A 123,491-nucleotide genomic window follows, 5' to 3' on the forward strand; every position below is an offset into this window, starting at 1 on the left:
CACCATGCCCGGCCAACCCTGTAGTAGCAAAAAATAATAACAATAAATGACCCACATTAATATTACTTGGGAAGACGATATTTTATCAAAAGTTTCCTTGTTCAGCTGTCATTTTTTTAAAGAGCATCAACCTTTGAATAAAATATCTGTTCCTTAAAACTTCTGAGGCAATTAATATGTTGGGTAACAAGTGAAAGAATGGAGACTACAGAATTTCATAACATAAATTTTCCACACAGAAAATCAAGCCCTTGCTACACTAGCTTTCTTGAGTCGTTTTAGTGTAACATTTCAATGGGGTAGAATAAAAAGATCTTTTATGATTATTTATGGTATAGCTAGGAGGCAGTTTTCAGAATTGTGATTAGGGACAAAAGAAAATCTCACTTAGAACAGACTCTCTAAACTTGTATTCCTTGTCATATAAATAATCACAATCAATAGTACTTATAATTAACTTGATATAACTACACTAGCATTTTTATGAATTATGAGAGCCTATAGACATGTAACATGGTGGTATTTACTACTGTCTCCTGTGAGATGTTTTTTGGGTTGGTAATTATTCTGGTTATATATTGCTACACAACAACCCCAAAACTTAGTGGCTTAAAATAAACATTTATATTTGTTCACAGTTACACAGCATGGGTAGAATCAGTGAGGACAGAGGATCTCTATTCCACTCAGCATCTGCTGGGGTGTCTGGAAGGCTTGACACTGGGATCATCTGAAGCCTCATTCACATTTGTGTCTGGTCATGAAGGCTGGTTGTCATCTGGAATCTCAGCAAAGGCACTGCTGGGCACCTACCCATGGCCTTTCCAAATGGCTGTTTGCCTTCCTCACAATATGGCAACTGGGTTCTGAGGGTGAGCATCCAAAGAGGACCAAGTGAAAGCCATATCACATTTTATGGCTTAGCTTTAGCAGGTACACAATGTTGCTTCCAATGTAGTCATAGGTCCATCCAGTTTGTGGAGAGGAAAGATCTCTCAATGGAAAAGTATGTCTCAAAGGAGGAGTCTCCCAATCTCTCAATGGAGAAGAGTCAGTGTATTAGCCTGTTCTCACACTACTATAAAGAACTGCCTGAGATTGGGTAATTTATGAAGAAAAGAGGTTTAATTGACTCACAGTTCCACAGGCTGTACAGGGAGCATGGCTGGGAGGCCTCAGGAAACTTACAATCATGGTAGAAGGATGAAGGGGAAGCAAACACATCTTCAGATGGCTGCAGAGAGAGAAAGCAAAGAGGGAAGTGCTACACAGTTTCAAACAACCAGATCTTATGAGAACTCACTATGATGAGAACAGCAAGGGGGAAATCCGCCCCTATGATCTAATCACCTCCCACCAGGCCCCTCCCCCAACACTGGGGATTACAATTCAACGTGAGATTTGGGTGGGGACACATAGGCAAACCATATCAGTCAGTATTACAAGGAAAGAAGATCATGTTGAATAGAATGTACTGGTGTGGACATCTTAGGAAAATATAATCTACCAAAATACCACAGTCATAATGGGAAACCGAAAGGACTAATTTTTGCCCAGTATTCTACTTGAAAAGGATTAATGTCTATTCTGTTAATCTAAATGCAAACATGGCTTTAAAAACTTCTAGTTATATCAATGTGATTTTGTGTATCTCAACCAGAGTCAAAAGCAACTCTTGCCTAATAAAACCATGCCCCAGAATCACAAGTCAGAAAATAAGGAAATATGAAGAAATACGAAGAAAATGACTAATCATATTGAACCATTTCCTGAGAGAGACAGAAATTAGGAACCAAAGTCTTCTAAATGACCCCTGGTAAAATTACATAGGCAATCAGTATCAAGTGGCCTCTTCTCAGTGTGAAAGTTTTTCGGAACTTTTAGTGAATTTTACGGGATAGTTTGCAAAATCTATGGCCCAATATACAGGCAACACTGTTGTGTGACTGTCCCATATCCAAGTTTTTCGAGATGAGCAATGGCTTAACCCTATACACATATTGAGGTGAGAAGGAAAACAAATGCTTCCCTTTGGCCTTTCCTATTTTCCAACCTGTCCTTCTGAAAAAAATCTACTAAGAATTGTATCTAGTGGCTTAAAGTGTTTTGATTTAAATTATTTTACTCCTGTCTTCTCAGAGTTTTTCTAGATATAGGTTTCTAAACAACACATTGACACTATATCCCATTTTCTGCCTTTTCAAAGAAAACAGAGCATGACAGGGCAAGGAAGGGAAATTCCTCAAGCAGTTCAGTGTTTTAAATGACTTTTAATGAGAGCCGCTTTTACCTTTTAAAACCCTACTTTTTATGTGCATGCTTTTTTTCTGGTTTAAATTTGATTTGCAAATTTTCTTTGCTTTGAATTTTCCCTTAGGATTTAAAGATGCTTCATCCTTTGATTTGTCATTAACATTCCGTTGGTGCCTTGGAGCATTTTGTACTGTGGACACACCTCTTTCCCATGGCTGAAAAGCTGTATGTGACCCTACATTATACATACATGGGGAGCCCTAGGATGATACCCAGAGGTAGACAGTCTATAAATCCTAGAAGAAGTTGTGCATACACTAAGATGGTATATTGGCAAGTCTGGATTCCGACTAGGATGGATCTAGAAAATAAGTATTTCATCTTTGAAATATTCCCACCCAACTTTCTTTCTTAAAGGATACTATACTCAAAATGGACAGCTCTCTTCAACCTGTGTGGAAGCTGTTGTATGAAAGATTTCCAAATGTATTGGATATATCCAGCAATATTGGGAGCTATGCTAATTTCTTTTTTTCTTGTCTTTTTTTTTTTTTTTTTGAGAGAGAGTCTTCTCTGTTGCCCAGGCTGGAGTGCAATGGCACAATCTTGGCTCACTGCAGCCTCTGACTCCTGGGTTCAAGCAATTCTCCTGCCTCAGACTCCTGAGTAGCTGGGATTACAGGCACCCACCACCACATCCAGCTAATTTTTGTATTTTTAGTAGAGACAGGGTTTCACCATGTTGGCCAGCTAGTCTCACACTCCTGACCTCAGGTGATCTGCCCGCCTCGGCCTCCCAAAATGCTGGGATTACAGGCATGAGCCACCGTGCCCCGCCAAGCTGTGCTAATGTCTTGATAACATAACCTGGAAAGGCTGAAAGTCCCTCAAAAAAGCCTGCTCCTTGGCATGGTGCAGTGGTGAGAGGTGGGCAGGAGGGTAGTGATATTACTTGGCTAGGGGCTGAAAGCAGTGACCGAGGGCAGACCCACTGAGCGTTGCACGCTGCAGCATAGAGCTGAGAAAACACTTGACAATCATGAGCCCTACCAAGGGGCAAGAAAATGCTAAATGTTTTGTTGGACCAACAGGCATGACATAAAGACAGGGAGGCCTCCTGAGGGCCTCATCACTGGATGCAGTGGTAAAGTTCAAGGGTAACAGTGGTGATGTCAGCACCCAGGCAACCAAACGAGACCAACCTCATCTCATAATTTTCAAGACCCCAATGGAATCTGTCCTGTGCAGCGGAAGTCAGTGGGGCCAAAGAAGAATACAAGCATTGTTGGAGTACTTTCTATGTGCCTAGAGCTGCTCTAGATGCTTTAATGAATTCAGCCATTCAAATCTTCACAACTGTTTAGAGTAGTTCAATTTTTATCCTCTGTCTCACAGTGTGACAACTAAGGCCCTGAGAGGAGAAGCATTTGGCCCTAGTTTATGCAGTGGCTCATGCCTGTAATCCCAGCACTTCAAGAGGCTAGGCAGGAGGATCCCTTGAGCCCAGGAGTATGAGACCAGCCTAGGCAAGATAGCAAGACCTCGTCTCCACTAAACATAAAAAAAATTACTAGGGTATGGTGAAGTGTGCCTGTAGTCCCAGTGTGAACCTAAAAGTATCTGAGACAGGTCTCAATCAATTTAGAAAGTTTATTTTGCCAAGGTTAAGAATGCACTCGTAACACAGTCTCAGGAGATACTGAAGACACGTGCCCAAGGTGTTCAGGGTACAGCTTGCTTTTATACATTTTAGGGAGACACAATACATCAATTAATACATGTAAGATTTACACTACTTCTATCTGGAAGGGTGGGACAATGTGAAGTTGCCGGGTCTCGCAGGTCATAGGTAGATTTAAAAATTTTCTAATTAGCAATTGGTTGAAAAAGTTATTATCAGTAGTAAGGAATGTCTGGGTCACAATAACGGATTGTGGAGACCAAGGTTTTATCATGCAGATGAAGCCTCCAAGTAGCAGGCTTCAAAGAGGGCAGACTGTAAATGTTTCTTGTCACACTTAAGGTCTGTGTTGATGTTAATGGAGGAGGGGTATAATGAGGCATATCCAACTCCCTCTTCCATCATGACCTGAATTAGATTTTCATGTTAACTCTGTAATGCCGTTGGCAGAGAGAAGGGGTCCATTCAGATGACTGAGGGGCCTTAGAAATGTATATTTGGTTTATACTAGCTACGCTGAGTGGTTAAGGAAGGAGGAGCACTTGAGCCTGGGAGATTGAGGCTGCAGTGCGCTGACATTGTGCTAACGCACTCCAGTCTGGGCATCAGAGCGAGAACTTGTCTCAAAACAAAAGATTGCACATTTGGTAAATTGCAGAACAGAGCTTTTTGCCCAAGTGGCTTATAATCATTACAGAAATTGCCATTGTGCCAGACCTTTCTCCTTCTCTGCCTCCAAGTTACAGAAGTCACAGAAGCTTTACATTGCACCCATGTTTCTCAGGTGGCTCTCGGCTTTCAAACGGACTGAATACCGCCCAGGCGCAGTGGCTCACACCTATAATCACAGCACTTTGGTAGGCAGAGGTGGGTGGATCACTTGAGGTCAGGAGTTCGAGACCACCCTGGCCAACATGGTGAAACCCCATCTCTACTAAAAGTGCAAAAATTAGATGGGGGTGGTGGCACATGCCTGTAGTCCCAGCTACTCTGGAGGTTGAGGCAGGAGAATTGCTTGAACCCGGGAGGCAGAAGTTTGCAGTGAGCCGAGATCACACCACTGCACTCCAGCCTGGGTGACAAAGTGAGTCTCTGTCTCAAAAAAAAAAAAAAAAAAAAAAAAAAGATTGAATATTTATCCAAAACAGATTGTTTCACTGAAAAAGACTCTTTAAAAAAAAAAATTAGAGCTATACAGATACATAATTAACACCACAGAATTGAAGCAGCTGTCTTGTCTGGGGTAAATACTTGGGGTTCATCATCACGTGTCATGAAAATTTAGGACACAGACATACCTAAGGAGTTTAGGAGTGGAGGTTTAATAGGCAAAAGAAAGAGAAAGGAAACAAAAAAAGCTCTCTCTTTCTAGTGAGAGACAGGGGACTTCTGAGAGGAAGGAGCCAGCTGGTGGATGCGCTAGATTTTATAGTCAGGCTGGAGGAAGCAGTGTCGGATTTACATAGGACTCGCAGATTGGTTGAATAAGGTATAAGGTTTAGGTAGCTCAGGAGAAGGTTGGCTGCTCCATCCTAATCTTATTATGCAAATGAACTCTCCCATTGTCCGGTGCCATCTTATTTGTTCCTTCCTGTACACCTGGCTGGCAGAGAAGGGAAGATGGAGCCGCCATTTTGAACACAATTGACACAACTGCTAGCATGTATGTCTGCAGCTCGATTTTACAGGCTGCTCTTTGTTAGTAAGCAAAATGACTTGGGGCTGCTTTTCATTAAAAGGAAAACCTTACCGAGGTTTTCTATACCCTCACTATCTAAATAATTTCTTTCTTTTTTTTTTTTTTTGAGACGGAGTCTGGCTCCATCGCCCAGTCTGGAGTGCAGTGGCGTGATCTTGGTTCACTGCAATCCCCACCTCCCAGGTTCAAGCAATTCTCCTGCCTCAGTCTCCCTAGTAGCTGGGATTACAGACGTGTGCCACTATTCCCAGCTAATTTTTGTATTTTTAGTAGAGACGGGGTTTCTCAAACTCCTCACCTCGGGCGATCTACTCTCGCCCTTCACAGTGCTTTTCTATACAATGTCTGTAATCTATAGATAACATAACCAATTAGGTCAGGGGTCGATCTTTAACTACCAGGCCCAGGGTGTGGCGCCGGGATGTCTGCTTGTGGATTTCATTTCTGCCTCTTAGTTTTTACTTTATCTTTCTTTGGAGGCAGAAATTGGGCATAAGACAATATGAGGGGTGGTCTCCTCCCTTACTTTAAGGCACACAGGAGGGATACTTTTTCTGCAGAGTCAAGGAAGGTGTCACAGAGTGTGTGATAGAAACTGGGCTGTCCTGAGCAATAAAGAAGGAATGAGGATAGATGGGCATTCTAAGCAGAAGAAATAGTATGTGTGAATGTCCCGAGTCAGGAAGAGCATGACTGGACCTGCAACCATAAAAGTAGGGGCTGAAACATAGAGTTCCCCACATCTGGTGGTGGAGAGGTGGCAGGTGAGGTGGGAAACCAGGCAGCATTGACATCATAGTGGAACTCGTATGTCCTTCTAAGGGTTTGGACTTATTTTGTAAATAATGTGTTTCCATTGAAAGATGTTTAACCTGGAGAACTGATTATTATTAGAGTTTAGAACAATATGAACTTTTGAAAAAGTATCATATGTACCCTACAACTTAAAGTATAATAATAATAAATAAAAAAAAAAAGAAAAAGTATCATAAAGAACTCCTGAAACATCTTTATTATTATATTTCATGATTAAGTGCTTGACAGCCGGAAAGCCTAGGGTTGTTGGTTGAAAGAACCTATCTGTGCAGGAAGAAAATTTCACCCAGGTGGTATTTTGCTGGTATTCCCCATTTAGTGGTTCATGTCTCAGTGTAGAACTCTTTGACTTTTATTTTGTTGTTGCAGGGCATTACTCTGCCTTATCAAATGCATGACCCTATCATTACCTCTCCAAGGTTTTGGTATGTTCTACATGAAGCTCTATAATACCACAAAGAAATTAAAAATCACCCACTGAGTCTTCTTTGAAGATCCGTTTCAGCGTCCCTGAATACCTTTTTGTTTGCTCAGTTATGCTGTCAGCGCTTCTGTCAAACATGGAATTCCCAGATGGCCTCAAGTCCTTTGGGGGCAAAGCTTTGTCTTGATCACGGGATCTTGTCACAAGATCTTGCCAATTTTTACTTAGCTGAATTTCTGTCAAGAAACAAAGGGGTGGGGAGGGGGAGAGGGAGAAAGAGAGAGAGAGAGAACAATATGTGAGGAAAGTAGTCAGGGGGAATTGCAAATAGGAAGGTAAGAATATCATTTGTTCAGACAGAGGGTTATAGAAGTAATTCGGGATATCAACAGGAAAATAAAGTCATCTGTTTATAAATTTTACAAATATTGGCCGGGCGCGGTGGCTCAAGCCTGTAATCCCAGCACTTTGGGAGGCCGAGACGGGCGGATCACGAGGTCAGGAGATCGAGACCATCCTGGCTAACACAGTGAAACCCCGTCTCTACTAAAAATACAAAAACTTAGCCGGGCGAGGTGGCGGGCGCCTGTAGTCCCAGCTACTCGGGAGGCTGAGGCAGGAGAATGGCGTAAACCCGGGAGGCGGAGCTTGCAGTGAGCTGAGATCCGGCCACTGCACTCCAGCCTGGGTGACAGAGCGAGACTCCGTCTCAAAAAAAAAAAAAAAAAAAAAAAAAAATTTTTACGAATATTTAGTAACAATAATCAAGATGAGTAGATTCACATTAACGTGTAATAATAAGTATAATTCACAAGTCCTCAAAACAATTGCAAAACTGCAAAGGACCCCAAAGGATCTTCCCACACACCCATGACATTTTCTAGTTTGTAGCATAGGCCCTACTTTCCTAGACACTTAACTGGAAAATTCTAGAACTTTTCTTATATAACGTATCTAATGTCACAAGTATAACTATCCTCTATCCCTCCTTTTTTTTTTTTTTTTTTTGGAGGCTGTGTCTTGCTCTGTCACCTAGGCTGGAGTATGGCAGCACGATCTTGGCTCACTGCAACCTCTGCCTCCTAGGTTTAAGCGATTCTCCTGCCTCAGCAACCTCCGTCTCCTAGGTTCAAATGATTCTCCTACCTCAGCCTCCCAAGTAGCTGGGATTACGGGCTTCCGGCACCACACCTGGCTAGTTTTTGTATTTTTAGTGGAGACGTGGTTTCGCCATGTTGGCCAGGCTGGTCTTGAACTCCTGACCTCTGGTGATCCGCCCACCTCAGCCTTCCAAAGTGCTGGGATGACAGGCGTGAGCCACCGTGCCTGGCCTCATTCTTTCTTTCTTAATGACTAAGATCAATTCCTTCATTTCTTTTTAATAGTTATGGAGTACAAGCATCACTATAATTTATTTACCAAACCTCATATGAGTATTTAAGTAGCTAACAAAGATAGTGCTATTTCAGGAACAACAGAACATTTTAAGTGTAAATGGATCAGTAATTGTTTAGTTCTGAATAGAGGATGGAAGACTATATTCTGAGAAATATTGATATATTGTTAAGTAAATTCTAACTCAGCTGTATCACAGTGCTTAGTTTTTATTTATATCTTTAAAACAGGACACTATATGCTGGGCATAGTGGCTCTTGCTTGTAATCCTAGCACTTTGGGAGGCGGAGGTGGGAGGATGGCTTGAGCTGAGGAGTTTGAGACCAGCCTGGGGAACATAGTGAGAACTCGTCAATACAAAGAAGAGAAAATAAATAAATAAAACAACACTGTGAGGCATAAAGGAAACATCTGAAACATATGTATATATTTCACATTAAATATAGTAATGAAAATTCCATTTAAGAAATTTTTGCATGTTTTGATTTGGTTTTTAAATTGAGGTATAACTTGTTACTGAAAGGTGCATAAATTTTAAATGTACAGTACAATAAAATTGTACACATGTATAAAACCTTATAATCCTAATCCAGATCAATATCTAGAACATCTTCAGCACCTCTGAAAGCTCCCTTTAATTCTCTCTTCCCTGACTCCATGAATATCTACTTCAAAAGTAACATTTTGACTTTTTCTAAGTTTATTTTTTTCAAACAGAGTTTTGCTCTGTCACCCAGGCTGGAGTGCAGTGGCAATCTTGGCTTACTGCAGCCTCCGCTGCCCAGGTTCAAGCAATTCTCCTGCCTCAGCCACCCGAATAGCTGGGATTACAGGTACATGCATGGCTAATTTTTGTGTTTTTAGTAGAGACAGAGTTTCACCATGTTGGCCAGGATGGTCTCGAACACCTGACCTCAGGTGATCTGCTCTCCTCGGCTTCCCAAAGTGCTGGGATTACAGGCAGGAGCTACAGCACTTGGCCTAAATTTTCTTTTGCTGCCCTGGCGATTATGTAGAGCAATCATTTTGACTTCTATCACTATAGCGTGGTTTTGCGTGTCCTAGAATTTCACATAAATAGAATCAAACAGCACATACTCTTTAGGTCTGGCTTCTTTTGGCTCGCTGCAGCCTGGACCTCTCGGGTTCAAGTGATCCTCCCATCTCAGCCTCCTGAGTAGCTGAAACTACAGGCACTGGAACTACAGGCACGTGCCACCATGCCTGGCTAATTTTTGTACATTTTGTAGAGATGAGGTTTCATCATATTGCCTAGGCTCATCTTGAAACCTGGGCTCAAGCATTCTTCCTGCCTCAGCTTCCCAAAGTGCTGGGATCGCAAGCATGAGCTACTGTGCCTGGGCTTGGTGCCTTTATGAGATTATTTTAACCATCCTAGGATCTTTGCATCTCCATTTAAATGACAGGATCTAACTGACAATTTCCACAAAAAAAAAACCTGGTAGGATTTTGATCGAGATAACACTGAATATAGATTAACTTTGGAGGAATTGACATCTTTCCCATTTAACATAACAATAGTGACTTTTCCAATCTATGAACATGGAATATCTCTCCATTTAATGTCATTTTCTGTATTTCTCTTAATAATATTTTCTAGTTTCCTAGGATTAAAAAAAAACTTTAAGTTTTTTTTTTTTTTAATAGGGTCTCACTCTGTTTCTCAGGCTGGAGTGCAATGGTGCAATCAGGGCTTACTGCAGCCTTGACTTCCCTGACTCAAGCAATTCTCCCACCTCAGCCTCCCAAGTAGCTGAAACTGCAGGCATACACCACCATACCTGGATAATTTCTGTATTTTGTGTAGAGACAGGCTCTCCCTACATTGCCCAGGCTGGTCTCGAACTCCTGGGCTCAAGCTATCCTCTAGCTTTGGCCTCCCAAAGTGTTGGGATTACAAGTGTGAGCCACCACACCTGGCTGGATGATATTTCTATGCCAATGTGGCTAATACATTTTTAATTTTTATTTTTCTATTGTTTGTTTCTATTATATATAAGTCATACAGTTTCATGATTATATATACAATTTTATAATTTTATCCAATTATATATGAATTATATACCTTATATATAAATTATACATATAGTTGTATATATAATTTATACAACTATATTCACAATTGCAAACAAATTATACAATGTATAAAATATACAATTTTGTGTACTGGTAGTGCCAATTAATTAATTAATTTTAATAGTTTAATTGTACAATTTTACCTTGAAATTTTTAAAAAAATTTACATAGCATCAAAAATATATGGAGTACTTGGCCAGATGTGGTGGCCCACACCTGTAATCCCAGCACTTTGGGAGGCCGAGGTGGGTGGATCACCTAAGGTCAGGAGTTCGAGACCAGCCTGGCCAACATGGCAAAACCCTGTCTCTACTAAAAATTAGCCAGGCCTGGTGGCGCGTGCCTGTAGTCCTAGCTCCTCAGGAAGCTGAGGGAGGAGAATTGCTTGAACCCAGTATATGTAGGTGGCAGTGAGCAGAGATTGCCACTGCACTTCAGCCTGGGTGACAGAGTGAGACTCAGTCTCAAACAAAAACAAAAACAAAAACAAAACACACACACACGGAGTATTTAGAATTAAATATTCCAAAATTGTGCAAGACCAGTCACTGAAAAGCAAAAAGCATTATTGAAAGAAATCAAAGGAGACCTATATAAATGGAGAGAGATATGTTGTTCCTGTGTTGAAAGACTCAATGCTAAAATGTCAGTTTTCCCCAAATTGATCTATAGAGTAAGAAAAATACAAGTTAAACTCAGAAGGAACATGTGTAGTAATTGAAAAACCTCATTTAAAAACACCTATGGAAATACCAAGGACCTAATATAACTAAGAAAACTTTGAAAAAATAGAACAAAGTTGGAGGATTAACATTACTCGATTTTCAGATTTATGAGGCTGCATTATCATGACAGCATGGTAGTAGTGTTAAGGTAGATCAATAGATCAGTAGTAGATCAGTAGTATATCAATGGTCCAGAGACACACTGACACCAACAACTGATTTTGGATAAAGATGTTGATGCAATTCAGGGAAGAAAGGACCTTCTTTTCAACAAATGGTTGCAGAACAACTGAATGTCCATAATAAGCAAGAAATAAACTTTTTTTTTTTTTTTGAGACAGGGTCTTGCTCTGTTGCCCTGCTCACTGCAACCTCTGTCTCTCTGTCTCTTGGGTTCAAGTGATTCTCCCACCTCAGCCTCCTGAGTAGCTGGGACTACAGGTGCGTGCCACTATGCCTGGCTAAGTTTTGTGTTTTTTATTAGAGACGGGGTTTCGCCATCTTGGCCAAGCTGGTCTCCGACTCCTGACCTCAAGTGATCCGCTCACTTCAGCCTCCCGAAGAGCTGGGATTACAGGTGTGAGCCACCACGGCCAGCCAAGAAATGAACTTTGATCCAAACCTTTCCTCATATACAAAAATCAACTGAAAATCAACCATAAACCTACATGGAAAATCCCAAATTGTAAAACTTATTTTAAAAAGGAGAAAATTTTTGTAACTTTAGATCAGGCAGAGATTTCTTAGTTATGAAATCAATAGCATACTCTATTAAAGAAAAATTTGATAAACTGGACTTTTTAAAAATGAAAAACTTCTATTCAAAAGACACTGTTAACAGTATAAAGAGATGAGTCATGTACTGGAAGAAATATTTCCAAATTTTATATCAGATAAAGAAATTGTATCCAGAATATAGAAAGAACTCTCTACTACAAACACCCTATTAAAAACTGACCAAAGATGCAAAGACTTCACCAAAGCTTATATATGGAACTGTCAAATAAGCTTAACATCTTTTTATTTTTTTTCCTCAAGACAGAGTCTCGTTCTGTCACCCAGGCTGGAGTGCAGTGGTGTGATCTCGGCTCACTGTGACCTCCACCTCCCGGGATCAAGCGATTCTCCCCCATCAGCCTCCCGAGTAGCTGGGATTACAGGTGTGTGCCACCACACCCAGCTAATTTTTTGAATTTTTAATAGAGATGGGGTCTCACCATGTTGGCTAGGCTGGTCTCAAACCCCTGACCTTGTGCTCCACCCATCTCAGCCTCCCAAAGTGCTGGGATTACATGCATGAGCCACCGCACCAGGCCATAAGCTTAACATCTTTAGACCGTATGAAGTGTTGGTAATGATGTGGAGAAGATAGAGAAAATGGAACTACATTGCTGGTGGAAACATAAAATGTTACAACTGCTTTGGAAAACAGTTTCACAGTTTCTTTAAAAAGCTAAAGATAACCAATCATATCATTCTGCTCCTAGGTATTTACCCAGGAAAAATTAAAGTTTATGTTTATATGAAGATTTGTACACAGATATTCACAGAAGCCTTATTTGTAGCCATCAAAATGGAAAACAACCCAAATAGCTCTCAATGGGTGACTGGAAAAACAAATTGTGGTATACCCACACAGTGGAATCCTCCTCTAATGAAAAGGAATGAACTGTTGATTCAAGCAACTACAAGGGTGAATCTCAAAATAATTATGCTGAGTGAATTAAGACAGGTAAAAAACAACACATACCATATGACTTCACCTGTATAAAATTTTAAAGAATGCAAACAACTCATAGTGACAGAAAGACGAGCAGTTATTGTGAGGGGCCATGGTGAGGAAGCCTTGATGGGCAGGAAGGATCCTTGGATATTCTGGAATTTTTATTCTGGATATAAAGGTACTTTAGGAAACTTTTGAAAGTCTGGATATGTTCATTATCTTGATGGGGTTGATAGCTTCACTGGTGTATACATATGTCAAAATGTATCAAAATTACACATTATATGCAGTTTATTGTCAATGATACCTCAATAAGGCTGTTAAATTTTTTTTCAGTAATGTAGTTATGCTTCTTTCATTCATAATTTTTTTCACAAATCAATACAAAATGATTTGTATTGTTATTTATGACATTTAACAATTCCATAGCAAGATAAATGTCATTTTATTTCTCTTCTTTTACTCATTAATTCATTCAGCAAACATTTAAAGTGCCAGACATTAGGGTGCTGGAGAAACAAAGATAAAGCTTTGTAATTAGTGGGGGTAGAGAACTGGCATCTATTGAGTACCCACTCTGCAACACCTACTGTTTTTTCATACATCATTTACTTTTCACAAAACAGAAGACGTACATTTTCATATATATCCATTTTACAGATGAAGAAATTAAATCCAAAGGGATTAACAGCAACAAAACTGGGACTGAAATCCAGGTTCGTGATATTCCAGAGTCATAGTACTTTCCATCAAAACACAATACCAGAGTCTTTTTTTTTTTTTCTTTCTTTTTTTGAGACAGAGTTTTGCTCTTGTTGCCCAGGCTGGAGAGCAATGGCGCGATCTCAGCTCACTGCAACTTCTGCCTCCTCGGTTCAAGCGATTCTCCTTCCTCAGCCTCCCAAGTAGCTGGGATTACAGTCGCCCACCACCATGCACGGCGAATGTTTTTTTATTTTTAGTAGAAGACTGGGGTTTCACCATGGTAGCCAGGCTGGTCTCGAACTCTTGACCTCAGGTGATCCACCTGCCTCGATGTCCCAAAGTGCTGGGATTACAGGTGTGAGCCACGGTGCTCGGACCACACCTGCAGAGTCCTGAGGGGAGTGTAACAGTCCTAACTTTTTCTGAAGAAATCAGTGAAGGCTTTGCTATTGAGGCTCTATTGTTTGAGATGCAGTAGAGGCTGTGCAATATTTAGAGTTTTAAAGGAGTGCATTATTGACGACCTAAGGGCAAATTATATATTATCTGGCAGAAGTAATGTTTTCTTATTCATTGCTTCTGTAGCACTTTGCTTATGTGGTCTATTTATAACTCATTCACTTCATACCTCAGTGAGTTGTAGTTAAGCTTGCAATTGACAATTACAGTGGAGTGCAAGCTGCCATTTGTATTTTAATAACACGATTTTTTTTGGGGGGGGCGGGGAGGACAGAGTCTCACTCTGTCGCCAGGCTTCAGTGCAGTGGTATGATCTCAGCTCACTGCAAACTCTGCCTCCTGGGTTCAATCAATTCTCCTGCCTCAGCCACCCGAGTAGCTGGGACTATAGGCATGCACCACCACGCCCAGCTAATGTTTGTATTTTTAGTGGAGAGGGGGTTTCACCATGTTGGCCAGGATGGTCTTGATCTCTTGACCTCATGATCTGCCTGCTTCAGCCTCCCAAAGTGCTGGGATCACAGGAGTGAGCCACCGCACTCGACCAATAACACAATATTTTTAAGCACCTACTATGATCTGTGATAAATCCTCTTATGTGGATAAATTATTCACAGCTCGCGAGTTAGTATTACTATCTCCATTTTACAAAGAAACAGGTGGCAAAATAAAAATTACCTAAGGGTATAAAATAATAACACTTAAGCCATATAACATTAGCAACTATCTCTATTTTTTTTTTATCTTGGAGCTACATTAAACAACAATTTTTGTAGTCGAATACATTCAAATGCATGAATAAATTACGTTCCAAGCCACTTACAAATATAAACTAAATTTGGATTACTCTTATTTCTTTCTATTGTGCATAGCAAAAAGCTGAGTAAGCTTTTAATTATCTCTAGAATTTGACATTTGCCTTTGATGTGAAGTATCATCATTTCAAAAACACAAGCTAAAACTGAAGTGGTTTGTTCAGTATAATGAGGTTGGTTTCTTATATAACATTATTAACTTTATGTTCTAAGAAATGAGGACATTTAATAGTGGGTTATAGATTCATGCATCAACAACATTCATCATTACTACCTAAGGCCAGTGCTATGTCTAAAAACCTATATTTAATACAATGTTACACACAATTATGTGTTCAATGAATGTTCAGTGAATCCCTCTTTATGATGCTAATAAATATCGTTTATATAGCTAAAATCGTTTACATAGCTAAGGGCAAATCGTTGTTTACTGGAGATACTAATGCCGAACGGAGTGAATACATGAAGTTGTAAATTATATGAAAGCAGGGTGACCTATTATAGGCAGAGTCTCAATTTAATAATATATACCCGTTTAAAAATAGCCTTATTTCCTCCTCTAAAGCTTGGACTCTTTTTTTTTTTTTTTTTTAAGATAAGTTCTCACTTTGTCGCCCAGGCTGGAAATGGAGAGGCCCGATCTCAGCTCACTGCAGCCTCGACTGCCCGGGCTCAGAGGATCCCCCCACCCCAGCCTCTTCAGTAGCTGGGACTATAGGTCTGCATCACGGGGCCGGCTAGTGTTTGTATTTTTTGTAGAGACGGAGTCTCGCTATGTTGCTCAGGCTGGTCTCAAACACCTGGGTTTAAGCGATCCGCCCTCCTGGGCGTCCCAAAGTGCTGAGATTACAAGCAGGAGCCACCGCACCGGCCTGGGCTAAATCTGCTACCAAGTTTACACAAGTTTGTTGAATGCCTACTGTGTGCCTAATTAAAGATCAAAGTTTGATAAGACAAGGTCCCTGCTCTTACTGAGCACATAGCTTTCTCAGGTTATCAGAAACCACATTTGTAAAATAATCCAGAACGCTGGCGTAAGTAGGTCAAGGTTCCCCGCTTGCAACATTTAGTCCAAACCAGTCAGTTCTAGGAGGCGCGATTTCCCCATCCCCCTCCGTCGCCCAACCTTTGGGTGGGGCCACGCCCAAAGGCTCCCTCCCCTCTTCCCGCCGTGCGCAGCAGTGCGCATGCGCCCTCCGGGAGGCGAACAGTGACCCCCGCCCCCAGGCTTTGCCGTCGCGCGGTGCACAGATAAGACGTCGCGCTTGCGCAGGCGCTCGGCGCAGAGGCTTGCGGGAAACCAAGATGGCGCATGGGGGTTCTCCAGGGCGCAGTTGGCACCTTATCAGTATCTAAGCGGAGTGTTTTGGAAGGAGTTAAGGGGCTGTGGCAAACGCCCTCTCCGCCGTCATGGCCCGGCATCGGAATGTTCGAGGCTATAACTACGATGAAGGTAGGAGGCAGGGTCATGCCGGGACGTTCTTTTGCGGTTACAGCTGGGATCCTAGCCCGTTGGCATCTACTTCAATCTGTGAGTTTCTCGTCAGTGGTGCCCTGTCGGAATTGGGAGAGCCCAGTTGGGGAATATTACAGGCCTTCTAGTGCCGCCAAATGCCGTCGTTTTAAAGTCATGATTTCTGCCCTCTGGTGTTGATTTTGTTTGGGGAGGGAGAGGTGCTGAATAGCGTCATATGGGTAGGACATTGGTGAGGTTGGGATCCGGTGATATTTAGTCACGTAAGCATTATCACCTCTTCCATTGTTTCCTCCCATGTCGGGCACTCACGTGCCTGCTTCTAGCTCCTCTCTTTCAGACCCCCTTTGAGAAATGTCCTTGAAACGTTGCTTATTTGTAAAACACAGATTGACTTAATGCTTACATTCAACAGACCTGTACCTGTGCTAGATTTACACGGTAAATCTTTTCTGTGTGTCCATACGTACTTAGTGCAGAACCAGTTTGCGCTAATTTATTTTTCAACAAATTTCAAAGTGGAAACTTAGGAGACAGTAGAAAAGACACATATTAAAAAGGCCCAAATAATGAGTCGATCAGATGATCGTGAAGTTTATACTCAGTTCTTGGCTGGTAATGCTTGATGTAAATGTATTTTGAAATGTAAATAAACGGCGGTACTAGAAGAAAGAGTGTATGGGAAAGGACTTTTTGATATTAAAAAATGAAATAAAAGAGAAATGTCTATATGAATGTTCTGTAGGAGTTAACAGGAGTTAGAATTATTTTTAGGAGGAGCACATCCCTCTTCATGCAGTAGATAACTATAGGCATCACCAAGCATCACATAAACTAAAAATATAAACAAGTATGAACTAATGCAGAAGAAGAATAAAGACCTATGCTTTGCAAAGTGCAGAACATGTAATGCTTAATATGTTGGTGATTGTCGTTGGCACCCCAGTAGATTATTATGGAACATCAGTGTGCTCTAACTAGAGTGAGGGCAGCTAACACCCTGTTCTCCATTTGGAACCTGTGACTTCAGTCCGTCTAGAACATGTGAATTTTCTGGTGGTTACTTTAGAATAGAGGCCCTTTTAAATAAGTATTGCAATGGATGGTGTTGCATGTGGACCATTGTCACCTAAGAAATGACTTTAGACTGAGAGATATTTTTGCAAATATAAAGTACATGAATAGGCCTAATTATTATTCGTTTCTTTAATAGTTGTTTATCATTTCCTCAACCACCATTAAGTTAGTGCTTAGAGTACTGTTCTAAGCTTTGAGGACTGACGGTAAGATATTTGAGGGTAGTCTAAAAGGAGAAGATTATACCAGTTACAGATTATTAGAGTATGAAAAATGCTACAAAAGGTACTGAGAAAACACTATGGGAGGGATACACAGATGAGAACACTTAATTCAGAATGGATTGGGGGGAGTAAGCAGGATTTCTATGTGAAGGAATGCTTCATGGAGGAGAGGTGGTTGGCCTCAGGGAGCACCTTGGCTACTTGAGGTCAGGTTGTCATGTTTCTTTGGAACAATTGGTGACATCATAACCAAGCTGTTCCTGTAACATTAAGGAGGTTCATCCCCTTTTCTTGTTTATAAAAGTTGTACTCATTATCAAGGTCCAGTTTATTTCTCTTCTTCCCAGTTAGGCTTTCTCTTGAATTCTCAGAATAATAATTTAAAAATTCTCTTAAGTAATACAACCTCATTAGAGAGAGTGTGTGTTCTAAAACCTATTGGTTTCTCTACTTAACTCCCACTTTGTTTTTCTCTGTAATTTATATAATACTTTACATGACTGCCTCAGTCACTGATTTAAAAGTCCCAGGAAGGCAAAATCCATACTTTAAGTGGCTGACGTAGTGTTCTTTACATGTAGTAAATATTCCATAATTTTGTTGATTGAGGAAACAAACTACGAAGATTGCAGGAAAGAATTCTCTTCATCTTTTTATGTGGTGGCACTTTAGGGTCAATTTCAGCATTGACAAGCTGACTTAGTAAAAAAAGAGTCTCATTATGTTTTTTTTTTTTAAGAGATGGGATCACACTTTGTTGGCCAAGCTGCAGTGTGAGTGCAGTGGCATGATCATAGCTCTCTGTAACCTCCAACTCCTGGGCTCAAGCAGTCCTCCTGCCTCAGCCTCCAGAGTAGCTAGGTCTATAGGCATGTGCCCCATGGCTGGTTGATTTTTTTTATTTTAGTAGAGACAGCATCTGGCTGTATTGCCCAGGCTGGACTCAAATTCCTGGGCCCAAGTGAGATCCTGCCTCCTTGGCTTCCCAAAGTACTGGAATTATAGGTGTGAGCCACCATGCCTGACCTATTGTTGTCTTCAGTATCTGAAAATATTTTGTTTGTGAATGGCCCCTTGTTTATTTTCAAATAAATTTTTATTAACTTGGGATTGTGATCTAATAATTTATTTAATCATGTATCTTTTTGCCCAATAGTAGCATTTATCTAATTTTTCTTTGCTGTAAGCATTTGGTCTCAGCCTTTGAGCATGCTGTTTCTGCTGCATGAATACCCTCAGAAATTAGCTAACTCTATCCTTTGGGATTGGTTTGGATTTTATATTCCTGGGGATCTTTCCCTGGCTACCCCACTCCCAGTTCTAGTTTTGTCGTTCATGTGTGTGTTCCCAAATTGCTCTGTGTTTCTCACGTCAGGCACTTACCACGTGGTTTTGTAATTGCCCATTTTCTTGGGTGTATACCTTGTCAGATTTTAGGTGCAGTGATAACTCGAAATGTGTTCACTGTTATACCACAGTTGTCTCAACTACTCCCTGGCATGGTGTTAGTGTTTGTGAAGTGAAATTTATGTAAATATATTTATGTTCTTTGTGGGTTTTTAGTTGTAATTAGTTTGATTTGTTAATTTATGATAAAACAAATATTAATCTAGTTCCACATGTGTGCTAGGTGGCTAAACCAAGTCTTGCCCTGAAGAAGCCGATAGTCTCATGTAGTGAACAGGTGTAGTACTCTGTAAATTGGGTAAGTGTGCTGGAGGGTAACAGTGGCAGAGGGGCTTACTGCTTTACCCAGAGTGGTCAGGGAAGACTTGTGCAAAGAGGAGACATTTGAGCTAGAACCTTAGCTAGCAGAAAGAAATGGCCTAGGAAAATCAAGGCAAAGAGCATATCCCAGGAAGCAGGAAAAAAAGGGCAATTAGCCATCAGTGGGTGAGCATAGGGGTTTAGGGTAAGCTGGTTTGTATGGATGCTACTTAGCTCTTCATGAAGAAATACTACTTTCGTGATCTATTGTATACCCCCATGTTAGTCAGTTCTGTGGAAGAGACGTGCTTTGGTTATAGAGGGAACTTGGTAAAAAAAAATGGTTTATTTCAGATTTTTGTCAACACTGGAGAAACTAAGTATTTTTTTTTCTTTTTTCTTTTCTTTTCTTTTTTTTTTTTTTTTTGAGATGGAGTCTTTTTGTCACCCAGGCTGAAGTGCAGTGGCGCGATCTCGGCTCACTGCAACCTCCACCTCCTGGGTTCAAGTGATTCTCCTGCCTCAGCCTCCTGAGTAGCTGGAATTTCAGGTGTGCGCCACCACGCCCAGCTAATTTTTGTATTTTTAGTAGAGACGGGGTTTCGCTATGTTGGTCAGGTGGGTCTCAAACTTCTGACCTCATGATCCGCCTACCTCGGCCTCACAAACTGTTGGGATTACAGGCGTGAGCCACCGTACCTGACCTCAGCTATGTTTTTTATAGGATTATTATATTTGATCCTATGAGGTGAAAACTTGGGACCTGGGTAACCCAATTAATTTAACAACTGAAGAACTGTATATGTCTTTATAAATATAGTTAGTAGATAACTATTTTGTGGGTGAAATTCTTAGAGTTTTTTTGAAAATAGACATTCTAGATTCCTTAAATTTTGGATAAACAGTTTATTTTGGAGAGGATTCAGATGCTTCCTCACTAGTAACTAAGAATATAAAAAGAACTTGTAAATGAATTTATCTCTTTTGTCTTTATTTTAGATTTTGAAGATGATGATCTCTATGGCCAGTCTGTAGAGGATGATTATTGTATTTCGCCATCAACAGGTGAATTTTAAAAAATAATTTGATTCCTTTGATTTGGTGTTTAAAAACATAAAGTAAATGTTAGTCGTTCAAGGACTAGAAGTGTTCTGTGAGACTGTAATGTATAACACTTAAAAAGTTAATTATATGTTAATTTTTAAAGGCATATAAAATAATTTCTTTACCTGTGAGTAGAATTTAAACTTGTGATTCTGTTATTTAGTTTTAAATAATATAAAAAAGACTTTGGCTTTTTTTTCCCAGCATACTTTGCATCCTGCAGTTAATCTAAATATACTAAAATGGTAATTTAGTCAATAATGAAATTCTGAAGCCTCTAGAGGCAGGCAGCCATTATATCCTCAAGGATCCTTTGAGTGTTAGAAACATGGAGGTCTTATGCATAGACTTTCCTTTATACAGTACTTTAGTTTATCTATTGTTAAACAGTCTGGTAAATAAACCAATATATGTAGTTCAGACTTCTTTTGGAGTCTGATTTGGAGAGGGATTTGGCATTCATATTTCTGTATGATTCCACATCGGAGCTGTATCTTCTAGATTATCAGCCCAAAGATTTCTTCTCTGCCACCATATAAGGAAAACATTCATATATTCTTCCCTGCAAAGACTGCGTCATTAGTCCTGATCCTCCTCTCACTTATTTCCCTAACACTACCCTTGTCTCCAAATTTCAGCCTACTATCTACACAGGTTAAAATGCCCTGCTAAATTTTAGTATGGTATAGGCTGGGTGCAGTGGCTCACGCCTGTAATCCCAGCACTCTGGGAGGCTGAGGCACGTGGATCACCTGAGGTCAGGAGTTCGAGACCAGCCTGGCCAACATGGTGAAACCCCGTCTCTACTAAAAATACAAAAATTAGCCAGGCATGGTGGCGAGTGCCTGTAATCCCAGCTACTCGGGAGACTGAGGCAGGAGAATCACTTGAACCCGGGAGGCGGAGGTTGCAGTGAGCTGAGATCACCCCATTCCAGCCTGGGCAATAAAAGCTAAACTCCATCTCAAAAAATGGAAAAAAAAAATTTACTATGGTATAAAAAGAGGGTATAATAGTATATTTACCTATAGTTGAATGTAGCATAAATGTAATTTATAAAACTCATTTTTCACAAGTTTAAAGATTTAATAAACATTTCTTTCAGAGCCTTCTGCCATGGTCTGAATGTTTGTGTTTCTCTCAGATTCACATGTTGAAATTCTAACCCCCAAGATGGTGGTATTAGGAGGTGGGGCCCTTGGTAGGTGATCAGGCCGTGACGGTGGAGCCCTCATAAATGGGATTAGTGCCCTAATAAAAGAGGTCCCAAGGAGAACTCTTGCCCTTCTATCATGTTAGGACACAGCAAGTGGGTGCTATCTGTGAGCCAGAAAGTGGGCCTTCACCGCACACAGGCTGCCTTGATCTTGGACTTCCTAGCCTCTGAACTGTCAGAAATTTCTGTTTGTAAGCTACCTAGTTTATGGCATTTTGTTATAGCAGCCTGAATGGACTAAGACATCCTTGTCTTAATTACCTTCTAGTCTGCTGGGCTGTCTTATAAACTGTACCTATTTTCATCCCATTTTTAGCCTCTTCTGACCAAATATGTCCCTTCTGACTTTTATAATTTCTTTTTCTTTATAAAGGCATAGATATGCTAGAAGTTATCTTTATCGTATCTACTCTTACCACCTTTTTCCTGTTAATTGGTTATTCTGAAATGCATCTAGCTCTTTATTTACAGGCCTGCCCTTCTGGTCAAGTACTTTTCTCATTTAGCTTAATCGTGGCCTTTCTTCTCATCTTTTAATGTTTCACTGTTATCAGTCCATATTCTGTTAGGAGATAAAGATTGTACCAGTTATTTTATCAGAAAGTATTTAACATAAAAAGTTGTTAACCAGGTATTATAGAACAAAGAATGCAAAAAGTGCAACCAGGGTATCAAGAAGGTAATAAGTTCAGGAAGCACTTTACTGTCCCTAGTTCTTGGGGGAACAAATGGCAAGGTTGACATCACCTTTTAGAAGCTGGTGGAGGCACCTTGGAACTGTGACTTAGACCTTGAGGAGACGGTTTTTTGCTGCGTTGCCTCTGAAGTTTTCAAGAGGGACTGTGGGGCCAGGACTCAGACCTCTGGGCAGGGAGGCACTGCATGACTGATGCTGGTGCCTCAGAAAGCCCCTGAATCTTAGAGCTGGGATTCAGTCTTTTAAAGAGGGGATTCCAACCTACTGGCTGGTTGTGTTGTCTGGGGAGTGAAGAGGCAGATTGAAGCTGGTTCTGGGAGTTTTCGAAAAACTGAAAATGGATATTAATTGCAGTTACTGGAAGAAACTGCTTCTGGAAGGTGAAGTGAGTATTGCTGGGGTGATACTGGAACAAGAAGCAAAGGGAGAGGAGCCTGTGCCTGCCTTCTCTGGCTTTCCAGTGTCCCTTTAGTATCTCCTTATTGGATGATCCTAAAAGGGAGCTGGGTATCAAAGAAGAAACGTGCTTTGCAGTGACTTCAATCCAGCATCACAAAGCTTAGTAAAGGATGGTAGGTTAGAAGCTGAGAGATGGCTTAATAAGCAGCATTCCTTTATAGCTCCTTATTCAGGGATTCAAAAGAGAAAAGACATTTTATAGTGATTTAGGAATAAAACAATTTCACATTTTTCTAGGAACCTCTTAGGCATTTGCCCTTTGGGGCTTCTATAATTCAGCATCACAGTTGACTAGGTAACTTAAATATTAGAGGTGACAAAGTGATGTCTGGTAGTGCTATCCTCATCACTTGCATTCTAAGCACATTAGAGAGCATGGCATATTCATAGAACTGAGAAGATGATATGGTTATATTAGATTTGAGTTAAAAAATCTCTAATACATTGATAATGGATTAAAGGTGGTATATGGGTAGATGTAAGTAGACTCGTTAGGAGAGTGTTATATGTATTTATCTAGAGGAGATGAGGCTATTTAGGACAATGTTCTCAAAGTGAACCATCAGCATCACTTGAGAGTTTGTTCGAAATGCAATGTTGGGGACTCCACCCAAGAGTCGGAAACTGGGAGTGAGGCATAGCAGATGTTTTAACAAGCCCACCGGGGGTATGCTCGTGATATGCATTGAGAACCATTTGTTGAGGGCAAGAGTGGTAGCACTGGATTTGGAAATACATTCAAGAGAAAATTTACAGGAGTTGAGGTCTACAGGACTTGGAAGTTGGTTGAATATGGCTTTGTGTAAGCGTGGAATCTTTCAGATGGGGGATTACTGAAAGACACCTTAATATTGCAGGTTAATATAGTCATTTAGGCTTCTCTGGATAAATGTTATGTTATCTTGAATAATAAGCTAACAGCACAGAAAGTCAGACCTTCAAAGGGTGTTTCTCTGAGATTTGCATTTATGGCCTAGCTTTCTTGAGGACAGGGTCAGAGTTTATCCATGTGTCTCTCATAGCTTTTGATGTGGCTCTTACCTGTGGTTTGTATTCAGGACAGTCTGACTCTTGAGAGTTACTTTTCGAACACACCAGAAGCCAACTGATCTTATCAAAGCAGGAGATAGTTAAATGTTTTTGAGTTTCTTCTGTGAAAAACTGGTATTTTTAACAAAAGCATACGACTTTGGATTTTTAAAATTTTCAAAACATTTTAAAAATAACAGTAATATCAGATAAGAAACTTAACTTTCCTCTTTAGTGGTATATTTTCCAAGTAATTTTCAATAAAAAATGAATAGTTTTAGAAGAATATTTTCCTTTCTTAAGCAGCTAATGTCATTGAATAGCTGATTATATTCATGGTATAATGAAGTCTGATAATTGAATGACTTTACCAATTAATTGGAATTTCTCTCTAAAATTCATCAGCATGTGTATATTTTTTTGAATTCTATTAAGCCCAGTTTTCCTGGTCTCACTACGCTGCCCAGGCTTGCCTCAAACTCCTGAGCTCCAGTGATCCTCCTGCGGTGGCCTCCCCAAGTGCCAGGGTTATAGGTGTACGCCACGATGCCCAACCTAGGATGGTGATTTTTAAATGTTAACTTTTCTTTCTTTTAGAAAGATTGACTTTGATACTGAGTATTGAACCTATGTCAAAGAGTGGGGGTAGCAAAAAGTTTGTATGTAAAACTTTATTTGAATGGTGATGTATTTTGTTTCAGCGAATATGATTAGAAGTAATCTTTATTTGCTCCATTCTAATTTCAAACCTTTATTGTGTATTTTTTTTTTTTGTAAGAAAAATGTTATTCTAATACATTTATAAATTAGTTTGGTATAAGGAAGCTTGTTTAAAGTCTTGTTCAAATAACTTGCTACAACAGTATGGTGGGTAAAGAAAATAACCCTGACTGAAAGAGTATGGGAAGGCTTCTGGAAGGAGTTGGGATTGAAGCTAGTAAATTTGGGAGTAAGAATGGCATCCCAGCTAGAGGAAACAGTGTTGCTTAAGCAGTGACCTGTAAGTGAGGCTTGTTTCATCAGACTACCAGGATTAATGCACGTGGCAGGAGGAAACAGGGCTAGGAAAGAAAATGGGAACGAAATTGTGAAAGACAGTTTTTAATTTTGTGTTTTTAGTGTCGACTGATTGGAGTTTTTTGAGTAAGGGAGCTAGTATTTTGTGCAGATAATTGATCATGGTCCACAAAGTGGTGTATTGGTGTGACAGAAGAAAGGGAAGACTTGTAGGTCACCAGTGTTTCTTAATCTTACCTTGTGATATGAATCTGCTGGGAATAGTTCTTTTTTTTTTTTTCCTTTGAGACAGAGTCTCATTCTGTATCCTAGGCTGGAGTGCAGTGGCATGATCTCGGCTCACCCCAACCTCCACGTGGCTCCCAGGTTCAAGCAGTTCTCGTGTCTCAGCCTCTCAAGTAGCTGGGATTGCAGGTGCCCGCCACCATGCCTGGCTAATTTTGTATTTTTAGTAGAGATGGGGTTTTGCCATGTTGGCCAGGCTGGTCTTGAACTCCTGACCTCAGGTGATCCACCTGCCTGGGCCTCCCAAAGTGCTGGGATTACAGGCATGAGCCACTGTGCCTGGCCGGAATAATTCTTAGGAATACAAATTTCCTGCTTCATTCCAGCACCACTGAATCATAATCTCCAGGGGAAGAAGCCTAGAAAGCTGTATTTTTAATGAATGCCTCATGTGATTTTTATTTTAAGGTGTTTAGGAAACCATTTTAGGAAGTTTCAGGTGTTAGGTTTTGAATTCTTTGCACTTTTATGTTTGTCAAAATGCCTTAAGTTTTGAAAATTATAAGCGTCCATTTTTTCAGAAAGCACTTCCATCAAAGTTTGTGATTTACAATTTTAGAGAATAGCATTTTGTATTTATCATTTTCTCGTCATTACTTTCTCTCACTCCATTATTTCTTGTATTTGTTGCTTTTGGGGCTCTCAGTACAATTTCAGAGGTTTGGACTGCTCCCCGCCTCACCCACCCACCGTTTGAAAGTAATGGAAAAACCTGCAGTTACTTTTACACCAACCCAATGTTTCTCCTGGGGGAATTTTCTTACTCTTCCCCCCACCCACCCTTCGCAAATCCAACCATTACTACTTCCAGAATAGTGGCCACAGTATAGGTTTCTGAGTTGGAATTATGTGTTGGGTGTGTGTGGTGGTACAGGACCAGCCCGACCCCATTGCAGAAAAAATAGCTCCTGGCAGGCAGAGGAGAAACCTGTACATTGAAAACTTCCTGTTCCCTGTCAGTATTTCCTGACTGAAACTTGTTAAGGGAAACATCTGATTTCATGCCTCACTTAATTTTTTAATTTGTTTTGGGTTTCTCCCTCCTACTTCATGGGTAGGAGGAGAAGTTGGGGGAAGTATGTTTGTTACTTTTAGACTAAAGTGTACACAGTTTATTAAAGCCAGGAAAGCACCAGGGACCAAAGGGCCTCATTTATACCACATTAAATCTAAAATGCTATGCATTGTAAGGTATATCATTATTTTAAGGACCACTTTAAAACTGAAAGCTATCAGTCTAAGTATTATGTAATGCTAAGATGTCATTTGATTGAAAGACACATCTCTAATTCTGAGATTTGTAATGTGAAAAAAAGTTGTCCTCTTAGAGAATTGATGAAATAGGATGTCTCTTCTGCTATTTAGCCATGCTGACTTTATACCAGTGTTGTTATCTCCTTACACAAGAGGGGGGAAATAGAGAGATATAGAGATATATGCAACATAACGTGCATTCTTAAAAATCTTTGTGATCTTCAGAATTACATGGAAAAAATAAGATCAGGACAAACCACTCCACCTGTAGAGTACTAACAGAAATAATCATCTTAATAAAAATGCTTGTACATTTGAAAAGATAAATTAATTTCCTATTAAGTATTCCAGTAAATATAGGATTTTACACTTTAAAAAAATGGTGAAAGGAGATAGGAGATGTAAGAAAGGGTTGAAACTAAAGAGTAATATTGTAAATGCTCACAGACCTTGGAGAGCCAAGCAGTAAAGGCTGCCCAAACAGGGCACATGTCCAAACTGAGCTAAGGGGAAGAATGTGAAGCTATGTGGCATTACAATACAATTATACTTACAGTATAATATTTCTCTGTGGTTGGTGTTATCGGACTTTATATGTATTATTATTATGCAGTGATGCAAAACCTTGAAGTATTGGGAGAAAAATTTCATAAACTAAAGCATCCTCAATGTTACACTTTCAAAGCCCATTGACATGAGCTAATTTGTTTTAAGGAAACATGCATTATAATAGAATGGATTGAATTCTGTCAACTGTTCTTTATTAATATTTCTCTTATTCTGTTCTTGTTCAGGATCTCTTCCACCTCTTCAATTTTCCCTATATTCCTACCTCCTTTATTATAATGCTCCAGTCTTCATTGGTTACTTCTGTGCTTCCACAGTGCTTGTTGTCTGGTATTACTCATTTGGCTTTTAAAATAAATCATTAGGTTTTTCTTCTTTGCCTTCCCTCCTAATTTGTAAGGCCATTGACTTTTACAATGAATAGAGAGTGCTTATGCTTTAACCTTCTGAGTATAGGTGTTACACATACACTGCAGCTTTATGTTCTATGCATTATCTATGCATTTTGATGTCTTTTTCTCTACCCCTAGTGTGATTGTATATCTATAAATTTTGAATGTAGCTTCCCTTTAATAAGTAATATCTTCCTGATAACCTATACACAAGTCAATAAACTTAACATGTTTTGTGCTCTTATAGAAAGCTAGATAATACCTCTAATAATACCTTGCCTTGTGAATATCATATCTGTATTTCTGTCCTTCTTAACATATTCTTTGATTTTATTCCTTTACAATTGAACACAGTCTCCAGGATTCAGTTCAGTGGCCATCCAGTAGAGCTGAAAGCGTTAGTACTTTGGATATGCCTGTGATTTTCTCTTTTGCTCACTTGTATTTCATTTATGATACTCAGGCATGTATCAGCATTTTGATAATCTGCCTTTCCTTTCCTTGATCAGATATATATAAATACCCAGTTATATATTGAGTGATGGTGTTGACAGTATTGCAGAGTAGCACAGATGTCTGAAAGTTAAAGTTAGGTATATGACCCTAGTTTACAGTGTCAGTGTATGATTGAAAGTGTGTGATTGAAAGCATGAGTTGTTTAAAGATTAAAGTCTGTATTTTCTGTGAACTCTTACATTCAGGCAAAATTAGCACTTCTTGGGAAGTGAAAATTAACTTTGTGTTTTCCTTCCTTTTCTTTTTTGTTTGAGATGGAGTTTTGCTTTTGTCACCCAAACTGGAGTGCAATGGTGCAATCTCGGCTCACTACAACCTCTGCCTCCTGGGTTCAAGAGGTTCCCCTGCCTCATCCTCCTGAGTAGCTGGGATTATAGGCGCCCATTACCACGCCCAGCTAATTTTTATATTTTTAGTAGAGATGGGGTTTCACTGTATTTGCCAGGCTGGTCTTGAACTCCTCACCTCAGGTGATCCACCCACCTCAGCCTCCCAAAGTGCTGGGGTTACAGGGGTGAGCCACCGCGCCTGGCCACCATGTGTTTTCTTAATTATGTAAATTAGAGGTTTGATATTTGGTTTGAAATACTTGTATCGAAGAGAAAATTTCAGGGAACACAGAATAGTATACAAAGAAGAGATGATAGGAAAGGTAGATTTTGGAAGCCATGGAGAAAGTAGGCTGAGTGGAATGGTTTCAGAGATTGGGGCAGAGAAGGAAGAAGATTATAAGAGATTAATAAGTGTAAGCACATTCGGGTAGGATTTTGGGTATATGTTTTGGTACGATATTGTTTTTGTTTTCTTCCCTTATTTTGAAATGTGGGTAACTATAGGTGGTTGATTAGAATTTTTAATTTTTACTTTAACATTTGTAAAAAAAGTTAATAAGAAATGACTATACCATAGCATTCTTTGGTCATTTTATATTCTAGCTGCTCAGTTTATTTATTCACGGCGTGACAAACCTTCCGTTGAGCCTGTAGAAGAATATGATTATGAAGATCTGAAAGAATCTTCCAATTCTGTTTCAAACCATCAGCTCAGTGGATTTGATCAAGGTATAGCAAAAAGTAGTGCATCTGTTATCTGAAAATGATTAATAACCGAACACACCAGAATTTATCAGTTTTGTTCTGAGTGTTTATAACAGTGACTATGAACAGTAATGATGTAAACATATCTGTCCTATTAAGGACAATTTATGTTTTATTATGTTTTGTGAGGAGTGTATTTAACTGTGTGATTGAAAAATTGTATGGCTGTTGTTTAGTGACTGGAATTTTAATTGAACTGTCCCATTTAAAATTTTTTTCCATGGGAGAGAAACTCCAGTGATTTGTTAAGAAGACCTTTTTGAGACGATTTAATTGTTTGATAAGCTGTATGTGGAGCTTATGATTAGAATACATAAACTCCTTTACTTACAAAGATGTTAAGTTCAAAAGGTTTGAAAAAAACCAGTTGAAGTCTAAAGTGACAATGGTAAGTGTACTCAGGATTTACATCTGTGTGAATTAAGTTTCAAAATAGAACTTGGTAATGTCATTGGTTCTGAGTTTTTGCATATTTTCAACTCTCTTAAACATTTTAATGAACATATTTATATTTTGGCTTTCTTCTTTTATAAATAAGTTCCAAACATGACATGGCTTCAAACATCACTCAAGCCATAGATGTGATAGCAGAACTAAAATGGCCAGGTATAACAATAATGTCATTTGTTGATAGCACAGGGATTTGATCTTTCTCTGGAGTGTGGCTTTGTTCTATAATTTTTTTTTTGAGACAAGAGTTTCGCTTTGTCACCCAGGCTGGAGTGCAGTGGCGCAGTCTTGGCTCACTGCAGCCTCTGCCTCCCAGTTTAAAGGGATTCTCTTGCCTCAGCCTCCTGAGTAGCTGGGATTGTGGGTGCCTGCCACCACAGATGGGTAATTTTTGTATTTTTAGTAGAGATGGAGTTTCACCATGTTGGCCGGGCTGGTCTCGGTCTCCTGACTTCAAGTGATCCACCCGCCTCAGCCTCCCAAAGGGCTGGGATTACAGGCGTGAGCCACTGTGCTTGGCATGATTGTTTTTACATTGAAAATTTATAATAATTGGCCGGGCGCGGTGGCTCAAGCCTGTAATCCCAGCACTTTGGGAGGCCGAGACGGGTGGATCACGAGGTCAGGAGATCGAGACCATCCTGGATAACACGGTGAAACCCCGTCTCTACTAAGAAATACAAAAAACTAGCCGGGCGAGGTGGCGGGTGCCTGTAGTCCCAGCTACTCGGGAGGCTGAGGCAGGAGAATGGCGTGAACCCGGGAGGCGGAGCTTGCAGTGAGCTGAGATCCGGCCACTGCACTCCAGCCTGGGCTACAGAGCGAGACTCCGTCTCAAAAAAAAAAAGAAAATTTATAATAATTTTAAAACAGAGGAATTTTATGAATCTGGGAGTTGATCTTTGAATTAATCAATAAAATATATACCAGCTGCTAACCAACTCAAAAATGGAGAGAAAGCATGAATATACAAAAGTAGAAAGCAGAAAGGGAAACAACAGATAAAGAAGAAATAAAGGGAATTTACCAACTCTGAAAATACGTTGGAAAATCTGGATAAAAGTCTGTAGCTGTTGTATGCACTCACTTTATAATTGTGTTTTTAAAGAGTATTATTGTTAAGATTGTAAGGAGAGAGGATACGAATAGGATGGAAGTTCTGTCCTGCTATGCCTCAGTGGACAATGATTAAGGAGTTAGGAAATTCAGAGTTATTTTTGAGAAGGAAAGTTAATCATTCCAACCTGACTTACATGTAAGTGATGACAGTAATAATGATCGTAGCTGATTTTTGCTAATGCTGTCTAGGTACTTTCTATGTACTGTTCAGGTGTTAGCATCTTTAATCTTCGCAACAACTTTATGAAGTAGGACAGTTGCCCTCATTTTACAAGAGAGGAAAAATGAGACACTGAGAAGTAACTTGCCTGAGGTTGTACCTGCTAGTAAGTGGCATTAGGATATGAACCAAGCTAGCCTAACTCTATAACCTCTACTTAAAATTCATAACCAGCCTGACCCACATGGAAAAACCCTGTTTCTACTAAAAATACAAAATTGCCCGGGTGTGGTGGCACATGGCTGTCATCCCAGCTATTTGGGAGGCTGAGGCAGGAGAATCACTTGAACCTGGGAGATGGAGGCTGCTGTGAGCTGAGATCATGCCATTGCACTCCAGCCTGGGCAATAAGAGCGAAACTCTATCTCAAAAAAAAAAAAAAAAAAAAAAAAAAAAAGGAGGCCCTAATGCTAGCTATACTAAGTATTTTGTTACAGTTTCAATAATTGATGTTATTTATCAAAGAGATAATATTATCCCAGTATAGCTTATTAGCCTTTAAAAGTTAATCTTAGATTGAAGCAAAGCAGAATTGCCCAAATATTTCAGGAATGTATTGTTAATAATTAAGGGGCCAATGAAATAAGTATCAAATACCTTTTTTTTTTTTTTTAAAGAAAGAGTATTGCCAGTAGATTACTTGTTAAGCATATGAGCATGTACAATTAAATATAAGTTGCATTCTGTGAAATGGTTTTGTGGAATAGGGAGTTTGAAAACCTCTATTCTGTTTTGGTTATTGCTGACTTAGTAGTGCCATGATTTTCAATCTTATCTTTATTAAGTTAGAATTTGCCTGATATATCTAGCTCATAGACTTATTATGAGGATTACAAAAGAAGTATATATATAAAAGTATTGTGAAACTTGGCAAGTGCTATACAAAAATATAAAGGAATATATCATAGATTTTTATTCATTGGCCCCTAGTTACCTGGTACTGTTTTAGGTTCTAGGGATACAAAGCCTCTCTTCTCTTACAGATTTTACATCATTAATAAGTATTATTAATAATTTTAATACTGTCATCAGAAAATTAAAATTCATAAACAGCTGAGATAATTCCAGACTTAAATTTTTTTATTTTAAAAGTGAATGCTGGCTGGGTGTGGCGGCTCATGCTGGTAATCCCAGCACTTTGGCAAGCTGAGGCAGGTGGAAACCTGAGATCAGGAGTTTGAGAACAGCCTGGGCAACATGGTGAAACCCATCTCTACTAAAAATGGAAAAATCACCCGGGTGTGGTGGCGGGCATCCGTAATCCCAGCTACTCAGGAGGCTGAGGTGGGAGAATTGCTTGAACCTGGGAGACAGAGGTTGCAGTGAGCTGAGATCATGCCACTGCGTTCCAGCCTGGGCAACAGAGTGAGACTCTGTCTCAAAAAAAAAAAAAAAAGCCTATCCTCCCCTTAACTTCCTGGACTTTCTTGTTTTTATGGCATTTTTATATTACGTTATCTTGCTGTTTTTTTAAAGAGTCATTAAGGATTATTTTAGTTAGCTGGGAAGAACTGAAGTTAGCCAAAAAGGAAACAAGGTAGCAGCTTGAGAAATATGAGAAATATACTTTGTGAGTAACTGGGTTCACTAACAAATTAGAAATAGTTCCACACTCACCCCTTCCTTTCTGTACATGCGAAAAATGATCAATGCAGATACCATCATCATTGGTGACTGAAAATAGATATTAATGTATACTGTGCAGTGTACACTTTTTAAAATTATTATTATTATACTTTAAGTTCTATGGTATATGTGCACAACGTGTAGGTTTGTTACATATGTGTACTTGTGCCATGTTGGTGTGTTGCAACCATGAACTCGTCGGCACCCATCAACTCGTCATTTACATCAGGTATAACTCCCAATGCCATCCCTCCCCACTCCCCCCTCCCCATAATAGGCCCTGGTGTGTAATGTTCCCCTTCCCGAGTCCAAGTGATCTGCAATGTACACTTTTTAGAAACATTTAGTCACTATTATTCAGGAGACATTTTATTATATTGATTTTTAAATTAACGAAATCGTTCCTCTGATAAGGGAAGATAAGGTATATTGTAGATAAAAATGTGATCATTAGAAATAATTTTTGCCAAAGAGAAAGGAGAGTTGAATATTCTAGTACAGCTGTAAATTTTAAAATCAGTTTTGAAGATTAAAAGTTCTTTCATGGCGCCATTTAGTATAGCTTTTGACCATTGTTGTCTTTTCTAGCTCGTCTTTATTCGTGCCTTGATCACATGAGAGAGGTACTTGGAGATGCTGTGCCAGATGAAATATTAATTGAAGCAGTTCTGAAGAACAAGTTTGATGTGCAGAAGGCTTTGTCAGGGGTTCTGGAACAAGATAGAGTGCAGAATTTGAAGGACAAGAATGAGGGAACAGTATCTACAAGAAAGATGGCAAAAGGTATGCCTTTACTTGTTCTTTTTCACTTGTTTTACATAGTTAATGCCTAAAGAGAGGCTTTCATTTGCTTGAGCTTTTAAGAAAATACTTAATTTGCTTGAGCTATTAAGAAAATCTTGCATGTTATTGTTAACTTTTGATTATCAGTTGATCTTCTAGTTGTGAATTTTTAGGATGAGTACTGAGTTTCCTTTCTTCTGTTGTAGCCTGTTTTTGTGGTTATTTTACTACTTGATTTTTTTTGTTTGTTTATTTGTTTGTTTTTTGAGACAGAGTCTCACTGTGTCACCCAGGCTGGAGTGCAGTGGCATGATCTTGCTCACAGCAGCCTCCTACCTCCTGGGTTCAACTGATTGTCCTTCCTCAGCCTCCCAAGTAACTGGGATTACAGGTGCATGCTACCGTGCCTGACTTATTTTTTTTTTCTTTGTGTTTTTTTTTTTTTTTTTTGAGACGGAGTCTCGCTCTGTCGCCCAGTCTGGAGCGTAGTGGCCGGATCTCAGCTCACTGCAAGCTCCGCCTCCCGGGTTCACGCCATTCTCCTGCCTCAGCCTCCTGAGTAGCTGGGACTACAGGCACCCACCACCTCGCCCGGCTAGTTTTTTTTTTTGTATTTTTTAATAGAGACGGGGTTTCACCGTGTTATCCAGGATGGTCTCGATCTCCTGACCTCGTGATCCACCCGTCTCGGCCTCCCAAAGTGCTGGGATTACAGGCTTGAGCCACCGCGCCCGGCCCTTTGTGTTTTTATTAGAGATGGGATTTCACCATGTTGGCCAGGCTGTTCTTGAACTCCTGGCCTCAAGGGATCCGCCCGCCTCGGCCTCCTGAAGTTCTTGGATTACAGGTGTGAGCCACTGCACCCGGCCTCACTACTTGATTTTATAACTAACAACAGAGTGAAAATAAAATTAGATAAGACAAGACATCTTTTTCTTCTTGTTAGTAGCTTACAGAACTTTTCAATTGTTATTTTTTTAAACTCTAGTGAAATAGGAAGAGGAAATTAACAGCCAGCTAATTAATGTTAAAAAAATCCCTTTATGCTTTTATTATGTATACTTTTTTAAATTTAAATATAATTAGGTATAAGTATCATAATTATACTACTTTGCATTTTATAGCCAGAGATTTAATTTTAAATTTGTAAAATTTGGGGTGAAATTTGGAATTCAGTGGACGTAAGAGGGGAACTGAAGTGGTAGCATTATGTTAATTGGCATGCTATCTCTCAGTATGAGTATGGCAATTTGTTTACTTATGTCAGTGTTTATTGTAACCTTTGGGCTAAATTTTTCTACAACAAAGCTGCATACAGCCTGTTACGATGAAATAAGAGTGTTTTCCGGGGATGCTGGGCCCACAGATGGGCACTTTTAACTGGCTGTGATGGGAATGAATCTGTAATATGTCATCTTGTATTGGTAGTGTATCCCAGATTATGGTAGAAATTACTGGGAGTTATTTGTTTGCTTATTTGTTTCTAATACATTAAAATACAGAATAAAATGAACCTAGTTTCTTTTGTTTTTTTAAAGAAGTTTTTGAATTTGAGACAATCCTGACTATAATTTAATTATGGTTAAAACCTCACATTTTTAAATTCATGAAAATTAGAACATTGACTGACTTACATTGTATTTATCAGTGAATAGAGTATAAAGAGTACTTTAAATTGTTAAAGGAAGGTAATACTCCCTTATTGGTTTTTAGAGTATTCATGTTAAGTAATGATCAAGTATCACTTTATTCATGTCATAATCAAAAGAAGCATTTAGTAATTAAATGCCTCATTTCATGTTTCCTTTTGGTTGCTGTGACTGTCTTCTGCGTGTATCAACCTATTCATCTGAAAATTAATGGCTCTTGTAAGGTAAGGAGTCTTATTTTCTTCTGAAGTTTCAGCTGATAATGTTCAAAGTTCTTATCCTCAGTCAGCAAATCATTTGGATTATAGTTGCAAACCCTTTGATTTGTCTAGCTCAGTAGGAAAATATGGATTATCTCATAATTCTTCAGTTCCAAGTCACTATTTACTCCATAGAAGAAAGAAACTTGACAGACTTAAAAGTGAAAAGAAACTAGAATCATGTAAGTTAACAAAAGAACTTTCACTAGCTAACCTAATTCATGATATGTCAAGAGATTCCTGTGAAAGTCAGCCATCAGTCAGATTATCATCTACAGAGAGTCTGGAAAGTCTGCTGTCAAAGAACGTAGATGCTGATTTGTTGAGACTTCATGCATCTGAATGTATTTCCAAAGATGATTCTGCATTGAAAGAAATGCCAGATTTAAAGCCCGTAATCATAAAGAGCACAACACCGAATAATACTTTATATATTCAAAATAATTCGCTATCTGATTTTCAAAACATTCCAGTATGGGACAGTTTAGGAAGTTCAAATAATCATTTGTACTTAACTAGCTCATTGGAAAATATGACTGTTGATCATTTAAATGCTAGTAAAGAAACTGAAGTTGGAAGTGTTTCTTTAGTTGAACAAAGTGCTGAGAATTACATTTTAAAAAATGATAACTTGCAGTTTTCTCAGTGTGAAAGTCCATCCCTCACTGAACTGTTTCAGGAACACAAAGAAAACAATATAAGCCAGTGCTTTACTTTATCTGACCTTTATGACCAGTCATCTGCCAGTTTCACAGATCTAAGTTTGGGATCCTTTCCTCTGTCACAATTAGCAAATCGCTGTCAGTCTTCACCCGGAATATCAGAATTAACAGGATCTCTCTCGTCATTGGCATTTCATAAAGCTTCTCCCACAAGAGACCTTGAGAATTTGTCACTTTCTGAATTGATTGCAGAAACAATTGATGTAGACAACTCTCAGATTAGGAAAGAGTCCTTTGAGGTCAGTTTATCTGAAGTGAGGTCTCCTGGAATAGATTCAAATATTGATCTTAGTGTCCTTATAAAAAACCCAGATTTTGTTCCAAAGCCTATAGTAGACCAATCCATTGGTCCATCATCACGAACTAAAGTTCTAAATTCAAAGCTAGGGAAGAATTCCAATCTTGCTAAGGATAATAAAAAAAACAATAAAGGCTCTCTGACCAGGAAACCACCTTTTTCTCTCTCTTGGACCAAGGCCCTTGCTGCTAGACCTTCAGCTTTTGCCTCAACACTGTGTCTTCGTTACCCACTGAAAAGCTGCAAGCGACGCACCCTTGACCTCTATAAGACTTTTCTTTATAGTAGACAAGTTCAAGATGTAAAGGACAAAGAAATAAGTCCTCTTGTAGCGATAACACCATTTGACTTCAAATCAGCATCACCTGATGACATTGTAAAAGCTAATCAAAAAAAAGCATTTACTAGAGAATAGTAACAAAAGAAAAACTTGATTGCTGTTGTAGAGCTTTTTATTTTTAATTAAAGTCTTCAGAGGAATCACTTTATATTATGGGATTCAAATTGTGATTTTTATGAAAATTGTCCTAGGTCAGTTGATTAGTTGATACTTATTTTTGCACTGAATTTTTTTTAAACTATGCCTTCTTTCAGTGATAACTGGCTTTATTTAAGTTGGTAACCTATACTGAGTATATGTTTACAAAGTGGATATGGAAACTTGATGTTGTGAAATCAGACCTCAGATATTTTTGTTTGAAGCATTCAACTTTCTATGTTTTTTATGACAAAGTATTTTTTTCTATGAAATATTTTTGTGCTTTGTTCTTAAATGAAAATGCCAGCATTTGGGATTATTATAGTTTAGTGTGAAGATTATTCTTATGTGGCACAGCATAGCTGAGACGTTATATTTTAAAATATGATATAATTCCTAGTCTCATTATTTTTCTGTAGATAAATACTAAAATTTTTCTATTAGAAAAATCTTAAAATTCCTGACTTTTGAGAGTACTGTGGAGATTGTTGAAATACATTTTTGATAATAATAAACTGAAAATCTTTTAAGGAACCATGTAAATATAGAAGTTGGATTAATATGTGAATTATTTTTTTACATTTTTAAAAACCATTTGTCCTAAATATACACTTTAAAATAAATGTATAAAAAGTGTTTTCAGGTATGGTTGCATGTTCTTTGAATGGAGAATTTTACCAGATGTCTTTAGCTGCTGCTGCTGCTGCTGCTTCTGCTGCTGCTTCTGCTGCTGCTGCTGCTTCTGCTGCTGCTGCTGCTTCTGCTGCTTCTTCTGCTTCTGCTGCTTCTTCTGCTTCTTCTTCTGCTTCTGCTTCTGCTTCTTCTTCATTATTATTATTATTTCTTCTTCTTTGTTATTATTATTACTTTATTTTATTTTATTTTTTTGAGATAGAGTCTTGCTCTGTCATCCAGGCTGGAGTGCAGTGGCGCGATCTCGGCTTACTGCAAGCTCCGCCTCTGGGGTCACGCCATTCTCCTGCCTCAGCCTCCCGAGTAGCTGGGATTACAGGCGTCCGCCACCACGCCCGGCTACCTTTTTTTTTTTTTTAATTTAAAAAAAAAAATTTTTTTTTTTGTAGAGACAGGATTTCACCGTGTTAGCCAGGATGGTCTCCACCATCTCCTGACCTCGTGATCCGCCTGCCTCGGGCTCCCAAAGTGCTTGGATTACAGGTGTGAGCCTCCGCGCCCGGCCTGTTCTTATTTTTTTAAGATGGAGTCTTTCTCTGTGGCTAGGCTGGAGTGCAGTGACAGTGACACTCACTGCAGCCTCCGCCTCCTGGGTTCAAGCGATTCTCCTGACTCAGCCTCCTGAGTAGCTGGGACTACAGACGTGTGTCACCATGCCCAGTTAAGTTTTGTATTTTTAGTAGAGACAGGGTTTCACCATGTTGGCTAGGATGGTCTTGATCTCTTGACCTTGTGATCCACCCCCTCATCCTCCCAAAGTGCTGGGATTATAGGCATGAGCCACTGTGCCCAGCCTAACTTGTTCTTTTCAGTAAGTAATGGAATGTGGAGTTTTCCTTTTTGCTACTGACAGCTGTGTGCCCCACAGTGACAAAGTTTCAGCAATGGGGGATCAATAAAAGCTTTTCTAATCATTAGAATAAGTATGTAATTAATCCCTTAAAGCAGTGGTTCTCAACTAGCAATCAGAATCACTGGAGGAATTACTTCAGAACACAGACACTGAGGCTTCACTCCATATATGCTGAAGCAGTCTCTGAGGAATGGCACTTGGGAATGTGTATTTTCAAAATTATTCCCCAAAATGTATATTTCTGTTTGAGAATCATTGCCTTAAAGGGAGAAATCAGTAGAATGGACTTATTAATGCCAAGAATAACATCTGACTGACTTGAATGAATGATTTCTAGAAATAAGGAATACCAAGGAAAAATGCTACTTAGGAATTATAGCTTTTTGCGTAAAATGATGGAGATATTATTAGTATTCCTTGCAAAAATATAATACAGTAGTATCTAAAATGTTATTTTATTTTTTTGAGACGGAGTCTCACTGTGTTCCCCAGCCTGGAGTGCAGTGGCATGATCTCGGCTCACTGCAACCTACGCCTCTCAGATTCAAGTGATTCTCCTGTGTCAGCCCCCCGAGTAGCTGGGATTACAGGTGCATGTCACCATGCCTGGCTAGTTTTTGTATTTTTAGTAGAGATGGGGTTTCACCACATTGGCCAGGCTGATCTCTAACTCCTGACCTCAGGTGATTCGCCCACCTCGGCCTCCCGAAGTGCTGGGGTTACAAGCATGAACCACCACGCCTGGCCAAATATTTTTTTTAATGAAAATGAAAAGGCTGATCTTTTCCCAGTAAATATTTTTTCTCTGGCAGCTACTTTACTGTACATTTGATAATTTTTTGTGTTACTTTTGTTTCTGTTTATTTTCAGAATGACATTCCAAAATTTTAATCTCTGTGTGATGTTTTTCAGTATTTCGATGGGAAAAGTTAAGATGGCATTATGTCTTTTCTTTTTTTTTAAACCAAACACTTCTTGATTTCTTGTGATGTCTTCAGGTTTTTGTTTTTTAATTGAATATATCAGTGTACCATAATACTAATGGTTAGGAGATCATTTAAATCACAAGCTATATTTTGTGATTGATTTTAAAATTTTAATTATCCCAGTGGTTGAGATTGTTTTTCTAGTCTTGAACCTTGGTCAAACATTTTAGTAACTTTGAATTAGTGTATGACTGAACTAGATGTATATATTGGCAGTCTTCAATTTAGGAGTGAATTAATTAATTATAAGAGTTTGTTTGTAACTGATAATTATTGATAGGTTAAGTGCTGCACAGGTGGTCCACATTGCACATGAATCCTCAAATACTTATGTAATCTATATGTAGTTGAATATTGAATAGCAGCACTATTGTGTTACCTCTTTTATAACAAAGTAATTTTCAAGTGGAAATGCAATACTTTTAAAGCCATATAGTAGACCTTGTCGGTTGAACTAGGTCTCCATTTGTTGGCTGATTAGGGTTGTAACTACCAGGTATGAGATTCTTCTGGTGGGGAAAAAAATTATATATTATAGGGTGGTAAGAGATGGCAACGATATCTTAAATAGGTTTCCAGGCTTCCTATTTTCCTTGGCTTGGCTACTGGTCTGTCAGGCATGTACACGACAAGTACTTGGCTGTTGACTAAGGGAGTGTCACAGTCTCTGAGATTGCAGAGGTGGAACTGAGCAGACCTTTCCACCTTCCACCCTTGGCCATTGGTCCTTGGTAAAAAGCCAAGTGTCTGCTTGTTCATGAATATGCTCCTTGTGATTGTTGGCACTAAGTGTATATTCTGTACCAGCTGCTGTTTATTGACTGCTGTCTTAGTAGCTCAGGTATGCTAGGTGTTTTAGTTTACTTTACTTTCCAGTTCAGCTATAAATTTTAAGATGCAAAGCTGTTTTTATTTGCATTATGATCAAGGGCATTAATAATTTACTTTAGGAATAGAAATAATATTGTAATTATATTCTAAATGATATAAAATACATTAAAAACAATTTTTGCTCTTCACTCTTTTTGGTTTCTTAAAAGATCTGATGTTGTTCATGGATGGATGTTTTGTCCTTTTGCATTCTAAAGTGTTTAGTTGGCTCTTTTGGATATGATTCTTCTTACAATAAATTGCCAAGAACCAGGGTTTCATTTCTGTACAGAGCACTTTTTAAAACTTTTCCTTTTTAAAACCTTTCCTAGTTACTAAACTGGCATTTTAACCTTTTTTTCTCCTTTTAGCTTTGAATCTGTCTTTCTTAAACTTGCCTTTTACACTTTTTCTTCTCATATGTAATGATAACTGTAGTCAGTGTTTTATATTTAGTTTTTAATATTCAGTGGGGGCTCATGTAACTAATTGTCATACCAGGGATAAAACTAATAAGGTGCTCATTTTTTGTAAGTAAAAGAAACCACTGAAGATAAAATACAGTTAAAGAGAAGAATAATGAGTTCTCTTATGATTATTTCCCTTTTTAAATTGACCCTGAATCTATATGTGGACCATTGCAAATAAACAAGTATACATTGTATGTTGAGAAAGAACTGTGTATCAACATGTTTTCTCTTTTATGTTCATGCAGGTATATATTTGGTTATAAAGTCAATTTTATAATAGTTCAGAAATTGTTTTATATATAAACAGTAGATTATACATAAATAATGTGGACTAGACAGGGAGGGATTAATATGAATTTCTATACTTGTTTTCTTTTACCTATGTATTTATAATGACATAAAGCTCAGTTTATGCAGTTACACAATTTTAATTTTTAGATTGTAAAAAATTTGTCACATTTTGAGTTTGTATATATTTTGTAAAAGCTACACAGAAAGAAATGAAAATTCTGAGATTTTCCTAAATCAAGTGTAAAAACATGCAATCTATCCATTAGGATTTTCTATATAAACTTGATATTTCCGAATGATCTTTTAATCATTTATGCTGAAAGTACTGTTTTATTTCTATAAACAAATTAAAAAACAAACTACCTGTTTGTGAAAATTTTCTTTTAAGATATTTGGCATTTAGAATTCTTGCTTTCCATGGGGTAAAATTTTATATATTCTTTTTACTGTTTAGGACTCACCTAGAAATACTATATAAGTATAGGTTGTGATGAATATTGGCGATGTAATTGCAGAGATGACAGTGGAAGGCAAAGGAAATGATGAGCTGGGTATGGTGGTGGCATGCACCTGTAGTCCGAGCTCTTTGGAAGGCTGAGGCAGGAGGATTGCCACTTGAGCCCAGAAGTTCAAGTTCAGCCTGGGCAGTGTGGTGAGACCCTGTCTCAAAAAAAAAAAAAAAAGAAGTGATAAAATGCGTATTTATTTCTGAAATTGACAGGCCTGATATCTACTGGATGAGTGAAGAAAAGCGTTTTAGATGAAAGATATAACCCAAGATGAACAAAGATAGTATTCTTACGTCAAAGGGGAGGGGGATATATGCACACTTCAACACATGATTATCTTTATTACAGTGTGGCATATTATACCCTTCAAAGCTGACATCTTTGTCTTCCTCATCTAAGGTGCCACCTTCTCTTCTGTTTCCCGTCTTTGTTATTACTATCACCATCTAGTTAACCAAAACCAGGAACCTAGTATCATCCTTGGTTCATCTCTCTTCACCTGCTACTCATAATTGATTACCATTCCTGTTATTCTCACCTTACAAATAAGTAAATATACGTGTGTGTGCATATAATATGCATACATATATAGTCGACTCTTGTTATTTACAGTAGTTATGTTTTATAGTCACTACAAACACCGAAATAATGAATACTGAACCATTGCTCCTACAGGAAATACAGGGGTAGGTTCCTGTGAGCCTCTCATAACATTTTCATCAATCAGTGAATACATAACATTGTTTTATATGTGTCTCTATTTAAAGACACCTTATTTAATGGACGTGTATAGCATGGATTCATTAACACCGAACTCAGGCCAACAGCACTGTAACTCATGCGTTATCTCCTTATCTAACATTGTTTATTTGTTAGGCACATCCTAGCCTTCTTGTGTTTAGAATACTAAGCACTACACTTACAGGCCATTTTAAAAATTATCAACAAAAAGCACAAAATTACCAACAAAAAGTACAAAACTGGAAAAAATGTGACACTAGGTAGACCATGAAAAGGACATTTGTTTACAGTATGAGAGCTGTAACAAGAAGGCCGACTGTCACCTTCCTCACCTCACCTGGGAACTTGCATATTGGATGATTTTTTTGCTGCTCTGCACATGTCCACAAGTGAGTGCAAAAGTGAGTAGTGATTTTGGGATTACAAGTAAATTTGTTGTGATTAGGTGAATTCACAATGTGGAACCTGTGAATAATGAGAATCAACTGTACATTTTTTGGCCCACTACTCTTTCTTGTTATTTTTCCTCTTCATTATTTTCTCCTTTATTGTTACTTTTCCTCTTTATTGTTACTTTTATTTTTATTATTTTATTTCCTGTTACTTTTCCTTTTACAGGCCATTAGCTTTTAGCAGAATTACCTAAACATCTAACTGGTTTCTTGACTTTTCAGTTTATTTTGGCCAGAATAAGTTTTCTAAACTAAAGATCTAATTTTCTCTCTCCCTATCTAAATCCTTTTATTTCCTGAGCCCCTTTATGAGCTCATTTCTGTTTTGTACCTGTTTACCCAAACCTACCCAAGAACACCTACCTGAGTTTCCTCTGCTTCTATAGTGCTTGCCTTTTTTCTCTCCCCCTTCCCTCCTGGCTAATCACTGTTTGAATGGTAGTTTCGATATCACTTTACTCTCAATCATGGGGTAGGGGAACTTTCATATGCACCCGTAATTCACTGTTCTGCCTTTATTACCACCCCATGTGAAGTCATAATTCCTCTCTCACACATGCATAGACTTTCTGTTGTCACTCTGCTTTATTCTTAACAGCACTTATATCCTCTGACACTGTGTTTGTTGTATATACACTTGTTTTTGTTATGTTTTCTCTCTGCTCTCCCTCCACCCCCCTTCCACGTAAGTCCTACAAATATAGGAATTTTGTGTATTCACTGCTGTATTCCCAACTCAGAATATGTCTGGCACATAAACGTAGGCAAGGATTTTAAGTAAAAATTGAGTCTGTCTCCTAATATGGTCCCACAATCTTGTTCCTTAGAGGGAGCCACTGTAAATACACTGTTTCTTCTTTATTCTTCCAAAGGTTTCACTAGCATGTTACACATATGTGAATGTACGGATACATTTTTATACAAATGGAGAATATACTGTAACACTTGCATATGTATCACTTAAAGCATTTTGCAGAACTTTCTTTACTGCCATATACAGATCAATCTCTTTTAACAGCTACCTAGAATTCTGTAATATGATTATACCATAATTTATTTAAACAGCCTCTGTTGATGAACATTTTAAGTGTTCCAGTTGTTATTGCTGATAATAAATGAACATCCTACATTTCTAGAAATTGAACTGATACACTTGAAAGTTTTGGATAGATATTGCCTAATTGCTCTTGATAGAAATTGATTTCCCTCCCACTAGTTTATGAGCATTTCTGCCCAAATTCTTATAGATAGGGGTATTATTCCTTTTGGTATTATACCAACCTGATAATTGGAAAATATTTTTTTCATTTATTTATATTTCTTATCTGTAAAGCTATATTTTTCTCCCTGTCTACTCTTAATCTGCCCACTTTTCTGCTGGTTTATCTCTTGTTTCATGATTTTTAGGATGTGTGTGTCTGTGTATGTGTGTATGTGTATGTATATGTGTGGATCCATATGCACACATACATATGTGCATATTTATATACTAAGGAAATTAGTCGTAAAAATTGTTATATGCATGGAAAACACTTTCTGACTTCTAGTTTGTCAGGTCATTTTTTTAGAAGATAGATTTTGAACTTTTATATATTCAGATTTATTAGCCTTTTTTCTTAGGGTTTTGGAAAGTTATGCTCCACTGTGACAAGATAATTTTTAAAAAAGTGTCCTTGTTTTTTCTAATACATTTGTCAGATTCATTGTTTTACAGTTGGATCTTTGATTTAGCTGATATTAAGGGCTAACATAGGAATCCCATTTCTCCACCATCTTTTCTCCGTGTGGAAAGATGGATTTATCGTAGTATCTTTTTAAATTACTATAGCTTTTTAGTACCTGTTTTAATATTTGGTAGGCTGTCTTGTTTTTTTCACTCCTTATTGTAGTTTTCCTGAGTTATCTCACATGCCTCTTTTTCCCATATGAGCTTTAGAAACAGCTTGTTTCGTTACTAAAAAAAGAAGAAAATCCAGCTGTAATTTTTATTGTTGTATTTAATGCTAGCAAGAGATTTCTGAAGGAAAAAAATACTGTCTCCAGAGTTGCCAAAGGTTAGATAACGTTAGACATTATTATTATCTTAGTAGATTTTCTAGTATTGTTCTAGTGTTATGATGTAGAACCATCTCCAGTTGGTCATGGTGGATTTTTCTTTTAAGGTGATGGATTTTATTTGCTAACATTTTATTTAAGATGATTTCATCTATTCATAAAATTACTTGAAATTGTGTGTATGTGTATGCTCTTTGGATATTGTTTTTTCTTGTGATGGTTTTACAAAAAATTTAGAATGATTTTGTCTTCAAATAATTCAGTAGCATTGAAATGATATGTTTTAATGATAGGATTTATCTTTTCGAAGATTCTGGGATCAGTTTTGAAAGTTTTAATTTTCTTAGAAAAACATCCATTTCATCCAAGGTGACAAATGTGTTTGTTGTGCATTGTACCAAACATTGTCTTACTCTTTTAGATTTTTCTATGTCTGTAGTTACTTCTCTATTCTCATTTTCAGTATGGTTTTCTCTCCTCTAGTCTCCCCTTTCTCTCTGCCCAGCATTTTTTTTTTTTAATTACCTTGCAATTTATTTTGTTTTTTCTTCCCTAAATTTTAGTTCCTAGATCTGTAATTAGTTCTCCTGGTTTAATTCATTACTTTGTAAGTTTGTGTATGACTTAATGTATTTTCGTTATGTTTTTTGCTTTTTATTTTTCCTATCCTTCTGAGTAGAATATTTAACATATATGCATTTTTAATTCATCTTAAAAGTTTTTATGGCCAGGCACGGTGGCTCATGCCTGTATTCCCAGCACTTAGGAGGCCGAGGTAGGTGAATTGCTTGAGCTCAGGAGTTCAAGACCAGCCTGGGCAATAGCCGTCTCTACCAAAAATACAAAAAAATTAGCTGGGCGTGGTGGCACACATCTGTGATCCCAGCTACTTGGGAGGCTGAGGCGGGAGGATTGCTTGAGCCTGGGGACAGAGGTTGCAGTGAGCCGAGATTGTGCTAATGCACTCCAGCCTGGGTGACAGAGTGAGACTGTCTCAAAAAAAAAAAAAAAAAAAAAGTTAGTTTTTATTTATGGAATTTCTAACAGAAAAATGCAGAAAATAATGTAACAGACACTCATGGAACTAGCACTTGGTTTTAACAAGCTAACATTTTGCCACGTAAATTTCAGATCTCTGTTTAAATAAACTGTTAGATTAGAATCTAGCCTCATCCTTTGCTTGTTCCTTTCTAATATTTTAAAGTTGATATGCATAATTCTCACTTTATTCTTATTTAATTCTATCTCTGTAGTCATTATTTTTCCTATGAATACTACATTTGCGGTGGCTTGTGGGTTCTTTTCGAGTTACTGTTATTTTCCGGATAATCAACAATTTTAATTTTCATTTCCTTTTTAAGCCAAGAGTCCAAGAGAGTTTTAGAATTTTGGTTGTTGGGGAGTTTTGTTATTTTTGTTATGATTACTGGTTTTATTATACTGTTTATCAGAGTATCTGGTCTGTACTCTGTTTATTGAGTTTGTCTTTGCGACCTAATGTATTTCATAGGCATTTGTCTACAACACTGTTCTGTTTGCAGAATACAAAATACAATAATTTTCTGTTAGCTTATTTTTCTTTTTTTTTTTGAGATGGAGTCTCACTCTGTCGCCCAGGCCTGAGTGCAGTGGCACCATCTCGGCTCACTGCAACCTCTGCCTCCTGGGTTCAAGCTATTCTCAGGCTTTAGTCTCCCGAATAGCTGGGATTACAGGTGCCTGCAATCACACCTGGCTAATTTTTGTAATTTTAGTAGAGATGGGGTCTTGCCATATTATCTATGCTGGTCTTGAACTCCTGGGCCCAAGCCATCTACCCATCTCGGCCTCCCAAAGTGCTAGGATTACAGGCGTGAGCCACTGCAGCCGGCCTGTTCATTATTCTTATAATCTGTTTTTTTTGTTTTTTTTTTTTTGATTGGCGATAGGCTGAGAGTGGTAAGTTAATATGTAACACTCTTGCATTTTTATTTCATATTGCCTGGAGAGTTTACTCTGTAAAATTTGATATACAAAGATACATGATCTTTCTATGGATTTGAATTTATCATTAAATTTCCCTTTTTGCTAGTTTTTTGCTTTTTGCCTTAAATTCAGTTTAGCATTAATATCATGATTGCTGCTTTCTCTTGTTTTATTTGTCCTTTCTTTTGCTTTCAATGTTTTGAGTCGCTTAGGTTTAGTTGTATCTCCTGTATTTATATACTTGGGTTTGGATAGAGAGTCTTTGTTTTAATAGATGGGTTCTTCTCATTTATGTTATTAATAGACCAGATAATAATGTCTGTCATTTTTTAAAAAGTTGTTGTCTTTTATATTTACATATTTTGATATGATTTGTGTTTGTTTTTATCTTTGTGTATTCTATGATAACTTGGAAATTTTATAGTTCATTTTTATCATGTAATAACATACTTTATCTTTTTAACTTCACTAACTTTAAAGAATGTATATTGATCTCTCACTGTTAAAAATGGAGATGTGAACATTTACAATTCACCCCTTTTCTGTTTCTCATTAATTGTGTTAATATTTTAAATTCTTAGGTAAGGTGTTCTTCTTTACACCTTTACACCTTTACTGAATTTATTAGCTTTTAAACAATTTTTTAAAACAATTTATTAAACAGTTTTTAAAAACAGTTTATTAGTTATTTTAGAAGTGATTTTGTGACCTATATTTGCATGACAAATGGAAAATAATAGTTTAGCATTACTCTTTCCTGGAGGAATTTGCAGCTGCTGCTCTACTGTTTTCTGTTGTTGCATGTTGCTAACTAGCTACCTGGATTCTGCCACCTCCAGTGTGGCTTTTATTTCTACAGGAGTTTCCCACTCTCCCTCTGTTCTTCTGAGCCCTGCTGGCTTACTTTTCCATTTGTCCTCCTATTTGTTTTTATCATCTTTATTTTATCCTCTGTGTCTTTCTTTTAAGCTCTTGTGTCAGATACTGTATTTTCTTTGCTATACTTGATATCATAAAACTTTAAAAACCCTTTTTCTTTTTACATTCAACTGTTACATATTCTTCATCTGCCTTTTGTTTTCCTCCATATTTATTCTTAGAGTATTTACCTATAGCTTCTATGTCATGCCCTCTTTGAATATTTGAAAAGGGAGGGATTTCTTTTTTGACAGCATTTTATAAAGAATAATGGGAGGGGTGTGGTGACTGAGCTCGGACCACCTCGTACTCGTGAACTTGCTGTTTATCCTTAGGTCATGTTGCAGCAGTTTTCTCAGCAGTGTCAGTTTTCTCTCTTTGAGGCAAAACAGAAACAGTGAAAGGCTAAGTGAAATTCTCTTTCGAAGGTTTTTGTGATTTCCTTGTCCTTGGCGTGGATGGGTTCTGAGATTCTTCCTTAGCCTTCACTGTTGCTATTTTCCTTGTTGGGTCCTTCAGAGGTATGTTTCCAACTTTGGAGAACTCTGGCTTCTGGACAGAATCTGGAGTCCTATGTTTCTCATGTACACTGAGTTTGATCCACATTTCTGTTTGGTAAGATGTTCTTCATAGTTTGTGCTTTGGTATTATGACTGTTTCCTACTTTTTTGAAAATGCAGTATTCTGCTTTTCTTGCTGTCTCTCTTTTGGGAAAATGGGATGGGTGTCTTTTGGAAGAAGAGTGGGATAGAAACATCTTTGCTTTGGCTCTTAAAGTGGATGTATTTTTCCAAGGGCACTTGTTAGATTAGATACCCCCTTTTCAACTGTGAAACTAGACCGATCTGAGAGGCTTGTGACAATTTCTTTCTCGGTGTGTGATACAACAGGCCTTGTCCTAAAGATTTAGGAGCTTATGTATAATAGCTCCAGTATCACGTCAACTTGATACCACTAAACATTCCAGAAGATTTCTCTTTTTTCCCCCAGAGAAATTTTCAGTATTTTAATATATCTATAGTTTTAGAATGTGAACTTCCTAGTATTTACATAAATTAGCCTCTTCTGGTAATAAGTTAGAACTAACTTCTAAAATAATATATTACATGTTAACATATCTTAATTTAGACAATATTTTAGTTCATTTTGTTAACAGCAAATACATATAACCTGAGAGTGTTATTTTATAATTGTGTTATACATGCCCATGAATGAACTGCTAAAAAAGCATATATTTGGGGAATAAAATTGTGGAATAATCTTAATTTTCTGATGTTATTTTCCTTGCCACCTTAAATCTACCAAGAAAAAAAAACACCCCCAAGAATATGAAACTGAGTAACACAAAGTCTTCCACAGGAAAATGCAGAAATTAAAATTCATACATCTTTTTTTTTGGCGGGGGGGAAACAGAGTCTCGCTGTGTCACCCAGGCTGGAGTGCAGTGGCGCGATCTTGGCTCACTGCAAGCTCCGTCTCCCGGGTTCACGCCATTCTCCTGCCTCAGCCTCCCGAGTAGCTGGGACTACAGGCACCCTCCACCATGTCTGGCTAATTTTTTGTATTTTTAGTAGAGACAGGGTTTCACCGTGTTAGTCAGGATGGTCTCGATCTCCTGACCTCGTGATCCGCCTGCCTTGGCCTCCCAAAGTGCTGGGATTACAGGCGTGAGCCACTGCTCCTGGCCCATCATTATTGTTTTAAAGGATCCTCTTCTCAGAAAAATATTATTTATGGATTAAAATTTTATAATTAGTCAACTGGAAGATAGTTTTCAACAGAGTAGATATTATGTGAAGTGAGGTTTCACTCTTACGATTCCTATTGAGGCTTTTTCTACCACTGGATTAATTTTATTTCATTGAAAAAATAGTTAATGTTAAAAAAAAGTGAGCATTGAGAAAAATAGTTGGTCTAAAAGTCTGGAAAAACTATCATGTATAATTTAAATTGGCCATTTTTCACAGTTTTCAAAATTGGTATTTCCATTGCTTCACAAATAAAGTAGCTGATAAATGTTTATACTAATCAGATCATTAAGATAATTGATTGTTGAAAAGTATTTGCTTGGTTTGAAGAAATAAATGTATAATTGAGCTACTATTGACAAGGTGTGCTTTAAGTAATAGTGGTTTACCTATACTGGTTAGAAACCTATTATATATCATTTTCCTTTTCTCTTGAATTTTATCTAGTTTTCCCTTCAAGTAAAACTTTTGTTTACAAAGTAAAGCCTACTTTTACATGATGAGGTTATATTCTTTCTAGCATTGTTTTACCATTTTCATAGTGTTAATCTGTTAAACTTTACATAGTATATCTGTATATGAATATCTTTAATATTATTTATAACTCAGGTGATGATTGTCATACTTTTGGTTCTTTTGTTGTTGTTTTTGAGACAGTCGCGCTCTGTCGCCCAGGTTAGAGTGCAGTGGCGCAATCTTGGCTCACTGCAAGCTCCGCCTCCCGGGTTCACACCATTCTCCTGCCTCAGCCTCCCAAGTAGCTGGGACTACAGGCGCCCGCCACCACGCCCGGCTAATTTTTTGTATTTTTAGTAGAGACAGGGTTTCACCATGTTAGCCGGGATGATATCGATCTCCTGACTTCGTGATCCTCCCACCTCGGCCTCCCAAAGTGCTGGGATTACAAGCGTGAGCCACTGCGCCCGGCCACTTTTGGTTCTTAATGTCAGGTTGTTCCCTATTGAAGATTCAAGAAGTTAAAAAAAAAGATAAAGGAGCTATAAACAGTTTCCCTAAGATCATTATTTTCCTACTTGTTTATTTTGCTGTATTTGTCTTTCTCTTAGCCATCTATGTATCTCATCAGTAAATGGGAAACATAGTAACATTTGATTTTTATGAGAAAATGCAACCTCTTTTTTTTTTCCTGCTCAGGTCAAATGTATTATGAGATTTTATCTTTATCCTGGAAATAAATCCTGTGATTAATTTGAAAAGTTTCTATTACAAAGAAATATGAGATATTATGAATCCTACTAAATCTGTATGAACTTTTCAATAATGCACTTAAAATGCCTCTTTTATTTTAATCCTTTTTAGTAGATTGTTAACATAGTCATATTTAATGCATCTTTTTTGGTTTCCCCTTTTGAATATATTTTTCGTTGAAAATATTTTTTCACTAATTTATTCATCACTGAGTATTTTTATTTAGACAGGAGAATTTTATACTTACACAGGTAACTTCAGAATTAATTGGCTTTCTGCTTAAAATTATGTGGGCTTTGTAAAGGAAGTGGTTTATTTCAGTGAAAAAAACTTTAGTTCAGAATGTTCTCAGCTATGTTTTAAGATTCTCTTTGTATGTACACCTACACTGGAAAAACTGAAACACTAATTGCTTAATTTAAAAATAATTTGCTTTAGACTCTCAAAACAGCGTGTCTTCATGAACAGCTGGTACCATCTATGAATTACATGAATGTTAAATATAGAGTTTTCTTCTAACACTAATTACCTTCCTTTTTTTTTTTTAACTTTACAAATTCTAATCACATTATGTATATTTGTACATACTTTCTTGTTTTATTCTAAGGCAATTATACATCCTTTTAGTGAAAAATAATTTTTGAGTGCTTTTTATGTGCTAAGTACTTTAGCCAAAGAATAGAATGGAGGGAGAGGACAAATAAAATTTAGCTTAGCCAGCATTTATTGCGTGCTCTTTTTTTTAAATTAGAAAAGCATGCTAGGCATAGGGGACATAAAACTAAGATACAAACTTTCCCCTCGAGTTTTAGAGTAGCCCCTTAGGGGCTAGGTCTCTGATTTAATAGAAGTACCTTTATGGCCAACTGCTTTCAGTCTGAACATGGTGACTGCTTTTTTCTGTTATTTGTAAAGCTTCCTGTTCTGGGAGCTACCTCTCAAGGGGAGATAGGATGGTGAATTAACATTTTGAATATCAGCTATGCATCAGGCTTTGTGTATGTTTTATTTGATCATTGTAAGAAACTTTGAGGTAGATGGAGAAACTGAGGCTCATATAAAATAAATAAATTGCCTAATTTTACATAGGTGTTAAGAGGCCAATTGTAATTCCAATAGAGTTCTTTGAATCTCCAGTGCCCTTTTCATTGTTATACATTACTTTCTTGCAACAAACTTTTATTCTGTAACAGTTTAATCTTGTTAAGTGATAAGTATCTTAGGGATAAAACTGAATCCATTGTCAAGGAAACCAACTTTATCATTAGTAGGGTATTTAAAAATTATTTTTAGTTTTTTTTTCTGCTAGTATTATTTAAACAAGAGACTTGACATTCATGTATAGACAATTGTATGTTTCTAAATCCTGCAAATTAGCAGTCCTAAGAAATGAAGTCATTTGCTAGTCTGTTTAAATTTCAGATCACTTTGTGGTCTTTGGATTGTAAAACAACAATTCTGTTTGACTTAAAATACTGTATAATTTAGTTTCTTAATATTTGCTAGCTTGGTGCCATTGTAAGGACCAGCTTAAATAATATTGTTTATTGAGAACCAATTTAAGAGGAAGCTCATACCTAATCCTATGGAATCTAGAATTATGTAGCATTTTGATGCATTTAAGCAGTAATCGTAGGCAATATTAATGAGTACTTTACACCAAATGTACTAAATTCTTTATATCTGCTATCACTTAGTATTCATAATAATCATAGAGAGTAGGGATTATTTTTATGCTGGTTTTATAGTTGGAGGATCTGAAGCTCCAGAATGTGTAAACATCTTCCCCAAGGCCACAAAACGAGTAAATGGTAGAAACAGCATTCACAGCAATATGTTTGTGATACTGAAGTCTTCGTTTTTATACTTTGTGTGTGTTTCTACATATTAGAGTATATTAGTCCTTTTTTAAAAAGTGGTCATCTGCCTTTTTGAAAAACCCATTTTAACTTAATCATGTGCAACATTAAACAACTCTTCATTTTGCCCTCCCCTTAGTCTCTGACAACCACACATAGACCCTTTTTTAATACCAATAAATTTAGATTTCATAGTATTCCATTGTCTAGCTGTCTGGTTATTATAGGAACTTAAGTGTTTCAATTTATTGTTATATAAAAGATACAATTTTAGAGTGGAATTGCTGGATAAAAAGGAATGGTCATTTTTAAGACTTTTAGTACATATTGTACATACAGTACTTTTAGCACATTTCTTCAGAAAGATTATACTAATTCTTAAATTTAATTATTACTCATAATGGCATTGATAGTGTTATTTCATAAAGGATAATTATACTCCACTGAAGGATTTTGTATTTGTATTGAAGTTTTCATTCATTGACAGTGGATAAAAGATAAATTATGCAGTTTTTCTTGGGCTTATGGCAGTTACCTTGTGTCCCTGAAAATTGTGTCCATAGTGCATTGAACATGCTGTTATAGGTCGGCATTGCCAAAAATACCATTTATCCATGAGAAAATAATGTCTGCCTTACAAGTTTCTGAGAAGTAAAGTAACCCATATGATGCAGTTGTCATAATGTCTTGCTCTTGGAACATGCCCAGGAAATGATCATTGAACTTAGTTCAAAGAAGTAATGTTCTTTTATTACTACTTAAGGAACAAATGCGGTTAAAAAGTGGATTATTATGTTAAAGTCTAATGAATTGAGATGCTCAAGTTACTTCCACTGAGTTTTTTTTTTTTTTTTTGGAGGGATTTTTAAAAATTCTTCACAATGTTTTTATGTAGGCCCTTTTACCTGTTACCCCTTTCTCCATTTAGCCATTTTAACAGTCTAATGTATATTCTTTCACATAACCATTTATAAAAATAGACACATATAGGGATTTTTTTATTATGGTTTTGTAAATAAAAGGCATACTATATTTTTCATTTTCCTTACCCCCCTCCAAGAATACACTGTCAAGATAGAATAGTTATACATCTACATAGTAGTCCCCAAACAATATTAATTTCCTTTTCCTTTACTAATTGCTTTAAAATTCGTTATATTTGTTACTATGGAGTTATTTCTGGATATTGGTGCCATTACTAAGTCTTTTGCTCACACACATAAATTCAAAATGGTGTTTGGAAATAATGTATTATATCTGGAGATATACAATGATCTTATTTTATATCTTTTTTAAAACTAAATGTTTTTTTTAGGATTATTCAAATGGAGTAACCTCTCCCTGTCTTTAAGGTCATGTTTCTGAAAATCCCAGGTTGAAATAAGGATTATGCTGAATCTATGAAGACCTGTGTATGTGTATTTTATTGTCACTAAAAACAGTGTGTGGCACCTAAATATACAGAATATTAGTAAATTTTGATGCCATTTAAATTTGATTAACACAGTTTAATTTTCATTTATCATCTCTGATTCTAGAACCCTTGAAGTTTTCAGTAAGGTCCTTGTAAACCTTTTTTTCCTTATTTCAGCTCATGCATACTGTGAAATTTTTGTTTCTCCTGAACTTTTTCTTGTATCCAAATGTTCACTATTTTTCTGATTTTTGTGACCAGAGTTGATTCTCACTGCTAGTTTCCACATTAATTTAGAAGAGCACTGGTACTTGTGTCAGAGTGCTTGGATTTAGATTTCAGCACTAGTCGTGTGTCCTTTAGCAAATTACTTAACACTATGCCACAGTTTCCTCATTTGCAAAAGTAGGGTTATAGTTCTTGTTTTTTCTGGTAGTTGCAATGCTAAATGAGCCGTTATAGTATATATTAAGTCATTATAGCATTTCTTGGTGTGTGGTTGGTACTTACTCAATTTAGATTATTCTGCATTGCTGAGGAGGTATTTCTCAAATATACATTCTTAGCTTTGCTTATAAATAATATGCCTAAGCTTAGGACAGAAGGATTAATGTGATTAGGGAGAGACTTAAGGGTAGATAGTTCCAGGGATAGGGATATAAATGAGATCTCTCAGAGAGTTTGGGATAAATGAAAGAGAAGTCCTAGGACAGAATGTTAAAAAACACCAATGTATTTGTTTAGTGTAGGTTTTTTTCCTTGTTTTTTTTAAAGGTAGTATACTATTTCATTCTGTAAAGTAAAAAGGCTTCGTTTTGTAGGCTGTCCTATTTCTAGTCCAACAAAATTTTCAGTCACAGTAATATTTTCAAATAAAATATAAATCTTTTTGAAGGAAAATTATTAGTAATAAGAATTCTTAGTGCTATAGAGTGGTCATAATATAATTTAAATTCATTGCATGTATTAGATTATAAATTTTGCACATACTACCTCAAGGTATGTAATCCAATCTAATATGTAGGTTGAATTTGTTCGTTTAAATGTCTTTGTTTTAAACAATTGCTGGTTCAGTGCTATTTACATAAAATTGAAATCTAGGCTTAGTGCATCTTTTAGGTTGTTTTCTTCTATTGTGATAGGAGATGGATGCTTTATAATGGATTTGATGACACAAGTTATGCTATAAAGCTGCTTTAAAGTGGGAAAGTAATTCATAACAAATAAATCACAATCAGTGCAACAGTGCTATTGAAGGAAGTGGTTTATTCTCTATAGCCTAGGTGGGGTACTTTCTGAATGTATATCTAGTAACTAGAATTTAAATGTTTAGTCAGATTCAGTGAAATGATTTCATATTTTAAGTAGTGTTTTTTTCATTGGAAATTTAACACTGGTTTCTTTGAAATTTTGAAAATCTTAATTTTTGTGTGTGTGTACATGTATCTGTATGTACTGGCACATTGAAACATTTATAGGAATAATATCGATTGATGGCAAAAGTGTACTTATCTGGAAACCCTCAGTTTTTTTTTTTTGGTTTGTTTGTTTTTTTAAAATAAGCTTGAGTATTGTTTTCACCAAGGCATTTTGATCTGAATGACTTTAAATTGTGAATTTATCTCACATTAAAAGTCTGTTGTGAATTTGTTTTGAATATTTCTAAGCCATATAAATATAAAAAAAAAATTCCCCTTTTTGAAATCTTTCAAATCACCTTTTCACAAAAAGTAATATATTAATGTAATAAAAGGGAAAAAAGTCACTCATAATTTTCTTACCTTGAGATAGCATAATTTATCTTTGCTTTATTTTTTCAGTTTTTTTCTATGCATTTCTTTCTATATGGTAAGGTTATATTATACATACATTTCTGTAGCCTATATTTTCCTCCTTTTCTTTATATATTTTAAAATGTGGAATAAATTTTTACATCTCAGTTTGATTCAGAATACTTTCAAAATATTGATTAAAAGTTATAAAGGCATTTTAAATTTAAAACGAAAACTAGTGTTCTACATTAGTGTTTCACATCTTTATAGATACTAATTAAAATTGAAATTACTTAATGCCACAAGTTTACTTTTAGAAATTCTCCCTTGTAATATTTCTCACATTCAGTTGAGGATTTTATGTGAAGAAAGAAACCCAACTTGATGGTTTGGATTGCATTTAAGAACATTATCCCTAGGCAAGAGTTTTCATTAACTAGTACCCTATTTTATGTAGATGATAGTATTAAAATGTTCAAACATCTTGCATTTGATGTCATTTAGAGATAAATGATCTATTTCTATGGGGGAATGATTAGGATTATAAGGACATAAACCCTAAAAGGTCATCTGATTTTCTGATTTGAGGCAGGTCTTCAAATGTCTTTTTAGTTAGGAACCTGAAACCAGTCAACAATAGGTTAGGTGATTATAATTTGCAAGTAATGTTAAATGAGTGTGAACAAATTGTTTAATTTACGTAAGCCCGACTTCTCTATCTATAAAATTAGTTTTATACTATATGAATAGTTCTAAATCTTTTTTTCTGACCCATGACACGTGAGAGAACACTTGTCAGGATCAGTGTCTCCTAGTGACAGTGGTTTTTAAAAGGGGGAGGAGCAAGGATGTCCCTATTATTTTGATGTACCTGTTCCTCCCAAGCTGAGAATCACTGGGTTAGAGAGTATGTTCCATTTTTTCATAAATAAATAATTTTATTAAATATTTGAGTGCCTAGTATGTACCATGCACTGGACTGGATGTTGTAAAATACATCAGAAAACAAACTTCTGGAGCTCTTAGTTTAGTTGAAGAGGTAAGGCACTATATATTTTACAAGATAGACAGAAAACAGTATATGCTACACGAGAATATGCAATAAAGTCTTGATATGCAAGTTACGTCATTTTGGTCTGGAGCTATTATTTTTAGCAATTTGAGATTATCATGTGTGACCTAAAGTTGATAGGATTATGTTGTGATATACACTTTAGAGGCTAAATATACCTTTCTCACCTCCCCAAATCACCGTTCACAGAGTGTTAAGAGAACAGTATCCAGGTGTTTATTGCCAAAGGAAGAATAGCCTAGCCTTCCGGTTTCCTATTGGAAGTTAAAATTGTAGTAAACAGAAACTTTCTCTTTGTTAAGCAGAAAATGATCTAACTAGTAGGCTTTAACTGTGTATTAGGACATTCTGAAATGCAAACATTAAACCTAATCAGAATAATTGGTTTTAATATTAACTCTTACTCAGAAGTATCTGAGTAGATGTTAATGATGGTTAACCTCACTTAAACTCACAAAATCGTGATCTGGACAAAGCATTAATATTTTTAAAGGGGCTGGGCACGATGACTGAGGCCTGTAATCCCAGCACTTTGGGAGGCCAAGGGGGGCGGATCACCTGAGGTCAGGAGTTCAAGACCAGCCTGGCTAACATGGCAAAACCCCATCTCTTCTAAAAATAGAAAAATTAGCTGGTCATGGTGGCAGGCACTTATAATCCCCAGCTACTCGGGAGGCTGATGCAGGAGAATCTCTTGAACCCAGGAGGCGGAGGTTGCAGTGAGCTGAGATCGTGCCACTGCACTATAGCTTGGGCAACAGAACAAGACGCCATTTAAAAAAAAAAAAAAAAAAAAAGGCTGGGCGCAGTAGCTCATGCCTGTAATCCCAGCACTTTGGGAGCCCGAGTTGGGTGGATTGCTTGAGCTCAGGAGTTCAAGACCAGCCTGGGCAACACAGTGAAACCCCGTATGTACTAAAATACAAAAAACGTAGCTGGGTGTGATGGCATGTGCCTGTAATCCCAGCTACTGGGGAGGCTGAGGCAACAGAATTGCTTGAACTCGGAAGGCAGAGGTTGCAGTGAGCCAAGATCGTGCCATTGCACTCCAGCCTGGGCAACAGAACGAGACTCCGTCCCCCAAGAAAAATAAATAAATGTGTGTGTGTATTTTGTGTGTGTATGTATATTTAGAGGCACTTGGTTGGCAGTTTTTGTATACATTCAACTTCAAAATCACCCTGCTTCAGTTACCTTGGGAACACCACTTCCATGAGGTTCTGAGAAGATTTAGAGGACAGAGAGTGGAAAGGGGAGGGTGCCTTGGAAGCAACCTAGAGAACACCAGAGCGAAAACTCCACTAATCAGCCATGTGAACTTTTGGAAACTCACTTAAATTTTCATCTGTAAAATGATGGACAAGATCAAATGACCTCTAACATATGACTCTCAAATTGTATGATATGTGAATCTCAATTCTATGTAAGGATTCTATGAGGAAGGTAGATACTTGTTTTCAGCCTCCCTCTCTTTTGAGTATTAGTGTTGCTTCATTGGCTGCCTTCTCATTCTTCTTTTTCTATAAGCTATCTAGGTCTTGAATCACTTCATGTGTTTTAATGTTGTTTAGCATTCCTGTAAAACTGATTATCCAGCTGTTTTCTATGGATTTCTATCTGTATGTCTGGGTTATTTTTTGTTTATTTGATTTTTTGAGACAGGGTCTTGCTCTGTCGCCTAGGCTGGAGTACAGTGGCATGATCTTGGCTCACTGCAACTTCCACCTCCTGGGCTCAAGCGATCCATCTTACTCAGCCTCCGGAGTACTTGGGACTACAGGTGTGTACCGCTGCACCCAGCTAATTTTTGTGTGTGTGTGTTTTTTTTTTTTTTTTGTAGAGACAGTTTCTCCATGTTACCCAGGCTGGTCTTGAACTCCTGGGCTCAGGTGATCTGCCCACCTCAGTCTCCCAAAGTGGGATTATAGGCGTGAACCACTGCACCTGGCCTCTATCTGTATGTCTTGAAGGAATGTCTGACCAAATGTGTCTATATTCATGAACAGTGTCTAGGTTAGAGTCATAGCAGTCATTTAGGTTCCTGTGTTTTGCCTTCCTAAGATTTAATTAATTTCCATGTTCTATTAATGTATTGACTCTCATGTCTGTTCCTTCTTACTCATTTCCGGTGCTATAGTACTTGTTCAGCTGCAGTCACAGTGGTTGTGGTCTCCTAGAAACTTATCTTAATTTCTCTGTCTCTTTTTTCTTTTCATCTTACCGTGCTGTTCATCACATCTGTTAGAATGAAAGCTATCTGAAAATAGTCTGTCACTCATCTTTGTGTCCTCAGTGCCAAGAACATGCTGTAATTTAACCTGAAAAGCTCTAAAGATCCAAGATCATGTCTAGGCAGTCTTTAATAAAATAAAATTTTTGGTGACAGTTTCTACTTAGGAGGAGGAAGCAGAGTTCCTCTATGGACTGTTGTAATGTTGTACTGAATGAAAGGAGTAAGAGAAATAAGATTCTGACCAGCAGACTTCTCTTAGTTTCCTGGAAGGTATTTCCTGTTTGTTCATGGCATCACCATCTACCCTTTCTTTCTTGGCAGAAAATCTGAGGGCTGTCCTTTCTCTCATCTCCTCCATTCATTCAGATATCCAGGATTCATGATTTTACCTTGTACACTTGTCTCTCGTTTCCTTGGGTTTTGGCTCTGCTACCCGCCCCCCGTCAACCATCTGCTGATGCTTAAATACCTGATATAAAATGTCATTGTATTTGCATATAACTTATGCATATCTTCCTGTATACTTTTAAATCATCTCTAGATTACTTTTTTAAAAGTACCATTACATGAAAAGGAATCTAGATTATAAGTAATGTGGATACCAAATGCTATGTAAATAGTAGTTAAATACTGTATTCTTAAATTTTTTCCAGTATTTTCAATTTGTGTTTGGTTGAATCCATGGATGCAGAACCCAAGGATATGAAGGACTGACTGTAATATCTTTTAAAGTAATATCGTTTAAATATTCCTTTGTCTATCTCCATTGCTCATAGATCACTTCATAGAATTTCTTACATGTATTTGTACAACAGTCTTCTAACTGCTTTCCTTTCAATCTTGCCTCCACAATCCATTTTCTATTCTGAGGTCAGAGTAAGTTTTAAAAGTATGATATGTATCTCCAATGCTTAAATTCCTTCAGTGGCTCTTGTGTTTCAAGATCAAGTGAAACGTTAGACGTAGTCCTAAATGAGTTGCCTGCTTTTCTAAGCTTATGTCTCACCACATTCTTGGATCTGTTTATTTCTGTACCTAGCACAGTGTCACACAGTTGGCATTTCTCGGCCTTCCCTTCATGAATGAATATGTGATAGCCAGAGAGTAATTTGTGTCTGTAAATGTCCTGGTATCACATGAGAAAAAGAGGAAGTTGGCATTTTGGTGACTGTCAGAGACCCACGGACTATGTGCTTTCTGTTAGTTGTATGAAGCATTAGGTATTTCATATGTGCCAGTCATTTCTCTAAGTACTTTACATGTATTGGCTCATTTAATTCTCAATTCTTCTAACATCTCTGTTAGGCAGATACTATTATTTAATGGACGAGGAAACTAGGCATAGAGAAAAGTTAAGTGATTCACTTGAAGTCATGCAGTGGCAAGGCCTGGCTTCACACTCAGGTTGTGTTGCTGCAGAGTCCATGTCTTATCTACCAACCTAACTGGCTGGTGAATTGGAGGCATTTGGTGTGGAAAACTTGTTGGGATTCCCCTGTGAGGGCATGAAAAGTATTCATGTAACTTTATATGTACTTTATTCTGTTGGTAATTACCTCAGAGGCTCTCAGTAAATCTTTGTGAAATGAATCTAAGAGTCTTTCATCATACATTGCTGAAGTTGGCCTCTGTGATTCATGTATTACACAAGAAGCTATGGCTTCCTTCTATTAATAATCACAAATCTTAGCACAATAAAATTAAAGTATAATTTTCATGAAAGTAGTGGCTTTTGCATGAAACATGGAAATAGATGAGCCATGGCCATGCATGGGAGAAAACAAGAGTGTTTATGTCAGGGGTTCTCAGTCTGTTTATGGGAGTTGCAAGGAAGAGATGGATCTTGAAGGGTAAATTGTGGTCATGTTAAAGACTAAATGTACAAGTAGATTTTTTCTGTACAGAGCTATGGAGTATATTTTAGCAGGTGAGATGATGAAAACCCTAGTGGACAGAAGTAGAACATGGTTTGGGGAGCAAGAGATAGAAAGCAGAGACACCATATCAGATACTAGAGGCATGAGTCATTTTTATTATAAAAATAATATATAGTCATTGTAGCATAGAAGTATATAAAGTTTGAATTGAAAAGTCAACTCCTCTCTTTCCTACTATCACTCCCTAGAAGTAATCACTTTTAAAAGTGTGCACTTTTTAATGCCAGTCGCATAGTGGTATGATATAGGACCATTGCTATATTATATTTCAGTTGCTTTTTCTACTTCATGTGTCATAGTGATCTTTTCATACATGTAGGTCTTCTAATTCTGTATCTGTAGCGTACTATTCCATTGTTTAGATACATCAAAGCCGTTCCCTTATATACATCTACAATTTTTTGTCATTACGTATGGTAACACAGTGAACAATCTCATTCATATACTGTTGCACATTAGTGTTAATGTTTCTATAGGCCATATTCTCAGAAGTATGGTGTACATAGCAACATTTTTTTTTCCCTTTCCTCTGCCACACCTCTGACTTGTGTTTATTGACCTGGCCCATTTATTGCTCACTTTCTTTTGCTGAGGAGTTTTTTCTCACTAGTTTGTAGGAACTCTTTATTTTTTTTCTTTCTTTTTTTTTTTTAGACTACTTTCGCTCTTGTCGCCCAGGCTGGAGTACAATGGCACAATCTTGGCTCACTGCAACCTCTGCCTCCTGGGTTCAAGTGATTCTTCTGCCTCAGCCTCCCGAGTAGCTAGATTACAGGTGCATGCCACCACGTCTGGCTAATTTTTGCATTTTTTAGTAGAGATGGGATTTCATAATGTTGGCCAGACTGGTCTCAAACTCCTGACCTCAGGTGATCCACCCGCCTCAGCCTTCCAAAATGCTGGGATTACAGGTGTGAGCCACCATGCCTTGCCAGGAACTCTTTATTGTGTATATTAACTAACCCCTTGCATGTATTTTCCTCACATATTTTATGCTCACTTGTGGTATCTTTAATCAGGGAGAAACTTTTTTAATGAGACAATGCCTCACTCTGTTGTTCAGGCTAGAGTTCATTGGCACAATCATAGCTCACAGCAGCCTCAAACTCCTGGGCTCAATCGATCCTCCCATCTCAACTTCCTGAGTAGCTAGGACTACAGGTGCATGCCACTATGCCCAGCGAATTAAAATTTTGTGTGTGTGTGTGGAGACAAGGCCTTGCTTTTTGCACAGGCCAGTTTTGAACTCCTGGCCTTAAGTGATTCTCCCACGTTGGCCTCCCAAAGTGCTGGGATTTGTAGGCGTGAGCCACCACGCCTAGTCAGGCAGAAATTTTTATAACAGATTTGTACATCTGTACCTGAAGTAATTATACACATATTTTTGTGTTTTTCTCTTTGCTTTACGTTCATATCATTAATCGATAAGGAATTTATATGATATGCTGTATATATGATAGAGCCTTTTCTCCAAATGAATTGGCCAGTGTTCCCAGTATAATGTGTTGAATAACTCATCCTTTTCCCATTGATTTGAAACACTTCTGCATATACTGAATTTCTATTTATAACTACATATAATGTATACATTCCTATATATTTTTTCCATATATTTAATTCCTGTTAATTCCTATATATAACATTCATGTAAATATATTTCTACTAATTGGATTATTTGCAGATGCCCTACTCTAATTCATTGCATTAGATATCTGGTATCTTGATATCTGGTAGTTCAACTTCCCTGTTATTATTCTTAGTTTATTTTATTGGTCATTCTTTCACATTTACTCTTCCAGAGGAACTTCAACATCAACCTGGCATTTTTCCCCCCAAAATAGTCCCATTGGACTTGTTCTACCAGATCATTCTTAATTTGTTATGTACTCTTGAAACTTATCTGCATGACACTTAAGCAAATAAAAAACACTGAGTTCAAGCCAAGGTAAGGTACTTTGTGATACTATTTATCTGTGGTGAGATACATATTTATTGTAGTATTTCTTGATCCTATTATCACCTAAAATGATTTTAAAACTAAAAGAAGTTAGTAGGTACAGAAATAGCCAGTAAAACCAAAAATTATCAGTAAACATGTACTGATAACAAACTTTAGCCATTACGTGTTTTCTTCCCGGGATATTACTATAGAAACAATAAAATAATTTTATAGAATAAAGGTCTGATTTTTTAGTTTGGTATGAGAATGTCTTAAATGCTTGTATGTATATGATATGTATTATATCATGGTGAGGTGGGGGTACATTTTTCAGATGGGGTAAACTCAGTCTCTGAAATATCTGATGACTAGGTTAAGGCTCAAGTTCTGTGAATTGTCTGATGGCCGAGCCTTAGATTTCTAGCCATAGTAGACTAGTAGGATTGGTTGCCCTTGTGTATAAAAGATATCTGTAGATTGTAAATAGGATCCTAGGGCTGAAGCTTAGGGAATGCCTTATAATGGCTTGGAAAAGGTGAGGAATTATAGAATGATGAGACACAGCAGAATATTTTATGGAGAAATCATCACATATACATTTCTATGGTTTTTCTCTTTCATAATCTTAATTTGGCTTTCCTCATTTCTAAACAGTTTTACTACTTACCCTTCCAAAGAATATTTAATACTACTTCTGTTTTACTTTCTACTTATTAAATGAGAAAAGGAGTCCATGAACATAAATCTACAAAAGATCTTTTTTTTTTTTGAAAAAAAGCCATTTTTTCAAAACTTTAGCCATATAGTCTTTAAAAGTTTATTGATGAGTGCCCACATTTAGAATTTTTGCCCCACTGACCCCTGCATATGCCTTTTCTCATTTTTTTTTTTTGCCTCCTCTTTATTACTTTTGAGTCAAGTCAAATCTCATTTCATTTGCTAAGCCTTCTAGAATTACTCAGTTACATATTTTGAATTTCTCTTGCTTATTGCCTCTACAGCTCAGCTTAACAACTTTTATAACTTGTCTCTCAGAATAGTGTAGAATACGCTTTTTGATAATAGCACTAGGTAATTCGTATCTTTTTTTTTTTTTAATTTAGCTATGTCACAGGCCACAGTTTTATGGCCTCTGGCAGATCAGCCTGTCTGAACCCCAGTTTCTCTAAAGAAATGTAGGAGTAATTATACCTATTCTGCATGGTTGTGTAAAGGTAAAAGACCATGTAAAGCACCTGGCTGAAGAGCATATGAGAGTGCCATGTTGACTTTCTAGAATTTATATCTCAACTTTGGGAGGTAGCTGGTATTAAATGCAAGGAGTAAGTAAAGAGAGTAAATTGAGGAGGTTATTGCCATCTAAGATAACTTATAAAGACAGTAGAGGTCACCTTATAGTTTCACAATTTAAACCCTTAAGGATTAATCATTAAACTGTATTTATTGGTGACTTGTTACAGGCAGAGCACTGTGTCATGTGCTGTGTACTATATGAACGTGTATAAGGCATTTCCTGACCCCTGACAGCTAGTATTCTGATAATGAGTGTGCTTAAAGACCAAAGGAATGATTTAGAAGAGCATAAATTGGGGATATGCAAGCAGAGGGTTTCATTAAATTCAGCGAGTCTGTATCAGTTGTGTGATGTGAGAGAGATCTACCTTTGCATCCTTCATAAATGAATATACATTGGAAAAAAAGCATCTTCAGGGCAAGAGACCTACATCATTTCATGGTCAAGAGAAAACCTAGACTCTATTTAGATCTTAGCCCCAGGAAGGAACCAGGAGAGCCCTGGGGAAAGCAGCTTCTCAAGGGGTAACCACTAGGGACAGAGGAGGCAGTTTCTAATTATGTTTTGCTGTAGAGTTGGCTGGAATATGAGAGAGGTCAACTGGACAGGCAATGAGGTAATTTGGTTTAAGTGCAAGCTCTGCCACTAAGGTCAGGTCACTTATTTGTCCCTTGTTTCTTCGTCTATAAAATAAGATTAGACTTGATCAGTTGGGTAGCCCTTCAGCTGGGTGGCTATTATTTCTGTCTGAATGAAAACTCTACCTAACAAATGATCAGTTCTTCTCTATTCTAGAGACAGAACACTAATGATGAATATGAGAGTTTTCAGAATATGTATCTTTTGGGTGATCATGATTTGGTGGGTGGGTTTTGTGAGGCTTAGGGGAGGACATTGATGATCTTTCTTTGGAATGTTGCATTTTACTTTTATCTCATAATGGGCTAGTTGATTTAAAGGACGTCTTAGTGGTTTAATTCACCTCTTAATAGGAAATGGAAATTTTACATACTTCATGGAAAAGTTTGGAGGAAACTGAAGCTAGTGAAATTAAATGAACTGCTTAAGCCATAAGGTGACAGCTAATTAGTGGTAGGGCAGGGACTAGAATCAATGCTTCCTGTTTTTTCATCCAGTACTTATTTCTTACTGTCATATTTTGGGACTTACTGAAAATTTAGTGTTCAATTTCTTGGGATTGTTAAGTGGTGAATGAATTTCCAGTTGTTTGGGGAAGATGAGAGAACACAGTAAACATTTTACATTTTAAAAAATATGATGGATTTGATTATATATATGTATCTCTTATTGTTCTGTGACTGGTTATTTTAGTTATGAGTTCCTTTCTGACCTATATCAGTAGAGTTTGCCTGCCTTCCAGAATGGTGCTAGCCATGAGGGGGACTTTGTAATGTGATTGAGTAAGTAGAAGTATATCACCTTGCTTTTAAGAACAGCTTAGTGGATAATTTACTGAATGTATGTTTTTATCCTTGACTATGGAGAACATTATTAATTTAAATTAATATATTTCCAAAATAGCCTTAGCCATGGTTATCTCTCAAAAGTTCTAGAGTTGGACTTATTAATGTCCTTGAAATAGCCTGCAAAATTTTATATGTATGGTACATTTTTCTATGAAGAATGCCCCATGGTTTTTGTTAGTTTTTAAAAGGGGTACCTGACTGAAAATAAAGATTTAAGAACCACTGCTTTAATGGGGTGGTATTCAAATCCATACTAGACTTTCACTTAAATAACTGCATTTTTGAAATGCTACATCACAAGTTTGATGTTCTATAGAAAAGTCACAAAAAGAAAAGTATTATGATATTTATTGTATCCCTAGAAATATTACAGGATCACATTGCAATTTTTGTGTGTGCTTAGAACCTTTTATGCCATTGTATGACCCACCTACTTTTTTAAAAGCCAAAATTTCCATATTTCAGTGCACTAAATATGTTAAGTGGGACAAGAAATTTTTTACGTGGAAAATGGTTGGAAGATACTAAGATGAACTATAACAGGAAGTTGGAATTAGTGTTGTAAAGACTGGATTGAGACATTTTCATGCTCTATGGTTTTTTTTCCCTCCTTTTGACAGAGGCCAGAATCCCCCATGCCACTTTTCCTTGTTTTAATCTGTCAGGATGTCTCCTTGTTCCTAGCACACATGCATGCACATAACCACACCTCATCATCGTCATCATCATCATGCTCTTAAGTATCCTCCTTCCTTATCTCCTCACTCACCTCTCACTACCCTTTGGCTGTAACTTCAGGAACTGCTTTTTCATGCAAAGCCAATCCTTCTGTAATTCTCAATCTATTTTCCTAGTGTTTTTTTCTACTCCTTGCTTTACTTCATTTATAGCCTCTTAAACCTCAGGCTCTGGAAGGTAACTTTGTTCTCTTTCCTTCCTTTCCATCATTATTCTGTTATCATCTTCCCCCCTTGATTTCTGTTCTTTTGAAGTTACTGTCTTTAGCTGAGCCAGCCTTCTGTCAGTCCTTACTGCTGTCATCTAGTGAACAGCCTCACAGTCACTTCTCCTTACTCATGGGAGACTTTGGCAGCTGGCTTACTCTTTTCTTCTCTCCCTAAGCTCTTCATGATCACCGCTCATGACCCATCTGTACCACCAAGTCCAACACTGGATTTTCAGTTCTTTGACTATCTTATTTCCAGTGAGCTTCACCTCTCATCAGAAATTTACTAAGATTTCTTCTCCTTCTTTACTTACAGACCCCTCTGCTTTCTCCTAGTGCATCAGGACTCTTCCTTTGTCATTTTATTTATTTTTTAAAAATCAGCTTAGATTTCATTATTTGTAATTTCAGTGCCATATAATTTCTTCTTATACCTGTTGGATAGATCCTTAACTCTTAATGAAGCAGTTAGTGTCTTCTCTGTGCCTTTTTCATTAATGGCTGAACATTGCTAGAGAAAGTCACACAAAGGCAGATAGATTCCACCATAAATTCATTATCACAAATCTTAAATGGGCCCTCAATACTATCCAACAGTTCCTTTTATTTTTTAAGTGTTCAGCTTACTCTGTTTTTGCACAGCAGTTATTGAAAACCTTATTCACTTTGCAAATCTTTTTACTTTCCTTGGGTGGTCCCAGAGCATAATTAGGTGCTGTATTACGGAGAAAATAGAAATCATCCATTAGGAATTTTCATTTTCCAGTTCCTAAACATGCAAAGCTGCCTTCTGTTGAAATAAAATAGCGTTTCTCCTGTCTCAGCTCAGTTTCTACCTGTACTTTGGATTTCATCTCATTCTACCTTCTTAGAAATTCTAAAGTATTGATGATCTCTTCGTAATTTATTCAACTAAACCTTCTCCATTTAATCTTTCCTGTCAGCTTGATCCCATTTCCCCTTTCTATTGCTCTTCTGCCATATTATTCCCTTTTCAGACAAACTTTTTAAGAGAATCATTTTCATACATATGCAATCCCTATCTAAAGCTCTTGGGACCTGATTTGATTTAGAATTTGGAATATTTTGGATTAGGAAAACGTTAGCATGTACATACCATCTGTAGTATAATAGCCCCAGTGAATTGTGGAGCAGTTCCCTGTAATCAGACACATTGCTATTTCTGTCCTGAAGTGTGTGGCTGTCACTTTCAATAGGATCAATAAGTGCTATCAATAAATAGCTTCATATCAGTCCATGTTAGATTTTGCTTCCAAATGAGTTATTAAAATAATAAAACCCAAAACTTTAATATTTCAATGCTTTTGGATTTTGAAATTACAGATGAGAAGTAGTGAACATGCCTTCATTTTTCACCTTATATTTTTTAACCTAGTTTGGCTTTTACTTTCTCACTTTTTTCAAATGACTCTTGCTAACTCTACCAATGACTTTTATCTAAAGTGATCATGTCACCAGTGAATGTTTTCAGTCTTCATTCGGTTGACTGGCCCAGAGCCCCAGATCCTGGTGATGCCAACTCCATCAAACACTCTCTTCCCTTAGCTTCCTTGGCACCACCCTCCCTGGCTCTCCTTCACCTTTTTGTAGGTGTATTTTCTGTTATCTTGGCATTAAATGCTAGAGTTCTTCCAAGGCCTCTTAGGACCACTTCTCTTCTTGCTCTGTGCTCTCTCTCTTGGTGGTCTCGCCTGTATCTATGTCTTCAATTACCAATTATGTGTTGATGCAGCTCAGACCTCTCCTTTGAGGTCAACCAACATGTTCAATTGCCTATTTAACGTTCATTGTCATTTGGAACTCTCAAATATTAGGTCCAAATTCCTAATATGTCTCAATTTCAAAATTTTCCCTAAACTGTTTGTTTTCAGATGTCCCTTTACTTCATCCTCCTCTCCCTTTCCCCTTCCCCTCTCTTTTGTTTACCTCATTTTGGTAACTTCTGCCTCTGTTAGAGCAAGCATTAGGATCTTTGGTATGACCTAAAGGTCCTGCACTCTCTGGCCCTGCCCATCTCTCCAGCTTCATGTAGCTCCCTTCTGCTCTTACTCCCTCTGAGGAACTGTGCTTCCTCCTACAGAAGCGCCATTATACAAGCCTCTCTTTCTGCTTGGAATGCTCTTTCTTTCTGTGCTAGTTATTATAATTTATATTCATTTTCCCCATCATAGCTTCAATTCTCACTTTCCCAGAGAAGCTCTCTAAGTCATGTGCCCTATCATCAAATCTTATGGCACCATATATGGATTCTTTATAACACTAATAACGATTTTAATTGTACTCTTTTTTTTTTAACCATTTAGTATGTTTTCCCCACTAGAATGTAATCTCTCTTAGAGCAAGTGTTACGTCTGCTCTTCACCATCGCATTTCCAGCATAGTGCCTGGTGTATATAGGCAAATAGCAAACATTTTGAATGAATTTTATACATTAACTTATCTTTTCTTATATTGTTAGTGGTTTCTGTATATGTATTTACCAATGTAGCACATGCAGTTTCTATAGTTTTATGTGGATCCAATCCTGATGGTGTTTTTTCTGAAAATTATAAAGACACATTTTCAAAAGTTCAATGAATTATGTAGGGATCAAATGCAAAAAAAAGTCTTTCTTTGATCTAGCTCATAATTTGTTCTCCTCCATTCCTCTATTTTTAATTTTATTTATTTGTTTGTTTATTTATGTATTTATTTATGGAGACAGAGTCTCACTCTGTTGCCTAGGCTGGAGTGCAGTGGTGCAATCTTGGCTCACTGCAACCTCCGCCTCCTGGATTCAAGCGATTCTCCTGCCTCAACCTTCTGAGTAGCTGGGATTATAGGCATGTACCACCGTGCCCAGCTAATTTTTGTAATTTTAGTAGAGACGGGTTTCACCATTTTGGTCAGGCTAGTCTCGAACTCCTAACCTCGTGATCTGCCCACCTTGGCTCCCAAAGTTCTGGGATTACAGGCATGAGCCTGTAAAAATGCCCAGCCTTTTTTCTTGTTTTTGAGACGGAGCCTTGCTTTGTCACCCAGGCTGGAGTGCAGTGGCATTATCATAGCTCACTACAACCTTAAACTCCTAGGCTCAACTCATCATCCCACCTTAGCCTCTCGAGTAGCTGGGACTACAGGCACGTGCCACCATGCCTGACTAATTCCCCCATGTTCTTAATTCAGTTTTCTACATTAACCTCTTTCCCCAGATTCTTTATAGATACCAGTATTTTAGTAAGTCTAGTGTTGTGTGCAAGTAAAATATAAACTATATTCCAGCACAATTCAGTGGACTCTCAACTTGTTCATCAGTTCGTAAATCTCACAGGATTAAAAATAGTTTAGCCATCTGCTAACTGACCAAACAATTTTAGTATTGTGAAAGGGTGTGGTAGGAAAGGGAGGTATAGGGTCTAGGTATAATGTCAGAACAAGGCTCAGTGCAGAAACTACCTTGTGACCTCTTAATACTGAAACTTAACAGTCAGTTCAAAATTAGGAAGAGATTTGGTGGAGGTTAAGCATAGGAGAGTCCTGACAATAGGGGATTTCCTAGATTAAAGTGACAGATTTTCTTTCAGCATTAATATCTTACTAAATTTTTTAGAGACAAGATTATGTGTTTATAAAGGCATTTATTCTGTGAAAGTTATAATCCATAATTTAGAATAATACATAATAGATTTCTGTATATTACTAAATAAATTAATTGGCCTTTTATATTTTACTCCTTAATTAGGAAAACCAGTAGATTCCCAGACATCGCGAAGTGAATCTGAAATTGTGCCAAAAGTTGCTAAAATGACTGTATCTGGAAAGAAGCAAACTATGGGATTTGAAGTGCCTGGGTAAGACTTTGAGTACCCCCCTCATCCCCACTCCCACCCCCACGTTTTTGAAATCAGTATTGCCTCCTATTAGTCTGTAAGAAAGAGACTGTTTCAATTTTGCATCATATATCATTAGCATTGAAGTATCATATATCCTCAGCGCAACATAGTACAAAGAGACAAAATGAGAAATTAGGCTTGATTCTGGCCTTATGTTGTGTGTATTACTTACTCTACCTCACTGTCAGTTTTCTCACATAAATATTTTATAGCTACTTTAACGTAAAAAAACCTATGATTTTGTGAAACCTAGCACTGTGAGATAGGGAATTCTTATACCACTAGGTGGCAGAGATAACCAGATTTCGGAGTGAGTCCCAAATCATGGAATCATTAATTAAATTTTTTAATAACTGAAATATTTTTAAACTCTTTTGGATTTTTGTATTGAATAAATTGGACCATTGTAGCAAAGACATACGATATGAAACATACCTAGAATTTGAAACAAGTAGTGAAAAATGGAAATAAAGCATACCTTGGTAGCACTTGTTTGTTCTTATCACAGTCTCTAGAATCCTTCCAGGAGTTTTTATAGACAAGGGAAGTGAGTTGCTTTGAAGCCATTAATTTTTAAAGTAAAATTTTTCAGAATTTTCAATTATTCAATAAATCTTTTACTTATAAATTGTATGTATTTTGTCTGTCAAAATGATAAAGAAGCATTGTTATCAAATATAAACAATAGGTTTTTAACTGTAAACAACAGATTTTTATATACAGACTTTTTTTCCTTTTTTTCTCCCTTTTCCCAAGTTATATTTTTAAAAAAATATAAACTCAGGAGCCTTATTTTTTTTTTCCTTACACTATTCTTTTGTCTAAATTAGTGAGGTATCATGAGTTTTGGTTGGGAAGAATGTTAATTATCACCTAGTTCAATTTTTGGGTTTTATAGAAACAAGACTTTATTCACTAGATTTCAAAGTCAGTGAAGGAAAGGACTCCTTATCTAGGACATAGTAGGCATTCAGTATACATTAATTGAATGATTGGATGAATGAAAAAGTTAATTTCTATCATGAGTAACTTTAGCCTGTTAAAATAATTTAGAATTCTGATTTGGTCTCAAAAAGCTTCATGTATGCCGTTTTTCCTTCTGAACTGGGATTGGGTTGTCAGAATTATAATCGCCCCTTTTGTCCTTATTCTTGAGTGCCATTTAATTCTATTATGGGATTTTTCCATTAGAAAGAGAGAGAGAGGAAATAAATAGAATATACAATTTATTGTTCTAAGGATTTTATAATCTTAGTTCAAAAGATTTTTCAGAAGTCTTAGCAACATGCAAATAAACCCAAAATAATGTATTATATTAGAAGTAAATGCATAGGTATCTAAATGAATAATTATAACGATAATGGGTAATAAATGTGTCAATAAATGTGCGTAATTTTTAAAGCTCTGTAAGTACAATGCAGGCCTTTCAGAATTTTATGACTGTATTCTTCATGAGGCCAGGGGGCCAGGGACTGTTAATGTTCATCACTGTATTCCTTTTACAGAATAGTTATTAAATATGTGTTGCTCAGAATCCTTGGGGAAATACATATTATTTTAAAAATAAACTTACAAATAATATAAAGGTAAAAAATCCACCCACGAGGCAACATTTTGATGTGATTCTATGGGAGAAGTTGTTAGAATATGAAAGGTCTGTAGTTATAGATTGAAATACTCAGAAATGCTCAAGGCCAACCAAGTTGTACTATTATAGGAGTTTTTTGAGATTTATAATAGGGATAACACTTAACCTGTTCTGGGTTAGTCTTAAGAAAGCATATAGAAACACAATGAAACACTTTTGAGTCAAGATTTCAGCATCATAGATTTCTATATAGTGTGATTCTCAATGATGTCTTATTTGAAAAAGGATATGGCTGGGTGTAGTGGCTCATGCCTGTGATACCAACACATTGGAAGGCTGAGGCGGGAGGATTGCTTGAACCCAGGAGTTTGAGGGAGCTATGATCCTGCCATTGCATTCCAGCCTGGTCAACAGAGTGAGATCCTGTCTCTATTTGGAAGAAGAAAAAAAAAGGATAATGCATAATGTATTGCTTGGAAGGAACTGAAACAGCAAACTTTCTTTTTCTTTAATAACATTAAAAATAGTAGATGCAAGGAAATGCATGTAAGTAGAAATGGAACATTGCATATAGAAGAAATATTCTTCTTTTAAACTCTTAAATCTCAATTATTAGCTTCAAGTATTTAACTCAAGAAGAAAGATTAAACCTCTAGATTCATCTATAGTTTACTTTTAGAAAGGCAGTTTAGAGAAAAAAAAAGACTAGTCATTTTATAATATTAGATAAGTGTACAGGGTGGGCATTGTGGCTCAGGACTGTAATTCCAGCATTTTGGGAGGCTGAGCTGGGAGCATCACTTGAGCGTAAGAGTTCAAGACCAGCTTTGGCAATATATTGAGATCTCCTATCTCTACCAAAAAAAAAAAAAAAAAAATAGCTGGGTATGGTGGTGCATGCCTGTGGTCCAGCTACTTAAGAGGCTGAGGTAGGATCACTTGAACCTGGGAGGCCAAGACTGCAGTGAGCCAAGATTGTGCCACTGCACTCCAGCCTGGGCAACAGAGTGAGAGCGAGAACATCTCGATAAAAAGAAGGAAAGAAAAAAAAAAGTTTACAAAATGATACCAGAAAGCAACTGAAAAAAATTCAACCAACTTATTCTTTCATTCATACCAATCAGTAATTAATTATAGGCCTGAAATCCAAGTGGTCATTTTTAGACCTTATCTTAGATATTTTTCAAAACTTAAAACATTGACTTTTATTTCGTAATATGCAGAAGTTTTTTTGACTAAGGGCAGACTTACCTAGGATACTTTTCTAATTACTTTGGTCACTTCCCACCAACACTGTAAAATTTTAGTGAATTAATTTACAGTTTACCTAAGATTTACTTAAAAGGGGCCGGGTACAGTGACTCACGCCTGTAATCCCAGCACTTTGGGAGGCCGAGGCAGGTAGATTACTTGGGGTCAGGAGTTAGAGACCAGCCTGGCTAACATGGTGAAACCCTGTCTCTACTAAAAATACAAAAATTAGCCGGGTGTGGTGGCCAGTGCCTGTAATCTCAGCTACTCAGGAGGCTGAGGCAGGAGAATCGCTGGAACCTGGGAGGCAAATGTTGCAGTGAGCTGAGATCGCACCGTTGCACTCCAGCCTGGGTGACAGAGCGAGATTTCATCTCAAAAAAAAAAAGATTTACTTAAATGGAAATGCTATCCTGAAAGCGTGAGCTTCAAGCCCCTGCCCACTCTGTCCACCATAGCTGTCTGCTTTGATCTGTTTTCCATATTGAATTTAGTGTAAGCTTGCCTCTGAAGAAAATGTTTTGCAGCTAAAAGCAAAAAGATATGGGGCCCGAGATTGTGATTTCTCCCAGGTCTGATCCAAACCAGAGCCTGTGTCTAGTCACAGTAGATCACTTGTGTTATAGTTTGTAGGGCTTTTTACATTCTTCTAAATACAAAGTTACCATGTTTTGCTTTTAGAACTAGCTGTGGTCATTCAAACAAATATTTGCAAATTAGAGTCTGATTTCACTTAATTTAGCCTGTTAGAATCATTTAAAACTATGGAACATTTTCCACATACTACTGTTTTTACCTACTAGTTTAAGATGAAGTGCATCTGCATCTGTCTAAGTAGTGCTCAAAAATGAATACCTAAATTGGTTAGTAGAGATTTGAAAAAGCAAAATAAAATGAGAAAGGGTATGTGGCTTTTAATGAAGTTGCAAATATAACTAATGTGACTCTTTTCCTGAGGCATATTGTGAAGGACTAATATTGGGCATATAAAAATGCCCTGACAGGGAAAAATAATAGGCAAGAAGAAAATAGATGTGCTTATACATATCCATCATGCTGCAATCTTAAGTGATTATTATAAACTGCTTTCTGTATGTAGTTTTTCTCTGTCAGCTCCACATTGAGTTGGATGTAATTGACTTCATTCTTAATAACTTCCAATTTAACCTGCTCTTTGTCCTAATTCTGTTTATCCATAGTTGTTAAAGGAAAGTGAGGCATATCATAGTCTGATTATTAAGTCACATTCCTTATAGCTGTTCACAGAGTAGCACTGGTACTAGATTCTATGTGGAGTGTCAACAAGCTCATGAAGAACTAAGATCAATGTTTACTTTTGTCAACGGAAGAATAAGTTAAGCTGGGCAGCCTTGTTTCTCCTTTATATATCTGAGTTCCTCACCAGATTGTAATCTTTTGGGAGTGGTAGTTGACTTTTTAATTTCTATGTCATTTTCTTTTTGACATCAGTCCCTAGTATATGTTGTAGTTTTTAGTAAATCAAGTGTTTGTTGAATTAATGAATTAAAGCTCCACTGTCAAAAATGTTTATGAACTGTAGTCATTTAGAGATATCTCCCCTAAGGGTAGTGTTTGAGTAAAAAAGATCATAAGTCTATCATGTTGGAAGGATGAGTTGAAGTAAAACTATATTTTAGTACTAATTCATCTCCAGTAATATATTTGATGCCATTTTGACAAAATATCTCCTTTATAACATTGATTTTGATAGGATGGATTATATGGCCAAGGCTGTGGGCTTAGATTTTGAATTTCAGTTATTTTTCAACATATTTTCTTCTTATCTTCATTTTTGGTACACTGTTTTTCTCATTGGGTCTTCCATGTCTGTATTTTTGTGGTTTGAATCTAGCTACTTATCATTTCCACTTTAACAGACTTTAGCTACTTAGCAGAGATTATTTTTGGTCTGCAGCATAAAGGATTATGAAGAAACAGCTTCTCTGCCCTTCTGACATTATAGGACATCAATAGAGTTGGTTTAAAATACTTTTTTCCTATCTGCCTTCTATAGAGTATCTTCTGAAGAAAATGGTCATAGTTTCCACACACCTCAAAAAGAACGGCCCATTGAAGATGCCATTGCTTCTTCTGATGTTCTTGAGACTGCTTCTAAATCTGCTAATCCACCCCTGACGGTTCAAGCATCAGAAGAGCAGAGTTCAACCCCAGCACCGGTGAAAAAGTCTGGCAAGCTGAGGCAGCAATTAGATGTGAAGGCGGAACTGGAGAAGCGGCAAGGAGGGAAGCAGCTCCTCAACTTGGTGGTCATTGGTAATGCTCTTTGTCCCTCTGGATCGTCAGCTAGCCATGCCTTAGCCTGCCCACTGTCTGGTGGCAGCATGGAAACTCTGAGTTTCTCCATGGGTGGAATGGACAGAGAGCGAGGAGGCACAGGGCCTCATAATGCTTTCTAGTCACCTGGGGAGAGATAATGCCAAGTTACCAAAGAGGTCATTACACTTGATTGTGGGATTTTTCGTTTTGTGAACATTTTGAAATCGGCATGTCTTGTTGACAATTTTAATTTCCAGAAATCTGAGAAATTTCCCCCCTTTGTAAAGAGACATGCTGTTTTTTTTCAATTAGGTGTTGTAACTGTCATTTGATAAATATTGGTATTACTGTAAACCACTAACATGAAATATTGAATTACACCTTTATGCAGTGCCTCAATGTGTGAACATCTGGAAATGTACCTGGTATTAATCCTGAATCAATTTTCTTTAGGTCATGTTGATGCTGGGAAAAGTACTCTGATGGGCCATATGCTTTATCTTCTGGGTAATATAAACAAAAGAACTATGCATAAGTATGAACAGGAGTCTAAAAAGGCTGGCAAAGCTTCGTTTGCATATGCATGGGTCTTGGATGAAACTGGCGAAGAAAGGGAAAGGTAGTCACTATATTTCAAAATTTTCAGTTTGAAGTCATACGGTCTTCTAAAATATGTGTGTAATATGTGTTGAATTTGTAAAACATAAATACTTTAGAGATTATTTTTAGAAAATAGCTTTTAAATATCAGGGAAATATTTTGACTTTTTTTGTTGTAATCTACATACTGTTTTTTCTCTTCTGAATTTTATGAAATAGATTAAAAGAATGTTTAAAAGAAACAAAACAAAAGCCATGCAGAAAAAACAGTAAAAATCATAAGCTAATTATTCTATGGGATAAGTTTCAGTTGTCACTTCCCTAAGTATTTGTCAAATTGTCTTGATTTTGAATTAAAATTATGAGTAAGACTTAATTTCATGTCAGCTTACAAAGGAAAGGTAACTATAGTAAAACCTATTCTGTCTAGAATCTAAATAACCAGCAAATTCAAATTACCAAACAATTCATTTTTATACTGTATATATTATGTTTTTATGAGACAGTCAGCAAACAAGTAATTCTGTAGCTGTAATGCAGTTACTCCTCTGTCTCTGTTACTGTATTGAGTGCTAATTTTGGGGGGATTCTAGTAGGAATATGCAGCTACTCATATACTCTGGCCAAAGAATAGTATTTCTTTTGAAGTCTTTTTAGAGTGACAGTATAGATGGTGTTAGGGTTATTAGGGTGGGAGAGCCAAAGGAGACCTTAATAATTAGTGAAATGGCAGATACATTACTGTATCAAAATAATGACTCTTTACAAACCTGTAAAGTCCTGTGGAAGTCCTAAATTAACAAGGTGATTAAACTGTGTTCCCTGATGTCTTCAGTCTGATTATTGGAGAATATATCCGGATTTTCATGCCTTTTTAATGGGTATTTTGTTGCAGTCTTGGAGAGTCTCCATTATAACATACAAGGTAACACTCTGTAAAGCAGGTCACAGTATTCCTTAGCTTTTCTGATATACCAGAATTTGTATCATAATGGTTTCTCTTTCTTTGTGGGTGTCTTTAGTTCTGGATAGTATCACAGACCTGTTTTCTATCCTAGTAAGAAAAATTAGCTGGACAGTTGCCAATTTTGGAAAACAATGGAATTATATATATTGCATTATTAGAAGCTTGAATAATTTTCACCTCTCAGTTTAACAAGCACATTATTAAAGTATGTGGCTTTTTAGTTTTCTTTGCATTATCTAATAAGCAGGTAAAGACTTTGAGAACAGTATAATTTAAGTTAGAATGGTTTACTTGAATTTATCTAGTATCTTAGTTGAGCTGGCAAGTGAACTAATAGTCTATTTGATTCCTATAATGGTCAGTCATTTTAGCTTTTTTGACAATACATCTATTGATTGGCTTTCATATTTTTGCTGCTGCCTTTTGCTGCTGCTAGTTCTTTATTGCTCAGCATGATATAAGTTTTAGAATATTTCTTCATTCCATAGATAGCAGATGCTTCCAGGTACATGATAGGAGTTTTAGCTCACCACCATATGTTCCTTAATAGCATTTACAAAGCATAATATGTTGCTTATCCCACCATGTTAAATATTTGTACATCTCCTGTTCTTCTCAGATACTGAAGAACAGAAATTGGTAAGCTGAGTGACATTTCATATCCTTAGGGTTACAAATTGAAATCAGAGCTGGGTCAGCAGAGTATACCCAGGTCAGTCTAGGGAGGATCTCAGAATAATTCTTAGTTCACCATTATTCTGAAGGTGCCTGTCGTCCCTAGACTATTTGGGAATTATTAAAGAGAATTAAGCATCACTTTGGCAAACTAGGATGGCCCATGCTTTCAGATTAAACTCAAATGGCTTGACTAGGGAGATCTACAGTTACTTTATTGCTAGGGCAATCCTATAGTTCATTATTCTAATTGTTGTACTCTTGATAGTAAAAGGGAGTATTATTAGTCCTTCCTTCGGGTGATTTTGGGGCAGACCTAGTTAATTGCCACATGATTTCCCTGTCTAAATTCCTGAGGCCTAGAATGACTGAGTGCCTTTGTAGACCTTCCTTGGGTCCTTCTTTTACAGGTTAAGCATCCCTAATCTGAAAATATGACATTTGAAATGCTCCAAAATCTGAAACTTTTTGAGTGCTGACATGACATCACAAGTGGAACATTCTACATCTGATTTCACGTGACAGGTCACACAAAACGACTAAAAATGTTGCATAAGATTCCCTTCAGGCTACGTGTATAATGTGTATATGAAACATAAAGGAATTTTGTGTTTAGATGTGGCCCCCATCCCCAAGATATCTCATTTTGTATATGCAAATATTCCAAATCCGAAAAAATCTGCCATTTGAAAAGCTTTAGTCCCAAGCATTTCACTAATCTGAATCTACATTTTTGTGGCTGAAAAAAGGCACGGTGTTTGTCTCCAAGAAGAATTAAATGGGATACAAAGCAATCTGCTGTTCATCTATCTGTTTTTAAAAATTAGGCATCTGCTTTGATACCCCGTGTTTTCTAAATATGTAGCATACTAACCAGCCTTGCAAATGTACATTTTATAAGCTCATTTCTATAATTAGTGAAGCATAAGCATAGAACATGAAGAAAATTACCTCTTGGTCGTGGTAATTTTTCATTTATCTTTTCTCATATGCAGTATTTTTCCCCCATTTAGAGTTGTCCCCATGTATCTATCTTTCTTCACAATTTACACTATTTCTTACAAAACAAATAAGGTAATAGGGCATAACTATCATTTTTATTGAGCTCTTACTGTGTCCACCACTTTGTGTTAAAGCCGTAAGGATGCACTTCTCTTATAGCAGAAATTCCAGCCCCGAATGATAGTTTAATTATTCAAAAATAATGGTCTATAAATACAATTTCCATTTTTACCTAAGAATGTAGATGGGCATGTAGACTGTTATTAATTTACTCTATAGCACTATTTACATAGTAATTCTAACTATGTTTTGTTTTGTTTAAGGGGAGTAACCATGGATGTTGGTATGACAAAGTTTGAAACCACAACCAAAGTTATTACATTAATGGATGCACCAGGCCATAAGGACTTCATTCCAAATATGATTACAGGAGCAGCCCAGGTAACTGCTGTTTTCTTTACTATAGTGTACTGATTGTACTTTACATAAAATTTCCTGATCCTGAGGTTACAGTTCTAGGATTTTAACTGTTAAAATATTTTAAAATTAAAAATTTTAATCTTTATAAAGCTTGAACAAAAAAAGAGCAATATTGTATTTTTCATGATCTTTTTACCTGTACTTTGTAAAACCTTTTAAAATGTCTCACAAAGAAACAAAATGTATAAATGCTATGAGTTTCTTTATCATAAAAGTAATGGTAAAGGACTTGATGAGTATAGTTTCATATTTCCTTTATTGATAAGTTGGCATGAATATTTCAAAATCTGCTTTATGTCTTTCAATATATTCAAGTCCTATATCTTTTTAAAGAGCTTATTTATGCAGAAATAATGAAGCTTGGGTATTTTTGCCCAGTGGTTTATTTCCTTTCTTTTTAACATTAAAAAAGCATTGCAATTTGTAAATTACATGATTTTTAATAAGAATGCTGCAAAAAATCAAATATAATTTGCATTCATGCATCCCTTAATGATAAGGATATATTCTGAGAAGTGAGTTGTTAGGCAAGTTCATCATTTGTGAACATATTAGAGTATACTTACACAAATCTGGTTGGTAACATTTTTTATACACCTAGGCTACATGGAACCTATAGCTCCAAAGCTACAAACATGTATAACATATTACTGTATTGAATACTGTAAGCAGTTGTAGCATAGTGGTAAATATTTGTGTATCTAAACTGATCTAAGCATATTATAGAACAGGTACAGTAAAAATAGGGCATAAAAGATAAAAAATGGAATATCTGTGTAGGGCACTTTCCATGAATCGAGCTTGCAGGAATGGAAGTTGCTCTGGGTGATTCAGTGAGTGAGTGGTGAGTGAATGTGTGAAGGCCTAGGATACGACTGTATACTTTACAAACACTGTACACTCAGGTGACACTACATTTATTTAAAAATATGTTTTTCTTTAATAGTAAATTAACCTTAGCTTACTGTAGCTTTTTTTACTTTATAAACTTTTAAATTTTTTTAACTTTCTAACTCTCTTATAATAACACTTAGCTTAAAGCACAAACATGTTGTACAGCTGTACAAAAATAGTTTCTTTCTGTATAGTCTTATTCCATAAGCTTTTAAAAATTATTTATAAATATGAATAATGTTTATAAATAAATTTTTTTTTTTACTTTTTAAACTTTTTTTGGTGAAAAGCAAAGACACAGATATGCACATTAGTCTAGGCCTACACAGGATCAGGATCATCAGTGTCACTGTCTTCCACCTCCACGTCTTGCCCCACTGGAAGGTCTTCAGGGTCAATAAGGTGCATGAAGCTGCCATCTCCTATGATAACAATGCCTTCTTCTGGATACCTCCTGAAGGACCTGCCTGAGGCTGTTTTACAGTTAATTTATTTTTTAATAAATACAAGGAATGTATTTTAAAATAATTATAAAAGTGAAAAATAGTAAGTACATAAACCACTGTCATAGTTATTATAAAGTACTATACATAATTACATATGCTATATTCTTTTATACAGTTGGCAGCACAGTAGATTTGTTTATACCAATATCATCACAGATACATGAGTACTGCATGGTGCTATGACATTTTGGCGACTACGACATCACTAGGCAATGGGAGTTTTTCAGCTCCATTATAATCTTACAGGACCACCATCGTATATGCGGTCCATGGTTGACCAAAACGTCATTATGCTGTGCATCACCGTAACTTTAAATGATTAAAGCAATGAAAATAGCACTGCATATATAGGACATTCATTTCTTTCATAATGGATGCTTACTGGAAAACATGAAGAGTTAAAATAACTTGACTCTGTTACATGGCAAAAGCGTGACTTCAAGCAATTAACCATTTTCTGGGATCTACTCATTAAAAGGTTAATTTTTTGAGACAGGGTTTCACTCTGTAGCCCAGACTGGAGTGCAGTGGCACAATCACCAGTCACTGCATCCACAACCTCCTAGGCTCAAGGGATCCTCTCACCCCAGCCTCCTGAGTAGCTGGGACTGCAGGCATGTGCCACCATGCCTGGCTAATTTTTAAATTTTTTGTAGAGATGGGATCTCACTGTATTGCCCATGCTAGTCTTGAAATCCTGGGCTCAGCATTCCTCCCGCCTCAGCCTCCCAAAGTGTTGGGATTACAGGCGTGAGCCACTGTGCCTAGCCAAAAAGAGAATTTTAATATGAAGATTTGTCAACCATAGAGGATATTGTATGAATACATTATAACATATTTGAAGATAAATAAGAAATTTTTGGTTCCATTTTAGAAAGTTGATATGTAATTTTAGAATATTAATTCAAGATTCATGGACTGAATGTGATAAAAGATTGAAATAAAGTAATTATGACTATTAATTGAGTATCTAATATGGGTCAAATACTGTATTAGGTATTATATGCATTTAGTTTAATGTAGTCTTTATAACAACTCTAAGAAGTGTATATTATCACCATTTTAAATTAGTATACAATCATCCCTCCATATGCATGGGTTCTGCATTTATGGATTCAGTCAACTGTGGATTGAAAGTATTTGGGGGGGAAAAATTCCACAAAATTCCAAAAAGCAAAATTTGAATTTGCCGCACGCTGAGTACTGTGTTGAATCCATGCAAATGAAATGATGTTTAGGCATTGTATTAGGTATTACACATAATCTAGAGGTAATTTAAAATGTGTGAGAGGAAGTGTGTAGGCTGTATGCAAAGGCTATCCTGTTTTGTAAAAGGGACTTAAGCATTCATAGATTTTGGTATCCACAGGGGTTGGGAGGTCTGGAACCAATCCCTCACTGATACTGTGGGAAACTGTAGTTTTCACTGCATTTACCAAAGAATACAATATAGTTTTGATTTCTCCTTATATGTGTATATGTATGTGTGTGTGTATGTCTGTGAGTCTTTTTCTTTTTTTTTCATTGATTACTTACTGAATCCTGGCTGTGTAGCAAGCACTGAGGTAGCAGTGTGGGCATACAATGCCTACAAAGCACTGATAGTTTAGTGAGTGAGACAAACACCAGAACAAGCAGTTATAGTAAAAATGCTTTTGAATTCTAGAACCTTAGAGTGCATAGTTATTATAAAGATCGTTTATTCCAGACCCAGGGATGGAGGCTAACACCCATAATCCCAGCACTTTGGGAGGCTGAAGTGGGCACATCACTTGAACCCAGGAGTTCAAGACCAGCCTGGGCAACATGGCGAAACCCTGTCTCTACTAAAAATACAAAAAATTACCTGGGTGTGGTGGCAGGTGCCTATAGCCTCACTTACTCAGGAAGCTGAAGTGGGAGAATCACCTGAGCTCAGGAAGTTGAGGCTGCAGTGAGCCATGAGGGAAGGGAGTAAGACCCTGCCTCAAAAACCAAAAATCATTTATTCCAAACTCTTTATGGAATTATGGTGGGAAAGGATTTTAGAGATCATCTAATTGAATTCCATTATGTAACAAATAAATAAAGAGACTCAAAGATGTTAAGTAACTTGCCGAGTGTGCAAAATATTGCAGTGGGCTTTGGGGACACAAAGAAGCATACGAGGCATGCTGCCTCACCTCAGGGAAATCACAGTGTAGAAGACGACACGTGAAGATGAAAGGCTAACAGTTGCACTCCAAGAACAGAGAAGATACGCGTTGTGGAGAGAGATCACTTTATTCTGCTTGATCATCAAAGGCTTCCTTGAGAATGCATAGTAGGCATTTGGACTCCCAAAGGCAAGAGCTGCTGCCTAGAAATAATATTAATAGAGAAATTGCCCAGAAATGTTTTGGAGATGGTAATAGGAAGATTAGGTAGAACATTTGTGGCCTTATGTATCTTAATACCAATTCAATGAATTTTACATTTTAACCTAAGGTAAATATAATTTTACAGTTATTATGAAAACCTAATGAGAAAAAGATTGTCAATTACTGAGCCTAGGACTTGGAAGTTCAGGTATGGATGTTCTATATAAACTATATTTACTCCCTAGTGTTTCTATGAAGTAAGTAAGTTGATAATGCAGAGAGGCTAGACAACTTGCCTGAGGTGTGGAGAACAGTTATTGACTACAAGCATGCGTGAAAGAGCCAATTTTCAAATTGATTGTTTCAGTGTATGCTTATTCTTATCTAAGAATCCTTGATCAAAAGAACTGTATCTCATTGAGGAAATAAGTGTTCAGCTTTATAAAATATGAAGGATTGGAAGTGAAGATGGCACTTAAGAGTAGAGACAAAGCAAGAGTATTTACGTACGAGTAAAAGGAAGCAGGAATAGTGTAAATTATCCCACCAGACAAAGTATATGGATGGTACTTCAATTTAAATTGTAATGTTCTATTGTGAGAAAATATCTGAGACATTCCTGACATATTTTATGACCATTTATTTTCCATTATGGTGAGGATTATATATGATATCTGAAATTCTTTAAAAACTGGAGAGCACAGAAATAAAGGGGTCGTTGGGGAAGCAACAAAGAAACAAGCTGTTGTGGACTCTGTTCTGACCAGAAAGTGGGAGAACTCAATAATGTGGATGGAATATAAGAGGACCCTAGAGAGAAAGTGATTATTGTGTAACAGTCCAAGATAGCTAAAGAGGGGAAGGGGAATGCCAGGTGTAGTCTTTGTTTCCTAGATTTCAGAAAAGTGGATTTCTGTGACAAACAGGTATGCATACAAAGCACAAGCTGTAAAAGAGAAAATAAAAGTGTTCTTTAAAAAATGCCCCTACAGTGCATTGACAGAAATAATTGATTAGAATGAAAAGGGGGAACGTCTGTGGTTGCTCAGACTGTCTATTGCACATTTTAAAAGGCTGTACCCACATGATGCAAGCGGCATCAACACAAAAGAATAGTGGGAACCTGTAACGTTAGTTTCCATAAGGCTAACAAAGAAACTGAGCTAAGCTAAGGTTAGCTTTCTTCTTGTGTGGGGTGTGTAATTTGAGTCTGAAAGAAATGTCTTTCTGTCTGATTCACAAGATGGTCCACACAGGTTAGAAAACTTTGTTATGCAAGGCTTTTTTTCAATAGCTGTAGAGGATGAATATGCTGCTTTTTGATAATTCATATATTTGTTATTTTTCTTCATTATAAACAATACTCTGATGAATATCTTTGTAGATCTATAATTATTTCTCTGGGATAAATTCCTAGAGGTGGAATTGATGGGAAGTAAAATATGTATAATTTTTAAGTTCTTGATACTTTTCGTGAAAATACCCCCTGGAAGGTGGTGTACCTACAGTCCCGTAAGCAATATTTGAGAATGCGCTTCTCACTGCACCCTTGCCTACAGCAAATAATTTTGTCTTTTAAATCTTTAACAATGTGATTTGTAAAAATGGGAGAGGGGGACTATGTCAATGTGTTTTTATTTTACTTTTTAAAACTTTTGGTTTCTACTGAATTTGAATTTTTTTCATGTTTGTTGACCATTTATATTTCTTTAGCAAATAGCTTGCTTGTATCCTTTAAAGCTATGTCTTCTTTTTTGTTTTTTTTTGTAAAGACTCTATAGAGATTATAACTTTTACCTTATGTGTTACTAATGTTTGTCCCTCCCTGTTTACTGCTTTTTGTTTTTTTGAGATGGAGTATTGTTCTGTCGAGTAGGCTGGAGTGCAGTGGTGCGATCTCAGCTCACTGCAACCTCTGCCTCTCAGGTCAAGTGATTCTGATACCTCAGCCTCCCAAGTAGCTGGGACTACAGGTGTGCACCACCACACCTGGCTAATTTTTGTTTTTGTTGCAGAGATGGGGTTTCACCATATTGGCCAGGCTGGTCTTGAACTCGTGACCTCAGGTGATATGCCTGCCTTGAGCTCCCAAAGTGCTGGGATTACAGGCATGAGCCACTGTGCCTGGTTGCTGTTTATTTATGTTTTAATTTTGTTTATATTTTTCCTCCTTTGCTTAGATATTTTAATTGTTATATAATCAAATATGGCCATTTTTTCTTGGTCTTTATGTCATTATTTTTGGTGACTTTTATTTAAAATTTTAATCCATCTTTGGGAGTCTTTTGTTTGATTTGTTTTGATGGGGGTAGTTAGGGTCTTCCTTTAAAAATTTGACAACATAATTAATTGAATAATCTGTCCTTTGAATTAAAATGCTGAAACATTTTTTCTGGTTTCAATTATTTTTCTTCTTTAGGCGGATGTAGCTGTTTTAGTTGTAGATGCCAGCAGGGGAGAGTTTGAAGCTGGATTTGAGACTGGAGGACAAACACGAGAGCATGGACTCTTGGTCCGTTCTCTGGGAGTGACGCAGCTTGCTGTTGCAGTTAATAAAATGGATCAGGTATTTAAGGGCTTTGTGAAGATTTGTTTAAGATGCTAATTAAGATGTTATTCTGCTCATATAGATGACCTCAGATGTCACTAGTGTTTATTTTATTAGTCAGTTGCCATGTTTTTAAAAATAAATTCTCTGCTCTCATCTTAAAAGAGGTGCTAGTAATTTTTAAGCAAGAACATCTTATTTTCAAAATTAATTTTTAAAACCTAAAAATTGTTTTAAATTATAAAATAATAGATGTTTATTATAGCAGAATGAAAGTATAAAAATCAGAAATAAACCTGTATTTCCAATTCTCCTTCCCACCCAGAAACTTATAATATTTCATTTTGTATATTCATGCAATTTATTTTTATAGATAAGAATCTTTTTATTTACAAAATTGGGTTATCTGTTTTATCATCTTCTTTTTAAAAAAAGATAATTTTCTTGTCTTGTACATGTTTCCAAGTAATTAATAATCCTTAGATAAAGAGGGTATTGTTTTTATGATTGAATTCTAGTCTATTTTAAAGATATAATTTATTAAACATTTACTTTTGAACATTTCCTGCATATGTATTTAGAAATGTTTCATTCCATGGAAATTTCTGGGCTTAAGGGAATATACCTTTTAAGACTTGCTGAACATGATTAAAATGCCTTTGAGCAAAATTCTGGTTATTTACTTCTGGCACATATGGTGTATTTACTTTTCTAAACTCTTATCACCACTGCTGTTATTACAAAATTGTTTTCCCAATTTATGTATAAAACATGATTCCTCTTTTTTAAAACATTTACTGTTCTGTGAATGTTTGCATTTAAATATGTTTTGTTGATTAACAATTTGTTTTTTCTTTTGGGAATTATTTATATAATTTCCTCATTTATATAACTATTTTTTTCTTATCGGTTTGTAAACATACTTTATTTATTAAAGTTATTACCCCTCCATCCTCTCTTAGATATCTTTTCCAATTTGTTATTTTACTTTTTGTTTATGGTATGTTTTGGACATATACTCGAACTTATAAATAGTTCCTTTTGACTTCTATCTTTATGCCTAGGTTTTTTCTTTTTCTTTTTCTTTTCTTTTTTTTTTTTTTTTTTTGAGATGGGGGTCTCACTCTGTTGCCCAGGCTGGAGTGCTGTGGTGCCATTATAGCTTACTGCAGCCTCAATTCCTGGGCTCAAGCAGTCCTCCCATGTCAGTCTCCCTAGTAGCTGGGTCTACAGGTGTGTGCCCCATGCCTTGCTAATTTTTAATTTTTTGGAGCAATAGTATCCCACTGTGTTGCCCAGGCTAGACTGGAACTCCTGACCTCAAGCTATCCTCCTGCCTCAGCCTCTCAGAGTGCTAGGATTATAGGTGTGGGTCACTGCACCCAGCCTGCTTAGGTATTTTGTTACCCTGGGATCTGATTCACCCACATTTGCTATTAGTTCCTTTATGGTATCATTATTACATGTACTTTTAATTTTTTCCCAGCATTTGACCATGAAAAATTTCACTATAAAGAAAAGCAAAAAAAATTTTACAATAAACATCCATATTATACCCACTTGTTAAGATTCTGCCTCATACTTGATCACATATTGGTTTCTCTATCTACTTCTTTATCTATCCATTAATCCATTTCTTTGGCATGCATTTCCATGTAAGTTGCAGACCCCTAAATACTGCAGTGGCATGTCATTATCCAGAGTTCATATTACGTATACTTTTTTAGTCTATTTGGCTTGAGGGGAGTGCTGATTATTTTATTTTGTTCTAACAGTTGGTCCAAGCAAAAGTGAGTAAAATACTCACTTTTTCCCCCCAAATTTGAAATCACTTTTAGCATATATAGAAAATTCTAAATGTACTAGAGACTATTTCTAGGCTTTCTGTTTTAGGAACAGTTACTTTTAGATCATATTACTAGCAAGGTTTGATATTCTGTGTTTTGATTTTAATAGATTTTATATTTATATTTGATATAGTCTTGATTATATTTCATTGCAGAAATTTAAATTTTATGTATCATGTTCTGAAGCATAGTTTTAAAAATAAATTGGATCTTTATCAGGTTAATTGGCAACAAGAAAGATTTCAAGAGATTACTGGAAAACTTGGGCACTTTCTTAAGCAAGCAGGTTTTAAGGTAAGATCATTTCAGATTTATTTGTTATTACTTTCCTTAAGTCATCTTACTGATATGAGAGGAAAAACTAATACTTTGATATTCTTATTAAATTTGTTTAATTCTCTTTGCTTTATTTTCTCTTGAGTATCATGTATATAATATATTCTTTGGATTATTTCACCTTAGAAAATTGCATATGTTTAATATTTGGGTTGGTTTTTATGTAAGCAAAATACTTTTACCCTACTTATTAACTTAGATGGTATACGTTTAGGGAGGTCATAGAGGAATGTGGAAACTGATAGGGAGGAATTTGTCCAGCAAGCATCTGTAATATGCCTTTGTTACCAAATGCTTGAATATTTTGGAATAAATTTGCAAGTTTTCCACAATCAAAAAGGTTGAAAATTAATTGGATCAGATGACTTTGGGGCTGTAGTTCTATGATTTCTATTACCTTTTAAAAAGTACATTGTTGCTTTTGCAAACTTGGTGCAGTTATGGTAATGGTGAATCTTTTAACGTTTTAAAAAATGTTGTATTAAGTTTCTTAAGTCATTCTTTTTAATAGGAGAGTGATGTAGCTTTTATTCCTACAAGTGGTCTCAGTGGTGAAAATCTAATCACAAGATCTCAGTCAAGTGAACTCACAAAATGGTATAAAGGACTATGTTTATTAGAACAAATTGGTAAGTATGCTGCCATTCTAGCTTTAATGCATTATAAACTTGGTATTATTATTTAGAGTTCTTTCTGGGAGATAGTGAAAAAGCATAGGATTTGTAGTCAGAGGAACTAAGTTGCCTGTTTTGTCATCATGTGCAATACTTAACCTATCTAGTGTTCAGTTTTCCTCAGTTAATGAGCCTAGTGCCTGGTTTACATATCTATAGACTTGTTAAAATTAAATGAGATTAACATTCATTTTATAAACTACAAACTATTACTTGGTTGAATATCCCTTATCTGAAATGCTTGGGACCCAAAGTGTTTGGGATTTTAATTTTTTTGGGGGGTGGATTTTGGAATATTTACATTATACTTACCAGTTGAGCAGCCCAAATTCAAAAATCTGAAATCCAAAATGCTCCAATGAGCATTTCCTTAGAGCATTATATCAGCGCTCAAAAAGTTTCAGATTTTGGGGCATTTCAGATTTCAGAATTTCAGATTTGGGATGCTCAACGTGTATATTAGTGACAGTTAATTTGCTATTAGTAATTACAAAAAGTAGTTACTTTCTAGGAGAAGTGGGATTATAATGAGTTTATTGAAGTGAGTCAGACATTTAATTTTAAATTAAACCTTGCCTTTTGCAATTTTTTTTTCCAGATTCCTTTAAGCCTCCCCAGCGATCTATTGACAAGCCTTTTAGATTATGTGTGTCTGATGTTTTCAAAGGTAAGTGCTACCTCTGCAGTGCTTCTTCAGTATAGCCCCCTTTTCCCCATTCCCTCCTAACCTTCTTTCCTGGACTAAGTTATGACAGTATATTGCCTTCAGAGTCTCTCTTCTCCATGCCCAAGTATGGATCATTGCCAGATTAATCTTAAAATGCACAGTTTTAGTCACTTAGCTTTAGTTTACTCACCATTTCTCATCTTTCAAGCATAAGAAAACCTTGCCTTTTGTCTTTCTAACTTTATAGTTTTTTTTTTCCTTCCATTAGATTCCTTTAGTTTTGAAATCCTTCAACCAAACTGTATTGTTTATTGTTTCTTAACCAGACAGGATGTGTTTATTGCCACATGTCTACCCATACTTCCCTGTTGTATTGTTCTTTCTCTTTACTTGTCCATTTCCTATCCATCTGTAGCAGTCTGGATCCAGTTAGGAGTTAGATACTACACATAGGTGAAATGGGAAAGGTAATATAAAGAATTATTAACTATGATAACAATGCAACTAAAAGATATACAGAAACTTTATAGGTAGGCCTGAGGAAGGACCAACATAAAAGAGGTTCAGAGCTTGCTGGAAGAGATGACATATTAAATACCTAAGAATATAACTAACTTAATATGGGCAATATCCCGTATAGAAGACTATAAAATGGAAATACAATTTAAAAACTCAATAAATAAAAGGATGTAAGATTTATTATTAGAATAATAAAAACTGTAAGGGTGTCATTTGTCCTCCTAATCTCCATTGTCACAGAGCCGGCAATGCAGAGTGAATCTGGAACTGAGCAGCAGTAAATTGATAACCGGCGTGCTTACCTGCCCACATGCCCTGATGTGTTCCCTCTGTATTCTCTGTACCCTCTGTCATTGTGCTTTCATGCAGCGTTATAATTTTTTCTATGCTGTCTGTTTATCCCACTTAGATTATGAACTCCTTGAAGGCAAGTACTGTCTCTTCTTTATCTATATCTGCAGCCCTAACCCAGTGCCTGGCACATAATACATTTAATATATGAATAAAAAAATGAATGAATGAAGGTGCTTTGAAAAAATCATGCAATGAAATTGAAATTTATCATTATCATTATTAGCTTCCAGTGTTCTAGTAATAGAGGAAATATGCTAATAGTTTCCAAGATGCCCATTGTTTGTCAAGAATACAAGAGGTGGTTACTTTTCTTTGATTAACAGTGTTTACTGACTGTACTTTCTCACCTCCTGTTCCCCTTTCAGGCTGCTTCCTGGCTTCCGCCTACGCTGCTCTCCTGAGTGTGTTCCTCCTGAGGTCATGAAATGACCTCTTGGTTGCCAAAGTCAATATACACTTTCAATTCTATCTTACTTGAATTTGGCATTGGTTCTGATGCTGGTAGCCACATCCACCTTGAAACTCCTCCCTTGGTTTCTGTGACCTGCTTTCTCCTGTTAACCTGTCTGTTTCTCTGACCGCTCTATATCTTCTCTGTGGGCTCCTCATTCTCTGTCTCTTAAACAGTGTTCTGCTATGCCTCAGACCTCTTCTTACTCTGCAAGTCCTTTCGAACTGACATCCATGAGTTTCTCTACCTACTGCATCTTGATGCTTCCCAAATCTGTATCTCCAACCCAAACCTTTTCACTCATTCTCCACTCACTTGTCTAAGCACTACTGGACATCTGTCCTGGGAGAGTGTTCTTTTAGGGTTACCATTCTTATGGAATGTGGTGTGATTGGTCCCCCCTGGAATGCAACTTCTGCATGTGTATGTCTCATAGACACTTCAGATTTACCAAGCCTAAAATGGATCTTGTCCTTAGTTTCATATCTCACAGTTAATGCATCATCATCTCAGATTTTCCCCTGTCTGTCATTAGTCTTCACTTTCCTTACCACTCCAAACTTGTTATTCTTTATTCCCGAATTCTTGAGTTTATTCCCTTTCTGTAGTAAGTTTGTGCATTTGTATCAGCCTCTACTCTAAGACAGAAATACCATCACCTTACTTCTCCGGTCACAGTATTTACTGGCTTCTTATTACTTAACTGCAGGATGAAATTTAAACCCTAAGCGTGATTTATGAGACCCCTTTATTATTTCTCCCTTGCCTATCTCTGTTGCCTGCTGTCTTGCCTTTTCTTCATTATTCTATATGGCCCCATAGCCCCAACAAGTGACACATGGCTCTTAGCCCATCCCACACTTGGTTATGCCTTTGCACACACAGTTTCCTGGGCAGCAGTGTCTTCCTTTTTCTCCCTACCCATGCATACAAGTTACCTAATAAACACTTACTCCTTCTTCAGAGTGCCCTGATGTCTATTCTCACCATCATGGATTCTTTGGTGCACCTTTCTGTTTCTATTGTATATTTTAAATATCATTTGTCTCAGGACAATGTAATTGTTTTCATCTTTCTCTTCACTAGTATATCTTTATGGGCAGGGACTTACATTTTTATTTTTTTTATCCCCAGAGTTTAGTATAATGTCTGGCACTCAAATATTTATTATTTATCAATGAATATTTGAGAAAGGAATGAACCTTTTTTTTTGTAATATAAGTCTTATTTGCAAAAAAAAAAAAAGTAAAGTGTGGTATGACATACTTAGTGGAGATGTTAATTCTGAAATGACTATTATTTAATGTCCATTGAACGGCTAGTTTTATATGACTACTTGGGAACTAAGTATAGTTAACAGTATTAATCATCAGATAACATTGCTGTATGAATCGTAAGATTTTGGTATGTTTTGCAGATCAAGGATCTGGATTTTGCATAACTGGTAAAATTGAAGCTGGTTATATCCAAACTGGTGACCGACTACAGGCAATGCCTCCTAATGAAACTTGTACCGTAAAAGGTATTTATCTACAAGATGCTTTTGCTAAACAGGCCTTAAGTTGAGACAGCAGATTTTTAAAAAGTAGTTTAGTTACAACTCCAAAGTAAGTAACCTCTTACTGAAATTGTAACTGACTGTCAAAATGATACTGACTGTTGAAGATTAAAATGTGAAAACATTAAACGATTTTTTTCTGTTGTGACTGTGTCTATATATATATACATGTAACATTCTAACTGTGGTAGCATTCTGTTTTTGACACTGATTTGAGAAGCCTGGTTAGGATTTAACCAGATATGTATAGATACCTAACAGATATATTTGGAATAATATTCTGCGGCAGAAATTAGATCTAGTCCCAGCCTGACCCTAACTAGTCAATGGCAAAGCAGCCTTCTATAGTCTGTTACTTTGAAATGTATGTTTCAGAAAACTATAAATTAACAACTTCAATCATGTTTATGCCAAAAATGTAGGTATATTTTATACGAAGATATAAGTAAGATTCAAATGGAAAAAAAACCCAATGTTGAAAAGAGAAATTAAACTAGTTTAAATTACCAGTCACTGTTTCTGCATATAGATCTAATATTTTTTTCGTAATGGCTGATAATTATTTTTGTCTTCTAATACATCTAATACATACATATATATTTATGTATATGTATACGTGTTATATGTTACATGTACATGTGTGTTATTTTCCAAATTTTGACTAAAACTTTCTAATTCTATACCTCTTTTATTCTGGCTTCCAACTTTAAGCCTCTGATTTCTGAAGATCTGTTTTATACTATAAAATAATATTATTTGTAACCACTTTAAGCTGAAGTATAGGCCGGGCGCGGTGGCTCAAGCCTGTAATCCTAGCACTTTGGGAGGCCGAGACGGGCGGATCACGAGGTCAGGAGATCGAGACCATCCTGGCTAACACAGTGAAACCCCGTCTCTACTAAAAAATACGAAAAACGAGCCGGGCGAGGTGGCGGGCGCCTGTAGTCCCAGCTACTCGGGAGGCTGAGGCAGGAGAATGGCGTAAACCCGGGAGGCGGAGCTTGCAGTGAGCTGAGATCTGGCCACTGCACTCCAGCCTGGGCGACAGAGCAAGACTCCGTCTCAAAAAAAAAAAAAAAAAAAAAAAAAAAAAGCTGAAGTATAACCTATTGAAAATGTAAAAATTTTTTAGATTTTAGTATTTTTTTCTCTGTTACTCTTAATTTATAGTTTACATTTACCTGACTACTTTATAAATTTGAATGTATGTTTTTCTTGAATTAATATGCTCTCTTTAAAAGAAGATTTCTTGAAAAGTTTAAGAAATTAGTATCTATTGAAGTTACATGGTTTAAACTATATTTAAAGATGAGTAAGGGAACGAAAACCAGTTATTTCCATTTGAACTTTTTATTTCTGCCCACTAGGGATCATGAAATTTCTGTTTTGATAAAAAGTAATATGCACTTTAAAAACAGTGTCATTTTCTATAGATCTGTTCATTGTGTGCAAGTACAGGTGTCTGCTTTTGCTTTTTAAAGTGATTAGAGCTATAATACTTTTGAAACACTATTTTTTTGGTATGTTAATGATCTTTTTTGAGAACAAGAATTTTTTTATGATTAAGAGCCATAAATTAAAACCATGATCCTAAAGTTATCACAGACCTTGAGATTGGCTCCCTTGTAATCTCTAAAATCCTTAGTCACCTCTGAAAGTCTTACATTCTTTACCCCCGTCTTCTCTATACTTTCCACATGTAAACTCTAAAGTATTGTCTTTAATCAGTGTTTGTTAAGAAAGAAGTCTTATCAGAAGCCCCAGGGAAGAACCACCCTACTCCTTAAGAGCCAGACTTTTAACTTAACGGAGAGATTCTCAGTCCTTGATTTCTAACCTTACTGCTTTTGCTTGGTTTACTTGATTCTTGAATGCACTGTTCTGTCTCAACATTTTTGGGTACTACTGTGGCTCTCTAACCAGTACTGTCCCAAAAGAAACACTTGACTGAATCTACTACCAACAAATAGAAATTCTAAATTACTTTTTTTGCTTTATTAACATATCAAGCTCATGGAGTATTAAAAAAGGGCTTCTTTTTGTAATGTTTATCCAGTGAGAAAAGTTTTTTGATAAATGTCGTATGTGAAACAGTGTAACATCATTGAGGGGAAGAAGAACCAGATAATATAATTACCTTTGGAAAATTTTATACTGTTAATTGAACTTGTAGTGTGAAACCTCTACAAATTTTTAAGCCAAAGGCAATATCTTTTGTATGTAAATACCTAGCTTCTGTTTTTAATTCCGTATTTCATAGCAAAATTCAGATACAGTCATTCTAAATTTACATTTTAAAGTGAAATCTAGTAAGTTGATATTTAGCAAACATTCCTTAATACCATAATTGCTAACATGTTTGGGAGGAAGAATTTCTGATACTTGAAGAAAGTTATGCCTTCTTTTCTCAAGATGAATGCAGATGTGCACATACATGATATTTTGCATAAAACTCTAGATTGTCTCAGAGCTCTTAAAGTTAAATCCTTGAGCTCCCTAAAAGTCAGAAACTCTCCCTGCTGCATAGGAAATGAGTATTTTCAGAAAGATATGGGTGGATTATAATTTACTAAGAACATGTCAACATGTCAATCAAGAACTATCCACAATGGTTGGCCTACACATTCTCTTTGTCAAAAGGCCTGCATTCCTATGGAAAGGAACTTAATCCATAAATGGATTCCATAAAATCAGAAAATATGGCATATATTTTAAAAACCTTTGAATAAGATAGCTGAGTATTGCCCTTGGGAACTGCTTTCCCCGACTACCTTCAGGACTATGTCTAGGTAAATAGATGTATATCTCCAGATATATAGCAACACCTAGGATCATTTTTAAATTAAATTTTCTTATCACTATTTCCTTAATATTTTTCTTTTCATATAAGCAATCATTAGTACGCAGATCTCTTTCTGGAAAGAAGTTCTTTTGAGCCAGGAGTAGTTAAGGGGCCTGCTGAGAGGACCATTTGAAATTCTGACTGAGAGTACGTGTCCCATGGGTTACGTGGAAAACAAGGATTACTCGTTTAGGTGGTTGTCTAATTAAAAGCAAAACTCAAGAAAATACTGCTAGACATCTTCTCCAGTCCCATCTTTTATGTCATTATGAGTAACTTGAACTGTGTTTTGTCTGTATCCATTAATATAATAGAAATATTTGAATGGGGCCTGTTTAATGAATATACCAATTGTGTCAATTAGTTTAAAAATCTTGATTAAATAAGCAGAAGTCGGCCTTTTATGGGCAAATACAAGTCACTTTATGTTTAGGGTGGTATTCTAGAAGAGTCAGTTCTAGAGGAAATGTGTTTTCCTCAACGCTCACAGTTACACTTCTTACTCTCAATCCATTCATATTGAAAATGATGAGTAGTGACTGATGAAGCACAAATCAGCGAAACTCTGTTGGTTGTTATGGTTTGATATCGAGGTGTTTCACTGTATGCTTTGGTTCTTACTCATTTCCAGGAATCACTCTGCATGATGAACCTGTTGATTGGGCAGCAGCAGGCGATCATGTTAGTCTTACTTTGGTTGGGATGGATATCATCAAAATCAAGTGAGTGAGAAAATGAGTTTAAGCAACTGTTGTCTTCATATAGGACCTCACCTCTAAACACATGTATTTTGCAATCTACTAGTTCAGTTTTGAATTTCATTTGACCAAAAATAGACACCTGTGGAAATGTAAGCAAACTTACTTAAAATTTTAATTAATACATGTCAGCAAACATACTTGGCATGTGCTTTGAGTGAAAGCTCTAATGTGTAAAAATGATGTAAGGTTAATAATGGTTTAAAGCCATGTTTTAGCTCAGAAGGGAATATTTAGAAAAAGTCCCTAACTAATTGTTTTACTTTCCTTGTAAATGTTTTTGAGGTCTTTCTATTTGATATAAATTTGTCCCCCAACTACCTTTCCTCTTTTTTTGTTCTTACAGTGTTGGCTGCGTATTTTGTGGCCCCAAAGAACCTATTAAAGCTTGCACTCGCTTCAGAGCCCGAATCCTCATCTTTAATATTGAAATTCCTATCACTAAAGGATTTCCTGTAAGTTCCCAAATGTTTTATTCCTGTTTTTATAAATTCAAAGTAATTTTATCCTAAAAGTGATAACTTTCTTTACAAGTGGTGATACTATATTTATTTTCAATTAACATCTTATTACTGTAATCCAGAAAAACTTATGATTAGAAAATCATTTTTATTTTGTTTTTTATTTTGATCCTTGAGCCTGGGGCTTTTTAAAAGGCATTGAGAAGATATTTCATAATAAATAGGATACAAAGTAATGATAATAAAATTTATCCAGGGAAAAATGATAGACACATTTTCACTGTGTTCTAAAGTTTACCTAAGTTTTTTAGGTTGAATCATTCTGGGTTTCCATTTTGTTTAGTATGTCGATTTGCAGTTTTTCTGATAATAAAAGTAATAGATTGTTTAGAAAATTTTTGAAAACACATAAAAATATGGAAAATAAAAATGCCGTATATTTGCATAATCCATAAATATGTATTTTTACATGTCAGTGTGTTTTAATGTGAGCATTTTATCCACCCAGTATGTGTATATACTGGTATGTATTGGGTGTATTCTGGGGATCCTAGATAGACAGTAAACTTTAATTGTGCTGAAGCAACACATTCAGACCCTGCATGTTGTAAGGTTGGTTTGCCAGCGTCATTTGAACATATACATTTTATGGGAAGAGGGAGATTTTATACAATAATGTTACCTGCCCTGAAAAGCTGTTACTTGTTAATAGTCTGGATTTTTTGTTTTATGTGTAATTGTTTTGAGATATTTGGGACCATACTCTTATAGTTTGGTACCTTGCTTTTGCCACATGACGGATGACCATTTTCCCATTAGACTTCTTTTTTTTTTTCTAATTAGCTCATATAGTACAGATTCTGCATGACAGTAAATGTTTCTCAGTGACATTTCTACCATTTGATGCATCTTTGAAATAAAAGTAAGACTTTTTAAAGTTAGCGATAGTGGTTTAGAGGTTGGCAATACATTTATTTGGGTCATTTATACTGATACACTTATATTTGAGATAATCATGTACTTTATAATTCTTTGTAATCATTTCTACATTAATTTGATCATGTAAAATTATATTTTAAGGTGCTATTTAGGTACTTTACTTTCATAATTATATTCCATTTCTTCCATACACTAAAAAAGAAATGAAAGCTTTAAAAAAAAATTACTATAGTTGAAGATACTTAAATATTCAGAATTCATGTATTGATCATCAAGTAACAACAGGTTAATTGTTGTGAGCGAATGGAACTCATTCAGAGAAAGCAGTATGTCCTACGGGGCAAAGGAGAGGTTGGTTACTGCATATTTTTACTCATGCAGTAATAATATTCGCCAATGGAGAGGGAGAGAGGTCAAGAGGTCAGTAGTGACTTTGAATAGTAATATTGTCTACCTGACTACTGTAGTTTCTTAAAAATAAGCACGAATTGCAAGGTTTTCAGTGTTGCTTTAGGAGATTCTACTGGCATACATTGATTCAGAAATACCAGGATCAAATTTGTTTCAGAAAAAATGGTCATATTTTGTCAATCTACTCCCTATGGGAGAAAAACTTCAAAAAAAATTTGTTTAAGCAAACAAAGGTTTCCTAAGCTATTAAAATTTTACTATTTAGGGACTAATACCATAATACTACATAAATGTATTTAAATTTCCCCTATTTTATTTCAGTAGCTTTTGGGGAACAAGTGATTTTTTCCTTCGTTTTTTATTTATTTGTCAATTTTCTTTTGACTTCTTTTTTTTTTTTTTTTTTTTTTTTTTTTTAACCAACTAGTGGTTTTTGATTACATGGATAAATTGTATAATGGTGAAATCTAAGATTTTAGTGTATCCATCACCCAAGTAGTGTACATTGTACCCAAGATGTAGTTTTTTATCCCTGACCCTCCCCCAAGCCCTACCCGCTACTGAGTCTCCGGTGTCCTCTATACTGTTCTATTTGTCTTTGTGTACCCATAGCTTAGCTCCCACTTTTAAGTAAGCACATATGCTATTTGATTTTTCATTCTTGAGTTACTTCACTTAGAATAATATCCTCCAGCTCTATCCAAGTTGCTGCAAAACACACTATCTCTACCCTTTGTATGGCTGAGTAGTATTCCATGGTGTACATATACATTTCCTCTATCCACTCATTGGTTGATGGGCACTTAGGTTGGTTCCACATTCTTACAACTGTAAATTGTGCTGTGATAAACATGTGCATTCAGGTATCTTTTTGACATAATGACTTATTTTCCTTTGGGTAGATACCCAGTAGTGAGAGCACTAGATCAAATGGTAGATCTACTTTTAGTTCTTTGAGAAATCTCCATACTGTTTTCTTCAGAGGCTATACCAATCCACATTCCTACCAGCAGTGCACAAGTGTTCACTTCTTCATCGCATACATGGCAACATCTATTGTTTTTTGACTTTTTAATAATGGCCATTCTGGCTGGAGTAAGGTGGTATCCCATTGTGGCTTTGATTTGTACTTCCTTGATGATTAATGATGTTGAGCATGTTTTCATATGTTTCTTGGCCATTTGTATGTCTTCTTTTGAGAAGTGTCTCTTCATGTCACTTGCCCATTTCCTGATGTAATTGTTCGGTTTTTTTTTTTTTTTTCTTGCTGATTTGAGTCTTTTGTAGATTCTGGATACTACCTGTCAGATGCATAGTTTGCAAATATTTTCTTTCATTCTGTGGGTTGTCTGTTTACTATATTCAGGATTTCTTTGCTGTGTACTAGCTCTTTAGCTTAATTAGGTCTTATCTATTTATTTTTATTTCCATTGAATCTGCTTTTGGGGTCTTAGTCATAAATTCTTTATCTAGGTCAATGTCCAGAGGAACCTCTCCCAGGTTTACCTCCAGAATTTCCATGGTTTCAGGTCCTTGATCCAAGTCCCTCTTGAGTTGACTCTTGCATGTGGTGAGAGATAGGAATCCAGTTTTCATTCTTCCATATGTAGCTATCCAGATTTCCCAGCACCATCCGTTGAATAGAGTGTCCTCTCCCCAGTTTATGTTTTTGCATGCCTTGTCAAAGATCAGTTGGTTGTTAAGTATTTGACTTTGTTTCTGAGTTCTCTATTCTGTTCCATTGGTCTATGAATCTACCTTTATACCAGTAACATGCTATTTTGGTTATTATAGCCTGTAGTATAATTTGAAGTAAGGTAATGTGATGCCTTCAGATTTGCTTTTTTTGCTTAGGATTGCTTTGGCTAATTGGGCTCTCTTTTGGTTCCATATGAATTTTAGAATTGTTTTTTCTAATCTTGTGGAAAATGATGTTGGTATTTTGACAGGAATTGTACCAAATCTGTAGATTGCTTTGGGCAGTGTGGTCTCTTCCGCGATATTGATTCTTCCATTTCATGAGCATGGGATGTATCTCTGCTCATTTGTCATCCATGATTTCTTTCAGCAGTGTTTTGTAGTTCTCCTTGTAAGAGATCTTTCACCTCCCTGGCTAAGTACATTCCTAGGTGAGTTAGTTGGTTGGTTTTGTAGCTGTTGTAAAAGGGATTAAGTTCTTGTTCTTGATTTGATTCTCAGCTTGATCGTTGTTGGTGCTACTGATTTGTGTACATTGATTTTGTAACCCGAGACTTTACTGAATTCATTTATCAAATCTAGGTGTTGTTTGGGTGGAGTCTTTAGGGTTTTCTAGGTATGTGATTATATCATTGGCAAACAGAGGTAGTTTGACTACTGTTTTCCAATTTGGATGCCCTTTATTTCTTTCTCTTGCCTGATTGCTCTGGCTAGGACTTCCAGTACTATGTTTAATAGAAGTGGTGAGAGTGAACATCCTTGTCTTGTTTCAGTTCTTAATGGGAATGCTTTCAGCTTTTCCCCATTTAGTATGATGTTGGCTGTGGGTTTGTCGTATGTGGCTTTTATTATTTTGAGGTATGTTTCCTCTTTGCCTAGTTTATTGAAGTTTTTATCATTAAGGGATCCTGGATTTTATCTAGTGCTTTTTCCACATCTATTGAGATGATCATCTGGGTTTTTTTTTTACTTTTAATTGTTTCAGTGATGAATCACATTTATTGGCTTGCATATGCTGAACCATTCCTGCATCCCTGGGAGGAAACCTCCTTGATCATGGTAAAATACCTTTTGGACATGCTGTTGGATTTTGTTTGCCAGTATTTTGTTAGGGATTTTTGCATCTATGTTTATCAGGGATATTGGTCTCTAGTTTTCTTTTTTTGTTATGTCCTTTCCTGGTTTTGTTATCAGGGTGATGATACTGGCTTTATGGAATGAGTTAGGATTCTCTCTTTTTCAATCTTTTAATAATTTCAGTAGGATTGGTGTTATTTCTTTGAATGTCTGGTAGAATTTGGCTGTGGATCCATCTGGCCCTGGGCTTTTTTGTTGTTGTTGGCAATTTTTTTTATTACTGATTTATTCTCACTGCTTGATATTGGTCTGTTTAGGATTTCTTATTTCTTCCTGATTCAAGCTTGGAGGGCTGTATGTTTCCTCTAGATTTTTCAGTTTGTGTGCACGGACGTGTTTATAATAGTCTCAAATGATCTTTTGTATTTCTGTGGTGTCGTTTATAATGTCTCCATTTTCATTTTGAATTGAGCTTATTTGAATCTTCTCTCTTCTTACTCTATATTTTTTTAAGTGGAAATAATAGAAGAATGGATTAGACTTTAAGTTAATTTATATTTGATTTTATTATTTTATATATATATAAAGCATGGAATTTACCACTTTTAAGTGTACAATCAGTGGCATTAAGTACCTCCACAATGTTGTGCAGTCATCACTATGATTCATTTTTTTTTTTTTTTCTCTTGAGATGGAGTCTCTCGCGTCCAGGCTAGAGTACGGTGGCACAATCTTGGCTCACTGCAACCTCTGCCTTCTGGGCTCAAGCAGTTCTCCTGCCTCAGCCTCCCGTAACTGCCTCAGCCTCCCGAGTAGCTGGGACTGCAGGTGTGCGCCACCACGGCTGGCTAATTTTTTGTATTTTTAATGGAGACGGGGTTTCACCTTGTTGGCCAGGCTGATCCCGAACTCCTGACCTTAGGTGATCCACCAGCTTTGGCCTACCAAAGTGCTGGGATTACAGGCGTTGAGCCACTGCGCCCAGCCAGTCATCACTACTATTCATCTGCAGAACTTTTTCAACATCCCAGATTGAAAATCTGTACCCATTAAACAGTAACTTCCCATTATTTGCTCTTGGTATCCCCTGGTAACCATTCTTCTACTTACTTTCTCTGTGAATTTGCCTGTTCTAGGTTCCTTATGTAAGTGGAATCATACAATATTTGTCCTTTTGTGTCTGGCTTATTTCACTTAGCAAATTGTTTTCATGGTTTGTCCGTGTTGTAGCGTGTATCAGAATTTCATCCCTTTTTAAGCCTGAATAACATTCCATTGCATGTATATACCACCTTTTAAAAATCCATTTATCTGTTGATGCACATTTGGGTTATTTCCATCTTTTGGCTGTTATGAATAATGCTGCTGTGAAAACGGATGTACAAGTATCTATTGGGATTCATGCTTTCCTTTCTTTTGGGCATATGCCTAGGAGTGGAATTGCTGGATCATATGGTAATTCTATGTTTAACTTTTTGAGGAACTGCTAAACCATTTTCCACAGGGGCTCTACCATTTTACATTCCCACCAGCAGTGCATAAGGGTTCTTTTTTCTCTACTTCCTTGTCAACACATTAAATAACAAGTTTCCTAGGAGTGGGGTGTGGGAGAGGGATTTTTAAAAATATAATAGGCAAACTAATAGTTGTTAAGTGGTGTCTTATGGTGGTTTCAATTTGCATTTCTCTAATTAGATGCTGAACATCTTTTCATGTGCTTATTAGCCATTTGTATATCTTTGAGAAATGTCTTTTTAAATCCTTTGCACATTTTGAATTAGGTTGTGTTGTTATTAATAGAAATTCTTAATATCATCCCCTATTACATACATGATTTGCAGATATTTTCTCCTATTCTCTAGGCTGCCTTTTAATTCTCTTGATAGTGTCCTTTGCTGCACGAAAGTTTTTAATTTGGTTGAAGTACAGTTTATTTTTTCCTTTGTTGCCTATGTTTTTGGTGATTATCCAAGAAATCATTGCCAAATCCAATGTCATAAAGCTTTTGTGCTATGTTCTCTTCTAAGAGTTTTGTTGTTTTTGCTTTTATATTTAGGTCTTTGATCCATTCTCAGTTAATTTTTGTACATATGTAAGGTAGAACTTCATTGTTTTGCATATGGATATCCAATTTTCCCAGCACCATGAGTTGAAAAGACTGTTCTTTCCCTATTGAATGGTCCTGGTACCCTCGTTGAAAACCAATTGACTATGTATTTGTTAATATTTTTAAAATACAGGTTATCCAGATAATTAAGGAAAGTAATCTATTTGGCCACCTAACAGATTATGTAGCCCATTTGAGTTTATAAAACACTAGATAATTTGATTCTCATAACACTACATGAAGTCTAGAATCCCAGCCTTTACCGGAAACCCTTTAGACCAATGGTTTTAGAACTCAGAAATGTTAGAACTTTAGAAAGGTAAATAATGCATAAAGTTACACAACAGAAGGGAACAACACTCTAAAATCAAAATATTAATGTTTCTGCACCAGAACTTATTAACACTAACTGAGATAAATTAAGATCTGTACATTGCCTCACTTCAAGTCTGGTTTTGCACTTAAATGGGCTTGTTACAGACTTAGGAAAAAACTTCAGATTTTCAGTCTTTTGGGACTTGGGAATTGCAGGTAAGTGATTGTGGACCTGTATTAGTATGGTTCCCATTTGTAGTTAAGGAATTGAACCCTCCGAGAAGTTGTCCTATATGAATAATAAGTGATTAAGCCAGGACTCCTTATTCGTTACCTTTAGTCTGAAATCCAGTGCTTTTTTTTCCTATTACACTATGCCGCACATTGCTTTGAATTATAGATTACTTTGATTATATATAATCTGAATTAAAATGTTGAGATAGTGTACAGTCACTTCTCTCTATTATTTTCGCGTAATAATTTGTTTGAGCTACTATTTGCAAGATACTGAGGAGATAAAAAGACATATGAGACCTAACTTCATGCTGCCACCACCCATCCTTTGTTCACCCTGATTTTACCTGGAATGCACACATAGCCCACCAAGGGTAGAAAGAACTTAATTAGGTTTGTGTGCTTCTGTTCTTTCAAATTTGGCCATGGAGATTGGTTCCAGTTCCTTTGTCACACCTTGGCTAAGCGAAGTGAATCCTCCTTGTTTACATAAGTTGTTTGTTACAAAAGAAATGTTTCTTAGATACTTAGACTTATATTTATGTTATGTTGATACTGGTTAAGACCTGAATGCTTTGAATGCACAGAGGTGTTTCTCACCACTTTGCCATGCGTTGTGGCAAGTTTTTCACCCCCAGTAGTCAGTTTTTAATTCTTTTGCAATCTTTCTAGTTCTAACTCCTCAAGTGCCATTGAAAAATAAAACCACTTTTGTCTTTTTGGAGTAATGGAGGCTCAGCTGTGCCTTTTTGTTTTGTTTTGTTTTTTTAAATTGAATGAGTTGGTTTAGAAAGTTCCCAAAGTCTAGGATTGTGCATCTACAGCCCCTCTTGCATTTCTGTTTTCTGAATGTACAAACTGTTTTGGCTAGGAAATTCCAGAGTAGAAGTGTCAGTGTTTCTACAAACAGCATTAAATGGTCCTTATAAACCAATGAAACTTTGATAGTTCTGATATGTCCTGGGAATTGGTCTTTCCAATACCTCCAAACTGTAGACATATTACACGCTTCATGCTTATTGCACACTTATTATTTGAGCGAGGATAGTCAATCAATGTTCTGGTTTGGATTAGGGTGTATCCAAACCTTAGCTTCATCTTCATGAAGCGAAAGGTTCCATTTGTATGATCTCTATAGGCCTCCTTGTAAACTCAAGTGGGAAGAGCTTTCAATTTGTAGTTTCAACTGACATAAGCCTAAAATTCAGCTCTACACGTAGCATCATGGCCACGTTAAATTGCTTAACCTTTTTGATTTTAATTTTCCTTACATATAAAACATGGAAATAATAACTAATATATAAGACCATCAGTTAACTGAATGCTTGCCATGTGCCAGGCACCACTTTAAAATAACATTATCTGATTTTCCTCATTTCAGTGATAAGGAACCAGAGGCTGGGGATTTTAGGGGTGGAAGATTGTTAAAGAAATTGTGCCAGGCCAGGCACAATGGGTTATGCCTGTAATCCCAGCACTTTGGGAGGCCAAGACAGGCAGATCACCTGAGGTCAGGAGTTCGAGACCAGCCTGGCCAACATGGTGAAACCCCGTCTGTACTATAGTACAAAAACTAGCTGGGTGTGGTGTCGTGCACCTGTAATCCCAGCTGCTCTAGGGGCTGAGGTAGGAGAATTGCCTGAACCTGGGAGGTAGAAGTTGCAGTGAGCTGAGATTGCACCACTGCACTCCTGCCTGGACAACAGAGCAAGACTCTGCTTCCAAAAAAAAAGAACTTGCCCCAAAGTTCACACAACTAGAGGTGATTTGAACCCAGGTCTGTCTGACTTCAGGGCCTACTCAGCTGCCGCATAAATTAAATAGAACTTATAAATCGTATCATACAATGCTTGTACCCAGTGTTGTTAAAAATGTTAGTGTCCTTCCTCTTTACCTCTGATTTATTATAATATTCTTATTCAACAATGAATACATTAATTACTGTGAATATGGTATTATCCCCCTCTCTAATTTGTATGAGACAATTCATATTCGTTGAACATCTACCATGGCAGGCACTGTGTCTGATCCTATTTAATTTTCGTCATAACACTATAAAAGCCTACTTATTTTACACTTGAGGAAACTGAGGTACAGACAGATAGAAGAGACAGAGTTGAGATTCAATCCCAGGTTCTTTCCCTACTACTTATAATAATAAAAATGACAAAAACATTTGTTCTAAATGACGAATTATCTTACTTAATCTTTACAACAACCCTAAGATGTTGTTACCCTCCATCTGTACAGAGGAAAAAGCTGACAGGTTATGCAGTGAGCTAAGTTGATACAGCAATTGGTGCAGTAGAAATTTGAAATGCCTCTCATGACTTTTTTCCCCTTAGTAAGTTAAGTAACCACCTGATTAGAGTGGTGGGACTTAGAGGAAGCAACTGGAGAACCTGAAAGACTCCAAGCAGTAGCACTGAATTGAAGATAATTAAGTGTAAGTGCCAAAAGAAAAGGACAGCGATACTATGCAGATTTTTATGTTATAATTTTTTTTGTTTTAGGTGCTGTTACACTACCAAACTGTCAGTGAACCCGCCGTTATTAAACGATTGATTAGTGTCTTAAACAAAAGCACGGGTGAAGTCACAAAGAAAAAGCCTAAGTGAGTGTTTTAATACAGAAATGATAAGCAATTTAAGCCAATTTTTTAATGATTAGCTCATTTGTGTAGTATTTCTCTTTGTGGTAAGTGAAACCCATTTTTACTTGTTCCAGAAATTATTTTTTTCAAGGACTAGATTAAAACAAACATAAAAACAAGCAAGTATTTAAGCTTTTGTTTAGATATGAATGCTAGATATAATTTCTGTTATGTGTGGTGGTGGAGGATGTGAATTATAAATAAACGTAAATATAAGCTTATATATGTATGTACATTTCAAGCCGTAGATACTGATGATGTGAAAATAAGGGCATTTCAAAAACCAGACCTACGTTTTAAAAAGTATGTCTAGACACTGGTTCCAAATTTCTACTGCGTGTTTAACTTTCTTGTCACCTCCTTAATAAGATCATTCCCTACGCTAAGCTAAGAAGAAGAAAATCTACACACTCTGTAGTGCCTGCTCTTTTCCCATCTGGAAAGTTTTTTTTTGGTTTTGTTTTTGTTTTTTGCTCATAGTCCACGTGGAGCCTTACGTTGAGGTGATCAGCATCCTGTTGGGCCTGCTGATTAGCATTAATGTCCAGGCCTAGGTGTGACACTTTCCCTTTGGCTAGGACAAGATTGGGATTTTTTAAGTACTTCCTCAGAAACTAAGTATGTAAATAAAAACAAAATACAAAACTGGAGATGAATGTTACAAAATAGATTTCTTGGCCGGGCATGGTGGCTCATGCCTGTAATCCTAGCACTTTGGGAGGCAGAGGCAGGCGGATCACCTGAGGTCTGGAGTTTGAGACCAGCTTGGCCAACATGATGAAACCCTGTCTATACTAAAAATACAAAAATTAGTTGTGTGTGGTGGCTCACAACTGTAATCCCAGCTACTCAGGAGTCTGAGGCAGGAGAATCCCTTGTACCCGGTGGGCGGAGGTTGCAGTGAGCGATGATCGCGCCAGTTCACTTCAGCCTGGGCAAAAGAGTGAAACTCCATTCCCCCCGAAAAAAAAAGAAAAAAAAGATTTCTTACCCTAATCCAAGTTAAGGCTAATTGCAATTTGGTTTGGCTGCTTTAGCTTTGGGGTTTCCCTTCCAACGTCTTTTCCAATAACATCCCAAGTCCCCTTTTTTCTGTCCTTGGTGTTCCTCATCTTTTACACCTGCAGAAGAGGCCAAATGTGGGTAGTGGGTTAATAGGCTGACTGCAAGTGGAAGAGGAAATCTTACATTGCTCTAAACCCTTGCCTGTTTCACTGTTAGGAGGAAGGGCTACTTTACCTCTCTTCTAAAGGTAGATCTTTATATTTAACCTGAGTCTTTAGCTTCTGGCATGAGTGTTTGCCATAATGTTCTGAGAAACACGATATAACTATACGACTAACATTTCTTGAGGACCACTATTTTTTAGGTTGTATTGTGAATGCTTTCACATGATGTATATTCTTAGCAGTCCTGTGAAGCATCTAGCAAGTGACACAAAGCTCAAGTGATAGAGGCAGGATTCTAACCTGGTCAGTTGGTTTACATAGCTTACATTCTTTTGTTCAGGAGCCAGGTTGTTTGACCCAGACAATTGATACAGAATTTTCAGTCTGAAATTGGCTCATCATATATAATCCTGAGTCTTCCCCTCCATGCTTCTGCTACAAAATCCTAGCTCAATGATGGTAGAGTTTAACATATATTCTCATGTTTGTGTTCCCTGTCACCTTATTTGTAGCTTTATCCTTTTATTTTGCACAGCTGTTTGGCTTTTCCCTTTCATTCCTGTTCAGGTACGTTGTAGGCTCTTGATTATGCAGTATGGAATTTAATGTTTTAGAAACTAAATTAGGAACAAGCCATGTATGTATTAGATGCTCTCCTTCCTAAGGAATGAACTTAAGCCTGAAATTGTCCGAAACTGATATTTGGAATTTTTGGTGTATTTTTTTAGAACCTTCTTTTAGTCTGTCTGCCCCTGAACTAATCTTTCAAAAGGAGAGTTTATGATTTCTGTCCACTCTACTTCTAGAGTACATCAAAATTAAATTAGAAAACAATTCCAAAATGTCCCTTTTTAGGTTCTGCCTCTCTCACTAAGTCTGAGCAGGACCTACCCTAGAGATTTTTTGTTTACTTATTTTTATGAAACCATTTACAGTCTGATCCATGCCCAGTCTTCCTTCATATTTTACAAGTATCATATTGTGGAAAAGCTACTTATGTGATTTTTGTCCTGAACTCTGCTAAGGAACTATTATTCCTGTGTGGGGAAACAGAGAGATTGCTTGCTTGATTGAGGGTAATCTTAGCAACAGCAGATTGATTGTCCTCTTTACAGATAACTTCCTAATACATATTCTCCAAATTACAGTTTTACTAGGAAAGACATAGGGCATTATATTCCGCTTTGCAAATACTTTTTTCATAGAAATAAGCCTTAGTATAATTTTCTTTATTAGATAATTGAACTCACTTTCTTGAGGGAATGAAAGAAAAAGCATTTCTTTCATGAGGAGGGGCCCTAAGCATTTTAGGCTATGGTGGTCCTGTAAGGGATAGAGTTATATTTGGAAGACTGGTAAAAATGAACTACCTAATGTTTCTTAAATCTAGAATTACTCCTCATTTCTTTCAACTAAAGCAGAAAGTCCAAAGACATATATTTTTATTCAAAAAATATTTTTCTTGGTTTTGAAAAACGCAGTTGATATGTTGGTTAAATGTGAAATATTTGTTTTTCAGGTTGTCATTATTACGTTTATTCACGTCTATCATATATTCATTTGTTCTTTTTTTTGTCTGAATAGGTTTTTGACTAAAGGCCAGAATGCATTGGTAGAGCTGCAGACACAAAGACCAATAGCTCTTGAGCTGTATAAAGACTTTAAAGAACTGGGGAGGTTCATGCTACGTTACGGTGGTTCTACAATAGCTGCTGGTGTTGTCACTGAGGTATTTTAAAGTGACTCATTATATATCCATAGTTATGATGCCTTTTCTTTTTTACCTTTTAGGAATGAAAAGAAAGCATTGAGGGAATGAAAGAAGAAGCATTGATGAGGAGAGGCCTTACGCATTTTAGGTTGTAGTGGTCCTTTAAGGGATAGAGTTATATTTGGAAGATTGGTAAAATCTTCAATGAGATTTTATGGCTTAAAGGAAACACAGCTATGCTATTAGAATAAGAAATTAGAATTTATATTAAATTCTAATTGCTGGAGAAAATAGCCAGAAATGAACCAGAAAATTTCAGTGATTTAATTTCTTCTACATTATCATAATTAATATGAATCTTATGAATTTTAAAGGGTACTTCATTACTCCACATGATTGTTTTCTGCCTAAAACTAGTTCATTTAATTGGATATAACATACTCTTTAAATTGCATCCGAAGTGAGTTACACATATCATGAAAGGTCTTTCTTTTAAGTTGCTAAAGCACCAAGAAACTCTATATACATCATTTAAGTAAAATGCATATGGAAGGCGGTGTGGGGTGGAGGTGAAGAAAACAGCTTTCAGAGTTACACTACCCGTTTGTGTTCTTGCTCCACCAACTTTTAGCAGCATAAATGTATTTCTTCTTCAATTTACCTCCTTCAGTATAAAAATAGGATAATAGAATCTACCTCCTAGAGTTGTTGCGAAATGAAATGATAACGTGCAAAGAACTCGGCACAGCAGTCGGCACATATGAAGCATCCAATATGGTAGCTGATGTCATCAACATCACATTTAATCTATCAAGGCATTCTTTCTAAAAGAGCATTCTAAAAATAAGATAGAGTTGTTTGTGGAGAATAATGGAGAGAGTATAGTAAATTGCAGAAATAGCATGACTAGGAAAGGAAGAAAGTTGCAGAACAAATAAAAAGATTTTCTCTTGATATAATAATTCTTTCACTGTAATTTTCCCGTTGTTGTTCTTATAATGTGATTGATTAAATGATGGCAAATGTCTTTTTTTTTTTTTGCTTTAACAGATAAAAGAATGATGGGTCAGAATTTCTGCCGTGTTTCCGGATACAGTGAAATAGCTAACCTCTGTTTCAAAGAATCCAGTCATTAAGTCAAAGGAACAATGTGCAATTGATATTTTTTTAGATGAGAGGAAAAATTAAAGCTAAAATTAGCTGCAAAGAAGTATTAATAATCACCTCTGCAAAAATTATAAGTTGCCAACTGGCAAAGAAAGGCTAATGTTAAAAAACAACTTTCCCTTTGAAATGTTAGTAAATGGATTTACTTCGCTGAGATTTATGGCAAGTGTCAAAAATAGTATCCGAAGATACTGAATCATCATGAAATGAACTCTACTTCTGGCCAAAGCACAATGTATTTGCAGTTTTCTCTTTTGATTCAATTATACTGCACATGTTTTAAGGAAAAGTAACTTAACTGGGTTTTTCAGGCAGTTGATATTTGACCTAAGCTTTTTTTTTTTTTTCTGGTTAATGCTAAGAAAAGATTTGGGAAAGGTTATAATAAAGGTATTTTGTGGTGACCATAAGAATGTCCCTCCCCAAACAAGTAAACTTGTGAAAGTTTAATTTGGAATTAGTGGAAGCTGTTCCTTTGAAAGCCAAGATATTATTTAAGTTGTAAAGCCAGCTAATAAAATGCCTTAGTTTGAGCATAATACAAACTGTGTTTTGTTCTTCAGACATTTATGAGATTCTCTAGATATTTATGAGATTCTCTGCCACTAACATTAAATATGATTTAGGGGTTTTGTGGGATCTTTTCCACCTAAGAGTTTCCTAGTTCTGTCACATGAATTATTTTTTATCCTAATGGCAGATCCAATTTCATCTCATCCATTTTTTTAACCATAACTTGCTTTTCCTATTCTCACTTTTAGAATTACACCTATGATGGCCCTGTCTTTATCTTGCTTGCCTTATAAATTATAAGTCCCCTGTGAGTAAGTAAGAGTCATATTTTTCTTTAAGGTTTCAACAACAAACCCCAAAGTTTACTTATTTAAAAACAGGTATTCGTTGAGGTGCCTCCTGGGTGCAAGGAGCTTTAGAGTAGATTTTGACCTCAGCTGGACCTGGAACTCTGATCTAATAGACTATTTATGATAAGCCTTTTTTTTTTTTTTTTTTTAATTAGAAAGCAGTGTGATTTGTATATTGATGGCTTAACATATACAACAGCATTTCTTTTCCCCGCCCCTTTTCATGAACCTGACATTTTGAACATAAGCAATAACATCCATATGGTAAAGTAGGCAGATTATACATGTGCTGCTTATTGGATGATTACCAAGTGAACACACTTGGTATATTTCTTTACCAAAATACATGTGTAGTTGTCACTTCAGAGTAAATTCACTGAGTTAAGAAACTTTTATTTATATATTAATATTAATCAGGAATTTAACAGATACATGTGACAGAAATCTAACTTCAAGTGACTTAAGCAGCAAAGAAAAATTTTTGAATGACATAACTGAGAAAATTAGAGGTAGCTCTAGCTTTGGTTCAGTTTAAATCGAGCAGCTCACCCAATGTTAGCAAGGACTCATCTCCACTCTGCCTTCCTTAGTGCTGGTTTTGCCCTCAAACTCTATACAGAACTCTTAGCCCGGCACGGTGGCTCACACCTGTAATCAAAACACTTTGGGAGGCTGGGTCGGGAGGATAGCTTGAGCCCAGGAGTTTGAGACCAGCTGAGGCGATATAGTGAGACCTTGTCTCTACAGAAAAGATTTAAAAACAGATCAGCTGGGTGTGGTGCCACATGCCTGTAGTCCCAGCTACTCAGCAGGCTGGGGTGGGAAGATCACTTGAGCCCATGAGGTCAAAGCTGCAGTGAGCCATGATCGCATCACTGCAGTCCAGCCTGGGCAGCAGAGCAAGACCTTGTCTTCAACAAATAAAAAACCTCTCCTGTAATGCCAGGTTCTTGACAGGATGTGAAAATTCCACACTTACATCCTCAGATCTTCCATCCAGGGCAAGGACAGACTAAAAGAGCATATATTTTCCAGAAATCCTAGAAACATCTCATCATTGACTCTGATTGAATTTTATTTATTAATACTTCCCTAGGATATCCTGTGTTTGAGTGTGAAGTAAGTATCACACAAAGCATATAGCTAACAGTTGTGGGAGGATTGGAAATTCAGGGTGCTGTTAGGAAGGGGAAATGGATTGGGGTTTAAGGTAGGGGGAGTAAAAACAAGAAACCATCCACTCTGTATATTATATAAGACCATGATGGAATTAAGAATTTTAGTTTACAATTTAGCATAAACAAATAGTAGTAGTAGAAATTAATGCATTTATTCATTCCTTCTCCAATAGTGTTTAAGTACAATTTTTTTTTTTTTTTTTTTTGCATTTTATTGATTGATTGTGGTTGAAGGGAGTGGTGATATTATTTCGAGGATTCACTGTGTGAGAACACTGTTGGTAGTAGAAGACTTGAGTTAATTAAGTGACAAAGAGGTAGAGCAGGCACGCCCAAACTTGTTTATGCTCTGATTTCCTCACCCTGTTACTTTCATCCATAATTTATAGTACATTCATTTTGTGTCATTTTGCTTCAGGTATTTCTTGTCCTGACTCTTCTTTTTTATGATTTTACTGTTTCTTCACACTAATGGCTTTGTCCTCTGACTTTGACTCTTTGTGAGATTCTACTGAGCAGTTAACCTCTAGGATAATGTGGCTTGAACACATTACAAAACCGTTTTTTGACTTGTTAGTAGTATTCACACATTCATGACATTTGAGCCTGTCTACTGTGAGAAATGTTTTAGAGACCAGTTTCTAGGCATAGCTGTTTTTCTCCTGTGAGTATGGAAATCAATACTTTTAACCGTTGTTAAAATGCAATCATAGTGACTTCAGAAAATTTGGAAAATACAGAGAAGAGTAAAATTAACCCACAGTTCTATCACCTAAAGGTAGCTGCTGCCAATGTTTTCATGTATTTCTTTTGTGTCTCTCCAATGCATTTTTTTACATAGTTGTGAGCGTTAGCCAAGTTATTTTCATTTTATGTAATCAATAGAATTATTAGAGGTATTTTTTGTTGATGTAAAAATAACAATTACAGATCCTGATGTGCAGAAATTAGTCAAAATTATACAGTTTCCAAAAAATCAAGACAAGTAGGCCCAGTACAAACTACTTAATCGTCTTCTAATTTCCCTCTAAAATATTTATAGAAATGCGTAAGAGAAAAACATTCATCCTTTCCTCATCTAATTATGAGCCTGCCATATTCCAGGCACAAGAGAAAGCTGTCCGGCTTGAGTCTTAATAGGGCTGATAGTCCAACCAGGGGACAGGGTATCAGAGAGAGATAATTCGAAACTTTACGACTGGGGAGTAGGTGATGGTAGAAAATTCTGCAGCAAACATCTGTTGATGCTCATCATTTGTTGATGTCATCAAAGATCACCAGGGCATAATTGTAATCAAAATTAGTTTTTATTGATGCTTGCTGCAGCAAGAGAGACTGCACACCACTGGGGTCTATAGGTGCTTCTCAGTGGGAAGGTGTAAGGAGGGGCTTGCTAAGAATTTGAGCACATGTAGCTAATTTTAAGGAGGGCTGAAGCAAGCACGGGTTTCTTCTGGATTGAGTGAGTGCTGTCAGAAAGTGGGAGTGATTTTGCAATTGGGTATCTTAATTTTTGTGTTGCGGATGGGAGGAAAGGAAAGAAGCAACAGTCATCCATGTTAGCCACAAGAAGAGGCTGGCTATTTATGGTTTGCATAGTGACTTTGTTTTTGTCTGTGCTCAGGCATGATTACAGTATCTCATTTTATCCGGATTACGGTGACCTCATCTGATGTTAGAGATTTGAGAATTGTTAAATGTTCAGCAGGAGAACACCACCACATAGTGTGAATGCTAGGTCAGAAGCTGCTTTTTCACACCAAAACCATTTAAGTATGTACAAGTAAGTTAATAGTGTAAATGTAGATGTAAAATACAATGCAAAACAAAATAATGAAGTAAGTGAATTAAATTATTGTGCCAAATATGGGGATATGAAATAGGGAAAGAAAAGCATTAAATTACTTATAGTCCATAAAGGGACTACATTATTTTGTTATTCTGATAATCCCATAAAACAAAGTTTTAAGAATGTTTACAGTAACCACGAGTGGAATTAGTGAAACTATTCATATCAATGCAAAAAAAAAAAAAAAAAAAAAAAAAAAAAGCAAAGAAACTAAGTCTGTACAGCAAAAGATGGAAAGGAAACAAGAAAATTAAATGAAGACAAAGGTTGTGATCATTACAATAAATGAAAATAGGTTTTTATCTTTAAAATGTAGACTCAAACTGCAAAGCTAATGATATGCCATCTACAAAATATTCCTATTTTGTAAATAACACTATAGATTTAAAGAAGAAAGGGCACAGATGTACTGGGGAGACAAAAATAACTGTGATCTGTTGGATGTCTACCATGTGCCAAGCAATTTTCATATACTCACTAATATGACATATCTATAATTATATGAGGTAGGTATTATTAACCTCAGTTGACAGATAAGAAGACTAAAGCCCAGAGGGATTACTAAAAACTAGTAAATAAATTATGGAAACATGATTTGAATTTAGATTTAAGTCTGACTGAGGCATGTTCAAAGACACTACACTGCCTCTCCAGAAATCAGGAGTAGCAATATTAACACTGGACTAAGAATTTAAAGCAAGTAAAAAGAAAACTAAGGTAAGAGAATTTCATATTAATAACAAGTATAATGCACAAGCTGTACCAAATGACATAAAAATGCATAATGAAATTTAGACATTAAAAATTAAAGGACATAATTACAATTATTGAGGAATTCTCATAGCTCTGCCTTATAGATAATGTAAACAAACAAGGTCATAGAGGACTTAAACAGCAAAGCAGAAAAAATGAACATATGTAAAAAGAGAATGTACTGTTACAAGTTTCCTTCAAGAATTGGATAATGAGCAGTGATAACACTGCTCTTGAAGAGTTACGTTATAAAGTGAACTCAGTGGATCAGACTATAGATATGGGAGTTGTCTTTTAGGTTTGGAATCATTTAAATGGACTACAGATATTGGAATTACTGGTTACAGAATATAAAATAGCTGGCTAAAATATTTAAATATTTAATATTTCCTTATAAGAGGTGAGTAAATAAGAGACTATAAAATGACCATATGTGTTTTAAAATCAAACATAATGTTTCAGTGTGAAATATATAATTGAAACTAAAAACTATTTGAATTAAACAGATTAGATACAGCCAAAGAAAGAATTAGTAGCTGGAAGCATAGATCAGAGAATTTACCCACAATAAGATAAAGACGAATAAGTTCATGTGGAATGGAGACTAGAATGAGAAGGTATATATTATATAAAATTAAAGTTTTAGAAAGTGGGAATACAGAGAATGGATGTACAATATCAAAAAATAGAGCTGTAAAATTTTCCAGAATTGATGGAAAACGTGAATTCACAAAGAGAAGCAATACAACATATTTCAAGGATGGTAAATAAAAAGAAATCCACTTTTAAGTACATTTTAGTGAAACTGCGGAATACTGAAGACAAAGATTCTAAAATTGGTCATAGAGAAAAGTCAAATCTACAGAGGAACAGGAATTAACAACGAAATGGAAAACAAAAATAGCAAGATATCTGCAAAGAGTTAAAGAAGGTCTGTGCCATTCATAAGAGGGCTTAGTTATCCATGGAATCTTGAGAAAGGTTCACAGCAACAAATGCTATTCATTCAAAGCTCTGTCTCTCAGTCTGTTCCAACTGCTATAGCAAAATACCCTAAATTACCCAGGTAATTTATAATAACAGCCATTTATGTCTTAACATTCTAGAGGCTGGGAAGTCTAAGATCAAGACACCAACAGATGTGGTATCTGGTGAGGGCTCTCTGCTTCAAACATGACATCTCTTGCTGTGTCCTCACATGGCAGAAGGAACAAACCGTGTTTGCATGAGGCAGAAGAGCTGAAGGGACAAACTTGCTCCCTCAAGTGCTTTTATAAGGACACTAATCTCATGCATGAGGATGGAGCCCTCATGGCCCAATCTTGTAATTAAAAGGCCTCAACTCTTAATACTGTTACATTGGGAATTAAATTTCATCAGGAATTTTGCAAGGCCATAAATATTCAAATGATTGCACTCTGTCCAGAAAGGAAAGACTCCCTGGCTGCCTTGGCCAGGCCAGGCCCAGTTAGGAGATAAATACATAACTCTGAGCTAGATTCAAATACTGTTGAATTTTGATTTGTCTGATGTCTCTTCTGGTTCCTTGTTGTTCCTTTAACTTTTACTGAGCTGCATAAGTTCTGCTGAAGGTAAGAATAAATGTGCTGAAGTTTGATTGTTTGGCAATTCAAGTAGTTTAATTAGAGGAAGGGAATGTGCCAGGAATGAGGACACAAGAATCTGGGGGTTTTCTGATATACTTCTCATAGTATATAAATAAATTGGAATTTGGGTGTTAAATATTAACCTCTTGAGTTTAGTTAAACGAGCCTATTCTCAGTATATTGACAAATTCAGATCCCAGAGCCTATAAGCCAGATATCAAACCATGGTAATTTAAGCGAAATACTGTTGATGCCCCGAGAGCCTCCTGCATGACAGCATACTGACATTTTCATCTGAGGAGTTTTACTTGTGGCCAGACTTATTTCCTTAAACACCTTCTAAAATGTTCATTTACAAAAATTGAATAAAGTATTCTTAGTGATGAAGAAAACCCCAGGTTATCAAAAGCATAATATTCAAATGTTCTGTATATTAAAATGAGTTTTTAGAAATACTTTAGTCATGGGACGTATAAAAGACACTCTTCTAAATAACCTAATGAAGAAAATTTAAGATTATTTTCAAAAATGAAAGTGAGACTACTTATTAAAGCTTCAGATAGCTTTATACTGATGATAGTTTTCTCTTTGTTTTGGCTGCCAGGAGGCTGACAGCCAAATTTGAGGCCCCAAACTGTACAGGATCTTAGGCATTTTGTAAACTACCCGTATCCCTGGCTTTATCTTGTTTGTGAGCACTTTTTCATTCTTCCTAATATTTTCTCCACCCCCAACCTATTATAATGTATGTGTTTTTATTTCTGTAAGTCATCTCAAATCATTTGTGGAATACAAAGTAATAGAAATAAATCAGCAAAGTAAAAATTTTTTAAAATGTGTATAACACATATACCTATGTATTACATGTGTATACAACAAATGTATTTTACATATATGCATGTGTATATGTGTATATATTTGTATGTAATGGAAAGAAAGCAGTATATCCTTAAATATTTTTTACTATAGGCCTATGGGAAAACTAACTTAAGAAACATTTAACTAAAAACCTAGAAAAGAAACAGAATGACTGTCCTTAGGAAATATACCCATGAGTCCATACCAATATGAATAAATGATTGAATAAATAAAAGGAGATTGAATAAATAAGAAAGGGGAAATGAAGAGACAAATCTCCCTTGTAAAAGCATTTCAAATAATTTATGTAGATACTTCACCTTCATGGAGGTAGAACATAACACTCCACTCCTCATGTGTGGGGCTGAGCCTAGTGACTTCTTTCCAAAGAGTACGGTATGGAAAAAGCAGTGAAAAGAATTTTATAATGGAAAAACCTGACAAGTACTTCTTCAGCCAGGTGATCAAGGTTAACATCAAGAGTGATGTCATGTTGATTATACATACCAAAACATATGTATGTATAATAATGTGAAGATGGCACTTTTTCTCTTTGTTCTTCCTCCTAAAAACTCACAACACCTCTCTAATCATGATAAAAACATCAGGCAAATTTTAATAGAGGAGCATCCTACAAAATTCTTGGCCAATACTCATTAAAACTGTGAAGGTCATAAAACATTAAGAAAAATCTGAGAAACTCATTGCCATGAGGACGTAAGGAGACATAAGCAAGTGTAATGTGGTGTCATGAGTGGGATCCTGTACCAAAGACATTAGGTAAAAGCTAAGGAAATATCAATAAATTATGGATTTTAGTTAAGAATGTATCACTACTGGTTCCGTAATTGTGGCAAATGTATTATTCTAGTATAAGATGTTCATATTGGGGGGAAACTGGCTGCAGTATTTCTATAAATATAAAACTGTTCTAAATAATAAAGTCTTTAAATTTTTGTTATATAGTATTTAATACAAGCGAAAGAACATTTGTAATTAATATATAGATTAAAACAATTAAGAAAACCCCATAAACTCTTCCCTCTACTAATGATTAGAACATTAGCAATAAGTGCCATCAAAGCTATCCTAATATATCACAGCCTTTCCCCAGCCCTGACATTTCCCTTCTTTAAAAAAAAATTTTTTGCCGGGCGCGGTGGCTCACGCCTGTAATCCCAGCACTTTGGAAGGCCGAGGCGGGCGGATCACAAGGTCAGGAGATCGAGACCATGGTGAAACCCCGTCTCTACTAAAATAGAAAAAAATTAGCCGGGCGCAGTGGCGGGCGCCTGTAGTCCCAGCTACTCGGGAGGCTGAGGCCGGAGAATGGCGTGAACCCGGGAGGCGGAGCTTGCAGTGAGCCGAGATTGCGCCACTGCACTCCAGCCTGGGTGACAGAGCGAGACTCCGTCTCAAAAAAAAAAAAAAAAAAAAATTTTATGGGATATTAATAATATGTTCATGATATGAGGTAAGAATCCACTTCCTTTTCTGTTATGAATATTTTGGAAAATATTTCAAACAAATGAAAAGTTCCAAGTCCAATAGAAACAATTTTTTTCCTAAACCATGTTGCCACATGATGTCCCATCACTACTGAATTGAATATCTGTTTCCTACAAAGTATTCTCCAGAGGTTGGGTGCGGTGGCTCACACCTATAATCCCAGCACTTTGGGAGGCCAAGACCAGGAGAATACTTGAGCCAGGAGTTCAAGACCAGCCTGGGCAACATAGTGAGACCCCCATCTCTAAAAAAAATAATAAAAAAATAGCCAGTCATGGTAGTGCATGCCTGTAATTCCAGCTACTTGGGAGGCTGGGGTGGGAGGATTGCCTGATACCAGGAGGTGGAGGCTGTAGTGAGCCATGTTCATGCCACTGCATTCCAGCCTGGGTGACAGAGTGAGACTATATCATCTATCTGTCTTTCTATCTATCTGTCTGTCTATATCTATCTAGCTAGCTCTATCTTCTGCACAACCACAATAATAATAATCAAAATTGAGAAATTAATGTGTGTAGATCACAGCTGTTCAACTAGCCTCTATTAACATTTCACCAATTGAAACAAAAATGTCTCTAACCCCACTTTGTTCCTGATGTAGGGAGGGCAAGGCTATTCTCTGACTTGTCTTGGAGCCCTGCTGTCTAGGGGTTAGGGAAATCCCACACTCAGCCCCCACTCCCACCACCATAGTTCTTCAGTGGATGGAGAATTGTTGAGAACATGACCTTCACTTTTCTGGCTCGGCATCCAGCACAGGGTCTCACTGTTACCCAGGCTGGAGTGCAGTGAGCAATGATTGTGCTACTGCACGATCACGGTTCACAGCAACCTTGACCGCCTGGAGCTCAAGTGATCCACCTCAGCCTCCCAAGTAGCTGGGACTACAAGCATGCACCACCACACCCGGCTAATTTTTTTCTATTTTTTTGTAGAGATAGGGGTCTCACTCCGTTGCCTGGGCTGGTCTCAAACTCCTGGGCTCAAGTGATCCTTCCACCTCGGGCCTCCCAAAGTCCTAGGATTATAGACGTGAGCCACCATGCCCGGCATTAAAGAATCCACTTCAAGATACAGAGCCTTTTTCTGAAAGATCCCTGTTTGTGTTGCCTGTGAATCCTACATGCCATAGAGAATTTTTATCTCCACTTTGTTGTTATTCCTGGCACCTTAACAGAGTGTCAATGTAGATTTCTGGATACCTATTCTGCCTAATGCTGATCCTTGTTCAGCTATATACTGTGCAAGTCTTTGCATCTGTCCTTTGTTCTTGATCCCTGAATGAAAGTCTAGGCAACCAGGGCTTCCTCCCAGGGTGAACAAATAAGCAGTGAGATCCCTGGCCTCATTCCTGGTTAATTGTATACATGGCCCGAGAAGCCCATGTTAGAAGCCCTGCACCTCTTCTAGATATGCCTGAAAACATCTTGTTAAATCTCCTGGATGATAAGAAGTGGTCCCTGGCCAAGTAAAATCCTTCCTGTGAAAATCAATTCCTAAAAAGCTTTCCCTTGGTGAACTGGATCTGACCACAGAGTTAGGAAGCCTGGAGGATCTGCCGCTGCATGGGAGTTGAGAGTGAGGGAGTCTCATATCTTAGTACATTTTGAAAAGAAAAACAATGCCAGTCACACCCATTTTAAGGTATTGTGGGTCAGAATCATTTCTGAAGTCTACTTTGCTGAGCAGTTTTTTCCACTTAGTATATTTGGTGTAAGATATTATTTTCTCTGATTATCCTTGGCCATCTGGCCCAGAAGAACTGCATCTTAATTGATCCTAATGTCTGATCCTCCCCAAGTGTCCAGTCACAAATACCAATCAAGGTACTGTGGAGTCAGATGGTAGCTGCTTCCACAGCTTGTGGCCTTTGTAATATCAATTCGCCACCCCTTACCTAGGTTTAAGTTTTGACATCTTAGCACTGTTTCCATACCGGAGAAGGTGTACACCTTCGCCCTGGAGGCTCCTACCTTCCCTCCACTGACCACAGCTTTAAGTCTTGCCTCTGAGCTGGGCACTGGACTTTCACCTCCTTGGTTAGGGAAGTAGGCTAGGGTTGCATCATTAACATGGTATGTAACACCTGTCAGGCCCCACGCATTTGACCATGCCCTTTTCTTTGAGGAAAAGAGCTGTGTCTCCTCACAGAGGGCTCTATTCCTGTCTAGATATGGGATCATTGCCCAGGGACTGCTATCTGCAACACAAAGAGCATCAATGAGAAATTTTGAAATTTTAGCCAACTAAAGTTACATGCCTGCTAACCAGGGTAGGCTTGTTTATGCTGTGATTGGTTAGAAATTGGTGCCCAAATACAGTGGCATGGGAAAACACATGTTTATTTCATGCTAATTATCACCACATGATAGAACTGTACTCCGTAGAGTGACTTAGTCCAGGCTGACAGAGGTTCTCCATCCTGTACCTGCCACCGGGAACACACAGCCTTCCTAGTCTACAGGGAAGTGGGAGAGACAGTGGACAGTCCCCAGAAGGCTTGGCTTTTACTCAAAGACCCTGGCCAGAACTATCCAAACGGCCCCACCTCATTGCAAAGGGGCTGAGGAGTACTCAGGAGGAGAATTGTATGTTAGAGAACGTTAGGGGTGGCCACCACAGGGGGCACCTGGCATTTTCCCCAAAATGACTGAGTTTAATATAAGCATATGTGTTAAGGTCTTATCTGTTCACACTTGAAACAGAATCCCATATACATACTTCTTGAATTTCTCTCTTATACATTGTTCCTCTCCTCACCCAGTTTTTCTAGCCTTCAGCTGTATCTCTTGGGGGATCCTGCAACCATCATCCCAAGACAGTGGTCCCATTCTGAGCGCTGACCTTGGAGGGCAAGGACATGTCCCCAAATTCTTGAGTGGAGCACATGCAACCAAAGAAACCTCTAGTGTTTCATTTTGATAACCTTGCATAGGATAATTCTGATGTGTGATTGTGCACAATATTTCCTCCTAGTAGTGAGGCTAAGAAGATTGGGGTTTGGGGGTGGCAAATGGGCAAGAGAACAGCATCCTGCCACCTATAAGTGAGGGTAGTTATTCCAATAACAATAGCACTTTCATTTTAATTCATTCTATGTAACGTTTTCAGTAGGAGAGAAGGATTATAGAGGAGAGGACAGAGGCCAGAGAGCCAGGGAAGATTGTTTTAAATGTTTGTTTATTATATTATTTTATGTGATATTATATTGAAGAGGCTGAAAGTGCCAGGAGAGAGGAGAAGAATGAAAAGTTAGATGATAATCCAGTGAGCAAGGTTCTTGTGGAGACAGAAGGAAAATGGTGCCCCAAAACAGGTATTTATTTGGCCTGGAATTACTGTCTGGTCTTTTAACTTCCTCTCCATGCTTCTGTATCCATGCTCCCCTATCCTTCTCCAAAGCCTCATCTCTGATGGCTTCATTTCACTGTCTGGGCACTCTCCGTTCCCCATTCTGTGTTTCTCCTGAGTCTAGCGTACCCCTCCCAGCTGCCTCATGCTGCCATGCTGTGATTTTTGTTTACCACTGTTGGTAGTTCAGAACTACAGTATACCTGGGGCCCCCTAAATCAAGACTGCCTCTCCCCTTTTAAAGAGAATAACTTTTGTTCTATTAGATAAAACCACCTTATTCTCTTTTGTAATATTCTAGAGCAACTAGCTCTCTTAGAATATTAGTATACTTAATACCTCCCATTTATAATTTTTTCTCAGTGCACTCAAGGTCTTGAGTCCCTTGTCCTCACTGTGCAGGACCTGGCAGTGAATCCACCCCTTGGGATGTGGTGGTAGGTAGATTTTGTTACCGCAAATGGGAGTACACTTCCCCCATGGGTCAGAATGGTGTTACAGGGATGTGGTAAGAACAAATCTGCATTCAGCAGGACACAGTGGCCAGCAGATGGAGCCAGCCAGAAGAATTCAGGAGCAGGTGATAACCCACACGTCCGGTGAAGCAGGTAGAAGTACCTGGAAGTAGGTTCTCAGCCACTAGGCCCAGATATAGGATTTCATGTCTCTTCAAGGGAAACTGACAGGAGAAACATCTGTGCCAAGCTTAGAGAGAAGGCCTTGAGGGCATGTCAGAGCTCAGGTATCGGGACTGGGGTCAACGGACATGGTCAGACTCTGAGTGAGGCCCATGCTTTGTCCTCCAGAGTGAAAGTCTCTCTCAGCTCAGCTGAGCTCTGGTTCCAGAGTCATCTCTGTGGTTGACCTGCAGGTGGGGATCAAGTGGTTGCACTGCGGACAGAAAAGGGCTGACAGGACAGAGGGGAAGGGAGGGAAGGCCCAGCACATTATGAAAACCCAGCGAGGCTGGGCGTGGTGGCTCAGGCCTGTAATCCCAGCACTTTGGGAGGCCGAGGAGGGCGGATCACTTGGGGTCAGGAGTTTGAGACCAGCCTGATCAACAGAGTGAAACCCCATCTCTACTAAAAATACAAAATTAGCCGGGCATGGTGGCATGCGCCTGTAATCCCAGCTACTCAGGAGGCTGAGGTGGGAGAATCACTTAAACCCAGGAAGTGGAGGTTGCTGTGAGCTGAGATCATGCCATTGCACTCCAGCCTGGGCAACAAGAGCAAAACGGTCTCAAAAAAAGAAAGAAAGAAAGAAAAACCAGCGAAGGCCCAGCTTGAGCAGCCAATGGCACAAGGACGCCACTGTAACTGACAGACACGCCTGCTCTGCCGCTGGGCCTGATCTTTCGTGTGGGGAGTTCTGATCAGTACCAGGCACTATTTTGAAGCACCGTGTCTGGTTTCCGTCCTCTTTTGCTGTCACGTGGCAGAAAATTCCTCTCTCATGCCATCCTTGGAAAAGTCCTTTCTTCAAAAAGATCTCCCTTCCATAGTCCTCCCATTAGAATCCTTTGCACTCTGTACAAAAAGACAAACATTCTGATAAGTCCATCAATTAGGCAGAGTTGTTGGAGACCCAAGGAGATGGGCTACAGAAGTCTTTATACACACACCGGGTGGTACTCACTGTCTCTCAGCACCAAATTCACTTACTGGTACTTTGCTCTGTGGTGCCAGGGCCGGGAGCTGTGTATTTCTCGCTTTCTGTCTCCAGCTGACCTTCTGACCATGGGCAGCACCAGTAAGAGCCTGAGACTACCTTCTGTCTCCAGTGCCTGTCAGCGACTCTCCGGCGACAGGCAACGGCGCCAGCTCCAGACTCCAGCTGCTCTGGGCCTCCCAGCATCAGCCACACCATGCCCTTCAGAAGTCCCAGCACCGGACGGGCACAGTGGCTCACACCTGTAATCCTAGCACTTTGGGAGGCTGAGGCGGGTGGATTGCCTGAGCTCAGGAACTCGAGACCAGTCTGGGCAACATGGTGAAATCCCGTCTACACTAAAATACAAAAAATTAGCCGGGCATGGCAGCGTGCGCCTGTAATCCCAGCTACTCAGGAGGCTGAGACAGGAGAATCGCTTGAACCTGGGAGGCGGAGGTTGCAGTGAGCTGAGATGGAGCCACTGCACTTCAGCCTGGGCGACAGAGCGAGACTCCATCTCAAAAAAAAAGTCCCAACACCAGCTGGGGCAGAGGGCGGGGGGGGCGGTCCCCTGAAAGTTTCTGGTTTCTCGTAGCCCACCTCTTCCTTTTTGTCCTCCAGTTTAAAGAATGGCAGCTGCTTTTTGTGGTTGGTTGC

General features: G+C 37.0%; 1 protein-coding gene and 1 long non-coding RNA gene across 5 annotated transcripts; one reads left to right on the forward strand and one right to left on the reverse strand.

Annotated features, from left to right (window-relative positions):
* The first annotated feature begins 15,990 nt into the window (after positions 1-15,990).
* HBS1L (HBS1 like translational GTPase) lies at positions 15,991-109,754 on the forward strand. Of its 4 annotated transcripts, XM_050787952.1 has the most exons (18): positions 15,991-16,245; positions 20,274-20,339; positions 28,746-28,871; positions 32,911-33,105; positions 69,968-70,076; positions 74,993-75,252; positions 75,709-75,874; positions 78,822-78,939; positions 85,137-85,283; positions 87,332-87,406; positions 87,960-88,077; positions 88,721-88,789; positions 91,531-91,635; positions 95,145-95,235; positions 95,618-95,726; positions 105,027-105,127; positions 107,920-108,064; positions 109,097-109,754. In XM_050787952.1, exons 1-18 carry the CDS (start codon positions 16,203-16,205, stop codon positions 109,106-109,108), a joined length of 2,055 nt encoding a protein of 684 aa, XP_050643909.1. In that variant the 5' UTR covers positions 15,991-16,202; the 3' UTR covers positions 109,109-109,754. The 4 variants fall into 4 exon arrangements, with proteins under 4 accessions (XP_050643909.1, XP_050643911.1, XP_050643910.1 ...); XM_050787953.1 differs by lacking the exon at positions 28,746-28,871 and having other exon boundaries at positions 16,054-16,245; XM_050787955.1 differs by lacking the exons at positions 15,991-16,245; positions 20,274-20,339; positions 28,746-28,871; positions 32,911-33,105 and adding an exon at positions 35,101-35,196.
* Positions 40,239-42,830, reverse strand: LOC126952868 (uncharacterized). The gene is made up of 2 exons (XR_007725055.1): positions 42,741-42,830; positions 40,239-41,335 (listed from the first exon to the last, which is right to left on the reverse strand). It is a non-coding gene; the product is annotated as an uncharacterized LOC126952868 (long non-coding RNA).
* Positions 109,755-123,491: the final 13,737 nt, after the last annotated feature.

The sequence above is a fragment of the Macaca thibetana genome, chromosome 4 (genome assembly GCF_024542745.1).
Source record: "Macaca thibetana thibetana isolate TM-01 chromosome 4, ASM2454274v1, whole genome shotgun sequence".
Lineage (NCBI taxonomy): Eukaryota > Metazoa > Chordata > Mammalia > Primates > Cercopithecidae > Macaca > Macaca thibetana.

Bases quoted from the DNA above. Each gene is read 5' to 3' on its own strand.
- HBS1L (XM_050787952.1), top strand. From the start codon at position 16,203: ATGGCCCGGCATCGGAATGTTCGAGGCTATAACTACGATGAAG. The intron at 75,253-75,708 runs GTAATGCTCTTT...AATTTTCTTTAG, and splicing joins CCTCAACTTGGTGGTCATTG to GTCATGTTGATGCTGGGAAA. The intron at 87,407-87,959 runs GTAAGATCATTT...TCTTTTTAATAG, and splicing joins TTAAGCAAGCAGGTTTTAAG to GAGAGTGATGTAGCTTTTAT.